Source organism: Euleptes europaea, chromosome 6, assembly GCF_029931775.1.
Source record: "Euleptes europaea isolate rEulEur1 chromosome 6, rEulEur1.hap1, whole genome shotgun sequence".
Lineage (NCBI taxonomy): Eukaryota > Metazoa > Chordata > Lepidosauria > Squamata > Sphaerodactylidae > Euleptes > Euleptes europaea.
In genome coordinates, this window is record NC_079317.1 from 95,970,422 (window position 1) to 96,114,600 (window position 144,179).

General features: G+C 44.0%; 3 protein-coding genes across 3 annotated transcripts; 1 reads left to right on the forward strand and 2 right to left on the reverse strand.

Moving 5' to 3' along the window:
* The first annotated feature begins 31,294 nt into the window (after positions 1–31,294).
* IRF7 (interferon regulatory factor 7) lies at positions 31,295–62,125 on the forward strand. The gene is given in 13 exon segments (XM_056850886.1): positions 31,295–31,339; positions 31,341–31,378; positions 32,853–32,861; positions 33,071–33,224; positions 39,485–39,680; positions 40,533–40,624; positions 41,997–42,048; positions 51,146–51,283; positions 53,093–53,305; positions 55,348–55,566; positions 58,330–58,716; positions 61,017–61,135; positions 61,928–62,125. Coding segments are annotated over 13 exon segments (1,797 nt in total). The 3' UTR covers positions 62,063–62,125.
* Positions 62,126–69,958: 7,833 nt separating this feature from the next.
* Positions 69,959–85,870, reverse strand: LOC130479571 (malignant fibrous histiocytoma-amplified sequence 1 homolog). The gene is made up of 8 exons (XM_056851968.1): positions 85,561–85,870; positions 81,663–82,542; positions 79,632–79,923; positions 75,353–75,542; positions 73,820–74,010; positions 71,500–71,981; positions 70,986–71,143; positions 69,959–70,131 (listed from the first exon to the last, which is right to left on the reverse strand). Exons 1-8 carry the CDS (start codon positions 85,868–85,870, stop codon positions 69,959–69,961), a joined length of 2,676 nt encoding a protein of 891 aa, XP_056707946.1.
* A 12,407-nt stretch (positions 85,871–98,277) lies between these two features.
* Positions 98,278–135,790, reverse strand: PHRF1 (PHD and ring finger domains 1). The gene is made up of 18 exons (XM_056850887.1): positions 135,762–135,790; positions 127,515–127,629; positions 126,443–126,556; positions 125,686–125,924; positions 124,190–124,273; positions 121,744–121,865; positions 120,048–120,148; positions 117,851–118,017; positions 116,487–116,613; positions 113,592–113,713; positions 113,035–113,222; positions 111,947–112,066; positions 106,736–106,890; positions 103,416–106,154; positions 102,553–102,704; positions 101,397–101,660; positions 98,924–99,052; positions 98,278–98,505 (listed from the first exon to the last, which is right to left on the reverse strand). The coding sequence occupies exons 2-18, from the start codon at positions 127,603–127,605 to the stop codon at positions 98,368–98,370; spliced, it is 5,052 nt and encodes a 1,683-aa protein (XP_056706865.1). The 5' UTR covers positions 127,606–127,629; positions 135,762–135,790; the 3' UTR covers positions 98,278–98,367.
* Between the last annotated feature and the right edge of the window lie 8,389 nt (positions 135,791–144,179).

The window sequence follows — 144,179 nt, forward strand, 5'->3', positions numbered from 1 at the left end:
TCCTCTTTACCCTGAAGTGAACACACAAAAGATGGATCAGTTCAGCATGTGTATATATCAATATATCTAATTCTCAATGTGGCCATACGTGTAGAGACTGAAATCCAGAGACTGAACCCATGAACAGACAGGACTGATCTTTCTACAAACTTGAAAAATGCTCCAGGTTTGCAGAAAAATCTGAAATCTAAAAAAATAATAAAAATAAAAAGGGGGTTAGCCTATCCAGATAATAGAAGCAGTGCCTGTAGCTTTAAGAAACAAATGACCTCAGTTGCCATTGCTAGGCAACCACAACCATATCATAGCCTTGAAGCCTTGGTTTCTGTCAGTAAAAAGCAGGGGTGGGGGGAGAGGGAGGGCCCTTTCCAGGGTAGTTTTGGACTTTGAAGGAGAACTCATCAGGGCCAGCCCCACCTGCAACCACAAGGTAACTTGCTACCATGCAGCTTACATGACTCATCCAGGCCCAGTTGCTTGCTACTGTTCAAGAGTAGCCACCCCATTAAAGCCAGTGAGGTGTAGTGGTTAGAGTATCAGATTAGGAGACCTAAGTCTGCATCACCGCTCTGCTGTGGAAGCCAGTTGCTACCCTAACTGGGTAGTTGTGAGGGTAAAATGGAGAAGAGGAGAATGATGTAAGCTGTTTTGGCTCCCCATTGTAGAGAAAGGCTGGGTATAAATGAAACCATAAATATTGGTGAAGATGGAGGGCAGGTAAAAAGTAGGTTGGTGGGAGGGAGAGAAGCAAGCAGGAAGAGGGGAGGGGATTGCCAGGATATGGCAAAGATATGTGGATTGCCAGCAGGAGGGGGAAAGGAAATAATGTGGGGAAGGTGGTAGAGGAGAAAAATGAAGCGTCCTTGTGGGTCTCCACTGTGCAGCTGGAATGGATTGGCAGCCCACACCATGCAACTAGAGCATCGTTTTGCATCGAGGCTGCCATGAGGAGAGAAGGAGGGAAAGCTGAAGATGGAGGGGCCGATAAAGGTAGCTTGGCTGGTGGGTGGGGAGGAGAGAAGGAAGGAGGAATAGGGGAGGGGCTTTCAGGGAAGAGAAAACAGTGGGAGAGAGGAACATGGCATGCTCCCGACAGGTCCTTGCGAGTCCCCTTTGCGTCATAATTGATTATGTGACCCTTTGTGACTCACAACCGTATGGGTCGTTAACTGACTACTAGAAATCATTGTGTTAATAGATTTATAAATCTGGCATGTACTGTATGATCAGTGATGGCTGAGTCATCATTGGCTATTGCTATAAACATACACTGAAAATGTATGTTTGAACCGTCCCTACATCCTGATGCTGTATATCTGCAATTTACTTCAATGGTAAAGCCGGAGAACAATACCATTTATGATTCAAGGAGACAGATACTGGCTCTTTCCCTTTGGAATACAAAATATTGTCCTACCTACATAGGAAGAAGCTGTGTAGTTACTTAGAGGTGAGGGGGAAAGCATTCTACTAAGAGCCCCGTGGCGCAGAGTGGAAAGCTGCAGTACTGCAGTCCAAGCTCTGCTCACCACCTGAGTTCCATCCCAACGGAAGTTGGTTTCAGGTAGCCGGCTCAAGGTTGACTCAGCCTTCCATCCTTCTGAGGTCGGTGAAATGGGTACCCAGCTTGCTGGGGGTAAAGGGAAGATGACTGGGGAAGGCACTGGCAAACCACCCCGTAAACAAAAGTCTGCCTTGGAAACGTCGGGATGTGATGTCACCCCATGGGTCAGGAATGACCCAGCGCTTGCACAGGAGACCTTTACATTTACCTTTTTAATGCTTTAAAGAAGCACTTTATACTATCAGGAATTGTGCATATCATTTGATAAAATTGCTTTGAGTCTGAGCTCAGATGAGTTCTGGCACAAATTAAACCTAAATGCTTCTGCAGAACCCATTCAAATAACATTTATAAATCTTTTCTTCTGCAAAAAACAACAACAACAACCAGCTGCAGTTTTGCATGTTGAATCACATGTTATTAAATGGTAAGTGATGGCAATTGTAGAACAGCTGCAATATAACGTTCACTGGGGTTCCTATTACATCATGGCCAGGTATCCCCAGATTCTGCAGAGTTTGCCATGTGCTGGGAAACCCCATAGCCTTATGAGCTGACACAGCTACCTCGATCCCAAGTCTGCCTGTGGGTTTTACCCAAAATGTTCCTTTCTGTTTCACTCTCAGTTTCAGTCGAATTGCATCACATGGCCCAGTGCTAGAACTCCAGGCTAAGGTGACAATACAGTGAGAAAAAAGAATTCCTTGGCAGCAATCCCAAAAATTACTTCAAGTCTGATACTGAATCTGTGGAGGGCACATTATCAGCCTCCGGTGATTTCAGATTTCTCTTTCCGGCTCCTTTCTTGCATCATGCATTGATCATGAATAGCTGCCATTTAGTTACATTAGTCATTGCTGCCTGCTAGTTAGTGAGAAAAAAAATGTAAGCCAGAACAGGAGTGGCAAAGAGAAAACTTAATTTAGGAGCTTAATTTAGGACTTTCATCAGCCATTCCTCCATCCAGCAACCAGCATTCAAAAGGCCCAATGCAATTTCGTGCCGGTCCAGAGGAATCTACCGGGAGAACAGGAGCGGGGCGATTCCATTTATGTTTGTGACCCAAACATTATGGCTACATTCCCATGCATGCTTATCTGGAGAGCTTTGCATTTGAGGAAAGGCTTGAGAATCGGGGACTTTTCAGTCTATTAAAAAGATGGCTAAGAGGGGGACATGATATAGGTTTATAAAATTAAGCACAGGGTAGAGAAAGTGGATAGACAGGGTTTTTTTCCCTCCCTGTTCAGTAATATCAGAACTTCGGGCACCCGATGAAATTATTGGGAAATAGGTTCAGGGCAAACAACGGGAAATACTTCTGTACTAGGGTTACCAGGTCCCTCTTCGCCACCAGTGGGAGGTTTTTGGGGGTGGAGCCAGAGGAGGGCGGGGTTTGGGGAGGGACTTCAAGGCCATAAAGAATGTTTCCCAAACAGCTGACACATACGGGAGTTTTTCTTTCCTCCCTCCCTCCCCCTCTTTCCTTTTTTTGCACACACCGGTTAGCTATTTAGCAACTAGTAAATCATACTATTGTATTCCCACACTGAGCTTCTTTACCCTTCTTGGGACCGGCATCTGAATGTTACCCGTGGTGGGACATATATCATAACCTACAATTTGAAAATGAAAGCTTGGTACAAAATTTTGCAAGATGCCTTCTGAAGGACTGAAGAAGAATGGTTAAATTGCCACGAATTTGAAACGGCCGTATCCTCCATTACTATTGGCATCCATTGGACTACATGAGATTAGCTTGTGGAAGAAGAATGTGTACCTTGTTTGGACATTTAAAAACATGAATATTTATGAATGGCTTCTTGTAGGTCTTTTTGTGTATATGATGTCTCATATTGTATGTAATTGCACGTAGCTGTTTATAAATCTAGTTGCGCTTTGTTTATGTAGCTCCTGTACCAGCTTCTAAATCCTTGGATAATTGTACAGTGGTGTCTATTTTCTCCTCCAGTACCTGGAGGTTGGCAACCCTAGCAGAGATGCAAAACCACATGTGCACATTGTCAGAATGTTTCTCTTGGCAAATGAGGCGCATGCATGTGTGACTCATCAGGGTGCCTGCAGACGGCATAGGCCACAGAAGCAAGGCTGGGGAGGAAATAAGGAGCTCTGCAGAATTAAAGAAAAAGGCTGGCTATTGTTTGAGGTGGTTGGGTGGTTCCCCTCTTCCTTTTCTATTTGATCAAAGGCTGTGAAAGCAATCCGAGCAGAACAGCATTCCCGAAACCAGCAAAGCTATTAGAAGCTCCACCTTCACAGGGAAAGTACGGCAACAAAGGGACTTTTCAAAATTAAAACCCGCCACGAAAAATAACATTAGAGATAAAGGCAGCTGCTCAGATATCTGTTGAGTTGAGTTGGCCCAAGGTCATGTGGGAGGAGAGGATTGTGTGTGCCATGGGTACAGCTTGCCTCCTCCCCGTTCTATGAAATTCCCTTGGTGGTTCCGGCTCTCCTCACAAACCAGCCATTGCGTCACCCAGGCAATGGGAAGATCCTGTAACACAAAGCCCTGAATGAAGCTAGAATAAATTAAATGCACCTGACTTCTGCTTTGACTCAAAAATGGGGCACAAGGAGGTTAATTTCCCTTGCAGCCAGAAACGGGAGTGAAAATTGGTGGGTGATATAGTGGTAGGAGACAATGTATTTGTGAATATAATGCAAATAAGTACATCAATAAATACATTATGATGGCTTTCCCCCTGGCCTTCTCCGTAGTCAAGGGGTCTGTTTCCCACATGCCAGCCCCCCAGCCCTTTCGTCCCTGACTGCTGCACAGCTCCTGCAAAGTTTCCTCTGGACCTTGATGAGCCCATGGTTCTCAAACTGTGGAGAAGGACCCACAAGTGGGTCATAATTCTGCCCCAGGTGGCTCGCATGGCCAGGGGTGAGGAAGGAGGGGAGCTGGGAGAGGAGGCTTTGGGAGGCTTGATGGCAAACCAGGCTTCGTTTCTGCATAATGTGCAGAATTATGCATAATGTGCTGCTCAGCAATACTTTACATACAATATATTTGTAAAAAAAAAACTAAACGTGGAAAATCAAACTGATACTGAGATTCTTGAATTTTGGGGCAGGGGAGAGTAGCACTGAGTTTTTCAAGCAGGTCCCCAAAAGTACCATACATTTAGAAGTGGGTCCCACTTTACTTGAGAGCCAGTGTGGTGCAGTGGCTAAGAGTGGAGATCTGGGTTTGTCCCCCCACTCCTCCACATGAAGCCTGCTGAGTGACCTTGGGCCAGTCGCACACAGTTCTCTCAGAACTCTCTCACCTCACGCAGAGGCAGGCAATGGCAAACCCCCCGCTGGACGTCTCTTGCCTTGAAAACCCTATGGGTGTGAGCTCTTATCATGATAATCCCATAAACACACTTCAGCAGACAGGCAATCCAAAGAAAGCTGATTTATTAGAAAATCTAAAGGTAGCAGAAGCCAGGAGCAAAAGGATACTAGTAAAGATCTTAAATTCAATACATGGCATAAATAGATGGGCAAACGGGAGATAAGTCTGGGTACAATGGCAACCCCCCTCCCTAGGGTTGTCAGGAGCTCTGGAAGTTCCCACTGGAGAAAGTCAAAACAATCTGGGAGCTGGCCTTGGTCGGCACCTGGTATAACCACAGCATACCATTCTCAGGCCTATGCCTGACAATGGGGTCGCCATAAATCCGCTGTGACTTGACAGCAAAATCACACACACACTTTAATAAGTCTGAGATCCACTGCTGACCTCCCACTGCCTGGCCTCCCATACCCAATTACCCACTTTGGTCCTTCTTTGCTTTCTTATAAACTTGACTTCCATTTATGAAAAGCTCTACTTTCAATATAGGCTTGGCCACCCTTACAGTGCTTTTTCAGTTCCTTCCTTGTTTCTCTTCCTTGTTATTTTTCCTCTCCAGAATAGTCAAGAGAATAATTGAAACTCATGTGGTCTGATAAGGCTGCTTGCTTCCACATTTTATTACTGGGGAAAAGTGAAACTTTAGCCTAGAATAACCATTTAGAACAGAAGAATACCCCGGCCCATAAATCAGCTGGTCCACTAGCGTGAATTAAACCGAAGCCATCATGCTAAAGTAGCACAGTAAGGCTGTTGAAGAAGGAGGAGGAGGAGGAGGAGGAGGAGTTGGTTTCTATATGCCGACTTTCTTTACCACTTAAGGAAGAATCAAACTGGCTTACAATCACCTTCCCTTCCCCTCTCCACCACAGACACCCTGTGAGGTAGGTGGGGCTGAGAGAGCTCTAAGAGAGCTGTGATTAGCCCACGGTCACCCAGCTGGCTTCATGTATAGGAGTGGGGAAACCAACCCAGTTCGCCAGATTAGTGTCCGCCGCTCATGTGGAGGAACGGGGAATCACACCTGGTTCTCCAGATTAGAGTTGCAGCAAAAGCCCTGACAGTAATATCATTCATACAAACCAGAACCAAGGACACAGCAGCCATGCAGTATGTTAGCAAAGCTAAAAGTACTATTGTCACTATGCAAAGCCTGCTAACCCTTCAAAGGCATATCTGCAATGGAAACAAGGGATACCCAGTGCATAAAGTGTGACTCACTTTATTGCGATATTAGCAATTGCAATATTTGAGACCTGTGACCTATTAAAAGAAAAACACCGCCACCTCATGGGAGAAATACTCTGCCCTACTATTCTGCCTGATGTATACAAAGCCTTTCCAAGTGATGTGTCCCTCCATTAACATCCAATGTTAATGGAGTCCAATGGAGTAATGAAGGCAAGGAGGCTGGTTGAGCTTACGGCTTGCTTTATTAGCCAAGGAATCATAACCGGGTGATCCAGGACACAGACAATGAGCTCTGCAATCCTGTCACACCGAGGGAGGAGCAATGCAAGAGGTTTTATAGACATTTGACATTCCAATAACATTCGATGTTAGCTTGTCAATGCAACATCATTAGTTTTTACAGCGTGTGCGCAAGCATTGCTACAATAATGAATAGAACTCTATTGTTCCCTTGCAGGGAGAAACTAAACTTAAAGGAGGGGAGGGATGGGATGGGGGGAGGAAGGCTGTTCCCTTGTGTGAGAGGAAAGATTTCAGCCTTTGGAATGTGTGTGTGTGCCTACTTGCTTGATGCTAAAGAAAAGGGGGGTCGGGGCCACTGACAAGCGGCTTCTGTGGGTATGCGTGAAGTTTGCGTGTCTGAATGAGGTTACTCAAGCACAACACAAGCATGCTAACTGTTGGCAAACAAAACCACTCTGAAAGGCTGGTTAGGTCTTACTCCTTGGCTCCAATCTGCTTACAGCCCAAGAACTGGCTAGTTAGTTCAAATCAATATGGGAAATTCAGCTAAAATGCCAAACTTATTCTAATTTTGATTCACAGTTCGAGCTTCGAGCCACACCCTTAGAAAGAAGCACAACAATGTGGGTTTTGATGTCCACTTTATTTTCTGGTTGGGCTAGGGATTAATTCTGGGAATGAAGTCCTCTCCCGCAAATAGCTACCTCCTGGCTTCATTGCAAACCAAAGATGTAAAATGACATTGTGCAATTACATCACCAACAGCAATTATGATTTTAGAGCATGCCTGAGAATCCTACATCATGACTCAAATCTTTCTGCAGCCAGGGAACCAGCCAGGCTAGTTAGTCCAGAGCAGTGCAGGAAATTCATTTCCTTCCTGCCTCCATCTTCCTCACCTCTTGGTTTACCTTTCGAAGCTATTAGGTTACAATTACACTTTCCTGGTTTTCCTCAACTGCCAGGTTTTCCTCAGATTCTAAGCATGCCACCTGATGCCCGCTTAGGGGTTTTGCTATCCTAGATTCTTAGTTTTTATTGTAACAAAATTAAGTCTCTAGTCCCTGTAGTTCTGGAGATGTTGAAGATCACAGGCCACCCTTAAATGGTCCATTTTGGCCAGCTGATTGAACAGGCAGTGTCGGAGCAACTTCAAATGTTTTTTAACCCATAACAGTTAGGATTCAGGTAGGATTTGGGGGTGGAGACTGCTTTGGCCCTAGTCAATGGGCAGACAGGAGGAATCTGACCCTGTTGATGCCCGTGGACCTTTCAACAGCCTTTAAAACAATAGAGCTGGGTATCACTCCATCACAGTGACCAGTCTTCTCTTACTCCTCTCTTCCTTTCATGCTAGCGCATCTAGTTAGGCTGCGGGTTACTCTTATGGATGATCCTATGGCAATCTTCCTGTGCCCAGATCAATCCTGCGTGGGGGTGGAGAAAGAAAGAAAGAAAGAAAGAAAGAAAGAAAGAAAGAAAGAAAGAAAGAAAGAAAGAAAGAAAGAAAGAAAGAAAGAAAGAAAGAAAGAAAGAAAGAAACTGCAGCATGTAGGATTCAAAGAGAGGATTAAAAAAGCAGGAGAGGTTTCCCCTTGGGAGTTCTATGATGAGCCAATAGTTATATATACCTTTACAAATTTCTGTTGATACACCAGGCTACAAACAAATTAATGCAAACCTAATGAGGCCTGATTAACCTGTTCTCTTAATCCATCCATTTGTAGAGCTAAAACTGCACCCTTTTCTCCCTTTCAGTCCTTTTTTCCGTGTCAGAGTCCTCTGTGGTACTGCAAGCGGTTACACCTTGTAAGGGTAGAGGCCAGGCAGATCGTAAGCAGCCCGTGCTGTCTCTTGGGCACCACGGAGCTCCCTCTGGTATACTCACCTGCATATACAATTCCATATGCCACCATTGTCCTGATATCACCCCCCCCCCCGAGGCCTTTAATCTATTTCCTTGGACAATGCAATTGATACCTTCCAATCTTGTAGCCCACAGGAATATTCTGATAAGAACATGTGAGCTGGATCAGACTAATGGTTAGGGTTGCCAACCTCCAGGTACTCAATATAAACAAAACAAAAGCACTCCCGTGCCTATACCATATGGTTTGGAAATTAGCACAGGTAAAAGGTACACAAATGCACAGAGCCAAGTAGCAAAAATGCAAATGTTAATAAGTGCAAAACATCAAAGACAGCAGTGTGAGACAAATAAACCTAACAGCAGTGACTACACAATGTGCACTAACAGCAGAGACTACACAATGTACAATATATACATGGATTATAGAATAACCAGGCAAAAAAGTCCTCTTCTTAAGTCTATGAAAGTTGGTTGGTTCCAATTATATAGTATGTTCATTTGGTATGAATCCAGTGAATATAAATCCAAAGATGGGGGACGGCTGTTTCACCTTGGTTTCTTCAGCCCCATATTATCTCATGTAATGGTAATTCCAGAATATAACAAAGTCCACAAAGGTACACTATTAAGCCACAGCAATGTCCACAGGTTCCCAAGTGGGATACTAGCTTAGTGACCTGGCAACCCTACTAATGGTCCATCTACCTCAGCTTCCTGTTTCACACACTGGCACTGCAGTGGCCAGCCAGATATCCCAGAAACTGGGCATTGAGGCCAAATCCTCCCCCTGTTGTTGCTTCCCCACTAATAGTATTCAGGAGGTTATTGCCTCTGAACCTGGAGGTTCCATTAACTCATCATGGTTAATATAACCACTTATGGACCAATCTGGTCCTCCTCCATGAATCTGTATAGTCAAAGCCAGCTAAACTAGGGGCCTTACTGTAAGCTGACCAGTGAATTCCACAAGTGAATTTATTACTGTTTGAATATTTGCCCTGAATCTGCTGACCATCATGGGAGAAAGAGGGGGGAAAGGCCTTGTGTTTCTACACATGCATAAAAGGTTTTATATTAAGTATGTTGGGAACACCAGTCATGTCAGCAAAAAGTATTGGCAACTTCTTGAATCTTTAATAGTCACTCAGCAGAGGGTATTTGGGAAAGCTACCGCTTATTTCATTCCAGCATAACTTTCTTATAGTTATTTTTTATTTATAACATGACATGTGTCTGCTAAAATTTCCTCTTCTAAAGAACAATTAAAGACACAAGCTCATTCCCTTTTTCATCTCAATATCTCCCTTGCAGCAGACATTCTGTTTGTTACTTGTTAGACAATTTAAATGCAGCCATTCTCTCCTAAACAGATGCCCATGGCAATTTACAATATAAAAACAAGATAATAATTACATATCATGGTGAAGAAGCCATGGTTCAGTAGTAGAACATTCGCTTGGCATGCAGAAGGTCCCAGGTTCAGTTGGTGGTATCTGGTTTAAAACATAATCTAAAGACCTGATTTTTTTTTCCATCCAGAAGACCTGGAAGCGATAGTACCAGTCTTATCTCCTGTTGGAGGTCTATAATCTGGGTGGCAGCAGCCAAAATGGTCCTTCTGGGTGTCCCCACCTGTCTCCCCTTAGAAGAATAATTAATTCACAGATCTTGAAGTGTTGGCAGGTGATTATGGGAGCAGGCAGTTCTTCAGATACTCTAGTCTAGACCAAGCTGTTTAGTGTTTTAAAGGTGAAAAAACCTTGAATTGAGATCAGAAGTAAATTGGAAGCCACTGTGGCTGAGTCAGCACAGCTTGTGTGTGACCTTCTGAAGAGTCCCAGTCAGGACTCTAGCTGCGGCATTTTGGCACAGATTGATGCTTGCTCAAAACTGGTTTTCAAATTGTGACTTAAAGAATGCATTTGCCTGGTCCCGAGTCCGATGCAAAAGGGGAAATTCCACCCCCTCCTGCTCCTTATGCATAGCTAGTGTGCCTCTGTCCCTTTCCATGGTTTGCAAACTCCCAGGCGTCACGTGTTGCTTTGGTTGCAAACGTGTTGCTTTGCATGGTTTGCATGGTTGCAAACGTGTTGCTTTGCATGGTTTGCAAACTTCTTCGCACTTGCCCCGCCCTTGCCCCCCCAGCTCAGCTGTTTGTCGGGGCTGGGAGCTTCGGGAGTGGGCGGCAAGCTCTGCTAATTGCAAACCCCCATTGTCAGAGATGCACATTAAGGAGGGGAAACCCCTTTCGGGGCCCATATCTCAGCCCCCCCCCGACCCAAACTTCACAAAACTTGGGGGTTCTTGCAAGAAGGGTCCCCTCAAGCTACCCTGAAAGTTTGGGACCTCTACCTCCAAAAATGCCCCCCCGGAGCCGCGGAAAGGCGTGATTGTATTTTTAATGGCTTTATTCGGCCGAATGTTTCCCCGAACTCCGGATCTCATGCCGAATTCCACGGACCCGAAATGGGGAGTTCGGACTTCGGCATTTCCCGAATAAAAATGGGCCTAATTTTGCCAAATCCGAATTTTACTGAATTTTTTTTTCAACAGCCCTAATGTCATGTGGGAGCACAACATATCCTGGTTGCATCAACAGAAGTATAGTGTCCAGATCACCAGAAATGATGGTATCGCTTTACTCCGCTCTGGTTAGACCTCAGCTAGAGTACTGTGTTTAGTTTTGGGCACCACAATTTAAAAAAGATGTAGACAAGCTGGAACGTGTCCAGAGGAGGGCAACAAAGATGGTGAGGGGTATGGAGACCAAGTCCTATGAGGAAAGGTTGAAGGAGCTGGGTATGTTTAGCCTGAAGAGGAGAAGACTGAGAGGGGATATGATAACCATGTTCAAGTACTTGAGGGGCTGTCATTTTGAGGATGGTGCCAAGTTGTTTTCTGTTGCCCAAGAAGGTCAGACCAGAACCAACGGGTTGAAATTAAATCAAATATAATTTGAATATATATACCTAAAAACAATTTAGATAGATATGATAGAGTCATATGTCAATATAGTTTTGCAGAGGCAAGAATTACAATAGCTAAAACCTGGAAGCAAGTAAATAAACCTTCAATTAATGCTTGGAGAGAGAAATTATGGATGTATATGCGAATGGCCAAATTAACAGAGTCCTTACATGGAAAGGACATGGAAGATTTAAAAAAAACATGGTCAAAGGCTGTCGCGTATTGGGACAAACTGGCAAAAATGAATTTTATTAATGTAGTTAATGAGTTGTAGATAATTGATTAATGGTTTGTTATAATGATTTTATTATATTTATCTTTTAAAACTGTCATAACACTTCTCTGGAAGTCCAATGTGGTGATGGGACACCACAGGGTGGGTGGTGGTTTTTCAGGGCACTATGATTTTTGTAATTCTTTATTATAATAAGTAGTATCAATTGTTAAGCAAGTGCTCTTTTGTATTTTCTGTTTCTTTTTATTTGTATGTTTTGTTTTATGTTATAAAAAAAATAAAAATCTATGTAAAAAATTAAATCAAAAGAGTTTCCGTCTAGACATTAGGAAGAATTTTCTAACAGTTAGAGCGGTTCCTCAGTGGAACAGGCTTCCTCGGGAGGTGGTAAGCGCTCCTTCCCTGGAGGTTTTTAAGTAGAGGTTAGATGGCCATCTGTCAGCAATGCTGATTCTGTGACCTTAGGCAGATGATGAGAGGGAGGGCATCTTGGCCATCTTCTGGTCACTGGGGGTGTGGGGGGGAGGTAGTTGTGAATTTCCTGCATTGTGCAGGGGCTTGGACTAGATGACCCTGGTGGTCCCTTCCAACTCTATGATTCTATTCTATTCTATTCTAAATCCCTACAAAGCAAGGGTGCCTATGCACAGAAAGGACCTATCCCCTCACCCCCGCACCTGCCCTTTGTTTCCGAATGCTGCCTTTCTTAACTATTTATATCTCAGCAGGGCTCACTTCCAGTTGTGGAGCTCTGCTGGAGAAAAAAAATGAAAAAGTGGTTCATGATAGGAAACATGATAGTTCAGTTGCCCCTCTTCTGCTGACACATATCAGGTTTTAAAGCTGCCTCCCCCAGCTTTGCCTCACCATGGTTGCCTCACCATGGTTGAGGCCAGCCTACGCCTGCCATGTCCACGTTGGCTCTCTGAGGCATCAGTGTTCTGATTCTAACAAGGCTATGAGACAGAGAGCACTTGGAAACAGAAACCTCGGGACTCCTCTTCTCTCTCTGTATGTAAAGTTTTAGCTTGTTTCAGAAATCAGTGGAAGTTATGTCCTTTGAGTGTGCAAATACTCATCCCCACACATGCGCAAAAACTGTAACTTCCGATAATAAATAACGAGCCAGCGTGGTGTAGTGGCTTAAGAGCAGTGGTTTGGAGCAGTGGAGTCTGATCTGGAGAACCGGGTTTGATTCCTCCCTCCTCCACAAGAGTGGCGGAGGCTAATCCGGTGAACTGGATTGGTTTCCCCACTCCTACAAACGAAGCCAGCTGGGTGACCTTGGGCAAGTCACAGCTCTGTTAGAGCTCTCTCAGTCCCACCTACCTCACAGGGTGCCTGTTGTGGGGAGGGGAAGGGAAGGTGATTGGAAGCCAGTTTGAGTCTCCCTTAAGTGGTAGAGAAAGTCGGCATATAAAAACCAACTCTTCTTCTTCTTCTAAATTTATATGGAAAGACACTCTTATTTAAGGTCAAGTAGATAGGCATGGCAATCCCCTCCCCAACCAGATGCATTTTGCGAGTTCTATAAATACTTCCTCTTTCTAGTATATTTATGTATTCTGGCAGATAGTCTGGTCTAACAGAAATCCTCCTCCCCCATGCAAACATTTTTGCCTTTCGACTGTGGAAGGAGGAAGTTGCTGGGTTCTTTTCTGTTAGTATCTATGACAGAATGACTCAACTGGTTGCTTGACGGTGGCAAAATTAAATTACCACAAGGCAGTTTGCAATGCTTAGCTGCTGTAGAGGGCACTCCGGGTGACGACTTTCCAGTCTAGATTAGTTGATGGCAGGACACCTGTTTGTTCTCTTTCTGTCCAAGTCAGCCAAAACCTATGCATGGAAAAGCCAGCATGACTTTCTTGTTGGGCCAAGCAACAGTTTCTTTCTGAGCATATTGCACCCCATTTATCTGCTAAGAATTTCCAACTTCAAAACTACCATCTTTTACAGAAATTCCCCATTCTACCTCTCATCTTCTCCAACCCATGACTTAACTTAACACCATACCTTACAGTCATACCGTCTTGTATGTGATACGTGGTACTTGGTATACATAATTGGTATACATAATTGAATCTGCAGTTGTGTTTTACCACTTATGCTGAATTTGGTGTTCTGTTGTATCTGCTAGTTTTACTGACAGTATATGTTGCTGAATAGAAAATACTCCGTCTCCAATCCTAACAGGAAGCCTCAAATAGGATTTAATTCTGAGGAGACCTGTTTAGGATTGTTCTCTCAGTTAAGAACCCAGCCTTGACTGTGAGTCTTATTGAGCTAGTTATACGATTAACAAGCAAGCCAGTGTGGTGTAGTGGTTAAGGTGTTGGACTAGGACCTGGGAAACCCAGGTACAAATCTCCGCTCTGCCAAGGAAACTTGCTGGGTGACTTTAGGCCTGTCACACACTCTCAGCTTCGACCCTGACAAGAATTTGGATGGGAGACTTCCAAGGAAGACCAGGGGCCTGATGCGGAGGCAGGCAATGGCAAACCACCTCTGAACATCTCTTGCCTTGAAAACCCTACGGGAACGTAGGGCTTCCAACCTCCAGGTAGTGAACCTAAAATATACAAAAAAATTACCTATGCTGTACAATGGATATTTTCAATAAGAAACAACAGCACGAGGCTCATATGCAACGTTAAAGTCTTATCTTTACTCTTGAGTAGACCACAATTATTTACTCTTGAGTAGACCACAATTGTACATGTAATTAATTCGTTACACTCCTTTGCATGAAATAATATACAATGATGACCATGTACAAACAAGATTCAGTACACACGTATAATCAATTCTCTCCAAACACAGTATGAAATAACTGCAAAACTTAATGCAGGAAAAATTCTCGTATGGCTTAATTAAGGAGCACGGAGCCCTGTGCCCCCGCCAAGATGGTATGTTGAAAAAAGAAGACTTGGATAGAATCGGAGGAGTCCAACATCCAGACACCGCCTCTAGATTAGTGTGCGTTTCGCCAAAGAGACTGCTTCATCAGTTATCTGGTCTCCGTATAGTTTCCCAGCAAATTGCCAACATGCAACGCAGTTTTCACGGCGAATTGCCAGTATTCAACCACTTTAAAGGGTGAGAAGCACCTCATAAGATTCAGACCACCAAAACCTCAATGGGTTCCCTTTCTATGTCCTAAGGTTCCTTTGACCAATATTCAGCACATCTTAACACATATCATATCCCCAGAAAGGGTGTCCTGCGTTCCAAAATATTCAGCTGATCTCATAGGCGCTTCTCTCTTTTATGTACACATATGTATACCTGCCTCACTCTGCTCAGCTAGGAGGGCTCCCCTTCTTTTATCTTCTCATAGATACTTGAGCTAGGAGCACGGATAGTTGAGCAGAGTTATCAGGGGACCATCACTTAACTAGTGCTCACTGAGGAACATTAATGATCTTTTGTCAGAGGTTCCAGTTCCTTTAAGTCGAGGTTCATTTAAGGTTTAGCAAAGTAACTGTGATAAACCTATTCTCAGTAATTAGACAGCAATATCATGTTAAATTATCATCTGATGCAACTATTAACCTCAGAGGGAGGGAAATGAAGGAAACAAAATGAGGAATGGCTATAAATAAATTATGCAAACATCGGAAATCATCCGACATACAGAAAGTACCTTGGCTACAGTTACGTAAATACATAAATAGATAGCATGAAGCTATGAATGTGTGGGAGCAAAGTTAAGACAGAGTTAATAGAATTTACTGCTTCTAACATTGCCAGCTATTTTACCTGCCCAGTTCATGGGCCTTTAAAGGCACTCTATCATGTGGAAACAAAATAGGCAAAGGTTTTCAGTATCACAGCCATATTGGTCCATGCAAAATCCTAAATCAAGAATGAAATCCATGTAAAAACTTTTATTAGGGCCAACCAAACTGTCACAAAACATTGTGCAAGCTTTCAAGTTAACCAGAACTCTTATTCAGGCTAGAAGTTACCGGTACATATGATTACAGCAGCAAGAGTAGCACTGGCCACAACTTGGAAACAAGAAGAAGTTGCAGAACTGGATAAATGGCAAGACAAAATGGCTGAATATGGGGTGATGGCCAAGTTATCTAACCTGGTGAAAGGTAGAACGGTGGAAGAATTTCAGAAGAAATTGACATTTTATTTTGATTATGTTAAGTTAAAGTAGAGTGTAGTGAATAAGGAGGGAGGCATGTTAATAAATATAAAAGTAACAAGAATATCAAGGTAGTAGCATTATTGTATCTATGGGATAATCAAATTAGAGAGCTAAAGAAGGTAGAAAAGCAAAGGATAGTAGGGTAAGAAGATTTGTATTAAGTAATAAGTACTATTAATGTTTTACTAAATATCCTGGAAAGTATTAAACATTAACTATGGGTATAGCCTGAGAAGCAGTGGGAATAATAATAAAGGAGTTAAGCGGAATTTTGAATAAATAAATGATTAGTAAGATCTTAACGAATAATATAAAATATACTCCCTGAAAGATGGCAAATATTGTATGTTTATGAATGGATGTGATGTTTGTTTGTTTATATTTTATTGCAAGTTTTCTAGCCTTTCTGCTTGAATAACTGCCGTTCATTTTTCAGACCCAAAGTGGGACAACATATATAAAAGCCTAGAGAAAGCTGTTTCAGTAAGCTAGTCTTTAAAATCTTCTAAGTATCCCATTGTATCTGGGGATCAGCCTGGTGCACATATACCAGAGTATAGCAGAGATAGTGGATTATAAATTTTATTTACTTAATTTATAGTCTGCATATATGTAACCATACATTTATCCAGGTGCATACTGGTCCCTGGTTTCATTAATAAAGTGAACACATGTTGCCCCTTTCTTACAAACAGATGTATGCACTGCAACATGTGAACCAAGAACATACAATCTTTGTACACTTGATTTTTTTCAGTATGTATATTGAGTAATTCTCATGTTACGTTCAATACATGTGCAGCTGAACATGTGATGCAAAATCCACATTTATCCAAATATCAGTCCATGCTTTCAGTTGCAAAAGCCCGGCGCTCATGTTACAGTGAATGCAAGTATATCGGTTTACAAGTAAGAGTCAATGTGCATTCAATTTACAAATGAAATCAGGGACCAGTACCTGTACATGTGTTGAATGTAACGTGAGAATTACTCAACCCATATATAAAGAGCAATCAAGTGTGCACTGTATGTGGATTGTATGTGCATTCACTGTAACTTGTGAACAGGACTAAATTGAACACACTTTCATTCTTTCTAACAAACAGATGTACATGTGTTCAAGCCCTATTTGTAAAAAAAAAAAAAAAAAAAAGAGCCAATGCGCACTCACTTTACAAATGAAACTGGGGACCAGTCCCTGGATTAACGTGGGGTTTGTATCACACCTTCAGCTATACATAGACTGCAACATGATAATTGCTCACTGCACATACAAAGAACAATCAAGCGTACACTGTACAGATTGTACATGCGTTCATTGTAACTTGTGAACAGAGCTAGTGTTGGACTAGGAGTTGGGAGACCCAGTCACTCTTTCTCAGCATAACCCACCTCACATGGTTCATCATTTATGACCCACCTTTCTCCCTAAACGGGGACCCAAAGCTGCTCATAACAGCAAAAACAAAAGGGTTGGTGTAAGGGTAAAATGGAGGTAGAGAGACTGGTGTATGCTGGTCTGAGCTTTTTGGAGGAAGGGCAGAATAAAAATGTCCTAAATAAATAAGGAATTTGAAAAACAGTTTTTTCATCTGCTCTCACCTAAAAAGATGTGCTGATAATCACAGATGATTGGAATGCAAAATAGGTAAACAAAGTACAATCAAATATTGTCAGAAAACCTGGGCTAGAAGCATGAAATGACACAGGAGAGGAACTCCAAGAATTGTGCGAAGACAACTTGTTCATTACAAACACTTTTCAGGAAACTGAACAGATGAAAACTTGGAAATCACCAGACAGCCAATACAGAAATCAGATTACATAATCAGAAGCAGAAGCTCTATTCTCCCTGCTAAAACAAGACCAGGAGCTGATTGTGATATGGACCATGAAGTGTTAATATCAAAAATTAGAATAAACAGTGAAGTAGCCAAGTTTGCAGATGACACCAAATTATTTAGGGTGGTTAAAACAAAATCGGACTGTGAAGAGCTCCAGAAGGATCTCTACATACTGGAAGTGTAAAGTGATGCATATTGGGACAAAAAATCCCAACTTCACATATACACTGATGGGATCTGTGCTGGCAGCGACAGACCAAGAAAGGGATCTTGGGGTGGTAGTGGATAGCTCAATGAAGATGTCAACCCAGTGTGCGGCTGCTGTAAAAAAGGCAAATTCCATGCTGGCCATAATTAGACGAGGAATAGAGAATAAAACTGCCGATATCATACTGCCCTTGTACAAATCTTTGGTGAGACCACACTTGGAATGCTGTGTACAGTTCTGGTCACCGCACCTAAAAAGGATATTACAGAGCTTGAGAAGGTGCAAAAAAGAGCAACCAAAATGATTAGGGGACTAGAGCAACTGTCGTATGGGGAGCGGTTAAGACGCTTAGGGCTGTTTAGCTTGGAAAGAAGGCGGCTAAGGGGAGATATGATAGAGGTCTATAAAATTATGCATGGTTTGGAGAGAGTGGACAGGGAGAGGTTTTTCTCCCTCTCCCATAATACTAGAACATGGGGTCATCTGCTAAAGCTGGAGGGTGAGAGATTCAAAACAGATAAAAGGAAGTATTTTTTCACACAACACATACCGTAGTTAAATTGTGGAACTCCCTGCCCCAGGAAGTGGTGATGGCTGCCAGCTTGGAGGGCTTTAAGAGGGGAGTGAACATATTCATGGAGGAAAGGGGTATTCATGGCTATTAGAATGGATACTAGTCATGCTGCATACCTATTCTCTCTAGTATCAGAGGAGCATGCCTATTGTCTTGGGTGCTGTGGAGCACAGGCAGGATGGTGCTGCTGCAGTCGTCTTGCTTGTGGCTTCCTAGAGGCACCTGGTTGGCCACTGTGTGAACAGACTGCTGGACTTGATGGGCCTTGGTCTGATCCAGCAGGGCCTTTCTTATGTTCTTAGTAAAGCTGAAGAAAAACACCAAAACTGTCATAGCACCAAAATACAGTCTAAAGAACATTCCTGAAGAGTTTAAAGACCATGTGAAGAACAGATTTGCATTACTAAGTTCAAGTGAACGAGAACCAGAAGAAGTATGGGTTGAAACCAGAGTTATTATCAAGAAAGAATGCACAAAGACTATTCCTATAGCCAAAAGAAATGGAAAGCCTTGATGGATGACTGTTGAAACTCTTAAAATTGCTGAAGACAGACAAGAAGGAAAAGTAAAAAGTGACGGAAATAGAATTGGAAGTATAAATCCAGCATTCCAGTGATTGGCACATAGAGACAAAGATAACTATTATAATAACCAGTTAATAGAAGAGAATAACAAAAAAGGAAGAACAAGAAATCAGTTCCATAAGATTTATTTATTTATTTTTCATACTTCTAGCCCACCCTCCCCCAGCCAGGCCAGCCTCAGGGCAGGTTACAACATTAAAATTGTTACAATATAACAATAACAATAAAACATATGAAACTATTAAACCATTCCTTAATTTTAAAAAGATGGTCGCCATATATATAAAGTGCCCACTGCAGCAAATGGTGCCAACCACAGAACAACACAGCTCAAAACTGGGTTGGCTATACACCCCCAATAAGTTGATCGTAGACTAAAAAGGGGGGCGGAGTAGGGAGGCCAGCACTGATCTCACCTGTGGCTGTCCTCTTAGGCAGAGCATTCCACCAGGCCAGAGCCAGGGCTGAAAAGGCCCTGGCCCTATCGAAGACAGCTGCACACTCCTCGGGCCGGGGACCACCAACAAGTTATTATCAGCAGAGTGTAATGCTCTTCGGGGGGTATACCAAGAGAGGCGGTCCCAAAGATACGAGGGTCCCAGACAGTAGATATCAAAGGAAAATTTAAAGCATGGCTAGGCATGCTGAAAGATCAACATGGAAATACATAACTGAACAGGACAAAATAAAGAAAAGATGGGAACAGTACACTGAAGAACTATACAGAAGAGACGAAAGGATGACAGACTCCTTCAAAGAAAACTCTTCTGAAGAAGAACCTACTGTTCTCTAAAGTGAAGTGAAAGCTGCACTGAAAGCAATTGGGAGAAAGAAATCACCAGGAGAAGATGGGATATCAATAGAGCTATTTCAAGCCACAGAAACACAGTCCATCAAAATCTTAACAAGAATATGCCATCAAATATAAAAAACAAAGCAATGGCCTATAGACTGGAAACGCTCAATCTACATTTCAATTCTGAAAAAGGAGATGTCAAAGACTGCAGCAACGATTGGCCCATTGCATTAACTTCTCATGCAAGTAAAGTGATGATCAGAATCTTACAACAAAGACTGTTACCATATATGGAATGAGAAATGCCAGATGTTCAAATGGGATTCAGAAAAGGGAGATATTGTTAATTTACATTGGTTACTGGTGCATAAGAGAGAATTTCAGAAGAAAACCAATTTGTGTTTCATAGATTACAGCAAAGCCTTTGACTGTGGATCATGGAAAGCTATGGTTGGTTTTAAAAGAAATGAGTGTGTCACAACTTCTGATGTCCAATCTATACTGTACACACAAGGCTACCATTAGAACAGAATATGGAAAAATAGAATGTTTCCAATTTACAAGTATCAGACAAGGGTGTATTTTATCTCCCCATCTCTTCAATCCATATGCAGAACATATCGTAAGGATTTAGATAAAGGTGGAGCGAAAATTGGTGGAAGGAACATTAACAATTTGAATTATGCAGATGACACCACATTCTTTGCAGAAAATAGGGAAGACTTGAAACAACTTCTGCTGAAGGTTAAAGCAGAAAGTGATAAAGCAGGATTACAGCTGATCAGCAAGAAGACAAAAGTCATGACTACTGAGGAATTACACAATTTTAAGGGGACAGTGAAATATTTGAATTGCTAAATATTTCCTGTTTCTTGGCTCAGGAAATTCATAGGTCACCATAAGTCAGAAGCGACTTCAGGGCACTTAACACGTGCACACACAATATAGGGATGCCAATTCTCCTACTGGCTTGTGTCTTTAACGGCAGCAGGGGAGCCAAACTGCATGTGAAGGCAACAGTGTCTTTCAACATCTATGCCTGTGTTCTAGTCCAACACTAGCTCTGTTCACAAATCCCATGTAAAGAGGAAGGTGGGTTGCATATGAAATACAAAGGGAGCAAGAGCCATACCTCTCCCTGCAGCCCTCTTGCTTTTTTGCTAGCTGCCTGCCTTCCTCTAGCACGGAAAGTATACCCCAGGGGGGGAAAACTGCAGGAGAGGGGGAAAGTAACAGGCCCAAGAGTTCAGCAGCAACTCTGCTGCCCCTGGTACACTTTAATCAACTCTCAATCCTGGCTTTATTGATGAGCTGGGTGGACCTGTGTTTGAGACCAAGAAGTCTGAAGTAATGGATGAGATGCATGTAGCCTTTCCCGGAAATGAAGACAAAAGGACGGGAGAAATTTACCAGATTATAAAGGCACAGAAGAGCAGGGCTAGGAAAAATACAGAGACTATGATGACTACCTGCAAGCAAGAATCTATTGATTGGATAGGACTTACTTCCATGTAACAGCACCTTTTAATGCTTTGTATGGCAGATTGTGATGGCCTTTGGCCACAGTCAATAAACTTCATCATCTAACAGCAACTATGCACCTTTATGCAGAGAAATAACGTTCACTCTCTCAGCCTAACTTTGGGTCCCCACTGCGGAGAACGGGGAGGGGTGTGTGCAAATAAATAAATTAAATAATACATTTCTTGAACAAAGTGGGTTTGCCTACTGGTGAGCATGCTAAAGTACTGCAAAAAGGCAGTACTTGCCATGGCGCATTTATTGGGGAATTATGCCATTTCAATTCAGTAGGATTTACTTCCAAATTAAGCCAGGATCATGCTTCATGAACGCTTCCAGCTCGATCCAGGATCAGAGGAGCATGCCTATTATCTTGGGTACTGTGTAACACAGGCAGGATGGTGCTGCTGCAGTTGCTTGTTTGGGGGCTTCCTAGAGGCACCTGGTTGGCCACTGTGTGAGCGGACTGCTGGACTTGGTGGGCCTTGGTCTGATCCAGCAGGGCTTTTCTTACGTTCTTATCCTATGTTTGCTCTGGGAAAAGTCCCATTATGTTTAATAGTAAATATGCCCTTGCAGCAGAACATAATGCAGGCTTACCTGGTTCAGAAGAAAGTTATACTGTATTATGTAATGCTTACTTCCAAGTAAGTATGAGACTAGGACATTTTTCATGGTAATTAGCAGAGCGTTCCAGACTGAATTGCCCCATATATATTTTTAATTTTGCACGCTGATCCGTCATTCCGGAAGTGACTGCGAAGCCCGAGCAGACCTGCTTTGCATTACAAAAGAGCCCATCTAACCCAACCTTTTGTGTTTGCCTCAAAGAATCTCCCTGAAGCGAAGGGTTATCTATGCATATGCTAATGGATATGCAAACAGGAACAAAGGAGCAGGGGTGTGGGGGGGAGTAGAACTTCTTCTGCGTGGGGACTGTGAACAGTGCTGGATTTAGATGAAGAGAGGCCCTAGGCTATTCCATTTGTGGGGGCCCTCCAAATCCCCCACCCTCACAGCTACAGGAAGATGGAAGACTGTTCGAAAATGACCTAGCACATGGTTCCAAAAATGCAGCATAAACACAAATTCCAGTTCTTCCATTTCCTGCAAAAGATTGTTAGCTTGAAGCCTGGTGTCAGCCTTCTCATTAACATCAGAGTACAAATGACTGAGGGCTTCAGTGATAGCACTGTAATTTTCCAAAACAGAATGTCCTATGACAGTGTCGAAAATATTATACACCTTTTCCACCGGCTTCCCATCCTCCGGTTTCTCCTTCCCAACGTCAGGATCGGGCACACTCGGAGTCGTTTTGTCTCCTTCAGCTGGTTCATTCCCGTTCCCCGCCATAGCCACCCTAACGAAAGGATGGGAGCGAGAGTGGAGTAAGGATTAGCAGCTTAATGTCAGGTTCTCCAGCCAACCTGGGCAATTCCCAAAAAGCCACTCGCTCAGACAGTCAAGTCAGAAGCAGGTTAACTTTATTGAAAAGGCAGCAGGTACAACTCAGGTAACTTGCAGGATACAAAGCTGCTAATGAGCAAGCCAGACTACAGAGCCTAGTTAAAACGTGGTAGCATGATTACATCACAGGTGCACTTTCTAGCAAGCCTGGGAAAGGAATTGATAACAACGTCTGGGGGGAAGGAAAGGTGGACGAAGGGAGAGTGGGAAGACACAGCTCCTTAGTTGCTCAAGGCTACAGCGACGGGCGGAGGGGAATCGAGGGTGAGACCAGCACAGCAAATATGTAAACATCTGCAACCAGGCCTGCACTCATGCCAGGACCCTAACCGCTTGTACAGGCTGACCCCAGCATGAGACACAGGCTAAGGAAGGACGGACACCTCTGACAGCCCCCTAGATTTTGAGGCCCTACGCTTCAGCCTGCCAAGCCTATAGGCAAACCCGGCACTGACTTTAAAAAGGCATGTTTAATGTCGCTGAACATCAAGAAAACAAAAGTAATGACTACAGGAGAATTACACAACTTTAAGGTTGACAATGAGGAAATTGAAATTGTTCAAGACTTTCTATTCCTTGGCTCCAAAAGGGAGACCACAGCCAATAAATCAGAAGGTCTACAGATTGAGACTGGGAAGGGCAGCCAGGAAGGAGCTAGAGAAGATTTTGAAGTGTAAGGATGTGTCACTGGCCACCAAGACTAGATTAATTCATGCCATCGTATTCCCTATTACTATGTATGGGTGTGAAAGCTGGACAGTGAAGAAAGCTGATAGGAAGAAAACGGATTCCTTTGAAATGTGGTGTTGGAGAAGAGTGTTACGGATTCTGTGGACGGCCAAGAAACAAACAAACAAAAACACAGTGGGTTATAGATCAAATCAAGCTTGAACTGACCCTAGAAGCTAAAATGACTAAACTGAGGCTGTCGTATTTTGGTCACGTCATGAGACGACAAGAGTCACTGGAAAAGACAGTCATGCTAGGAAAAGTTGAGGGCAGCAGGAAAAAAGGAAGACCCAACAAGAGATGGATGGACTCAATAAAGGAAGCCACGGCCTTCAATTTGCAAGATCTGAACAAGGCTGTCAAAGATAGGACATTTCGGAGGACTTTCATTCATAGGGTCGCCATGAGTCGGAAGCAACTTGACGGCACTTAACACTTAGGCCATTTATACATGGGAGGTTTTGCCTTGGATTTGCCACTCTTTAGACCACTGGTTCCCAACCGGGTGTCCACGAGAACTAAATTAAGGTCCGCGAAACAAAGTTATAAACCCATAATAAATTAATATTTTCAATTAAAAGTTCTCTATTATAAAAATATATATTCAAATATTATTCTAAGTTTAATGTTTAACTAACAGTTATGATTCAAGTTTATTTTCAAATTCTCAGAATTTTTATTTTGAACCTTGGGGTCCCTGGTCAAAAAAAGGTTGGAATCCACATTTTCCCCATCCAAATTCTCAAAACTCAACAGTATGTCCCCATGCAGATTTCTGAGAATTCGAATGGGGAAAATGTGGATCTAGAGAGCAGCACATCCAAGGCAAAACCGCCCATGCATAAATGGCCACACGCACGACGTCTCATTTTGACAAAAGCGCTTTGAGCCAACATCCAAACGAGCCATGCCAAAAAAAAAAAAAAAATTTTAAATTTTTAATGGGATCATTTCAAGAATAACTTTTGATCGAATCCCTTATTTACTCTATATTAAGCATCGATTTAATGATATTCGTTAGGATAACATACGTTAATTAAAATTGTAAAGGGATTAGTTCCGTTAGCAAAAGTTTATACAGTTTATACAGCCTTCGACAACATTTTTATACAGTTTATTTTTAGACGGCAGAGGGAGAGGGGGAAGTCAATTTATTCCTTTTTTTTTTTTTTTAGAAACCTTAATTGTATCTTTTCAGTACAATTTGTACTTAATTGTATCTTTTCAGGACTATTATTACTTTATATTGGATATTGTTTTACATGTGAATATGTCAAATTAGGAAAATAAAAAAAATATTTAAAATAAAAATTAAAAAAAAAGGAACAGAACGGCGACTGGGCTGAATTGCAGCATGCAGCCACAGAGCCAAGCGTGGCCACCTGGCCGCGCGCCCGCACTGGCTCCAGGGCAACCGCCGGAGCGAAACCGGCTGTTCGCGGAGACCACGTGCTTTGCAAGCAAGGGCGCGCCTCCTCGGGGGAGGCGCGGCCAGAAGGGAGGCTTGCGTCATCACGCCCCTCCCCGCCCCCAAAACAAAAGGGGAAACCCCTCTCCAGATTGCAGCGCGTTGGGAGGGGGTTGCTCCCCATTGGCGCAGGAAAACAACAGAGGGAGGCGCGGTGAGCCAATGGAGACAGCGCTTGGCTGCCTATATCAAGCGGCTGCGGGGCGCGTCTGGGTTCGTGCTTGCCATCCTCCGCCGGTTCTGGATAGGATCTCCCCTGTTGTCAATACAGGTAATGCAATTTCCCTTCCCCCCCCTTTTTTTTTTTACAGAGAGGCGGGTGTTGGGAGACATAAGCCATTTATGCATGGGAGTTAATTCCCAGTGGGCAGCCGCGTTAGTCTGTCTGCAGTAGCAGAAAAGGGCAAGAGTCCAGTAGCACCTGAAAGACTAACAAAAATATTTAGAGAGTGGCAAACCTAAGGCAAAACCTCCCATGCATATAGTAGAAAAAGGGCAAGAGTCCAGTAGCACCTTCAAGACTCACAAGAATATTTTCTGGCAGGGGATGAGCTTTCGCGAGCCACAGCTCACTTCTTCAGATACAGCTAGATTGTGAATCCATCTGTCTTTAATTCACAGTGGGTGGCCGTGTTAGTCTGCCTGCAGTAGTGGAAAAAAGGCAAGCGTCCAGTAGCACCTTAAAGACTAACAAGAATATTTTCTGGCAGGGCATGAGCTTTCGCGAGCCACAGCTCGCTTCTTCAGATACAGCCAGAATGTGAATCCATCTGTCTTTAATTCACAGCGGGTAGCCGTGTTAGTCTGTCTGCAGTAGCAGAAAAGGGCAAGAGTCCAGGAGCTCCTTCAAGACTCACAAGAATATTTTCTGGCAGGATGTGAGCTTTCGCGAGCCACAGCTCGCTTCTTCAGATACAGCTAGATTGTGAATCCATCTGTCTTTAATTCACAGTGGGTGGCCGTGTTAGTCTGTCTGCAGTAGCAGAAAAGGGCAAGAGTCCAGGAGCTCCTTCAAGACTCACAAGAATATTTTCTGGCAGGGTGTGAGCTTTCGCGAGCCACAGCTCGCTTCTTCAGATACAGCTAGATTGTGAATCCATCTGTCTTTAATTCACAGTGGGTGGCCGTGTTAGTCTGTCTGCAGTAGCAGAAAAGGGCAAGAGTCCAGGAGCTCCTTCAAGACTCACAAGAATATTTTCTGGCAGGGTGTGAGCTTTCGCGAGCCACAGCTCGCTTCTTCAGATACAGCTAGATTGTGAATCCATCTGTCTTTAATTCACAGTGGGTGGCCGTGTTAGTCTGTCTGCAGTAGCAGAAAAGGGCAAGAGTCCAGGAGCTCCTTCAAGACTCACAAGAATATTTTCTGGCAGGGGATGAGCTTTCGCGAGCCACAGCTCACTTCTTCAGATACAGCTAGAATGTGAATCCATCTGTCTTTAATTCACAGTGGGTGGCCGTGTTAGTCTGCCTGCAGTAGTGGAAAAAAGGCAAGCGTCCAGTAGCACCTTAAAGACTAACAAGAATATTTTCTGGCAGGGTGTGAGCTTTCGCGAGCCACAGCTCACTTCTTCAGATACAGCTAGAATGTGAATCCATCTGTCTAATTCACAGTGGGTGGCCGTGTTAGTCTGCCTGCAGTAGCAGAAAAGGGCAAGAGTCCAGTAGCACCTTAGTGCTTTTGTAGAAAAGGGCAAGAGTCCAGTAGCACCTTCAAGGCTCACAAGAATATTTTCTGGCAGGGGATGAGCTTTCGTGAGCCGCAGCTCACTTCTTAATGGGGACTCGTGATTGCTGTCAATAGTGTATTAAGGATAATTCACAGTGGGTAGCCGTGTTAGTCTGTCTGCAGTAGTAGAAAAGGGCAAGAGTCCAGTAGCACCTTCAAGACGTAACAAAAATATTTTCTGGTAGGGTATGAGCTTTCGCGAGCCTGTGGCTCACGAAAGCTCATACCCTACCAGAAAATATTTTTGTTAGTTTTTAAGGTGTTATTGGACTCTTGCCCTTTTCTACTATATGCATGGGAGGTTTTGCCTTAGGTTTGCCACTCTAAATATTTTTGTTAGTCTTTCAGGTGCTACTGGACTCTTGCCCTTTTCTGCTATATGCGTGGGAGGTTTTGCCTTAGGTTTGCCACTCTCCAAACACCCATTTCCCCCATCCAACTTCTCCAGGCTCAACTGGCCATTTGTGCACGGGAGGTTTTGCCTTGGATTCGCCGCTGTCTAGATGCACATTTCCCCCCATCCATGTTCTCCAAACTCTGCACGGGGGCTTATTTTTGAGTTGTGGGAATTCGGATGGGGGAAATGTGCGTCTAGACAGCAGCGAATCCAAGGCAAAACCTCCCGTGCATAAATGGCCAACAGTAAGCCCCTATGCAGAGTTTTGAGAATTCGGATGGAGGAGGAATGTGCATCTAGAGAGCCGCAAATCCAAGGCAAAACCTCCCATGCATAAATGTCCTAATAGTTGAACTGGGAAGAAATAAAATAAAAGCCCATGATCTGTTTATTTTTATTTTTTACTTTCTTGATTGTTTTAAATGCTGTTCGTTGAGTAAGTGCTGGTGCGTTTGGTGGTGGAGTGTTAAACGTTTGGGCTGCCAGGGATCCTTAGATCTGCCCTGGAAGCCTGTAGGTGTGTAAGGGAGGTGTGCATTCACACAAGAAAGCTTGTTTGGGAATCTTTGGCCATTTAAGCACGGGAGGTTTTGTCTTGGGTTTGCCCCTCTCTGGATGCACATTTTTCCCCATCCAAATTCTCAAAACTCTGCAGGGAGGCTTATTTTGGAGTTTTGAGAATTCAGATGTGGGGAAAATGCGCATCCAGAGAGAGCGGCAAATCCAAGGCAAAACTCCCCATGCATAAATGGCCTTGGTGGCTATCTGTCCTTGTGCAGGAGATAGCCTCCCTGGCGCACGTTAACCCCCGCGTGTGCGGTAGTTTACTGCCTTTGTGCATCCTCTGCACGCTTTTTCGGGGATCTTCGTTGCACGGGTGGGATTTACTTCCGTGTAAATGCAAATAAGGAGCGCCGACATGACTTGCTAGACATCTTGGTTGCTTCTGCATTTTAAAAAATTGGCGTTGATAACCACGGCCGAGGAATTGGGGACAGCTGTCTAGAATCTTGCTGTCTAGATATAAAAGACTGCGGGTGGAGAAGTTACAGCAGCACCTCTGTGTTTCAGGAAGTGGTCGCTAAACCTATTGAGGCTTGCAGTTTTTAAATGCCTTATGTCCTCAGTCGGGATGTAACTGATGGTATCACTTTACTCTGCTCTGGGTGGACCTCGCCTAGAGTATTGTGTTCAGTTTTGGGCACCCCAATTTAAGAAGGATGTAGACAAGCTGGAACGTGTCCAGAGGAGGGCAACAAGGATGGTGAGGGGTCTGGAGACCAAGTCCTATGAGGAAAGGTTGAAGGAGCTGGGGATGTATAGCCTGAAGAGGAGAAGACTGAGAGGGGATATGATAACCATCTTCAAGTACATGAAGGGCTGTCCTATAGAGGATGTTGCCGAGTTGTTTTCTGTTGCCCCAGAAGGTCGGACCAGAACCAACAGGTTGAAATTAAATCAGAAGAGTTTTTGTCTAGACATTAGGAAGAATTTTCTAACAGAGCGGTTCCTCAGTGGAACAGGCTTCCTCGGGAGGTGGTAAGTGCTCCTTCCCTGGAGGTTTTTAAGCAGAGGCTAGATGGCCATCTGTCAGCAATGCTGATTCTATGACCTTAGGCAGTTCAGGAGAGGGAGGGCATCTTGGCCATCTTCTGGGCATGGAGTAGGGGCCACTGGGGGTGTGTGGGGGAGGTAGTTGTGAAATTGCTGCATTATGCAGGGGGTTGGACTAGATGACCCTGGTGATCCCTTCCAACTCTATGATTCTATGATGCTGTGTAAATCTGGGTAGTTCTGGGTTTGCCTAGGATTCTGTCTCCTTTCTGATATGTCTTTTTCAAAAGCTTGCATAAAGGTAAGTATGTACCCGTTTCTTGGTCCAAGCAGAAATACTTAATTTTTGGCTTCCTGTTTTCTAGAACCATTGCAGACTGCAAAATCTCCTCTTTAGTTTCATTAGGAGAAATTCTTACTACAGGTATTCAAAGGATTGGTATCATTATTTTGTGAACCATATTATAATTGCAATGAGTCCTTTGGCGGGAGGGCTGACAGTTCTTTTCCTGGAAACTGCCAACGTAAACTGGATAGCTAGTATGGTGTAGTGGTTAGTGTTGGACTAGGATCTGGGAGACCCAGGTTTGAATCCTAATCTGCCATGGAAGCTTGCTGGGTGACCTTAGGCCGGAGACAGTCAGCTTTAGCTACCTCACAAGATTGTTGTGAGGAGGGAAGAACTATGTAGCCTGCTTTGGCTCCGCATTGGGGAGAATGGTGGATTATAAATGAAGTTAATCAGTTGATACTCTGGGACAACGCTGTAGTCACTGCATCCCTTGCTGTGGAGTATAATTACAGTTTGTGAACACCAATTGTGAAGAAAGTGGGTTGGCAAGAGTAGGAAGAAGTTGCAGTAATAGTAGCAGCTGCCTTGTTGGAATTAGTTAAATTCCCTTCTGGGTAGTCTGTAACTTACGTGTTTTTAATTTATACATCTCCCAGTCTGTATTGCCTATTTCCAGCAATTATGGAAACGAGGTAATTTTCTGCAGATGTAAATATTCAGTTTATAGTTTTTTTAAATGCCACTTTTCAGTCCTAGTGGTTCCGAAAGCAGTTACAATCATAAAATCTGTACTTACCTCTAGGAAATCGAAGTGATTTCTCCCCTGTTCATTGAGGTGGAGTTCCAGTAACGAGGTCTTGTTTGGTAGTTGCCACAGCAGGCAACATTCCCCACTCCTACACACGAAGCCCGCTGGATGACCTTGGGGGTAGTCACAGTTCTCTTAGAGCTCTCTCAGCCCCACCTACCTCACAGGGTGTCTGTTGTGGGAGGGGAAGGGAAGGCGATTGTAAGCCAGTTTGATGCTGCCTTAAGTGGTAGAGAAAGTCAGCATATAAAAACCAACTCTTCTTCTTTGATGGACAGAACCCTTTCAATTGTGGTCCTGTGTTCATGCAGTGCCTTGAACTTTTGAGATCCACCAAATCTGAGTGCTTGATCCGTTGCAGAAGTTTCTTTTTAAAGGTGGACTCTTAATCGATAAGCGCCTCTCCTGCTGGATTGTCTATATTATTGCCCATAAGTGGCTTTTTCTCTGCTTAAAGAATTCTTAAATTGAAAATTGAATTATATCTATATATTAAAATAAATTCTCTTTCTGCTATAAAAAGATTCCCCATGTCTGTGATTGCAGAAGAACTGGGTATAAGTGCACAGATATGCCATCAGCCTGGTCCAGGGGTTTGACTTGACATGTGATTTAAAAAAATTAAATGGGCATATTCTGTAGCACTTTTGGGGGCAAGGTGACTCATGAACTGCCCTTTGCACTCCCGATTTATTGGAATTCCCTTCCCCACCTCCACATGGAGGTGCAGCCTATTTACTAGGCACCACGGAACCAAGACCCTTCCTAACTGTATGACATTGGCTTCACTTGTATTACAGGTGGTGGCTGTAACGGCCTGGTAAAAACCCCTCCTGCTACGGGCTGTACTAGCACAAGATGGTCAATATCCTATTCTCATACCATGCAGTAATTATTTCAGCCATACAGTAATTATGTTCCACTGTCTAAAACAGGGGTGGGGAACATCAGGCCCAGGGGCCGTTTAAGGCCCGCGAAATCATTTGGTCTGGCCCTTTGTGGGTCCTGTCAGATCTCTAGCTCAGAAGGATCTAAGACTGGTGATCCGCCCCCTCCTGCAGACAGGAATACACTCTATTCAAGGCTGATGTGAGTTTGTTTTGCCGAGAAAATGAACCTTTTTTCCCTCTTGCAGAAGAGTCATTAGCTATGGAGCTGCTAGGACCGCCCGAGAAACTGTGTTAACCCTTTCCCACCTAGGCCATGGAGAAACATATTCCCTCTGTAGTACAAGAGGGCTGGGGGCGGAAGTGGCGACAATGGAGGGGTTTAAGGGGGCAGGGCCAGAATGTGCAGGGGGGAGGTGAGTTCTTAGCCAGTGTGTCCTCATTTCATCCCTGCAGGCGGAGGTAGCAGGAGCCGGCTAAAGAATCCAGCCCCGACCCTGCGGAGCAGGAGCATGTGGCTGGACGACTACGCCCGGCTGGTGCAACAGACCATTCTGTGCCACCAGGTGGGCGAGTTCACCACCGGTTGGATGCCTGCCTGCTTGCCCGAACCCCCCCAGGGGGTCATCTGGGGCAGCTGCCTGCTTGGGGCTTGGTCAGCTAATTTTAAAGTTGATAATTTGGTATGGCCTGCGAATGATGTTGTAAATATCCAAATGGCCCTTGGTGGAAAAAAGGTTCCCCACCCCTGGTCTAAAAGCACGCTGAATCTCCAGGTCTGCTAAAATCATTTTACCCTTCTAGGTTTCTAGAGGTTCTGCTGGGGGGTGTTTCACACTTATGCAAGAGGACATCCAGAAGTGTACGCAGTCCACCATACTTCAATTTTTCCCAAGCCATAATGTCTGCATCAGCAAATGAAAAGTGAGTGTTCCTGATTATTAAATTAGGGGTGGGGAGGGTTGAGACCCGCTATGGGCATATGTCTGAACAGTGCTTGTTGGAGCTTTATCAGTTGTAGTTTGTGTGCTTGGTGCATTTTTCATAAAGAAAAAGCACCTCTGTCTTTTTCTGGTTTAGGATACCTAAGAACCTTTTTTTTAAATCATATGAATTACATTAAAAGCAGCAACACAAATTAGCCACTGCATTCGCACACTGAAGTCTGGAAAAGAGTTCTTTAGGACAGGCATAGCACAAGAGGTACTGAATCTGAGTACTTAAATGATGTACTGACTGTTGGGCCCTGACCTGGATGGCCCAGGCTAGCCAGATCTCAGAAGCTAAGCAGGGTCAGCCCTGGTTAGTATTTGGATGGGAGACCACCAAGGAATACCAGGGTCTCTTGCCATGAAAACCCCCAAAGGGGTCGCCATAAGTCGGCTGTGACTTGAAGGCACTTTACACACACACAGTGACGAATGAATGATGGGAGTATGTGGTCTTAAGTGTGCGACTACAGAGTTCTGTTAATTTTGGGCAAATAAAAAAAATCTACGCACAAAACTTAACAATAGGATATTAAGCATTGCACCTCCCGTCTAAGATAAGATCTTAAGGGAAAGACTGCTAGTCTTCATTGGAATTTGCAATGACTACAAGGTTGCCTCCTTGTGAACATTCTTTTGTTCATTTTAAAATTGCCTGAAAAGTGTGCTCTGTTCTGAACAAACTAGAAATAAACCAGTACAATGCTGTGGTTACAGTGTAAATGAACAGTCTAGCCTTGTATTCCTGGGGTAGAAGGTTCCTACAGAGAATATCTCATCCTTTTTTGATGGATGAAACTACAGGCGAGGAAAGTAAGACCTCAAATCCCTGGAGATCACTGTTGTGTTGAAATGAAATAAGATCTCCAATGTGCAGAATATCATATGTACTGCAAAGATAATTCTGCAGTGCTGTGATTAAAAAAGGTAAAGGTCCCCTGTGCAAGCACCAGGTCATTCCTGACCCATGGGGTGACGTCACATCCCCATGTTTCCTAGGCAGGCTTTGTTTACGGGGTGGTTTGCCGGTGCCTTCCCCTTTACCCCCAGCAAGCTGGGTACTCACTTTACTGACCTCGGAAGGATGGAAAGCTGAGTCAACCTTGAACTGGCCACCTGAAGCCAACTTCCGTTGGGATCGAACTCAGGTCGTGAGCAGAGCTTGGACTGCAGTACCGCAGCTTGCCACTCTGCGCCAACGGGGCTCTTTGGGATCCTGTAATTAGCATAATAAAATACAACCATGCTGTCATTTCCTTAAACCTTGTGCAAGATCCTCCTCTAGCTGGATGCTATTTCCGTGACCTTGTGGCAATACTGAAGAATGCAGTTAACTCCCGTTAAGATTCAGACTTCATTTTCAAACAGCGAAATCCATATCCCGCTAAGCTGCAGTCCCCCAGCTCTAGAGGCTCCCAGTCCAATGACCAGTTCCTCTGCAGTCTGTTTGTAGCATCTGTAGGGCTATAACAAAAAAGGTTTTTGTGGCCTGAGCTGCCAAAGCATTGATTTCTGAAGTTCTGAAACCTCTTTGTGTAAGAACTTTATTTTGCCAGAGGTACGTCTTGACTATTTTCTCGGACCACTTCGCATGAGCTGTTGCACTTCAAGCATCTTTGATTTTTAGGAAGCTCCGTTTCTTTGACTGGCTGGTTAATCAAATCGACAGTAGAGCGTATCAGGGCTTATGCTGGCTGGACAAGAATCACACAACCTTTCGCATCCCTTGGAAACACAATTCGAGAAAGAGTCTTGTGGCTGAGGATTACAGGATTTTCCAGGTATGAATCGCTTTCACTAGGAATGGCTTCTTCTGTGTAGGCTGACCATATGTACCGTTTTGAACGGGACAGTCCCGTTTTTATCCTATTTCCCGCCCGTCCCGTCTTTTTAGTTAAAATGTCAATGTTGTCCCATTTTGCACCTGGAGAGCCAGCGTGGTGTAGTGGTTAAGAGCGGTGGTTTGGAGCGGTGGGCTCTGATCTGGAGAACCGGGTTTGATTCCCCACTCCTCCACGTGAGCGGCGGAGGCTAATCGGGTCAACTGGATTTGTTTCCCCACTCCTACACATGAAGCCAGCTGGGTGGCCTTGGGCAAGTCACGCTCTCTCAGCCTCACCTACCTCCCAGGGTGTCTGTTGTGGGGAGGGGAAGGGAAGGTGATTGTAAGTCGGTTTGATTCTCCCTTAAGTGGCAGAGAAAGTCGGCATATAAAAACTAACTCATCTTCTTGGTTTCCTTCAGTTTTGACATTTCTTATGCTGCGTGCAGGCATGGCAGGGTAAATTCTCATAGAAAAAGTGCTCCGATGGGGTTACACTAATGTTACATAACCCCTGTCCTGTTTTTGCCTCAAGAAAATATGGTCAGCCTAGTTCTGTGCCCTTGCTGTAATCAAAACTCAGTCTTTGGCATGTGTGCAAAGCCCTTATTTGCAGTAACATGCAAAGTTACCTGCCCCTGAAAAACATCCTGAAACTGCCATTCGGTAGTTTTCTGTGTGAACTTGTATACATGGTAGGAGTATGGACTTTGCATGGGGAGAGTCTATGGTCTTGAGGTGAGGGTAGCCCACTAATGCCTGCCTAGCTTAGTTGGTGTCCTATCTGTTTGTTTGCTTTTAATAGAATTTTTATTATATTTTCCAACATAAAGAAAAATACAAACAAAAAAAGAAAAGAAATATTACAATATAGAAAACTACGTAATAAGAATGACATATATGTAAAAAATTAAAGAAACCCAAAATACATTCTTTACAGTCTTATTACATTTGTTCTACCTTTTTCATTCCCACCACCCTCCACCAGTGTACCCTTAATCCCTCCCACCACCGTGTTGAACTTCCGGAGAAGTGTCTAAGCAGTTTATTAATACAATATTTTAACAATCTAGACTACCAAAAATTGAATCTACAACTCTTTCACTATATTAATAAAATTCATTTTTGCCAGCTTGTCCCAGTATGCGAAGGCTTTTGACCACATCATTTTAAATTCTTCCACATCCTTCCCATGAAGGGAATCTGTTAATTTAGCCATCCGCATATATAACCATAACTTTTCTCTCCAGTCCTTAATTAGTCTATTTACTAGCTTACTGGATTTTGCAATAGTAATCCTTGCCGCTGCAAAACTATATTGACATATGACTCCATCATTCCTGTTCATATTATCTTTAGGGATTCCTAATAAACAAAAAGCTGGATCCATTTTTATTTTAATGTTAATCAAATTATTAGTCTCCCTTACTACCTTTCTCCAAAACTTTTTGATTTTTTTACAAACCCACCAGGCATGCATAAAAGTACCATTTTCCAGTCCACATTTCCAGCATAAATCAGTATTTCCTGCTTTAAATTTGCTAACCATCACTGGCGTAATATACCATCTATAAAACATCTTATATAAATTCTCATTTCATTAGTAATTGTAAATTTAAATTATGTTTTCCATAATCTCTCCCAAACTTCAAGATTAATATTATACCCCAAATCTCTCATCCATTTTATCATTACTGGTTTAATCCTTTCTTGCTCTAAATTTGTTTCAATTAAAAATTTATACATCCTTGCTATCTGACCTTTATTTCCCATATTTAATATTAATTCCAATTTGGATTTATTTCTATTAAAACCTATTAATTTATCTTTATTGAATATATCCTTTAATTTATAATACATAAACCAATCTCCGATTTTACCGTAAGTTTTTCTCTTGTTCTAAGAATCCAAGTATCACCACTATCCTCAATAATATCCCTATAACTACCTATATCCAAATTAAGCTGGGCTCCCCTTTTCATAAATGCTTCTCTAGGATTAATCCACCCTAGTGTTTTGATTTCCCAACATCTTTTATACCTTTTCCAAATCTGTAATAAACTATTCCTTACAATTAAAATCTCTACTTTATCTTTATCATACCATAAATATACATGCCAGTCAAATCTTATATTAAAACCTTCCATTTCAAGCAATCTGGGATTCTCTAATAATATCCAATTCCTTAACCAACCAAAACAAGCTCCTTCATAATACATTCTTAAATCTGGAAGACCCAAGCCTCCAGTTTCTTTTAATTCAATTAAGTTGTGGTAAGCTATCCTATGTCTTTCTTTTCCCCATAAAAAGTTCAACATTTCCTTCTTCCAAACTTTAAAAATCTTTACTCCTTTTATAATCGGCAGATTCTGAAATAAAAAAAGCATCTTTGGTAATACCATCATTTTGATTACTGAAATCCGTCCCCATAATAATAAGGTATCTTCTCCCAATGCTTAAAATCCTTAACAATTTGTTGCCAAATTTTTACATAATTATTCTGAAATAAATTAAGGTTATTTGAAGTTAACCATATTCCTAAATACCTAACTTTAGATTCAATGATGAACCCTGTTTTACTAGTTAAATCTGCTTGTTGTGATAGTCATATTTTTTTACCAAAATTTTCATTTTGCTCCTGTTTATTTTAAATTCTGCAAGCTTTCCATAGACCTCTACAATATTATTCCATTTTTCTCTTTGGCAATTAGGATTAGTCAAAATACACACTAAGTCATCCGCATATGCTTTAACCTTACAATGATTTCTCCCAATTCTTATACCTACAATGTTATCATCTTGTCTAATCTTATTAAGTAAAACTTCTAAAACTGGCCTTAGATTTTTGTAAATGATAAAATACCTTTCTCCTCTTGTTGGAATATTAATGGTTTGAATTCTCCCATGACAATACTTTTAACATGTCAGTTTACAATTCTTCCCATCCTTACTTTCCCCATATTTTAATACTTAATTAACCCCCCCCCCATCATCAGTCCCTGTAAAAATAAAACAGCTCAGCCATCATTCTCTTCTGAAAGAGACTCCTCTTCTGGTGTTTCTGCTGGAAGAACACCTCCAGATGCTTGTTCAGATTTGGCCTCTTCTGGTATGTCTCTTGGAACAGGCTGCTTTGAAGATTTTGGAAGATCTTTAGCATATCTTCTCAAGAATTGTTCAGCCTTAAGGGTGTCTGTGATCTTGTATCTTCTTGCTTTGAAAAAGAGGGATATGCCTTGAGGATACTCCCATCTATGTTGAATACCATTAAGCTTCAGCCTTTCCACAATCTCCGCAAAATCTTTTCTTTTTCTAAGTAGTCTGGTAGGAATCTCCTTCATAATTCTCGAAGAAACGCCATCTATTGTGAATGAGCTTTTAGTTCAAAATAAGATCCCGATGGCTTCTGGAAAAAAGCTGGCTCAGACAGTCTCTTGGAACCTTGTTGTTTCTACCATAAGCTGAGTTGACTCTGTAAGCTGTCACAATCATATCCTCAATAACATCTTGATCTTCTTGAAGAAATTCTGTACTTTTAAAAAGCCTTTTAAGTCTGCCCCTTCAGATGACTCTTTAAGCTCCCGTATGTGAATATAATTTTCTTTAACTTTAAGTTCCAGCATAGCAATAGGGTCCTCTTTTTTTCTTCTCTCTTGATTCGATTCCATTGAAAGTTCCAGAGTGTCCACCTTCTTCTTAACTTCTTTGCTATCTTGAACACATTTCTGTAATTTAGTTTCCACTTTGTCATGTCTTAGGGTTAAAGAGGTGATTGAGTCCTTTAAAGCAGAAATGGCAACTGTATTTTGATTAACTCCTTTTATGGCAGCACTTTCTTGTAAAGACTTACTCTCAATTCACTCCATGAGATGATGACTATCTTCAGGTAATTTTGGTTTAGGTGCCATCTTAGCCAAACCAGAGGCTGCTGTTGGGGGAGATGAAACTGTTGACACCAAGTTTATATTGGAAACAGAAGCTCTCTTTGTTTGATGTGAAGCCTGCTGCAGTTGCTGTTGTTTCAAAAGCTCTTTAGGATGCTTTTCTTTTTTCTCATCTCCCATTAGTCCTGAGCTGTTATACTTGTAATCCAAAAAAAAGGGGTGATGGGCAAACACCTAGTAAATCAACATGAGTGTCTTTCCAACAGTAAATGGAATCTCCAATGTAGTATGATATCCAGACCTTAGAGAACAGTTAGCTTCTGGATTGAGACATTTATTAGACCTTCATCTCTTTCCAAACGTTTACCCCATGCCATCCTGTTATGTTTCTGTAGTTGGCACAGCTGAAATTTAAATTGCGCGATCCAGCTGGCAAAAAGCCAAGTTCAATTCAGATCCTGTTACTGGAGTTATAGTAGATGATAAAAAAGGTTATTTCCTAGCAAATCCTGCTAGACACCTCAGTTGTGCATTATCATAAAAATGAGAGTGAAAATACTTGCAGTCGTTTTAAGATCGGAGAATCTCCGCGGCTCGTCCCGGCTGCCCGCAAGGGAAGTTATGGCGTCTGCTTCTCAGCTGCAGCACGTCCGAGTGAACCCCGCCGATTTCTCAGTAGGGATTGCTTATAGGACAGCGCGCTCGCCTACACCTTCTCCGCACCCCCTCTTTCACCGAGGGGTGCTGCTTAGCACGGGGGGGATCTTTCTCCCCCCCCCCATAGCCCTTCGGCGGAGCATGATTCTCACGCGTTCCGCCGCCGTTTCTCTCCGACCCGGAAGTCGTTGGTGTCCTATCTGTGAGGGAGTTACTGGAACAGTCAGCAAGGGAAACTTTCATCCTATGTACATTTTCAAATATTAACAGGCATGCCATACCATTAGAATGTGAACTTGTCTGTTATATTTTTGAGAGGAATCATTCATTCAAACCTTTATTGACATAAAACTTTTAAGTACTTCAGTCATTAAAATGCAGTATATAAATGATAAAATATCAATAAATAGTTACAATCTGTAATTCATAAAGTGCTGTGTACTTTCAGTAGTGCTTAACTCTGTGGAGGAGCTTGGTGCGGCGCTCCTAGAGAGATTTCCAGGAATCTTGCTACCGTCAATGTTGTATGCTCGTCCCTGTCCCTTAATAGGTAGCACACTAAGCCCACATCTGTTTGTGCTACATTATCCTTGAGTAATGGTAGCAGAAATTTCTCTTGTGGGAGCGCATGCAAGTCACAGTGTAATAGGACATGGGCTACCGATTTGGGTTGTCTCTTTGAACAAGCACAGATTCTCTCTTCATTAATAAATTTGGGCCAACAAATACTTGGGTTTGGTTATTCTTTCAAATTGGTTTAATGGACATATATAGGTTTAATGGACATATATAGGATTGTGATCTCCTTAGCCACTCAACTAAAAATGTCTATTCGGGGGGGAAAGCAGACATTGGGGATCTTTCTGCCCTACCCTTTATAACAGTTGATCCCATGTGAACACTTTTAACATGATCTATCCAGCCCTCAGATTTATTAGACTCCCAAATAAGAAATCCAATTCATCAAGTTCTGTTAAAACTGGCATCAAATAAAACTACAACAATAATAATTATTTCTCCATATTACATAATAATTATTTCTCCATATTACAAGTATAGATGTACTTTTTATTATAGATCCCATTTTAAATTTTGTTCCAGCAGTTGCTATTTAATGAGATTAAGCAAAGCTGATTCTGAAATGATACACCAAAAGATTATAGAATGTGAAAGAGATCTTGGCACTTAACTGGAAGCACAAAGCAGTGATCTGTTAATAATCTCATTAATTTTGATTGCTTTCTTAATATTAGGGATATTCTCTTACTTTTAATACACCTGCTTTTTACTTCTTAAAATATTCATAGTGGAGACATTCAATTTAGTTTGAACTTCTGTTGTTACAGTAGGTCTAACGGTAATTTACTTCTGAATGTTTGGGTAGAGTATACTTCTGAAGGAAATACTGAATGTGTAAACTCTTCTGAGGTATGCAGTTCTTCTAAATTATTTAGTGACGTGATAGGAAATTTCTTTTATTGCTATCTCATGGGATTAAATTTTTCTGGATTATTGCCTTAATTTCTGTTTACTAAAAAGGTGATCTTTATGAGCTGGAGACATTTATTTTATTAACGAAGTTTTCCTAGCAATGGCTAACATCTGGTATATTTTAGCAAGTCCTGTTTATGTTTATTTCACATCAATCTTGTCTTTTATTGTCCTGTCCCTGTGGAAGGAGTGGGCTATTGTTAGCGGAAAGTATAAGGAAGGTTCATCAAACCCGTCCAAATGGAAAACCAACTTCCGCAATGCCTTGAAGAGTACGAAGAGGTTTGAGTTACTGAGTTCCATGCAAGATCCTGATCCTCATCAAGTGTATAAAATCATCCAGCTCAATACGGCACAAGAAGCTGTCCCCCCTATTAATTCAAGTAAGGGCAACTGGGCTGCAAGAAACAAATTCACAAGAGGGAGTCTTTTGTTCTGTTTAAGTGGAGCTTGCTTAGTTTTTCCTGGAAATGCAGAAGCAGGGCTGTGAGAATGAGAGAAACCTAGAGATGAAACGGAATATGCTCTCAAACAGGCATGCACATTGCTCCAAACTGCATATGCTAAAACGTCTTTGTTGTTTTTGGATCACTTAATACTCCGCAGATGTATCCCTTTGTTCCAAACTTTGGTTGGTCACAGCTTTGTCATATTTTTTTTGTGTGTAAAGTGCCGTCAAGTCGCAGTTGACTTCCTGCGATCCGCTAAGGTTTTCAATGGGCATTCATATATCAGAACTTGTACTTAAGATTTGTATGCAAGTCAACTGATCAAATATTGTTCATATTTCTTGGAGGCTTTATATGTCTTATATATTCCTCTGTTCCTTAGCCCCTTAAGGCTTTGTGGAATGACTAATTGTTCTTCTCCTGTGGTTAGGTAAGGGACTGTGGCATTTAGATGGACCATTAAAGATTAAAGCTGCCGTCACCGGATCACGCTACGTTTTTGAAATCCTTTAACACAGCTCCTGATGTTTGACCCTAAAAGACAGCTGTGGGCATGGACCAATCTCCTTGAAAGAGATGTGTGTGAGGGAGAGAGTTTAGGTTCCCTGTTGGAAACACCAAAGCCAGACCTGTAGGTCTCATGACGAGCACCTGAAAGTAGAGAAACATGGCATTTATGTTGGCATTTCCAAACAGGAATAGTTAACCTGCACATGAAACAGTGTATTTGTGTGTGTGAAACATTTTCCTTTGAAATAACTCTGGGATTTCCCCTCCTCTTTCAAGACAATGGGAGTGACCCTGATGATGATCTGTTGCATATCAGCCCCCACAGTGAAAGACTCCCAGCTCTTCCCCAGCCTGCACCTCTACCACAGGTACAACACGGGGCACAAAGGGATCGTGAGGCTTGAGTTCATTGAGTTCACTCTTTGGTGTGATCGTGGCAAGACTCGAGGAAATACAATGGCTCTGTGCAGACATTATGGCAAACCAGGTTGCGAAACAGCTGTGGTTGGCCCACCTTCCTTTGTAAGGGCCATTCAATGCCTTTGAGAAATGGTTGCCACATTGTCCTTCTTGAGGCAAGAAAGATGCTCCAGGAGGTAAAGCACTAACAGAGGTCTGTGCCTAGGTTGTGGCTTCTCCTTTGCTCCTAGGTTTTGCAAGCTTTACACAATGGACTATTTGTGATTTAAAAAAAACTTTTCTGATTTTAAGAATTTCCTGTCTTGGCTTTGTGCAACACTAAAGAACTTAAAGCCCATTCCTGAGCTGTGCCGGCGGCTGCACCCAAAGCCCTTTGGAGGCCGGCAACAGCCCATGCCGGAACAAGAGCCCAAAGCGCCGCCATATAAGAGGTGCCCGCCCGCGATTGTGGCCCCAGTGCCGGCGTGCAGGGCCGGGCGCCAGTCTCCGGACACTGCCGCAGCAGCCGATGGAGCCTGCCGCCGGTGTCCGATGCCGGGCATGACCATGGCGGCGTCCCCGGGGTGTTCCGGCGCCGGCTGGGGGGGCGGGGCCACCGTTAGGCGGCCTCCTGAGTCGTTTTGGCTCGGGAATGCCCCCTTTTATTTTTTGTGAGATAAAAATGGAGATAAAATAGGGTTGCATGGTTTTTTTGTGCCGGGCGAAACCTCCTTAGGAGGCAACGCCACTAGCTTGCCTCCTAAGCCCGGCGCAGGCATTCCTCTTAGGAATGCGCTCATAGACTAACTGTTTATACAGCTGTAGATTTAAAACTGTTGACACATTTGAGACTTACACTGGGTTTGTAATGAGGAGGTAAAACCAACATGGCCCTTAATACTGATCTACATTAAATGCCTGTCTTCAGTATACTTTCATAACAGTGGGAAATTTTCAAACATGACGCTTAAATTGCTTTTGAATCTGTCCTGTGCTTGTTTACGTAAATGGGAGAGAACATGGAAATATATTCTGTAATGCAAATCTTCTGACCAGCTATCTTGTGATTTATACTGCAAATTCTATTTAACCAAGAGTTGCTGTAAGCCTTGGGTGTGAAAATTCCCACAAATATGTATGAAGCTCAAAAGACTTAAACATTTCATATGGGGGGAAAAACCCACGCAGGATGGAATGGAAACTTCCTTTCATCTCACCCCAAACTATCATGTTAAGAAATTTGGAAGCCCCAATGTACATGTACAGGGCACAGTGTAATAGTGCTTTTGGTGCTTATCTCCTTGGTGTATATTGAACTAAAATATTATTTTATTTTTGCAGCAGGAGATAGAAGTTATTTTAGGAACTCTATCACTGAGGAATCCAGGCCCAGGTACGCTGCTGGAAGTAGTGTGTACTTTACATTTGTGGTGGCAAAATATAAGTGAACTGGTGCATATGCACAGAATACCTGAATGTGTTGATCTATTGGGAATATAGTGCAACCACTAATTATAAGCGTGTGCTCACGGTTGTAATATTGGTTGTTCTTGGTATTGCGCTACTGTTGTGTCAGAACTTTTTCCATGGATCAAATTTGGCTACTAACAATTTCTGTGTATTTTGGGAAATATCCCATTTCCCGACCCAGAAGGGGAATCCACAACCAGAACAGGATGATCTTCTGATGATACTCAGTTTATGGGGGTTACATGCCCCCCTCAGGGACCCAGTTTGGCTTCTGTTTAGTTGCCACCTAGTGCATCATCTAAAGTTATTTTCCCTCTCTGTGAATATAAGGACTACCACATTTTTCTGTAGACTGGAAAAAGAGTCCTTAATCCCTGTTTTGGGTAGTAGCTATTGATACAGTTGCATGCGTTGCCCACCCCCAGAAAGATTAGTCAGCAGGGAGCTTATTCAGAATCTTGAGTCTGTAATTGGTGGCTTTCTGCATTAAAGAAATTCACAAGGGGATTGGTCAAGCAGTCGCATATGAGCCAACAAGGGCGACCAGTGACGGGGAATTTATTGCAGGTTCCAGCGAGGGTTGATGTACTCCAAACAAAACAGAGCTGTTAAAGTCATCCTTTTATTAAAAACTCGAGCTGAGAAGTTCACCTAGTCTAAGTCACTTAAAGACAGGGAAGTTCTAATGCAGGGGTCCTCAAACTAAGGCCCGAGGGCCGGATCCGGCCCCCAGAGGGCTTTTGTCCGGCCCGGGGACCAAGGAAGCCAGTCCCCCCTTGCCCCCCTCCCCAGAGCTTTTCTGGGCTTCCTGGCTGTGTACGCACAACTGGAAGTCTCCCTCCCGCCCCAGTCGCCCCCTTCCCTGCTCCCTCTCCAGCCCAAAACCTCTTTCCTGGGCACACAAGGCATCTTGCTGCTTCGCGTGCCGCCCGGTCGCCCCCTTCCCCCTCCCAGGCCCAAAACCTCCTTTCCGAGGTGCGCGAGGCGTCTTGCTGCCTCGCATGCCGCCCAGTCGCCCCCTTCCTGTCCTGGCATTCCTGTTTTGGCCACAGTTGGCAGCGTTCTCACGGCTCGGGGCTCTGTCTCCTCCTGGGGGTATCCTTGTGGCCTGGAGGTAATTGTAGGGGCCCCTTGGGGGGGGGCTGGGCATATCTCCAGGGAGAAGAAAAAGACTTGTGGCCATTTATGCACAGGAGGTTTTGCCTTGGATTTGCCGCTCTCCAGATGCACATTTTCCCCATCCGAATTCTCAGAACTCAAAAGTAAATTCCCCCCACCCCCACCCCAGGGGAGAGTTTGGAGAATTCGGATGGGGAAAATGTGCACCTGGAGAGCGGCAAATCCAAGGCAAACCCTTCCATGAATAAATGGCCTTGGTTTTTACATGCCAACTTTCTCTACCACTAAAGGGAGACTCAAATTGCCTTACAATCCCCTTCCCATACCCTCCCACAACAGACTCCCTGTGAGGCAGGTGGGGCTGAGAGAGTGCTAACAGAGCTGTAACTTGCCCAAGGTCAGCCAGCTGGCTTCGTGCGTAGGGGTGGGGAAACCAACCAGGTTCACCAGATTAGCCTCCGCTTCTCACGTGGAGGAGTGGGGAATCAAACCCGGTTCTCTAGAGTCCCTGCTCCCAACCACCACTCTTAACCACTACAGGGGGAATGCCCGGGCTTGTAAGGAGGATGCTTTTCCGGAGAGCCCCCTCGCGCCGCCTCCTCCTCCCCCGAAACAGTCCGGCCCCCAACAGTGTTTGAGAGACAGTGAACTGGCCCCCTGTTTAAAAAGTTTGAGGACCCCTGTTCTAATGCATACAACTGTTATAGTTTTAATGACATCACAGCGTAGCTAGGGAAGAACTGCAAGAGAAAGATTATCCCATCCAGTCAGACATATGCAAGTATTGACGCATTCATGCAGCTTAGAAACTGTATCTAGCTTCTTGTAGCTACAGGGAGGGTAACTCAAAATTCTACTCTGTACCATCTTATCATTACCCAAAGACGGAGGGCTTGTTTCCTTTGACAATAGTCCTTTTAGAATAGCAGAGCCAGCATAAAAACTTGCCAGGGTACAAAGGTTCATTTTCAGCCAGAGAAACCTAAAGATGGCTCTGCTTATGCCAAGTTAAAATTCACCCACACGGGTCAGGTGGCATCAACTGTGCCATTTGTGTGTCAGTTGTTGATGAACAGCCTTGCCGAAGTGGATAAGAATTGGTAGGTTTTATATGATTTCTTAATCGTGTCAAAAATTGTTAGATTTACTACTGTGTGTTCATAATCATTTCATTCTTTTGAGCGAACTGTAGTCTGCTTAGTTAGAGGCTTAGTGGTAGAACATCTGCTTGGCATGTGGAAGGGCTCAGGCATCTCCAATTAAAAAAAGATCAGGTGATAGGTGATGTGAAAGGCCCCACTCTTTTGATGCCCCACTAGCATGGTCTAGTGGTTAAGAGCTGTGGATTCTAATCTGGAGAACTGGGTTTGATTCCCCACTTCTCTACATGAGTTGTGGACTCTTAATCTGGTTGGTTTCCCCACTCCTATGCATAAAGCCAGCTGGGTGACCTTGGGCTAGTCACAGTTCTCTCCGAACTGTCTCAGCCTCACCTACCTCACAAGGTGTCTGTTGAGGGAGGGGAAGGGAAGGAGATTGTAAGCCGGTTTGATTCTCCTTAAAAGGTAGAGAAAATTGGCATATAAAAACCAAGTTTTCTTCTTCATTGGAACAGAGCAGCAGCACACAGAACTGTGAGCACATGAAGCTGCCTTATACGGAATCAGACCATTAAGGTCCCTCAAAGTCAGTACTGTCTACTCAGACCGGCAGCTGTTCTCCAGGGTCTCAGGCAGAGGTCTTTCACATCGTCTAGTCCCTTTAACTGGAGATGCCGGGGATTGAACCTGGGACCTTCTGCATACCAAGCAGAGGCTCTACCACTGAGCCAAGGCCCCTGTGGTATAGATGGCATAAATCTGCCCAGCACCTGTACTGTCTGCTGCTCAGTGAGCATGCTGAGTTTCACATCAGGTCCTCTGGTACAGATATGAGGTGTGCCATCTTTTTCAGCTCATACAATAAGAGAAAAAAATACCTATGTCCTAAGCAATCAGTACTGAACTCACATAGAGTGGCTACTCATGAAGTAATACAACATTTTATTAACAACCAAACAGTGAATTCTAACACACCCGTGAATCCTATAAGTGAGATACAACTATATCTTTGAAGCTTAACTCATTAAAACATACAACATTAGAACACATACATAAAAGTAGAGTATCCAATAATGGTTGATCGCCTATTCTCGTTCTGGGGCTGCAGGCATCTTGCAGACTGTGGGTTTTGCCATCACGTGCCCAGGAGGGCAGGACTAAAATTCAACTTCCTGTCTTCCTGGGCGGGAAAACCGCCTAATCCCAGTTTCCGTCCTGCCTTGTAGAGGGAAGCAGCTTCGCCTGTTGGCTCCCACATTAGATAGCCTGTATCGCACTTCCTTCCTAATTCTAACCCTTCTTCTTCCTCCAAACCTCCCCTGCTCCATTTCATTCTCTCGGACCTCTAGATCTTCCTCCTTTCTCAACCCCCCTTTTTTTCTCTCCCCCCCCTTCGCTCCGGAGACCAAGATGGCAGGCAAAAGAGGAGAGTCGGAGGAGGAACTCCTCTCCGAGGAAGACCATAAGTGAGCCCTCGTTGCCTCGACAGGGCAAAGTCGCAAAGAGGATTCCAACTGCCGCCTTTGCGGTGCCGTGGAATTGAGCGCAGAAGGACTTAGCACTCCTAAGAAAGCGATCCCCTGTCGGGCCGCTGGAAAATGGCGCAAAAAACTCCGCGCGCCGCCCCGAGCCGACTAGAGTTACTTATAGAGCGGATAACTCGCTGGGAGGGAGTACACCTTCGGATTCCAGGGGTAATGTAAGCGTGATTGATCCTGCTTTACCTTTGTCCCGCAAGGAAGCCTTTGATTTATTCAGTGGCGTATTGGATAGGCAGTCACAAATGCTTAAGGCCTTCAGTGACTCCATCTCCCCCTTTATTAAAAATATAGGGCTTAACTCCCAGATTAATTCCTCCCACCAAGACCAATCTGAAACAGCAGGTGGGGTGATGAGGGTACCTCCGAGAGGGCCAGATGCTATTGGCCTACTAAGGCTGCAATGAAAGCCCCATGCCAGAGACAGACCAGACTTTCACAAGAGGAAGGCTCCTCTGTAATAGCTGATTCTGAGGGGGAAAGCAGAGAAGAGGGGGAGTTTGACTCCGATGAGGAAACTCCTGTAATTTTAGAAGAACAACAGCCCCGCCTTTTCGGCGCTGAGGATTTTCAGAACCTATTAAGTAAGGCACTGGTTGCATTGGATCTGGATGAGGAACCTGAACCTACCCCAGAACCCAGCAAAAACTAGAAAGAAGGGAAGTAAAGAGTTTTTTCCTAGATCTCAATCTCAGAACCATGCCATTCCTTTCCCAGAATTTTTTGAAAAGCAGGTTAAAGCTGAATTAGACAAACCTCTGGCCAACAGACAATTCCCATCCAATGTTAAGAAATTATACACCATGGTACCTCAAACCATGGAGCTGCTCCAGGTACCTGTGATTGATGCCCCAGTAGCGGCAGTCCATTCCCCAGATTTGCCTGCAGAAGATGGGCTGGGGAATATAAAGGACCCCATGGATAGAAAAGCGGAGATTCTGACCAAAAAGGTCCACGATTCCTCTGCATTAGCTATTCAAGCCTCGGCAGCCACCTCCATCATGGCTAGAGCCTCTATAGTGTGGATAAGAAAAATTGCTCAGCAATATTCAGGAGAAAATTGCAGAATAGCTGATGGCCTTAATAGACTCCTGAAGGCTTCTGCCTTCATGGCAGATGCATCTCTTGATACGATGACCTTCGCAGCCCGAGGTCTGTCTTCCAACATAGTGGTTAGAAGGGCTCTTGATACGATGACCTTCGCAGCCCGAGGTCTGTCTTCCAACATAGTGGTTAGAAGGGCTCTGTTGTTACTCCTATGGCAAAATGAATTTAAAACAAAATCCCTTACATTATCCTACCCTTTTCAAGGGGGAAAACTATTTGGGGAAAGGCTTGAGAAGATCCTTGTTGAGGACAAGGACAAAAAGAAGATACTCCCAAAATCCTACAGAAAGGATGGGAGAACCTCTTCCTCTTATCCTAGTTTTAGATCTTTTCACTCACTCACATGCTTCAAACCTGAACAGCGTAGGGGAAGCTAGAACAACATTAGAGGTTCCTTTCGTAGGGGAGGGGGTAGATTCCTTCATGTCCCCATACATCCCCTTCACAGGAAGTTCCTAAAATTCGCTTATGCTGGGAACCATTTTCAATTCACAGCCCTCCCCTTCGGCCTGGCATCAGCTCTCGGTGTCTTTACAAAGGTGTTAGTAACCTTAGTGGCCCTTCTGAGACAAGAAGGGATAAGGATTTTCCCCTACCTGGGCGACATTCTGATTTGCTCCAAGTCCATGGAGGAAGCAGAGACACACACAAACCGTGTCGTCCAGACACTCACAGAACATGGCTTTTTAGTAAATTTAGAGAAAAGCCATCTGATTCCCACTCAGAGACTATAGCATCTAGGGGTAATACTAGACACCAGCAGGAATCTAGTCATACTACCACCGGACAATATTTCAAAGATCAGATCAATAGCCTTAACCCTGATAAAATCAAAAGGGGGAGTTATGTTTCTCGCCAAACTAATGGGACTGATGGTGTCTTGTTTAAGTTGTGTTCCCTGGGCCAGGTTCCATGCAAGACCACTGCAGAGCCTCCTACAGCCCTACCAACATCTGATTGCCAAAAAGAGAGACAAGACCATAGCCCTGGATCAGGACTGCCGTTCCAGTCTCTTGTGGTGATGCAATCACAAGAACCTCGGCAAGGGCCTTTTCTTCCTAGCAGAGGAACAAGTTCAGTTGCACACGGACGCCAGTCTCAAGGGCTGGGGAGCAACGTGCCAGACCCACATAGCTCAAGGTTGATGGACCAAGACAGAGAAAAAGCTCCACATAAATGTCCTCGAGCTCAGAGCCATTAGTCTGGCTCTACTTCATTTCCAGGACCTGCTTTTACACTGACATGTCATTGTGCGGATGGACAATGTGTCTGCCAAGGCACATCTCAACAAGCAGGGGGGGCTCCAGGTCATCAAAGCTCCACCGGGAAGCAGTATGGATATTCTCATGGGCAGAGAACCGAGTAACTTCCATCTCAGCGGAACTCACCAGGGGAGTCCTCAACCTTCAAGCAGACTGGTTGAGCCGCCAGGTCCTCGACGAGGGGGAATGGTCCCTCAACAGATCCATATTCATCCAGATAGGGGAGAGATTCAGACTCCCAACCGTGGACCTGTTTGCCTCAGCGGACAGTCATCTCCTCCCTCGTTTCGTCATGAGATATTTCCACCCGAAAGCGAAGGCAATGGATGCCCTGATGTTCCCCTGGCCAAAAGAGCTACTCTTTGCCTTTCCTCCCTTCCCTATTCTACCGAAAGTTCTCAGGAAGATAAGGAAGGAGAAGGCTACGATCATCCTAATCACTATCCTTTGGCCAAGGAGACCATGATTTCCCAGTCTCAAAGAGCTATCAATCCAGCAACCCTGGGAGTTACCGCCCATTCCAGACCTATTTCACCAGGGTCCCCTATTCCACCCAGACCCTCAATGGCTTCACTTGACCGCCTGGAAATTGAGCGGAGCCACCTCCTGAACCAGGGATACAATATAGGGATTGTTAACACCATGATTGAATCCAGAAAACCATCCACTAGACGAATATATAACTTCTCATGGAAGGCCTTCGTATTATGGTGCAGGAGAAAGCACACTGATCCTCCGGCTCCAAGCACGTCCAAAAACCTGGAGCTCCTTCAGGATGGGGTGGAACAAGGGCTCAAGGCAGCTACGCTTCATAGGCAAGTCGCGGCTTTATCCACTGTCATACCTTCAATTGACGGTTTTTCTCCCTCCAGGCATCCACACGTCCAGACATTCTTGAAAGGAGTGCTACAGACTAGCCCCCCCCACCCATTCACCGTTTCCCTACATGGCGTCTCAACGTAGTATTGGCAGCATTTACACGCCCACCTTTTGAACCTATCAGGGAGATCTCAATGAAGATGTTGAGAATGAAAACAGTTTTCTTGACAGCTGTCACCTCTGCACGGAGAGTCTCCAAACTAGGAGCCCTTTCCGCTCGTAAAGGTCTTTTTGTCTTTCACAAGGACAAGGTAGTCCTTCGACCCGATCCTACATTCATTCCAAAAGTGAACTCCATTTTCCACCGCAAACAGGAGATTCATCTCCCATCCTTCTGCCCCAATCCTAGCCACCCCAAAGAGAAGGAATGGCACAAGTTACACCCTGAGAGTCCTTCGGAGGTCTATCTTAAGCGTACCTCCCACTTTAGACGATCTGATTCCCTGTTTATATCCGTGACTAACCCAACCAAAGGTTTCAAAATGTCTAGGGCGGCAATTAGCTATGCTATAAGACAATGCATTGCCGAATCATATAGGGCCAGTAAACTTCAAGTACCCACCGGAATCACTGCTCATCAGTACACAGCGCAGCCACATCAGCGGCATTTGATAGGCAAGCCTCAGTAGAGGAAATTTGTCGAGCGGCCACATGGTCCTCAGTGTCCACCTTTACTAGGCACTATAAGATTGACTCCATGGCATCTACTGATGCAGCCTTTGGTAGAAGGGTGTTGCAGCACGTCTTGCACGAATCCTAAGCCCACCCAGACTAACCTGCTCTTGGAGATCCCATAGTCTGCGAGATGCCTGCAGCCCCAGAACGAGAACGGAGCCTTGTTTACTCACCGTGAGGGCTCCTTCTGTTCTGGGGTCGAAAGGCATCTTGCCCACCCAAGAGTATTCCCAAGATGTCTGCAACTATCAGCTCATAGGGTGTTTCCGAATTCAGGCTTCCACTGATCAGATGTTACAGTACTCCTTTGCCCACCACCTTGTACTTAACAAGGAGTTGCCTTACTTGTTTAAATGTGGTTAATAGTTTTTTCCACTTCTAATTCCTATTTCAAACTGTTTATTCCTGTAGTTGTTGTTTGTTTCTGCACTTACCTGTCTCCTTTAGCTCGGCTAGTCCAAAAACTGGGATTAGGCGGTTTTCCCTCCCAGAAAGACAGGAAGTTGAATTTTAGTCCTGTCTCCCTGGGCACTTGATGGCAAAACCCACGGTCTGCAAGATGCCTTTCGACCCCAGAACAGAAGGCGCCCTCACAGTGAGTAAACAAGGCTCCGTTTTCAATGTCCTTAGTAGTAGTAATAATTATATGGTATAGTCTCCTCTGGAGAGTCCATGTACAAACACACAACAGGATGGACCATCTCCTCTAGAGGCGCTCAAAGCCGTTTCGTGTATAAAACACTTCTTCAGTTGTTTTCAATATACTTGTTTCCATTGACAGGCGTATTGATTCTTGCCCAGTACATTTGATAGTAGCCACTGCTTACAGCTTTCTTTGTTCCTGGCTAGGATATCAGTATGATATCAATGGAAACAAGAATATTGAAAACGACTGAAGAAGTGTTTTATACACAAAACGGCTTTGAGCGCCTCTAGAGGAGAGGGTCCGTCTTGTGTGTTTGCACATGGACTCTCCAGATGAGACTACACCATATCATTCTTACTATTACTAAGGACATTGAAAATAGGCGACCAGCCATTATTGGATACTCTACTTTTATGTATGTGTTCTAATGTTGTATGTTTTAATGTGTTAAGTTTCATAGATATAGTTGTATCTCACGTATTGGATTCACGGGTGTGTTAGAATTCACTGTTTGGTTGTTAATAAAATGTTGTATTACTTCATGAGTAGCCACTCTATGTGAGTTCAGTACTGATCTTGTTCAGCTCACCAGCCTGACGAATTTGCCTCTTGTAGAGTGAGTGAACCTGAAAGGTGGCAGAATAGACATCTTTTAACGTAGTGTTGTAATGTCGAATGTACTTGTATTCTGCAGTGCAAAATGAAAATGCATCTGAAAACTGCTACCCATGTGGTGCTGATACACTCAAATGGATTATTCAGCAAGCCAACCTGAAACAGAGTGATGCTCAGCTGGTCTCATGGGGCCCTGCCCAAGTTGATAATCTTTTTGGTAGGTCTATTCCAAAATCTTAATGTGCCTAGCCTTCAAAACCTGAATATCAAAGCTGGCCACTAGTGAAAAATTGCTGCACAGTTGCTGCTTTAAATCATGCATGCCGCTCATCCTATCCCAGGGTTTGCAGCCACAGTTATATTTATTGAATCCAGTCTGTGGGCACCTTTGGAATTCTGACACAGGGTGGTGGGTGAAATGGCTGCCGCCAAATGGCTGCTTCAGGTTACCTTCGGCCAGACGGTGAAGATGGTTGTGCTGTGGTGGTAGCGGCTCCCTTAGCAATGTTTTTAAAAATCTGCACAGCCAAGCCAATCACCAAAGACAAATTGGAAACCTTGCTCGGTAAGCACTGAGCTCTGCCCATTTTCTAAAAACACTTGGTTGGCACCAGGAAAGGTGGCACCAGGGACTGTGTTGGGGACCTCTGGCATAAACGAAATATATACTGGGGCACATAGTCAAAGAGTGTAGGAGTTGGGAGGGACTTTTCACCTTCAGTCCTTTTTAATGGAGTTTGTTGCTTATGAAAACTACAGGGCGGGCAACACCTTGGTTAGCTGTAATATAGGAGGTTGCCACAAGCTGGGTTGGGGTCATCCTTCCATCGCCCCACAGACTCACTTGCACACGGGTTGCACTTTCCAACAGGGCTTTATCTGTGGCCTGCCCGTGTGGCTATATTTACCTGCCTCTGGCTAGAAAATATCCAGGTGCTCCTCCATAGGCCACCCCCAGACTTGCCTGATCACCACTTTTAAGTCTTGGCCAAACAACTGGTCTTGGCCCCGAACCTCACTCCCGTACTGCAACCAGCCCACTCTGGACAGCGCACGCCCAACAGCACCCCTTCCCCAGTCAGCAATGTCGAGGATACGATCCACCCTCACCCCACATTATACATATCAGACCAGACTCGGTCCACTGGTCTCCACCTGCCCCTGTCTCCAGCCTGCCTCTGGGCTTGGCCTGCTTTGTTCCTCCGGGCCTGACTGATATGTCTCTGGCCACACTCTACCAGGGCCAGACCTGCCCATCTGCCACAAAAACATTTCTTCTAGCATGAGGTAAACAGGGTGTTCATGTGGAAGAGGTGGACTAGAGCCATACAATTTGGGCCTCAAGCAGCTAGACATAGTCTAACAGCCTAATCCTGAGCTGAGGCATATGGGGACGGCGGCGCTGCGCCTCTTCCTAAGCCATTTCCCTGATGCCGTTAAACAAAAAGAAGCCGTTTCATGGCTTTTTTTTGTTTAACTGGGGCTTTTTGCCCCATTGAAAACAGCGAGGCTGCGCCTGCTAAATAGCAGACACAGCAACACTGTTCCAGCCACTGGCGCAAGTGGCCGAAAGTGGGTAGGAAGCCAACTAAGCGGTGGCTCCGCCCCGCCCCTGCACCGGCGCAGCCTCTCCACACAGTTGCTGGCGCCACGGAGAGGCCGTGCCGGCGGAGGGGGGAGGCACAGTCCCATGGTGCTCGGCCGCCGGCGTGAATGCGTGTAATTTACGCATTTACGCCGGTGGCAAGGTCACGCCGCCTCCTATCAACTTTCGGCCCGATTCTCAGGAATGGGTGGTGGTGCCCAGGTTCAAAGGGTGAAGGGGGGAGAGTTTGTGTATGGGAGGGAGGGCAGGAGATCCTTTATGTCCTACTGTTATCTGATTTACTACTCGAGGGCATACCCTTCTGATCTTGTGTTTGGTTGTCCACTTAGTATTCTGTCTCTAGTAGAAGCTAGTGTGTTTTGAAGGTGTTTTTCCCCTGCTACTGACTTTTTCTTCTCTTTCCCCCCTCATTCCCAAAAGCTGTACATGAGCAAGACCAGTGTCAGACAGTCCCTCATGCTGACCAAAATAGCTGCCTGCCACTAGCAAATGGAGTACTGAATTCACCTGAGGAGAACAGCTATTATGAACCCATGTCCATTCCAAATGTGAATTCCCAGTCATCGGCAACGCTTCCATTGCAGTACGTGCCACAAAATGCCATTCCTGGTCTGAATCAATTTAATAACGTTGGTGAGTAATGCAGTTTTTTGTTTTGTCTTAATTATGCAGGTGTGGACACCTGCATTGAAGTTATCTTGTATATCATTCATATGTGCTCAGAAGTACCAAGATGAAGCCAAATATGCACTAGGCATTTATTTAACAATATAGTCTGAAGTGGAGCTAGATTTCTCTCTCTCTCTCTCTCTCTCTCTCTCTCTTTTTGTGGTGCTCAGAGCGGGAGGAGAGTGTTATGGATACCGTGGACTGCCAAAAAAACAAATCAGTGGGTTATAGAAAAAATCAAGTCTGAACTGACCCTAGAAGCTAAAATGACTAAACTGAGGCTGTCGTACTTTGGTCACATTATGAGAAGACAAGAGTCACTGGAAAAGACAATCATGCTAGGAAAAGTTGAGGGCAGCAGGAAAAGAGGAAGACTCAACAAGAGATGGATTGACTCTATAAAGGAAGCCACAACCCTCAGTTTGCAAGACCTGAGCAAGGCTGTTAAAGATAGGACGTTTTGGAGGACATTGGTTCATAGGGTCACCATGAGTCAGAAGCGACTTGACGGCACTTCACACACACCCAGAGAGAGAGAGAGCTGTATGTGTTGCAGTGTAAGATGTAGTCAGGGCTATAACCCTGCTGAAAATGAGACTTGACAGGGGAGCTCAGTGCGCTGGAAGTGATAAAGTTATACTGTCTTGTCTCTAAGCTGGGGGAAAGAGCTCCTGACTCCAAGATGATGCCCCTAAGGAAGAGAGCAGTGCTATGCTAGGGCTTTTTCAAGCTACCATCAGCTCTGTATTGGTGGAATTCCCTCTCCCATTTGGCCTTTCTATCATACAGCAGGAGCACCAAAAGGAGCATATGATAGTTTATTATGGGCAACTGAAAGGACATTTTTGTTTTACACTACACAACCTTCTTCCTCTTGGGTTAATTTCCTCAAATGTACATATGCTATGAAATTTCTTTGTTGTGTCTTTAAAGCTGGTGAGAAGTGTTGGATTGGATCCAGCGTTGCAATTCCATGCATAGAAAGCCTACTTCCCTCAGAGGATGACTTCCTGACCTCCTCCCTTCTACTGCTTCCTGAAAATGACCCCTGAATACAGCAAGGAGTGGGGCAGTTTGGGTTGCAGCAGGAGGGGAAGGTGAGAGAGTTGTGTTCTGCAGGCAAGAAATCCTTCTGCCCATGGGAACTCCGAGCAGCCACCGTTGGCTAAAGAAATGCCTAAACAGCCTTCCTTTTGGATAGCAAATAAGCATCGCTCAATTCTGAGCAACGTCTCTTCTGGAGAGAGATGCTGTCAGGCTCTTTCCAGCTTTGTCACCCAGTTGAAAGGATCTTGGGTAATGTGAAACTTTATAGGTATGCAGCATGTACTATATCACTGATTTATTATGGCTTCCTCAAGGGATTTGAACTCCCTGTCTGCAGTGATCTCGGGAGGATATTGTTTACTAGGCATGTGCCGTCATTAATGCTGCTGTTATAGTTGTACCTAGGAGCCCCATGGCGCAGAGTGGTAAGCTGCAGTACTGCAGTCCAAGCTCTGCTCACAACCTGAGTTCGATCCCAACGGAAGTTGGTTTCAAGTAGCCAGCTCAAGGTTGACTCATCCTTCCATCCTTCCGAAGTCGGTGAAATGAGAACCCAGCTTGCTGGGGGTAAAGGGAAGATGACTGGGGAAGGCACTGGCAAACCACCCTGTGAACAAACCCTAACCCTGTGAACAAAGTCTGCCTAGTAAACTTCGGGATGTGACATCACCCCATGGGTCAGGAATGACCTGGTGCTTGCACAGGGGACCTTTACCTTTTATAGTTGTACCTACTGAAATAGAAATCAAATTCTGGAAGTATGGGTTAAATCAGATTTTGGAAGGTTACGTTAGAGGTGTTTCATGGCCGATCACATCACTGATCCTGTTTTTTTTTTTTAAGTTTTTTTTTAAAGTAACAGGCAGTCACAAAACAGGCACTTTGTGGGGCTTAATGCTCATGGTAATGATTATGCTCCACTGCGTCATGCTATTTAAGATGTTCTTGTTCTGTATTAGGGGAAACACCATACAATAACGATTGCTTCATCCAAAATGTTTTCGTGAACGAGGAACCTCGGGGAAACGGCGTGATGATGAACAACACAGCTAGGAATGACTATCAAATGCCAGCAAACCAGCAAGCCGTAATAGAGCAGGACCTGCCTGTGCCTTCTGCCGTCCCTTGCCCAGCAGAACAGCCCCTTCTCAACACTGGTCCATTGCAGAACAATGCAGGTCAGTGGATGCTTCCTTGCTTGAAATGTGGGCTTTAGGAGGGCAGCTTCTGTCTGGACAGCGCCAGGTGGGGCTGAGGAAGAAACGTTGCTCATGCTCTTGTGTGACTGGCTGTGAACAGAACGGGCCTGATCCTATTTGTAAGGGCCTGGGCATTGCCTACCTTAAAAGGAAAAGTATGGAGTGTGCCACTAAATACGGGGGGAGGGAGGGGTTAAATGCTTCCTATGCCAGCTGCCTTCAAAGCCCTTGATTAAGATGACTGTCAACCACCAGGGCTACACCTGGTGAGACACTGAGATCTGCAGCTATAAAGTACCCAGACCTTATCAGAAGAGAACATGGGGTGGGGATAAATGCCCCCAATCCTGTTCTTCTGATCTTAAATCTCACCCCCCAGCCAGCTGCATTGTCTCATGGCATTTGCTGCAGGGGAAATCGGAGCTGTGAGGAGGGGGAGGACACTAGATGAGGATGAAGGCTTTGGGAGTACTTCTAGTGTGGTGTAATGGGTTAAGAGCGGTGGTCTCTAATCTGGAGAACCAGGCTTGATTCTCTTCTCCTCCACATGAGCGGCGGACGCTAATCTGGTTAACTGGATTGGTTTCCCCAGTCCTTTGCATGAAGCCAGCTGAGTGACCTTGGGCTGGTCACAGTTCTCTTAGAGCTCTCTCAGCTCCACCTACCTCACAGGGTGTCTGTTGTGGGGAGGGGAAGGGAAGGTGATTGTAATTCAGTTTGATTCTTCTTTAAGTGGCCGAGAAAGTCAGCATATAAAAACCAACTCTTCCTCTTCTTCCTCTTCCCCTTCCCCCTGCAGCTACTCTGGAAGGGGGGGTGGGTGGGGAGACAGCAGGAGGTCAATCCACTGGTCTCCCAGAACCTTGCCTGAGAGTAAGGGTTGATCTAGATAGCAGCTTGTGGGACTGTTTTTGGAAGTTGAAAAGGATACTGGCTGTCAAAGAGTTTTCCAGGAGTTCTTCCTTTGGGTCTTGATCACTCTCGCGAATCTCTGCACGCGCACCCAGAGCCTTTAGACCTAGCTTGTGTCTGAATGGGCACAGAAACCTGAAGAGCTGGGTACAGTGGTTGCTGACCAGCATTTCAGTTCAGCTGCTGTGCCTTCACTGTATGGAGACAGGATCGTCTCTTCCACTCTTCCAACCGCTTTTGCAGCTGGCAGGCTGCCTTTAGAGATCTGGGTTGTTGTTTTTTAATTTAAAAAAGAACCGCATTTTTTTAATTTAAAAAAGAACCGCATTTAGTGTGGAATGTAGGGGGTTACCGCACTTTGTATTCCCAGCGATGTATTAAGAGTTTGAAAATGTTGTAAAAAACATCGCTTTAAAAGGGGTTTTGGATACCACTGCTTATAAATGGTTGGAAGACGTCTTCACAGCTAAAGGGGCCAAACAAAGTGTGAACAGTATTTTTTATAACGTTTTCAAACTCTTAATACATCGGTGGGAATACATAGAAAGTACGAACAGTAGTTTTTTATAACATTTTCAAACTCTTAATACATCACTGGGAATACAAGTGCGGTAACCCCCGTAGTAGCCTCTACAGAATGCTAAGTGAACATTTGCACCGTCATTGTTATAAAGAAATTTGCTGCTGATCTTGTTTTCCTTCAGGCCTAGTCACACATTATAGAGTCCTTGTGTCCATTATGGGGCCTGTCAATAAATGTGCCCTGGGAGTTTTGTGCTCCTAACTTAATTCTCAAGTGTGCAGGAGTGCCATTTGGACTATGAGGAAGGTGAGCATAAACTTACATATGCACAGACGGCACCATTTTCTGAAAGGGCCCCAGGAAACTGCTGGGGAAACTTGTGTGTACTGATAGGCTTAATGTAGGCTTCCCCAAAGATGCAGGCAGTGGCTCCTTGGGGCCGCTTCAGGTCAGGGGGGAAGGAAGGCATAAGTCCTTCTGTGTGCCTTGGTTCCAATCCGTTGGACCCCGCACATGCCAGGGAATTCAGTTCCAAGCACAGAACTCCTAGAGCGCATCAGTCTGCATCATCCCTGGGGGACAAAAAGATTTTGTAGAAGAAGATGAAGAGTTGGTTTTTATATGCTGACTTTCCCTACCACTTAAGGAAGAATCAAATCGGCTTACACTCTCCATCCCTTCCCCCAACAGACATCCTGTGAGGTAGGTGGGGCTGAGAGAGTGTGACTAGCCCAAGGTCACCCAGCTGGCTTCAGGGGTAGGAGTGGGGAAACCAATCCAGTTCACCAGATTAGCCTCCACCACTCATGTGGAGGAGTGGGGAATCAAACCCATTTCCCCAGATCAGAGTCGACCGCTCCAAACCACCGCTCTTAAACACTACACCATGCTGGCTAACTGGTGTGGTTAGGCCTGATCTAAAGGGTATAGATTTTTTTTTAAGACTTCAATTTAAATCCAGCATGCAACATAATGTATCAAAACTTGTCTAGTCCTCTGTTTTAATCCAGCTACAGACGCAACTTCCTGGTTTCAGTGTTTGGGATTTCTTCATAAATCTTCCACCTTCGTTTGGTTATTATTATCCACCCATTATTGTAAAAAAAGAAAAACTGCCACCAGTCTTCCTAGCGACCTCATAAAATGTTTCAGGTGTGCGTCTTCTTCCCATGCCACCTGTTCTACTTTCTCCAACATGCAACGCCAGCCTTTAACGACGTGAGCTTGGTGATGTTCTGCCATCCTGCTGCCTGGCTCCCTTTCCAGTTAGACTTTGCAAGAATGAGTTGCGCCCTTGTTTCTTGCAGGACCTGCCTTCTCTCATCTGGAAGTCTCCATCTATTACCGTGGGAAGCTACTGCACGAAACCGAAGTGACGGTGAACAGCTGCATGTTTACCTACAACAAGCCCCACGACTGTGGCCCTGCTTTTGGCAACCCCCAGATAGTGCAGTTTCCAAACCCGGAGGAGCTTCCTGATCAGAAACAAGTGAAGAATACCTTGACCCTGCTGCAGAATGCGGGCTTGCTGCTGTACGAAAAGAACCATAAGATCTGTGCCAAACGGCTGGATAAATGTAAAGTCTTCCTCGCATTCTCTAAGCAGCTGGACAATATACTAGGGCACTCTCAATTCAAATGTTTGACGAGGGGTACAGAAACGGAGATCTTTGACTACATGCAATTTTATCAAGGTGATTCTCTAGAAAAGTGGTATTTCTTCCATGCACACTGTTTTGAGATGATTTTACACAGAATTCTTGTTTTAAAATGGTGGTTATGGGGCTTATCCTTTTTGCCATTCCTTGCCAAGCTAAGCATCTTGGAAAACATTGGGAGTATGGTTTATTGGACTGGAGTGTGGGCATGTCTCAAAACGCTGCCAGTCTTGTATGTTTGCTTACTGGAGTATGTCACTTCATAAAGCAAAGTTTTATTTATTAATTAAAATATTTCTTTTCCTTTTGGCTTAAATATGAATCCTTCCTCCAGTCTAAGGAGCTTTCCCCCTAATTAAGTGACTCTTCCATTGGAGGAAGGCTGCTCAGAGGGGATGGTTGGATCAACCCGACTGGGTATATAATCTGCTCTTCTTCCATCATGAAACCCAGGCAGCTCTTGTAGGGTCCCTGAAAGGTGTTGTGCCCCGACACTGATCAGACTGAGTCTAGCTTCGCTTCCATCTTTGTTGCTACATCATGCACTTTCTAGCCACACTCAGGGACACCACAGCCCATAACCATTTCAGAAAAAGTCCCTTGCAATTGCCATATTGTTCCCCCCCCCCCCCAAAAAAAAGTCTTGTGACTTGGCCATACTGCACAGTTCAAAAACTGCTTCATAAGAGGCATGATGCAGTCAGTAGATTGGCAAACACCTTGTCCTCTTAATTTTCAGCCAGCCCGGGTCCTGAAGTTAGTGCGTATTCTATGTTAGGGAGCCACATGGGGGAGCAAGTCAGATGAAATTGGTGTTGGGCGTAGAAATTCTCATGCTCAGGATGTAAACGTTAATTGTTCTTGTTTGGCTTGTCTGCTTCCAAAGCACAGAGAGGGTCAGAGAGATTAAACTCTTTGACAGACTGGAAAAGCATACATCAATAACTTCTAACCAAACCACAACATCTTGGATTGATCTATCTTAAAATAGTTTTTTTAAAAATAATTTTTAATTGAAATTTCAAAAACAAAAAACTACACATGACAAACTCAATCTTTCCCGTGTGTGTGTGTTAAGTGCCGTCAAGTCGCTTCCGACTCATGGCGACCCTATGAATGAAAGTCCTCCAAAATCTTTCCCATACATACAGTATAATCCACCTTCCAGGGCTATCCTTTTAAATTTATTTTTACAAGCTTACAAAAATAGTAATAATGACTTACCGAAAAGGGTAATGGAGAAAAACAATGGCTTTTCAACTATCTTTCAATACACTGCTTAATCTTAAACTACTCCAATAGTATTAATCATTCTTACCTCTTCGCTTAATCTTCAATAGCTAATAATCTCTATTTACCTTTCCTTAAAAACTATATCATATATCCTTTAAGCATATCATCTGATATTGCTACTCCAATTATTATTTCCCCCCTATTATTTCCCCCCAAATAAACTCCAGTGTACCACAATCCCACTTTACTTAGTTATAGTTTAAGTTTTGCATAATCAAAGAAAGATGCCCAATTCTTCTGGAACTCTTCCATTGATCTTCCTTTCACCAAATTAGATAGTTTTGCCATCACTGCATATTCTGCCATTTTATCTTGCTGCTTTCCCACATCTATCTTAAAATTGTTAACCAGCACCCAGTTTATAGAAGCTGGCAAGACTTTTTTAAGAGCTCTCGGATTTCTTCCAGAATTCTTGTCGCACAGGTGTGCAGCTGCAGCGGACAATGCCCTGCCCCTCCACAGATCCCAACAGTGTCTCCGCGCCACTGTAGCGGCCACCTCGCAGCCACACTGTATGAACTTGCACAATTGTCACTTAGTAATGCACGTTAGAAAAGAAACCTGCATGTGGTGTAGTAAATACAAATAGGTACTTGTGGTTCAGTTCAGCTTGATTGGCTGATAGTTTCAGGTTGCTCTGTAGTAGCAGAGCTAGACTTGAGTCCAATAGCGCCTTAGAGACCAACAGGATTTGCGGAGTTATAAGCTTTTGAGAGTCAAAGCTCCCTTCAGATAGAAGGGTAAAGGGAGCTCTGATTCTCAAAAGCTGATACCCTGGGAATCTTGTTGGCCTTTAAGGAGCTATGGGACTCTAATCTGGACTCACTGAGAATCATTTCAGCCTTCCTTGATCTTAGGACACTTAAGTGTAAACCTGTTTTTTGTTGAAATTGGCCTACAATATGAATATGTAAAAATCTATATTGGCTTGAATATACAGTCTGTTCTTCTCTGCCTGCATTAACATAATGGCACTAAGAGTGTGCCAGAGACTCAAATGGCTTTTTTTAGCCCTAAGATCGTTGTATCTTTATTTCCATCAGAACTGAAGGATTTCCATGAACACCGAAGACCAACCTCTCCTGACTACACTATCTACCTGTGCTTTGGGCAGCGCTTCTTTGCTGCCAAACCAAAGGAGTCCAAACTAATCTTGGTGAAGGTGAGAAAGAAGAGACCTCTTAAAATTTTCTATTCTAAGTAGCAGTTAAACCATTTTTTAAACTTTTGGAAAGGCTGCACCATTCATTAGTAAAAGTTGGCCATTAAGAGTGAGAAGGCTGTAGATCCAGCCATGGGTGGCAGAGGGTTGCTTGAGGAACAGATAAGAGTGCCATGGGTTGTGAATGTGAAAATCTAGGGAAAGTGCTTCATGAACATGTCTTCATGACAGATTTCAGAGTGTACTGAGGCAGCGTGGTGCAGTGGTTAAGAGCGGCGGACTCTGATCTGGAGAACTGAGTTTGAGGAAACATTTAAAGAACTGTTGGCACAGTTTTCTAGCGCCCAGGGGTTACATATTACACCAGTATGGTGTAGTGGCTAAGAGCGGTGGACTCTGATCTGGAGAGGACTGGGTTTGATTCCCCACTCCTCCACATGACCAGCAGACACTAATCTGGTGAACTGGATTTATTTCCTCACTCCTCCACATGAAGCCAGCTGGGTAACCTTGGACAAGTTACAGCTCTGTTAGAGCTCTCTCAGCCCCACCTACCTCACAGGGTGTCTGTTGTGGGGAAGGGGAGGTGATTGTAAGCCGGTTTGAGTCTCCCTTAAGTGGTAGAGAAAGTCGGCATATAAAAACCAACTCTTCTTCTTCATCGTTTATGTATTGTGTCCCCAGCCCCAGACATCTTTTGCCTGTACATATAAAATATTTTGGTGGCTATGAGGGCAAAAGCTTGGGATTTCTGTGCAAATATGTAAAATTAACTTTCTGTATGTTTTTCAGTTGGTGCCTAAGTGCTGTCAAACGTGGCATGAATTTGTGCTGAGGGAAGGATCTTCGTCTTTGAGCAGCGAAATGAGCCTACAAATTTCCAACAGCCTGATGGATTTGATGGAACAATATCTTAATGATATGTAAGGAAGCACTTTGGATGTTCTGTTGCTGGTTGACAACTTAACTTCTATGGCTCAGGGATGGAACTGAGAGAGTACAATAAACCCCGCATTATCAGTTCTCACTATTGTTGCCCTAACTAGCTTGTGCCAGTTGATCAGATTTTATTTTTTTATAAAGTTTTTATTATGTTTTAGGGAATACAGAAGGGGAAGGGGGAAAGATTTGCATTCGTTTGCAGCAAACGATATTGTCTCAATCATTAATATACACACATAGTACCAAGATTATACTTATTACTGCTGATTCAGAATATTCGTTTCTATTCTATTCTATTCTATTTTTGCTCGATAAAAAAGTAATCGGGTATATTTTTATGCATATTAGACAGCCAGTCTAATACAAATACATGTGCTGTGGGGATTTATTCCTTCTATTCCCCATAACATACAGAAACACCCCCATTACGTGACATCTCCGTAAGCTCCTCCATTCCTGCCTTCAGGATACGGCAGGCTCTCGAGGGGATCAAGTCACAAGGTGTTTATATAATGGGGAAGGACGCAGCAGCATTTTGAGACCCATGATGTTGATTCTAACCTGCAGACCAGTAACTTATCTAGATGTTTGGGAAACTGTCAAGGCTATCTGAATAAGTGATAGTTTTGTGCCTCCCAGCCCACCCTGAAAGAGTTGTATCAGATCTGCTAAGGAAGGCTTAGCCTTCTTTATAACTCTGTACGCTTGGCCCTAGCAAAACGAGTCTGGGAGCTGTGTGACTTGGGTGAATTGACCAAATTTCATTGGTGCTGTTTTGCATGATTTGTTTGTGTGGGGTATTGAAGCACCGATAGAACAAGGATGCTGAAGTTCTGCTTTCAGCCACTGACTCTTCCTTAACCCTCTAAAATGTAATCATCACATTCAGAAATAGCAGAAACTATCTTTACTGTCTCAGGAAACGGAATTCTGTCCTTACTATTACATTCTGCATGTTTGTGGCACAAATGTACGCCTGGTTCTGATGGCTCTTCAAGTAAAGGGACAAGGGGTTTTTTGTACCCCCATACTTATTTCCAGGCAGTTAGCTACTGTGCCATTTGTACTTTCTTTAAACATTCCCCCGCCTCAAAAAAAAGAACTCCACCCCTACACAGATACATGTGCTTGCAAAGGAAGCTAACAGTGCAATCCTACGCCGTCCTTGGCCATTGATTTCAGTGGGCTTAGACGGGAGTAACTCTAAAGTGGACTGTGCCATAAGTGTCTTAAGTGGGCAGTGGGAGATCTCTCCTTGGAGGAAGCCAGTTTAAAGCCAACACACTTTAATACCAACCAGAACATTCATGGAGGAAGTGTTTTACCGTCTGCTGCATATACCTGTAGCAGGATACTTGGAATATTCAGAATTTCTACATGGTAAAGCCCTTCTAGAATTTGTTCTCATTCTAAATTCATCACATATATCTCAGTGCAAAAAATCCTTTCAGAGTCAAGATGGTGTTCAGCTCTATCAATTTGATTTTTCTGAATGAGAAGGTAGTACATTGTGCAGCCTAATCCAAAGGCTCTTTTCTTGAAAGCTGGCAAAGGCTGAACACTTTCGAGAAGGTGGATACAGTAGTGGGTTTGGGGTTAGCATCTCTAAGCACTTTAAAGTCCATTATCAAAGGAATGCTACTCTGATATCCTAGAAACAATACGCTTTCCCCCTTATAAAAAAAGGCAGATGAAGCAAAGACACTGCCAAGAAAGTTCTTTGAGCTGCTGCAGCTGCCATTTTATTCTAATGTGTAGCTGAACATGCTTTGTGTAGTAAGAATTTACTATTTGCGCTGTTGAGCTCACGGAGCTTCCTTGCTGAAAAACAAAAGCTGGTGACTGACTGCCCAATTTCACTTTGTTTTTTCCCCTCTGTCCTCTTTCCTTCCTTTTCACTGTAAGCACATGCGTGCCTGAACTGGCTGCTTGTACCGCAGGAAGGAAAAAGAACTAGTAAATCCTAGCTAGTCAGAAGAGAACCCAGCAGGAAGGTGTTCGTCACTCCATTCAGAACATGCACAGAGTTGAAACACTCCTCTCCACTGAAGAGTATGTGCTGATTCTTTAGCTGGTGCTCTGGAGGATGCTGTTCCACATCTATGTAGGTACAGAATCCACAGTATTCAGGATGGCATAGAAACACAAACACTGATCATTAGTTAGTGTACAGAATACTGTCTAATGCAGTCTTAACACTACATGTCCTTGACGGGTGAAAAATAAGGGCTCCGTCAGCTCTGCAGTCCTTTCATTTCACTCCCCCATAAATCAAATATGCAGTAGCAACGGAACTACCGGCCACAGCTCACATTCAGTGTTGACAAGATGTACACACAGGAAGTCCGTGTTGAATCTGGGTGATGAGTAACTGTTAGGACGCTATTGTGGGTCAGGTTTCTAGGCAAGTGAAATGAGAGGGCTGAAGATCTGCATAACGCAGCTGAGAATAAGAACACTAGTAACCAACTACTACATCCGCTGTTGCAGTTTTCTTCCCGCTTGGAAGTACTGCTTGTATTTGTACTGCTTAAAAAAATCAAAAACATTCAGGCCATTTATGCAGGATCAGTTTTGATGCTCACTCAAAGCTGTTTTTTTTAATGCAACCTTTAAAATGCCTATTCACGGCTCCGATGCAAAAGGAGAAATTTCACTACCCCCACTTGCCTGCTCCTTCATTCCTGTTTGCATAGCCATTAGCAGCCTCCGTGTGCATAGCTAACGCACGGCTCTAATTTTGCATGGTTTCTTGAGGGGATTCTTCGCGGCTGGGTCAGATCAAACAAAAGATTGCATTAAAGAGGCTCTTAAGAAATGCAAAGCCGGCATGCGCTGGCTACGCAGACACTTCCCGAATGAGGGTTCAGAGTGAAAAACTCAAAAAAATATGTGGGGCAATTCAGCCTGGAACGCGCTGCTAATTACCAAGCATAAATGGCCTTAGAGTAACTTTTTAAATGTGGGAAGGTGCTTATTCTGGGACATCGAGAACGGTTGTTGACATAGCATAGCTACAGCCATCAATTCTGGCCTGTTGAGGTATGGGGTTGGCTGATTCCTTGACATGAATTAGCAGTCTCTCATTAACTCCAAGGGGGCTACAGTTAAGTGTCTTCAACATAAATGTTAAATGATGGGGCATCTGTTTTGAACAAAGACTTACATGACACCTAGCAAGTGAGTAACTGCTTAACTATTTGCATATTATTAAAACAACTGTTTCCTAAGTGTAACATACTGAATTCAATTGGAATATATACATTTTGGTAGTTGGGGAGTTGGAGTTAGTTTTTTATATTCTAATACGAGTTTCTTTTTATGTTCTAATACGAGTTTCTTTTTATGTATTTAAATTCTGTCAGCACAAATTTCTAAAATCTCTCTTGACTGGATTGTTTAAAATATCTTTAATTACAGCTTTAAATACTATTCTGCTCAAGATTTTTCATGCAAGATTTTATTGGGGGCATTGTGTACTCTGCATAACACACGTTTGTGTTCAGCCTCATGAGATATCTCTCAATATTTTTGTAGTTCATGTTGGCCATTTGGCATCAATGCACTTTTTAATCTTTGCCCAATAAATTGACATTCTGTAATGCTTTCAGAGGTGGGAAGTGTTTATTAGAACAGTGTAGTCAAGAAAATGTGTACACCCTGGAATATTTGAACTGGTCAGCATGATTCAAATACGTTCTTCCCCCACCTTTTGGGAAGGATTTGTGCCAATGTCTTCTCTTGTGCTGCTGCTGTTAATTGTCCTGGAAATTCTGCAATAAAAGTCATGTAATAACTTAAATCTTCCTTTGCTTTGTTAAATAGCAATTTTATAGTTAACATCAAGCTGCTGAGTGAAGTTTCCACCTCAAATCCCAGTTTAAACTCATCTGCCAAGGGTCTCTAGGTATAAAGATTTGAAAGGATTAGAACTGGAGGCATAATATCTGTTGCTGTACCATGCAAAATTTTCTGTAATTGATACCATGTTCAGCCTTGCAACATCTCTCCATAATTTATTTCCTGATGCTGTAAATCACCCAATGTTAACCAACCACCAATCCTTAGCCAAAAGGGACCTAGAGAGTTCAGATCCACACCCAAAATCACTACACCATGAGATACTTCGGGCATAGAAAAAGTTGGGGGATCAATTTGGGGTGTTTTGGCATAGGAACCAGAGAAAGTTAAGACTATTTAACAGCCAATGTAATCACTTTCTGGTTTCACCTGGCTGTACTTCCTATTATGCTTCTCTGACCAAAGGTCACAAAGTAAAAAACAAATGCAAGATTAAAATACTTAACAGTAAACATTAACACACAATATGGCAAATTAAAACCCATCTCTATAACAGCATAGAAAAAACACAAGTACTAAACATTTGACAACAGAACACATTTTTTCCAGATTGATGTCTGCCAGCAAAAAAAGAGATCATGCAGGATTTGACAGGCAGCTGATATTTACTCAAAATAGGTAATCCAGAGGTCTCTGTGGCGTCCGTCAGTCACAGAATAAAATGAGGACCGGCTATAATCTAGCTTGCAACCTGAGAGCTGTTGCTTATTAAGGAAGCTACAGGAAATTCTTCCACATCGGTTCCATGCACAAAGTCCAACATGGATGATGGTGCCCATGATCCAAAGAAAATGAAGAACTTAATTCATCACAACCAACTTCTCAGTAATTTCAAGGGGACTGACATTCCTAGAGGGATGGATGCCGGCCATGTGGTGGGCAGCTCTCACATGGCTACCGCACAGTGAAAACATTTTGAGAGATTCACAGCGCGTTCCTGAAAGGATTGCCTGCGCCAGGCTTAGGAGGCCTAAACCTCTACCCGGTGCAAAAAAAACGTGCAACCTTCATAGGGTTGCACGGGAGATACATCAGCAAAAAGCTGGTGTATCTCAAGAAAATAAAAGGGCATTCCCGAGCTCGGGAGGTTGACTAATGCCCTGGGAATGCCTCCCGGCTCACTGCTGCAGCCTGTGCCAGAGGCCAGTGGGAGGCTGCGGCAGCTTCCGGTCCCAGCACTGCCGCGGGGGTTCCCCGGGGACTGGCGCCCTGGCCTGCACGCTGGCGCCACTCGTGCCGGTGTGCGCCTCTGCGCTGGCGGAGGCCTCCTAAGGCCTTTCTGCCCAAATTTCAGGAATGGGCTGTTAGACAGCACAGGCCCATTCCGCCATGTTACCAACTGACAGTGCAATCCTAAATAAGAGTTGCATTGTTCTGAGTCCACTTAAGTCAGTGGGCTTAGAAGGGTACGGTTCAGCAAAGGATTGCACTGAAAGTAATCTTGGACAACTTTAACAGAAAAGAAGAGAATTTAAGAATGAATAAGGCTTGGCTTCCTGTCCTGAAAACCTCCAGACTAACAAAGACTACAGTCCACAATAGTCATGCGGATTAGCTTTGGATTCCACATGTTAACAGATCACTTCAGGATACAATGGTTCCACATTAACATACCACACCCTCATTAGCACATTATCTTGATACGTACAGGACAATATTAGCACATTACCTTTAATACTTTGCAGGACAATGACTCCGCTCAAACCCAACCCCCTTCTGACTATATATTACTCTTCCTACACACTTGACACTGAGAGACACTGTCCTTCAGTGTTACTCCTCTGAAGATGCCTGCCACAGCTGCTGGCGAAATGTCAGGAAAGAAAATACCAAGACCACGGTTACACAGCCCGGATAGCCTACAAGAACCGATGAACTCTGACCGTGAAAGTCTTCGACAATATTTTAATCTTGGACCGTTCACTATCAGCCTCTCCTCCTTTAGAGAATTGTGAGGGCAAAGTGGTGGAAGGAGATGAGAAACCACCCCCCTGGATTCCTTAGATGATGACCAGGATAAAAATTAATTACACTTTAAAAATACAAGCTGATTTTACGCAAGTTATAAATTTCCTGTCCAAGAATAGTAACACACAGTTAAAACACAGCTACGGTACCTGTCTCTCCACATGGACAGTGCTGGGTCCAATAGTAGTAGTCCCAAAGCTGGTGATATTGTAGTGTGCAGCAGGCTGGAAGATGTCTGGTTCACTCGGGACTAAGCAGATAAGAACATAAGAAAGGCCCTGCTGGATCAGACCAAGGCCCATCAAGTCCAGCAGTCTGTTCACACAGTGGACAACCAGGTGCCTCTAGGAAGCCCCCAAACAAGACAACTGCAGCAGCATTGTCCTGCCTGTGTTCCACCGCACCCAATATAATAGGCATGCTCCTCTGATCCTGGAGAGAATAGGCATGCATCATGACTAGTAGCCTGAATACCCCTCTCCTCCATGAACATGTCCACTCCCCTCTTAAAGCCTTCCAAGTTGGTAGCCATCACCACATCCTGGGACAGGGAGTTCCACAATTTAACTATGTGTTGCGTGAAGAAATACTTCCTTTTATCAGATTTGAATCTCTTACCCTCCAGCTTCAGCAGATGACCCCGAGTTCTAGTATTATGGGAGAGGGAGAAGCTTTTCTCCCTGTCCACTCTCTTTCACATCACCTACTTGCCTAGTCCCTTGAAGTGGAGATGCTGGGGATTGAACCCCGGATGCTCTACCACTGAGCCACGGCCCTTCCCCTTTACTGTTTTGTAAAACCCCAATAAAGAAAACATTAAAATAAAAAAGCTACAGCGTCACCTTTGGGAAACAGTAGCTCCGTTTTACACCGATGAGCACAAAGTCCACAAGTCTTGATTTCTTCTTTCGTCCTTCAAGGGAAAACAAAAGCATGAAAGTTCCACGAATGCAACTTGTAGCCACTAGAGATATTTCACAATGAAGCCTTAAAGAGGAAGAAAATACTAACAAGCTATGGGTGAAGAATCATAGGGTGATTATCCATTTGTTATCCACCTTTCCATTGCTGCTGCCAGGAGCTGGCAAAAATTCATCATTTTATTTATTGTTTCAATTTGATAAGGGTAAAGGTAGTCCCCTGTGCAAGCACCAGGTAATTCCTGACCCATGGGGTGATGTCACATCCTGACATTTACTAGGCAGACTTTGTTTACGGGGTGGTTTACCAGTGCCTTCCCCAGTCATCTTCCCTTTACCCCCAGCAAGCTGGGTACTCATTTTACTGACCTCGGAAGGATGGAAGGCTGAGTCAACCTTGAGCCGGCTACCTGAAACCAACCTCCATTGGGATCAAACTCAGGTCGAGAGCATAGCTTGGACTGCAGTACTGCAGCTTACCACTCTGCTCCACGGGGCTCTTTTCAATTTAATAGATACACCTTGGGGAGATGATGGCTTTAATCCACCAAAAATTTCCTCCAACATAAGGGATTTCCATCAGCAGTGTGACCCCCCACCCACCCACACAGCAGCCCAAAATGCTGCTCCTAGGGGATAGGAGGACCAGCATGAAGCACAAGTCAGAAAACTGGCAAGAATCACTTCCTCCCCTCCTCCATCCATGGAAATCCTCCATCAGATCTAACCCTTGGGTTGGAATCCCTCAACCAGCCATGAAACTCATTGGCAAGTCTTGGACAAGTCACTGTCTCTCAGATGGACCCACTTCAGTGTTGTTTCAACTATAAAGTGACAATCCTACCCAGGCCTCTCAGAACTCTGTGGAGGAGGGATGAGATTCAAATGTGATAAATATCTTATTTACATATTATGCAATTATGTTGAATCCAATTTACACACAGATATGAAGATTTTAAAAAATCAAGACCGCCATAAATCATTCTTGCCTGACATCAGTGCTCTTATATAGTTTCTTTAGTCCAAAAGAGAAAGGCCTAGGACTATTTAATGATAATTTAGTGGAAGAAATGCATTACTTTTGAAAGCTGGGAGACCCTCTGTGCTTAAAGGCTGTCTAAAAAAGAACAGGTTATGATACGTACACAGTGTTCCTGTCATCCACATCTGGCCAAACAAATTCTGCAGGACATAACACTGTCCGACATGGTGCCTTTATACAGAGATGAAGACCAGGCCACTCTTCCAAGAGTTTATGATTGATAGAGATTATTGTCATGATGAAATCCCAGGACAATTGGAATCCTTTAAAGGGCAACAGAGAGAGGACTACATTTGACCAGTAGGTTAAAGGGTATGATGCCAAATGTTTCACTAACACAAGGTGTGGTTTCAAAATGTTTTAGGTGCAGAAAATCAATTATTCGTATTCAATACTTTTAAAGTGTCCTTATTCAGGTTCTAAACACATGAGAGAACCATAGTGGTTAAGGGCTAATCTGGAGAACCAGGTTTGATTCCCCACTCTTCCACATGAAGCCTGCTGGTGACCTTGGGCCAGTCACAGTTCTCTCAGAACTCTTGCCAGCCCACAGGGAGGCAGGTAATGGCAAACCACCTCCAACTGTCTCATGCCTTGAAAACCCTAGGGGGTCAGGGTCGCCACAAGTCAGCTGGGACTTGATGGCACACACATACAGAAACACATCTTTAAAAATATTTAGTAGCTGAAAAGAGCACTTAGAAATTCAAGCATCTAGCTTGGGCCCCCATTTCCACCAAGAAAATGGCACTGGATATGTTATCACCTGCTTTAAATTGGTTTAACAGCCATTTCCTGTCTGTCCCCTAGGAGCCCTGTATAATGTAATTCTTTGAGTGAGATACTGAGGATACATAATTCTGTACGCACTTATAAATCAAATTTGAGTTCACAGTGTAGTGTTTCTTTGTAGTGGAACAGCTTGTTCCACTACAAAGAAACACCATTTGGCACTCCTATTTCTCCAAATGCTTGATTATGGCAGCATTTGAGGCTGTGATATATACCAGTACACATGGCCTGGACGTTTCATAGTAAGACAGAAACATCAAAGGAAAAAAGTGGACTGTTTGTCATGCTCGATGAAGCAAGTCAAAGCTGATAATTCCATTTTTACCTGCCCGCTCCACTGGTTTTCTGCACCTGAGTTCAATATAGCTATATCCTTTTTGGTTGTGTGCTTTGATCAGTAGTGGTTTGGCACTGCTTATGAACAGGCACATTGCTTTTGCAACCCAGTGAGTTGAAAAGAAACAGCAAGCTTTCACCGTAAGCCTAGAAAAAAGAAAAACACATGCCAGTGCCTTCATATCTGATTCCTGGTACCCCATCCCCCACCCCCGGCATGAGAATCTCTGCAGACGATCAAATGCATCTTCTTGCAAACAGGCTTGATTAGTCTCTAATCCAGTGATTTCCCAACATCTGCGGCCCCCTCACCTTAAACGCTCATGCTCCGTGTTACCCCTTTTGGGTTTCTGCCAGAGAAGCCCTACTTCCTTAGCAACCAAATGAACTTTGGTTCATCTGTCAGCTAGCTACGTTCCATATTCCTGCCCTGTTAATTGCTAGAGGACAAACATTATGTGTTCAAGCAACAAATAAGACATTCAGTAGGATCTATTTACTACCTCTGGAAGAAACCTTCTGGAATCTCTGGGGAAAAATACACCCGGATCTGAAGGTCATCTGAGTGATCATCTCCCCACCTGGATGAAACCTCTGCGCTCTGGTTGAGATAGGTAGGAAATAAATAGTGAGCCTCCTCATGGCTTTGTAGAGTTTTCCATGCTTTCCCAGGCACAAACACTTTAGCTCTTGGATCCAGTCCTTTGGTGTTTCTGACTTCCAGGCAGATCTCAAAGTGCTCCAGGAGGCTGAACAGCTTTCCTTTGTGGGATCTGCTGCCCACCATCTCTTCAAACACATCTCTCATTCCGTCCAGATAGAGCTGGTGCTTGAGCAAGGCCCTCACGGCTTTCTGGCCCAGCATGGCCTTGTCCTTAAAAGTCCACACCCAATTGGCCCGGTCTCGAATGGTGGCGCATTCTCCAATCAAAATGTCCACATCAATGCTTTCCAACTGCTGCACCAGACCATACCGGACAAGAGTCTAGAACATTAAAAAGGCATAAAAATGAAGCTCTCCTTCACAGCTTTCTTGCTGAAGCCATTAAGGCAGCAGAACCTCCAGCAAAGATGCCCTGAAGGACGCTAAAACCGCTTCTCCTTTGTAACTGGTACGCATAACTGAGTCAACAGACATGCCTGGATAGTCCATCCTGCTACATCACTGGCAATCTTATTTAGTTTCTGGCTCCTGGCTCCGCTTCAGTGATTCCACTGACCTAGTGTGCCAAAGAAAAATCTATTCCATGCTATCATTTAACTGTCGATTTACAACCGTTTTAAGAAACAAACTGTCTATTTGCAAACCATTTGAAGGGACACAGGCCCTTTGCTCGGTTTGGGAAGTCAGCAACGCAGTGCCCGCTGCCTGCAATGTGAACCAGTGGAGAACACGATGGTCTGAAGGACATCCCTGCCTTTGGAATGCAGGGGAACAGGAGTGCTGGGGTAATACTGATTCCCTCCAAATTATCAAGATGGTAAGTAGACTCCATGGAGCTCCAAAAACAATCCAGGCAATTTTTTAAGAGACATGATGGGGACCCAAAAGGACACTGAAGGGAAGTAGCTCTTCCAATTTGCTGAATGGAGTGGTAGGATACAAACTATTGTACCTAATAACAAAAAGGGCTAGTCCCTGGGCAGCTAGCCATACCTGAGCAACAGGGACAGCCTGGACTATTGCTTACAATGCCACAAATCCAAGAGGTATTTTGGGTGTGTACATTACGTGTGACATAAAGCAAACCACGAGAGTTTGGGCACTGGTGGTGGTCAGGTGGCAGGTAAGAAAAGATAGAAGAAGGGCAGCCCGCTGTAGAATGAGGCGACAGAGAGGTAAGTCGCAGCTGGTGTGTAGGAGAGGAGAAGCTGGCGAGAGAAGTACTAGAGAGGGGGGAATGGAATTTTTGGCAAAGAAAGGTTTCAAATTATGCTGAGAGTGGTAGGATACAAACCAATGATAATATATCTGTAGAACATTTGGAACACAAAATAGCTTGACTCCAACTGAAGAATCTCAAGTAGTAGGGTGGGGACCCCGAAGAGCTGGTTGTCTCTCACTACTGGTCGGGACGGACAGTACAAGAACAAGCTCAATATTAGGCCGGCCCTTATGGTAAGGCTTGGGGATTTGTAGAATTTGAAAAAATTGACCAGGGCAGGACTGGTGATGCTTGGTTGTTGGGAAGAACAGAGGGGGGAAAAATGCTATCTTAACATTTTTTTGCATATGGAAGAAAATTTAAAATAACACTCTTCTTCACTTTTTTTGTTCTTTTCCCCTAATGATTTATTTATTTATTTACATTATTTATAGTCCGCCTTTCTCACTTGGGCTCAAGGTAGATTACGCAGAGTGAGTCAATACAATCGACAGGATGGGACATTCAATAAACAATGCAATAGGATTACGGTTTTAGAATGGGAGACTTTTTGTTTCATCTGGCATACCCCCCGATAATGGTTATTGGCCCTCCTCCTACCATTGTTTGTGTTGTTAATTGAATTTTATATTTTAACTGTATTTTAATTGTATAAATATGTTAATTTTTTTATGTACACCACCTTATGAACCCTGATTGGGTGGCAAGGCAGCATAAAAATGTTCTAAATAAGTACGTTCGGAGGCAAGTATTCTTCTAAATCAACAGGGCAATGAAGCTAGCAGTTTCTAAACATGATAATGACTGAGAAGTCTTCTATTTATTATTTACTTAATGTGGTAAATGTGTATATATATCAATATATATTCTTGATATCCTGTGTTCAGGATTTGGCCTTTAAAATAAACCAGGCGAAAGAAGGACACCAGATACTCACTTTAAATATGGTTATCAAAATAGTTGGATGTAGAAACACGGTGTTTTCCAGCTGCTTGACCTCTTCATACCATACAATTAGTCCAATGCGGTGGAGGTATCGCAGGATGTCCTGCAAAAGCTCTTCATCCAGGAAAGTTAGGTTATCTTGGCAAGAAAGCTCACTGTATAAAAGACCACGATCCATCATACCTGAAGGACCAAAACAGGACTTGTTGGCAGCTACTACAGAGATCTAATCCAGGCGGCGATCCCACGCATACTTACAAGGCAGAAAGTGACACTGGTTTTTATATGCTGACTTTCTCTACCACTTCAGGAAAAATCAAACCGGCTTACAATCACCTTCCCCTCCCCACAACAGTCACCCTGCGAGGTAGGTGGGGCTGAGAAAGCTCTAAAGAGAGCTGTGACTAGCCCAAGGTCACCCAGCTGGCTTCATGTGTAGGAGTAGGGAATCAAACCCAGTTCTCCAGATTAGAGTCCACCGCTCTTAACCACTACACCATGCTGACCTCACTGAGTCAACAAGCTTAAGGTCTGAAATGCATTAGAGATCTGGAGAAGATGCAAAGGACCCTAAATGAGAAGAATACTCATTGGTAATCATGGTATAACCGACAATGCAAAACTACATGTAACAGAAAACCTCCATGTGGGTTTTCTAAGGTTTAAAAAATGCTAAAAGCAGCTGGGGAAAGGCTCAAACTGGATCAAAGCTGTGATGCTGGGGGAAGGAGATTAAATCCTTTCCCCCATGCCATTTTCTGAACTCAAAACCTCAGTTCACCTCAGAGCGGCTATCTTTTCCCCATCGGCGAAACCACAGCGCTTCCAGTAAGTCAAAAACAAGTTTGGTCTTGTAGATACAGGAATGTGAAACACCCAGACGCCAAGGGAGGTACAGCAGTATACTGTTGCAGTCTTGGCCATGGTTGTCCCTGACTTCTCATCCTTTGCAGAAGTGGAGAATGCATAACGCAACCTAAGTGCAGTGAGAACTGAGATAGCAGCAAATCTCAGCTTAGCCCAGAGCGTACAAGCCAGCCAGAAAAATCACATACTGTGATCTGAAAGCCCTGTACCTTCATTCCATGCATGTAGGAGCCCCGTGGCGCAGAGTGGTAAGCTGCAATATTGCAGTCCAAGCTCTGCTCACGACCTGAGTTCGATCTCAACGGAAGTTGGTTTTAGGTAGCCGGCTCGGGGTTGACTCAGCCTTCCATCCTTCTGAGGTCGGTAAAATGAGTACCCAGCTTGCTGGGGGTAAAGGGAAGATGACTGGGGAAGGCATTGGCAAACCACCCCGTAAACATGGTCTGCTTAGGAAACATCGAGATGTGACGTCACCCTATGGGACAGGAATGACCTGGTGCTTGCACAGGGGACCTTTACCTTTATTAAGGAGCCAACTGTGGTTTCTACATGTTTAAAGAAATATGTTCCCCACATTTTCAGGAGGAAACCTAAGCTAAGATCTCACATTAAGAAAGGGGGGGATCACCAAATAGGTTCACTGATAACATTTACTTGCCATGCTCTGCCACGTCTTCCTTTCTTTCCACAATCTCCACAATTGCAGCTTCCACTTGCTTATAAACAAGGGGAAGTACTTGGACAATGTTAGGGAATATTTCTTCATTCTTGACATGGTCCAAAATTGTACCTTCGAGTGTTTTGATGTCCTTGTAATCCATACAATTGACAGGAACAAGATCTAAAATCTGAAGTAGGGGGGAAGAAAACACCCAAAGCTCCAAATAGTTATCCAGCAAGCAATGGTTCAAACTATTTAAGACACTGACTAGTTGGCAAATCGTTTTATCTCAATCTAGGCCAATCAGGAGATTTTCAGGACCAGATTGATTAATTTACAAAATGTGAACCCTGCCTTTCTACCCTAATCAGGGCAACCAAGGCTGCTAACAGATGTGAAGTCATTCAGAATAAAAACACGTCGTAAAAACTATTAAACAACACACACACCCCAAATTCAAACCAATGAAAATCAAATTAAAATACACACAGGCTACAATAAAATACATAAAAACAACAATTTAAAAAAGGCAGAAAGGATCACTGAATGCCAGATGAAAAATAAATTTAAAAAACACAGAAGTCTTCACCCGCTGATAGAGGATGGGAACAGAAATGGACAGGCAAGTCTCTCCGATAATTCCCATGTTTTGATAATGTGACCAATAAAGAGCTTGCCCAACTCCTGCTTTGCCTCCTGCCTGATCTTAGAAGGTGGGGGCACCTGAAGCACGGCCTTGGACAATGACCGCATGGTCGGACAGGTTCACAAGGGAGTAGGTCGTCCCTCAGGTATGCTGGTCCCAACCCATGTGCCTGGAAACAGATTGTGAGCTAGAGCAGACGAGCCAAGGCTGGAGTGATGTTGGCCCTACGACCCACTGCAGTCAACATCCTGACTGCAGCATTCTGCACCAATTGAAGTTTCTGAACATTTAAGGGTTGCTCCACACAGGCAGTTTATGCTTGGTAATTTGCAGCGCGTTCCAGGCTGGATTGCCCCGCATATTTTTTTTCTTTTAGTTTTTCACGGCGAACCGTCGTTCAGGAAGTGACTGCGAAGCCGGCGCATACCTGCTTTGCATTACTTAAGAACCCCTTCAACGCAACCTTTTGTGTTTGCTCCGCCCCCACACCGAAGAACCCTCTCAAGGAACCATGCAAAATGACAGCCGCACATTAGCCATGTGAACAGCGGTTGGCTAATAGAAGGAACAAAGGAGCAGGCGAATGTGGGGCGCGTGTGTGTGGAATGTCTCCTTTTGCGTCGGGACCGTGAATAGTCATTTTAAAGGTCGCATTTTTAAAAAGAGCCTTGCGCGAGCTTCAAAATTGACCCTGCATAAATGGCCACAGACTGCACTGTAGTAATCAAATCTGGATGTAACTAAGGCACGCACCACAGTGGCCTGATCTTTCCTGCCCAGGAAATGCCCCAGTTGGCTAACCAGTCAAAGCTAGTAAAAGGCACTCCTGGCCACAGCTGCCACCAGCTTACCCAGCAGCAGACCTGGGTCCAAGAGCACCCCCAAACGACAGGCCTGCTCCTTCAAGGGGAGCGCAACCCCATATAGGTGACTCCTTGAGTCCTGGGTCTGACTTTCTGCTCATCAGGAGCTCTTCTGTCTTGTTAGGATTAAGCTTCAGTTTATTAGCCTGCATCCACTCCAGAACTGCCCTCAGGCACTGGTTCAGGGTTTCTACAACCTCCGCAGGATCAGCCAGAAGTGCAAAACAAAGCTGAGTGTCACCTGCGTATTGGTGACAATCCACCCCATGTCTCTGAACCACCTCACCCAGTGGTCTCATGTAGATGTTGAAAAGCATAGCAGACAAGATCAAACCGTGCAGGTTCCCACAAGGCAAAGGTCTGAGCAGCAGTCCCCCAGCACCACCTCTGGAAACCTGTCCCCCAAGTAGGAAAGGGACCATCATAAAATGGTTCCTCCCAGCATGGAAACTGGACTAGAAGGATACCATGATTAATGGTTATCAAAAGCCGCTGAGAGGTCCAGGAGCTATGCCAGGCCTTGCAGTACAGTTGGAGACCTCCTTCCCCCCACTCCTCAGCTGGGAAGTAATTTTCTGGTGAAATGGGGGAGGGACCATCAGCATCCCTGGTGTGATGATGGGCCATACCAGAAGTAATGTCATCACCTGGGTGACAATCTAGTGTTTGCCCAAAACTGCTTACGTTCAAAATTTTGCTTGTAGAAAACGAAGGGATTTTATACATTTTATCAGTAATCCAATTTATATGCTAAGTTATAAATGATGAACTTTACACTGTTAAAGGCAATAAAATAAACGTAGGCTTGATAAGAAAGAAGTGCACATTTCATTCCCCCCCCCAATTCTCCCCTGTACCTTCACAATTTCTGGAAATGATGAACTTGCCCGCTTATACTTATTATTTGACAACTCCTCGTCTTTCTAGAGCATTGGTTCTCAACCTTTTTTGCCCCATTCCCCCCTTTCACCATTGTTCAGAATATAATTCCCCCCTTCCCAAGATAATCTAACTCAAAAGGTGCATTCCAAATAATATGCATATTTGCTGAATAGTGGTCCCAATTCTCCCCCTGGAACCCTAAAATCCACCCAGGGGGAATTCCTCCCTTGTTGAGAACCCGTGTTCTAGAGCCTTCTGTTTAACTAGACTGAATGCTAATCCCTCTATGGTTATGCAGGGCAGAATTCTGAATATACCATACCCAAGGACCTGTCCTTGCTCTTCTGGCTCTATCGATTCGTTAGCTCATGCCCTCTTGGAATGCCCCTTTTACGAGGAACTTCGATCACGTTATATCTCTCCCCTTTTAACATATAAATCTAACGCCTCTGTGTCTGACATGATGCTTTTTTTACTAAGCGAGAGATCCCAAGGCTACATTGTCAGTGGCAAGATTTATTTCAGTCCTTATATCCCTCAAACATTAGATTTGCGCTGCTCACGATCAATGGATCAAGGAGCTTCTAAGGAACTGGTTCCCAACCAGGGGTCCGTGGACCCCCAGGGGTCCGCGAGAATTAAATTAAGGTCCGTGAAACAAAGTTATAAACCCATAATAAATTAATATTTTCAATTAAAAGTTCTCTATTATAAAAATATATATTCAAATATTATTCTAAGTTTAATGTTTAACTAACAGTTATGATTAAAGTTTATTTTTAAATTCTCAGAATTTTTATTTTTAACCTTGGGGTCCCTGCACCAAACAAAAAAGTCCTAGTGGTCCCTGGTCAAAAAAAGGTTGGGAACCACTGTTCTAAGGGATAAAGGAAAGGAAATGATGAACCCTGGGTCAATTTCAGCTGCGTTCCAGGAGTTATGCATTGGAGCGCCATCTTGTGGCCACTAACCAGCAGAGAGCAATCAGTCATTCGTTGCCCCGCACCCCATCCCATGATTACTTCACTATTTCTGTTATCATTTGAATCCATTAAAAAAATAACAGCAATCAATACGCAGGCATAGCAACAAAGAAGGCAGCACTTAATACCTAGTTTTATTACCAAGATAGGCCAGGGGGAGGAGTGCACAGGACTTGAAAGTAGAATTGTGTTCTAAATTCAGACATCTCTGGTTAAAGTTGTCTAACATTCCAGATTTGCAAGATTCAATAGTTGCCTAGTAGCACCTTAAACTTCATTCTACCATAAGCTTTAATGAGTCAGAGCTCATCTAATCAGATGCATGGGGTGACCAGCTGAAGAGAGCTCTGACTCACAAGAGCTTATACTGGAATAATGTTCGTTACAATTTAATTAAAAGGTAAAGGTAAAGGTCCCCTGTGCAAGCACCGGGTCATTCCTGACCCATGGGGTGATGTCACATCCCGACATTTACTAGGCAGACTTTGTTTACGGGGTGGTTTGCCAGTGCCTTCCCCAGTCACCTTCCATTTACCCCCAGCAAGCTGGGTACTCATTTTACTGACCTTGGAAGGATGGAAGGCTGAGTCAACCTTGAGCCGGCTACCTGAAACCGACTCCCGTCGTGATCGAACTCAGGTCGTGAGCAGAGCTTTTGACTGCAGTACTGCAGCTTAACACTCTGCGCCACAGGGCCTCTACAATTTAATTAGGGCTATTTTAACCTTTTTGAAAAAGCATAACATGATTGCTTCAGATTTTTTTTCCTCTGCGAGGCTACACTAAAACACCACGATGATAAAGAGCACAGGAAGTAAATTTGGGTATGCTCCTGAAGTTCACATCTCACTCTGACATCTCAGACACCATAAACATGCATAGTAAACCACCACATTCCTCACCGTTAGGCTGCAGTTCTCCATTTCTTTCAGTCTATTCCACTGGTCCACATAGAACTCTGATTCCTCGTTGCTCTCCACGTTGGCAATGAAGTGGGCCAGCGTGGTCCTCCTCTCCTCCAGCATCCCTTGGATCTTGCACATGATGTCCTGTTTCTTCTCTTCTACCTCCCTCTCACAACAGGAATCTATGTGAGTCCCAACTGGGAGGACTACAGAGTTTGGCACTCTCATAAAGAGGTTGTTGATCCAAAACCCAACAAGTTCTTTGAAAGAGTCATTGCTAAGCTGGTACCTGAAAAAGAACCACTGCGGTCACACAGACGGCTGCCCTGGTGTGGTCTAGAAAAGCAAACACTGCTACATAGAAATACTCTGAGTGGCCTACCAGCACCTCTAATATTAGTAGTAAGAAAAGAGTTTTATGCAGATATTAAGAACTATGATGCAATGTGAGTGGTGGGGAAATGATGGTATTCTCAGTTGCAGAGGGAGAAGCGAGGTGGATCACCACTGGAAGTATCCACGGAAGGTGCTAATAAAGTTAGTGCTGGCAGCATGGCACTTCTGCACAATGACAGGCCATTGTAATAAGCTATGCAGGACAGGAAAAAGAACTGTTGTTTATGTAGTGAGCAATGAAAAGGCGCTCTATTGCATATGCTTAAAGACACTTTCTTTTTTTCTTTGAAAGGGAGCAAAAAGAAATAGCCCATCTGATCACCCCTCCCCCTTGCTGGTTTGGAGTTCTCCTGCCAGGGTTAAAATCTGAGACGGTCTGCATCATGCTTCATTGCTTCAAGCAACAGGTCTTTAGGGCAAAACAGAGGAACATTGCAGAGTTCGCTTTCGGTGGTTTTATGGCCAAGCATATAGGAACGTACAATGGCCTTTCGTGGTCATCGGAACAACCTATGAGAATGAATTCCTGATAGAATTCTGATAGAATAATTACACATGCTGTTAGTAAGATAATTAAGTCGATACTATGCCCGACAGACAACTATTTTGATCGGCTACCACAGTGATTTTCAGTAGCTTGGGAGCAACCTGGGGTTCTCCTGAGCAATATTTCACCTGCCTAGTGTATCAGGCAAGTCACCTTTTCTGGTGAAGACTCTGCTTGGCAGCTCGCACCTTGAAACACTCCAGGGGCAGCTAACAGAAAAGCTGCACGCCTCCCTGAGATGCAGGCCTCACGTTAGGGATGCAAGTAAACGTGGCTCTTTTGATTGAGGACAGTTGCAAATGTGACTCTCTACAACAGGGGTGGGGAATGTCAGGCCCGGGGGCCGTTTAAGGCCAGTGAAATCATTTGGTCTGGCCCTTTGTGGGTCCTGGCAGATCTCTAGCTCAGAAGGATCTAAGAATGGTGATCTGCCCCCTCCCGCAGACAGGAACAGCCTCTATTCAAGGCAGACGTTTGTTTGGCTCAGAAAAGGAACCTTTTCCCCCCCTTGCAGAAGAGTCATTAGCTATGGAGCTGCTAGGACTGCCCAAGAAACTGTGTTAACTCTTTCCCACCCGGACCGTGGAGAAACTTATTCCCTCTGTACTGCAAGAGGGCTGGGGGCAGAAGTGGCGACAATGGAGGGGTTAAAGGAGACCGGGCCAGAATGCATGTGTGTGTGTGTGGGGGAGTTCTTACCCAGTGTGTCCTCATTTCATCCCTGACCATCCGGCCCTGAATCCGGCCCTGACCATGTGGAGCAGGAGCAACGAATGGCCCACGAATGATGTTATAAATATCCAAATGGCTCTTGGCGGAAAAAAGGTTCCCCACCCCCTGCCCTAGAACCTGCAGAGTGAGTGCCCCGTTAGCAGAAAAACCTTAATCAACAGTTGGTGTTTTTTGTTGCTGTTGTTGGACACCATAATCAAGGGTACAAATCCAGTCAAAATTACACACTCACCGCCCTTGATTTCAACAGAAACGTAAACCGCATGCTTCACTCTCCTACTGAAGCCAATGGGGATTACAAATGCTCAATTTGGGCAGGACCAATTTTGCAAGGTAGGCAGGATGACACTTACTGCTGAAAATTAATGACCAAGATGACAAGTGCCTGTGGGGTGATGAACACGTGATGAGTCATATAGTACTCCAACTGGCCAGCAAAGTCCCAAAAAAGAAAGGTGAAATCTTGGATATGGAACTCACTAATCTCAATCCCAACTGTCCTCTCTTCTTCTGGTATACAAACAACTTGGCTTTCTTTAAGGCTTCTGCAAATGGTAGACTTCCCTGCCAAGGATGACCCAAGGAACATTGTTTTGACTCTCCTGTCCTCTTCAGCTTGACACCTCTGCAGCTGGTTGAAGTAACTTATAATTTGCTTGATGCCTCCTGCACAGACTTCATATGGAGGTTCCCTCAGTGGGTTCCCATTTACCTTGAACATCTGGAGTGACAGTTCTTTGAACAACTCCACAGGAAGCTGGCGCACCAAATTATTCTGCACATAGAACTCTTGCAACCTTTTAAGTTCCAAGACCACCAGAGGGATAGCAAGGAATAAGTTGTTGGACAGGTTGAGGTATTGTAGAGTGTGACTGCAGGCAACCAGATCTTTGGGAAGGCCATCTAGGCGGTTGTTATTCAACCGGAGATGCTTCAGCTTGGGAAAACAGGAAAAGACCCCTTCTGGGATGATCCGGATTTGATTCTGATTGAGTTGTAGTTTCTCCAGATGGACCAAGTTCCTGATTTCCTCTGGAAAGTCTGCTATTTCATTTTTAGACAGAATCAATGTTTTCAGGTTGCAGAGCTTTGAAATCCCATTGAGATGTTTTAATTTGTTCCGGTCTAAATTCAAGCTCTCTGTGTGGTTATTTTGCAGAACAGCAGATGGAAGTACTTTGAGCCTAAGGGTGGAGAGTATCACTTCCTTTGGGAAATCTCCTTGCCCTTGATCTGAGAAACAAATGGCACAAGAGTCTGCTTATTAAGAAGCAAGCAGATTCAGCTTGTGTTGCAAGCTTACACAACATTTCATACATCCAGTCATCTAGACTGAATAATCATTTGTTCCAGAGAAGCAGTTTGTTACACAAAGATATAAATGACACCCCATCTCTGAGGTCAGCCTTATGGAAAACAGTGCTGCACTTACCTGTAATTGTTGTTCATTGAATTGTCTTCTGTGCCGGCAGACGTTGGGACTGGCTTATGCACAAGCCAGCCACTAAGAAAAAATTTCTAGCTACTTCTAGCCCTTTAAAACCCCCAAGGAATGTGCCCTTATCCTTTGGAGTGTGGCGGAACCATTTCCCCATCTAAACGCTCACATGCTCCAAGAGGATGCTCCCCCTTTCCCACAACTCTCCTGAACTGCTACGAAACCCTCAAAAAGTAAACTACCCAACGAGCGCTCACAGCGGGTCAGGAGGGAGGAAGGATGTACCTACACAGAAGACAATGTGACCAACAGTTACAGGTAACTGCAACACTGTTTTCATCTTAGGTCTTTTGTGCAATCCCACATTGGGAGACCAACCCAAACCCTTAAGGAACAGCTTGGAAACATGGTGTGAAAAAACCATCTTACTGTCTATAAAAGAATGAGATATTGATTCATATCAATATCTCATTCTTTTATAGACAGTAAGACATGGCCACCATATGTACTTTAATAGATGAGACAGCCAAACCAGCATACTTTAGAGAAAGCGAGTACTGTAAAACTACAAGTAGTGGGTATGGTCTAGTTGGGAAGCCTCTAGAGGTAGCCCAGTCACAAAAATGCTTCCATTTATGCCAATAAGCCTAGTCAAAGGCCTGTGGGCATTCAAAATTACATGGACAACAGAGTCTAAAAACTCTACCACTGAGGATTGAGGAGCCAGGTTGTTAAGCGAAGCCTGTCCACAGCATGATGTCTCATCAGATCCATGCGAAGGAGGGCTGGCTGCTGGGGCAGATGCTTGTATACACCTTTGGGCAGGGGAAGCAGGACATGAAACAACACCTGTCAAAACCAGAATGGTGTGATAGCCTGTCACTCCCAGCTCTTGAGCAAAAGATCTGGGTTTTGGCATTGTGGCAGAAGGGAACTCCTTTGTACTTGCATAGGTAACACCAATAGTCAGGATCGACAGAGATGTGACAAAACACATCCTATAGATTTAAAACAGAAAGCCAACTATTTAAGTAACTCTAAAACCTTAAACAAAGTAACCATTCTGAACTTATTAACAATGACATCGGAATTCAAATTGCAGAGGTCCAGTGTAGGGAGAAGTCCACTGTCCTTCTTGGGTATCAGGAAGAACCTGGAAAAGAAACCCTAAGGAACATCAGAATCTTCAACCTCCTGAACTGTGCCCTTTAGTAATAAAGAGTAGACGTCCTTTCCCAGTTCAAGAATAATGTTGCTAATAACATGAGCTGCTCTCTGCATTGGCGGTAACTCAGAAAATTCCAACTGATAACCCTGCTGAACAATAAACAAGAGAGAGAGGAGTTCTATATAAATAAAATATATTTTAAAAAGGAGAATTGGTTTTTTATATCCCGCTTTCGTCTACCTTTAAGGAGTCTCAAAGCGGCTTCCAATCGCCTTCCCTTCCCCTCCCCTGGTGAGGTAGGTGGAGCAGAGAGAGTTCTGAAAGAACTGTGACTAGCCCAATCCTTCAGCAGGATTCATGTGAAGAAGCGGGGAAACATACCTAGTTCACCAGATTAGTCTACTGCTCTTGCGGAAGAGCAGGGAGTCAAACCTGGTTCTCCAGATTAGAGTCCGCTGCTCTTAACCACTACGCCATGCTGGCTTAACCACATCAAAACACCAGTGGTTATTGAGTGCCACTCTTGGTAAAAACTGGACAGAGACAGAATCCTGTTCCAAAGAGCAGCCTAGACAGAAAGAAGAATTTTGACCCTGTTATAGGTCCTTTTAGGACTGCTATCGGAGATCTGGCCTAGGCCTTTGATTGATGCTGCTGGTGATGCTGGTATCTATGAGATAGCTGTTGGTATGGGTCACTGGAGAAGATAATCATGATAGGAAAAGTTGAGGGCAGTAGGAAAAGAGGAAGACCCAACAAGAGATGGATTGACTCAATAAAGGAAGCCACAGCTCTCAATTTGCAAGATCTGAGCAAGGCTGTCAAAGATAGGACATTTTGGAGGACACTGATACATAGGGTCGCCATGAGTCGGAGGCGACTTGACGGCACTTAACACACACACACAGGTACCTCTGTGTAATGCTAAAAGAGTAGAATCTGTTTATTCTTTACCTGCGAAAGGGTCTCATCAGTTTTTGCAGAAAATAAGGTGATATCCTCAAAAGGCAGGTCTTCAATTTTGCTCCTGGTCTCAGGTGGGAAAGCCATCCACCTTAACCAAGCATGCCTTCTTAGCACGATCAGAGAAGCCCTGGCTGATAAATCAGCTTTATGCCTCCCAGCATTTATTTGCTGCTTAGTTTGATCACCTCTGTCTGGATAAGCTTTGCCAAAGGCGTTTTTTCCCCATCAGGCAAGACATCAAGGTAGGCTGGCATCTTTTCCCACAAGAAGAGTTAGTACCCCCTATAATCACTTAAGAACATAAGAAAGGCCCTGCTGGATCAGACCAAGGCCCATCAAGTCCAGCAGTCTGTTCACACAGTGGCCAACCAGGTGCCACTGATAGTTAGCTGTCCTGAGATTTCAGTGCTGAGGAGTACACCTTGACTCTGACAGCATCAACCTTTTGACCTTTATCTGCAGGCATAGAATGAGCACCCTGCCTTTGTTTTGCCTGCATCTCTTTAGCCACCAAAGAAGAGGGTGCCAGGTGTGTGAAGAGAAAAGGCCAGTCATCCTGCTGCACTCTATACATAATTCTTCACCTTTCTGGAGGTCACAGAAGCTGCTTTTTCCTATAAGGCTATGGAAATGCCCAAGACACCCTCAGGGATGGGAAAAGCTATGGTCCCAGGCACACCCAAATAAAGTTTGCTCAAGAGCTTGTCCCTAGGCTTGGGATCTGACAAGGTGACATGTAAGTCAAATGGCTGAGCCATATGGATCATCTGTCCCAAATAGAGCTTAAGGTCCTCACTCAGAGAGATGGGGTCTGGATCTCCTACAGTGTTGTTGGGTGATGGATCGGAGGAAAGACCCAAGCTTTGGCCAGAACGGGAACCGTCTTCCTCAGAGTCTGAACCGAACAGATGTTGAGGTGGGGGCGGCGGCGGCGGCATGCCTACCATGTCAGTACCGAAGGACAATCCTTTGGTTTCGATGCTGTCCATGGGTCCGAATGGGATGAGTCTTTGAAAATCACCCCAATCCTCGTGGCAAGGAGGATATGGGTAGAAAGGGTGATGCTGCCAAGGGTCAGTGGCCACAAAACCAGAGGCATCAATTTCAAACCAAGGGATCTACCATCAGCCGGTTGTACCGGTTCAATCTCTACATCTCCTCCTCATAAATTGATGGCACCGAAGACCTGGAGTGTATTGAGGGTTTCAAGGCGGAGGAAGGTCTTCACAGCCCACTGACAGAACTAGTGAAGATGCTCTTCCTGGAACGGAATGAGGAACTGATCTGTGCTTCTCCTTGTGCTCAGATTTTTACTTTGCTTTTTTAGGGGGCGGCTCTAAAGAGGAACAGGCCTGAGATAGTCCAGGAGAGAGATCTCCTCTTGATCGGATCCAGCCTTGGCACTGACAGAACCAAGGCAATCGAGGGCAGCCGAGAAGGGTGGTCAGTTCCGGTAGTGCTCTCAGCGACAAAATGTCAGAGACTGGCTCAGATGGAGTAGATGGCTTTATTGCCTGGCATTCTGAGCTGGTCAAAACTCTCTCCCAAAGGGCAGCTTTTAAACCAGAAGCACGATTGCTTCTGGCCTAGGGAGGAAATTGTTGGCACATTTTACAGGCAGCGACATTTTTTGCCCCTTGCTGAGGCATGTTAAACAGAGAGGATGTTCATTGGCGAAAGTCAACTTCACGCCGCATGAAGAACATTTTTTAATTAAAGATTGGAGAGAAAAATAATGGATGTATATGCGGATGGCTGAACTTACAGATTCTTTACATGGTAAAGATATGGATGAGTTAAAAAAAAACATGGTTAAAAGCCGCCGTATATTGGGATAAATCGGCGAAAATGAATTTTATAAGTATATTTAATGGATTATAGATTAATGTTTTTGGGAATAAATTAGAAATAATAATTGATTTTTTAAACACTGTTAAAACGCCTCTCCGGAAGTCCAACGGTGGTGGATTAGGGCACTATATATTCTACAAATTATATTATGTATTGTAATTTTATTGGTTGTAAAAGTGCTCTTTTTGTGATTTTGTATTTTTATGTTGTTGTTGTTGTTTTTTGTATTATTTCATTTTTTATCATTATTAATATTATTTTATTTTTTATTACAAAAATAATAAAAATCTATTTTAAAAAGAACATTTTTTTGGATAAGGTTTTCTGAGACGTGATGGAAGGTTTCAGAACAATAGTGAAGAAAACAGCCGCTAGTGAGGGGAAACTGACTCACGGAGAGCTAGAAGTTTGTCCCTTTCATCACCGCAGCCGAGAGAGAAAGGGACAGCCTCCTCTTAGAGCAGTGATTGTTGAGGCAGGAAAATGGGTCCACTGTGCCCTGAAGGGGAGGGGATCCCTCTTTTGGGCTTTCATAGGGCTAGAAGAAGCTGGAAAAATTTTCTGAGCGGCTGGCCTGCGTAGTCCCAAAGTGGGACTGCACAGAAGCCCACAAATGAACTGATCTTTCACTCATCTGCAGCTGCCTGACTGTGACTATAAAGCTCTGTATGCATGTTACAGTGAAGCTGCTCATGAGTAAGAAGCTAACACATCCAGGGAAAATGTTCTAGCACAGCCTGGTCCCTGCTGTTCTACCTTTCTCCTTGCATTTTTAAAAACACTTTAAAGATCCTTCTCTTGTACTCTGAAGAGATAAGTGATGCCCAGAATTCTACTACCTCAACCTGTTGCATATGTAGACTTCATGACTCGGTGACTCAAGGAAAGCATAATTTTAGCCGTCTGTGCTATACAGCTAACACTTCTTGAAAACTGAGACACAACACTTGCCAAACCGTTGGCTTGAACAAAGAAGTTAATAGAATCAGGAACATGAGACAAGAAAACAGTGACTAGGAATGTAATGTGGTTTTGAAGAGGAAGAAACAAGCTCAAGAGGAAAGATCTTTTTACAAGCCACTATATTCTTCCTTATTAGCTTCCCCCGGACCCCACCACTAACTTCTCTCTCTCTATGTGCTGAACTTCTAAACTAGAAGCAGATCCACCAGGGGGTTTGATCCCATGGATCTGTTCAGCTCTTCTTCCAGGGAGTTTGCCTCGCCTTGGATTTGGTGACAGGACATCTAGACTGTACTACTTCGAGAAGAGTCATAAACCTAGGCAGATCATGAGAGGGAGGGTATCTTGGCCATCTTCTGGGCATGGAGTAGGGGTTCACTGGGTGTGTTTGTGGGGGGGGGGAGGTGTGAATTTCCTGCAATGTGCAGAGGGTTGGACTAGATGACCCTGGTGGTCCCTTCCAACTCTATGATTCTAGTATAGCCCAGAAATGGCACTGACCAGAATTCACTACATTGTGTTGCTTAGTATGTGGAGCAGTTTGTAAAGGCAATCAAATGTCTCACATATTCCTAGGGAAACATTTTAAAGCGACACTTTCCCTCTTACTGAAGAATGGTAAACTGCAATATAGCAAGCCTCCCACTGGACTGGAGCCTACCACTCTGTCCAGTTGGTGCTGGACTTTCCTCTGGCAAAAGAGGCTCTTCCTTCAGAGGAAGGCTCTGCACTTAGTCGACTGGACCGGTTGGATCCGACCCAGCATCTTCTTCACCCTGTCCCCCGCACAGCAGCCATCCCCAGACATCAAACAGGTACTCACTCTGTCTGTACCAGGCCATGCTTTCTGTTCCAGTCCCATCCCTAATTAACAAGCAGCAGCTGTAGCTTTCTGCACCCACCTACTTTCACTTCCTCCTATTCTTCTTTTTGAAAATAATTTGAAAACTCCACCCTCTTTGCCGGAGACGATTTCAAAATCCTGCACCAACACCCTCCCACCCTTGCTCAATGCCCACAAAATGAAAGAACCAAGTGATGACACCAAGCAAAGCTCAGGTCTCAGAACCGGTGAGCAGGGCTGTAGCCTGAATGTCACACGTTTTTTATTAGTACACTGGTTCCCAACCAGGGGTCCACTAAACCAGGGGTCCGCGAAACAAAGTTATAAACCCATAATAAATTAATATTTATGCGGGCGGCATGGCGGCAGCTTGCAGGCGCAGAGCGCGGCAGCGTGCATGGTGACTCACGGGAGCAGCGCACGACAAGTAAGGAACATGCGGGGGCGGGGAGGCCGGGGGAGGGTGCAAGTGAGCCTCACACAACCACACACAATAGGAGAAACACTCATCAAACCTTGTTTGATGATAGCTGTCGAAGAGGTTTTAGGGATGGAAGCCAAAAAGAAAATACAAGAAATACCTCTATCGAACAACACGGTAAAAACTTGAATTGAAATTATGTCAAATGACATCGAGGAGCAGCTTGTTTCGAAAATAAAAAATTCGCCATGTTTCGCTTTGCAGGGTGATGAATCGACAGACGTTTCTAATTGCAGTCAGTTGCTCGTATTTGTCCGCTTTTTAGACGACAACAACACTATTAAAGAGGAATGATTGATTTTGCAGAAACTGGAAACGACGTCAAAAGGTATCGACGTCATGAATATAATAGCGGAGTATTTTGAGAAACATAGCATTATGTGGGAAAAGCTCGCCGGCTTCTGTACGGATGGCGCTCCAGCCATGTTAGGATCACGCTCCGGTCTAGCAACATTAATAAAACAAGAATCCTTCAGCAATAACAACTCATTGTATCATACATCGTCAGGCGTTAGCTTCCAAGACTCTTCCTAAAAGTCTTGTTAATACCATTGAAATGGCCATAAAAGTGGTCGTTATTAAAAGCAGCGCCTTAAATACACGCCTTTTTAAAAAACTGCACTGAAATGGGCTCCAATCATGAGACTCTTCTTTTCCACACCAAAGTTCGTTGGCTATCGAAAGGCAATACGCTGGGAAGGTTATTTGAACTAAGAAAAGAGGTTGAGCTGTTTCTAGCCCAGAAGAAAATTAAAGATTTACTAGAGCTGTTTTCTGATTTGAAAAGTCAGATGCATTTGGCTTATCTTGTGGGTATTTTCTCACATTTGAATAAACTAAACTTACAGTTGCAAGGTTCTGGAAACATAAATTTAGCAGGTGTGGGAAACATTTTTATGTTTGAAGATAAACTTTGTGCCTTTATTTGCAAACTTCAATTATGGGTAGGCGAAAACAATTATTCTGCGTTTGTGACATTAAAAGCACTGGTCGATGATAGTAAAGGTGACATGATCACCGCAAATATACAAGACAACATCAGAAGTCATCTGCAAATGCTGGTCGATGAATTCCACCGTTAGTTCCCGGAATATAACCAGACAGAATCAAAAAGATACCCAAAAGCTGATTCGCAATCCTTTTGGTATTGCTGTTGAAGAGGTTGCAGAAGAAATCCAGGAAGAGCTCATTGAATTCCAAAATGATAGGCACTGTAAGGATGTGTTTGAATCAGTTTCTCTTGAAGAGTTTTGGTGTAAAAAAGCAACTTCATATCCTACAGTTCGGGGATTCGCCTTGCGATATCTTATGCTCTTCTCCACAACTTATTTATGCAAACAAGGGTTTTCTGCTTTGCTTATAATTAAGAACACGACAAGAAATCGATTGGAAGCAAGTGATGATATTCGTGTAGCTCTGAGCAACAGTATTAGCCCCAGAATTGCCCAGCTTGTAAAAAGGATGCAAGCTCAAAAATCACATTGATTTACAATTAAAAGTTCTCTATTATAAAAAATATATTCAAATATTATTCTAAGTTTAATGTTTAACTAACAGTTATGATTAAAGTTTATTTTCAAATTCTTGGAATTTTTATTTTGAACCTTGGGGTCCCTGCACCGAACAAAAAAGTCCTAGTGGTCCCTGGTCAAAAAAAGGTTGGGAACCACTGCTTTAACTGGAGATGCCAGGGATTGAACCTGGGACCTTCTGCATGCCAAGCAGATGCTCCACCACTGACCCACAGCCCCTCCCAAACGGTGCAAGTGCAGACTTCCCCCCCTCCCGGTTCCCAAGCCCCCCCCCCAAATAAAACGGCAACCAAGGCTGGCTGCCCAACCCTCGGAGGCCCCCCCGTCACCGCCCCCCCTGGGAAGGGGGCTCCTCTCCGCCCCCCCCCCCCCGGCACTGCGCACTGGCAGGCGGTCGGCTTGAAAGGTCCAATGAGAGGAGAGATTCGGGGATCCCCCCCCCAATTGCACTCACATGAAGCGGCCTTATACTGAATCAGACCCTTGGTCCATCAAAGTCCATTGTGCCTGACCCCCACCCCCAGCCGATGGAGTCAGCCTCCGGGATTCCCCCGCGCCCCACTGCTCGCAGCCCGCTCCGGCCCAGAGCGAGGCGGAGCCTGCGTCTCCCCCCCCCTTGCAGCAGCAGCCTGGGCAGCTGGCCGCCGCCTCTCCCCGCCGCCTCTGATCCCTCCCCGCCGGAGAGAGAGAGAGAGAGAGGAGGGGAGGCCGGGGGAGGGGGCGCCGCCTCCCACTTGCCTGCTGGCTCCTCCTGCCTGGGGCGTGCTGGAACCCGGCGGGAGCGTGGCGCCTCTGCCTGGCTGGGCACGGGGATGCGGAGGAGCTGCTGAGCTGACGGACGGGGGGTGGGGAGGCGGGGAGCCGGCTTCCTGGCCGGCTGGCGGGATCCCGCTGGCGGTTGGGCTGGGCCAGGAATCGCGGCCACCTGGGCCCTGGGGAGAGCCGCATTCAAGGGGCCAAAGAGCCGCATGCGGCTCGGGAGCCGCGGTTTGCCGACCACTGTTCTAGGGGAATGGGGTCTACCCCTTCGAGACCCATAAAATCAGACCCCCTACCCCAAATTTTAGGGTTCATGCAAGGAGAGTCCCTTGCAGCTACGCTGTGAATTTGGTGACTATCTAAAAAAATGCCCCCCCCCAGGAGAATTTTAAAAGTATTTTCTTTTCACAGTCTGCAATGGCCGCATCTGTACCCAAGAGTCATGGGAAAACTCAGTTTTCCATGAATGCTTGCAATGGGCCCATGCAAAGCTATTGCTACACATACCTCATTTAAAAAAATTCCCATAGGGAAAAGCCTAGGGAAATCTGAAGCCAAAAAAAGCCAAATGCCTACTGGTATTCAGTAAAACCGAAACCCAAATATTGCCAGAACAGCTAAGTTTGGGTTTATTTTCAGTTCAGGTATATCGATACACACAACTCTATTCCACACCAGTTGTGCAAACAGCATTCTTCCCTACCCTTCACACACCCCCTTTTGATTCTGTGCACTGGCTGCAAGGAAAGAGTATTTCATATTTCTATAAACCCCAGCAGGATTTGACAGCATGATGTAGTGGTTAGGAGCGGTGGTCTCTAATCTGGAGAACTGGGTTTGATTCCCCACTCCTACACATGAAGCCAGCTGGGTGACCTTGGGCTAGTCACAGCTCTCTTTAGAGCTTTCTCAGCCCCACCTACCTCACAGGGTGACTGTTGTGGGGAGGGGAGGGGGAGGAAATTGAAAGCCGGTTTGATTCTCCTTCAAAGATAGAGAAAGTCAGCATGTAAAAACCAACTCTTCTTCTTTATATCAAAGACAATAAAGCAACTTTTGCACAGCTATTCCTCCTTCCCCGCAATTTTGCTCTCTTCTAAAATGTGAACAGCTCCCCAAACAGCACTTGAAACCCATCAAGGTCAGCTTCAGAACCAAGGCTTTAATCCAGCCAAATGGTTATGCCAGTAGAGGAATTTCTACGGACTTCCTTGCCTCCCCCTGCAGCACAAAAGGCCCCTGAAGTGCTGTACCTGGATGGCCCTGTCCCCAGAAACAGCATTCAGGCAGAATTTGGGGCTGCAGCAGGAGCGGGTAAGAAAGTAACACTTGACGGGCAGAAAGTCTTCTGCAGGCAGAAATGTTTAGCCGGATCCAAGCCTATAACTATCCAAACAACACACTTGGAATATTTTTGCTGCTAAGCTAGCAGGAGCAACATCCCACTGAAAGGTCTGTTTGAACCATTTGGAAAGATACATTGATGTTACTCACTTTGACTTTGGGGTAGCCATGTTGAATGTGTTTTCCCCGAATGTTTCTACCACCTACACCTATAAACAGTGGAAGTGTTGTTGACAGCGAAAAAGGAGGCTACATTATATTCATTTTTCTACGTAGCGACTGCCTCTGTGGTTAGATTCACGTTGTAAGAATGTGTGTCCTTGCATCCACCTGGTTTCTCTAAGAGCATGATTAGTAATGCTTTTAGTAACATGTTAGTAATGTGCAGCATCGAGATAGAAGCTTTTACATGAAATGAGCAGTATATGAACAAGTACACAAATGGCAGAAACAATGGCTGATGGACGGTACACAAGTAGGTCTTAAATGAATACGTCAAGGGTAGGAAATCATGTTTTTTCAGAGACAAATTTATCCTGAATACAGAGAATAAGTTAGACAATAGATTATGGTGCGCATATAGAATCCAAAATTTAGCTCCTATAGAAGGGTGCTAAAGAAAGGAGTCTGTTTCTCCATGCGGGAGGAGCCCCAAACTTCATGCAATTGGACAGAAAAGCACAGAACCAGTGACTATTATGGAATAGCAGGATTGCTTTGTTAGTTAAGCCACTCAGCAAAAACAGGTCCCTGTCATTGTAATGCCTGAAAACTATATTGTTCACAACAACCAAGCAATTTGTGTCCGCAGACTCAGATGGGGCAGACAGCACCCACTGGGCAGGGAGAGTCATCAAGTCAAAGAGAATCAACTAAAAAACAAGCTGAGTTACCGCAGTTGCATTTCCCCCTTTGAACTAGAGGCTGTTCACAGCTTCGGACTCGTGGGATGCATCTATCAAATGCCCTAAAGTATCTCCCTTTTCTGCTTACAATACTCAAGAGATATTGCAGGGTCTGTCATGGGTGCTCTGGTATAATGCTGCTGAGAATTAATACGTTGTGAGGCCCCAATGCTTAATTGCGGGCTTAAGTCATGGCAAGTGCATGGCATCATAGTTGAAGTAAACCTTTCCAATAAACACCCACCCTGGAGAAAAACGGCCACTACCAGGACAGAAGCAACAGCAGAAAACGTTTGTCTTCTTTTCCCCACCACTTTGTTCTGTCTGTGGGGTGACCACACTAATTGGCAGCCCTTGGTGGTATGAGGGCAGACTTCTAGGTGGCATTACCTGGGTGGGTTGAGTTTCCTCTTCTTTTTTAATTAAAAAATGGGTAATGCTATAACCAAGAGAAAATAGGTTGGCCAAATCACTTCATAAAAAGCAAGTCTCTACCATCTTTCCAGCTTTTAACCTGTGTCATAGAATCATAGAGTTAGAAGGGACCACCAGGGTCATCTAGTCCAACCCCCGGCACAATGCAGGACATTCACAACTACCTCCCCCCCCCACACCCCCAGTGACCAGAAGATGGCCAAGATGCCCTCCCTCTCATCATCTGCCTAAGGCCACAGAATCAGCATTGCTGACAAATGGCCATCTAACCTCTTCTTAAAAACCTCCAGAGAAGGAGAGCTTACCACCTCCCAAGGAAGCCTGTTCCACTGAGGAACTGCTCTAACTGTTAGAAAATTCTTCCTAATGTAAAGACGGAAACTGTCTTGATTTAATTTCAACCCCATGGTTATGGTCCGACCTCCTGGGGCAATCAGAAAACAACTCGGCACCATCCTCTCCATGACAGCCCTTCAAATACTTGAAGATGGTTATCATATCCCCTCTCAGTCTTCTCCTTTTCAGGCTAAACATCCCCAGCTCCTTCAACCTTTCCTCATAGGACTTGGTCTCCAGACCCCTCACCATCCTTGTTGCCCTCCTCTGGACACGTTCCAGCTTGTCTACATCTTTCTTATGTGTCAACATAAGGGGAAGGGTGATATTGCATTTAATATTCCCTCTTTTACATATACTCGCCTGTTAAGATGATAAGCAGAATCTGACCAACTTTCTAGCAAAACCTTTTTTTTTACTCTTAACATCCAGCTGTTGGCAACATTACAGTGCAAATACTATGCATCACTTCTCCAGTTTAGGGCCACTGAAACTCTGTGCAGGACTGCAACTCTTACTTTTCAGAGATGACCATTTCAGGACAGCGTTTCAGGACACTACAAGGTGACAATCACTAATTGACAGGGCTTTACAAAGAGATTTTAAAAAATCACGAAGTCTATAAATATAAATATAAATGACGTCTATCCCTGACAACTGAATGGTACAGAGCCAATGGGCTTCTGAATACGATACTGGGTGACAAGCAATGGAAACAGTATACAGACCTTGGCAGCGCAGATGCATTCAGCAGGGCACTCCTTACTGTCCCGTGTCCTTAACTGGTAAAATCAAATTGTACAAGATCAATGCAGGCTGGTCTGGTGCCAAAAGATAACAGGATATTTTAAAAAGGTGTTGAGACTTACACAAATCAGAGCTCTATAAAAGACACGTGTTGATACTTGGATTAGACACCCCACCCCCAGCCCCAGGTACTGAATTTTTGGAGACCAGCAAAAACCTAGATTACTTTGGGTCCAAGATAAACCTCAGTGACCTACCTTTGTATAATGGAATGAATTCTGATGCTTAAGGAGTCGTGCCTGTAACAAGGAAATTCCCTGACTGTTCTTGGACAAATATAATGTGCCATGTACTCAGTGTGAGCACTCCGTGCTTGTAAAATGTGCAAAAAACTGGTTTCTCTCTATTTTTCTCTGACATGAATGCCCAGAGTTTCCTTGGGCTAATCACTGTTACGCCTCAGCTGTTAATTGGGACAAGTAACTTCTAAGAGGCATAAATTATTAAATTCTGAACATTGTAGTTAGTGTGTGTAGGAGTATATACAGAACAGATGAGATTTTTCCTTCTCAAAAAAGCATTAAAAATAAAACTTTAAGAGCTAAGCCATTTTATGAATTCAGCTGTGCTCCAAGAATCACGAATATTGGGACTTAAGCTACAGCTTAACTTCTGAGCACTTCAAGCATAAGGTATACAATCGTATGTATTATGCTTGCTAAGAAATTGGGCTCCATACTCCCACAATTTTATATGGTTTCCAGCTACTTATTTAGACTCAGGAATATGTCCGGGCAGAAATTCAACACATGCCGGTTTCTCAAGCAGTTGCTGCATTTACACCTAACACATTTCGATTCTATTCCTCCAAAGGGTATGAGATTTCCTACAATTTGAACAGTGCAGTCTGGAGTCAAAAGTTGACAGGTTATTTAAAAATATATTTACATGTAGCTCTAAAAAGCAGGTGCTGAAACTGGTACTAGACATTTGATGAGCGTGGAGGTGCAATAGCAGAAGCCTTGTTTGAATCAGCTAAATTTCCTTCTAGGTAGTTGGGTAACTTAAATATTTTTACTTATATATCCCCGCCCCCATATTTCCTATTGCCAGGATTTATGGAAACTTGAGACAATTTTCTGCAGATGTAAATATTCAATTTATAATATTGTCGAAGGCTTTCACGGTCTACAAGAACCAATTCAATTTATATTTTTTGTATACAACTTTTTCCTGTATACAATGGTTCTCAAAGCAGTTTACAGTAATAAACTCTATTGACAAGTAAAGAATATTGCTTTCACGTTGATGGGAATCGTTTGAAGGATTTTTATCAGGTTGGGGCGAACTGGAGCTTCATTGTCACTTGGATGTTTTTAAGCAGGTATTGTAAGCCAACTTGAGCCACAGGGAAAGGTGGGGTATAAATGTTTCAATAAATAAAATTAGTGATTGCACTGAATTGTATAGTATATCATCTTATGATTCCTTTATGTAGTATTTTGATTAGCTGGGACTCTTCTGTCTCTGGCTCGCAGTTTTAAAATACTGCTGTCTGAAACAACCTAGACAGACACCTACCCTCCAGCTGTTTATCTTGGAAGACAGATGTGCAGAAGCCCAATATGGTAGTAACTGGGGTGGAAAAGTGGAGAAAGCCAGCATTTGGATCTATAAAGATGTGACATCAAGGAAGATGGATTAGAGCTAGGGCACTGAAGTTTAAGGACTGGAAGCAGGCCATGGAACCAGACACAAATCCCCCATTCATCCTTCTCTGCTTGCTTTCACCATCCCACACCACCATCGACCAACCCAGATTAAACCGAGTTTGGGGATGCTCTTACATCTTCTTCAGCCTCACAGAAGTTCAGACACCTGATGACGGCAGCCCCATATCCGATGACACTGGAGGTGAACAAATATAGAAGGGCTTTTACGTTAGCCAGATGTTGAGCTTTGCCATTGGCTGTCATAGAAGGCAGATATAAAAAAAACTCCTCTTTCCGAGAGAGTCTGCTTCTTTAGATACGGGATTTTATTGATATAGTTTATTTTGTGGACTCTTTGTCTTGACTGATACTGTTTTTATTACAAATTTATGTTACTTCTGATTAGATGTGTTCTATTTTTTGGTTTAAATCAGGATTGCTAAAGTGGATTTAAGAGCACCCTACGTACATTTAAGCTGCAGCTAAGCACACATAAAGGAAAACCCACAGGGCAAGGGAGCACACAAACCCACGGCCCATTTCCGGCTCCCCAAGACGCCGTTACCTGCCTGTCGGTCTCATCTGGTCTTTATCAAAATAAATACTTTGCTCTGTCTAGATTATTATCACAAGCTGGTGTCAGACAACCCCTTCCCCACATCCCTAAAACAAATGACACCTCCTGCAGGACTGAAACAACTGAAAATAATTTTATAAATTGCCACATTTCTACTTTGTACATCCTTCCATTGCATTCCTCGGGTTTGCCACTGACCGCTCGCAAATGTTATCTCTTCCCCCTCCTCCCCCCACAGTGAAAGGCAACTTTGTTCAACGCAAAAACTACTCAAAACAAACTTTCAGCACATTATTCACAGGAAGTGCAACTTAGTCCAGTTCTCCTGCCATGAAATCCCCCCACAAATTCAAGCCGGGGGTTCCTCATCAAGGCAGCTAACAGAATGTAAATAAATGCTACTTGGGGAGCAATGTTTTCCGAAGAGAATTTATAAAGGCTAAGTGCATATCTGCATTTCCCAATATGACAGAATGAGTCAAAAATTTCTCTCATTGAACAGGCAAAAAAAAAAAAAATACCACAGTTCAAGTAAACCAATTTCAGAGAAATCTTTTAAGAATCCATATTTCTGATAGATAAGAACGCAACGGGAACAGCATACATTGGCGCATACTGTATATAAAAAAATGTCTGCTTTCAACTGTGAGCAGGACACGATGCTTGGATCCCTTCGCCCCCCCCAAAAAATGTGATCAAACTAAACCATGAAAATTGATAGGGCTCTCCCCCTACATATGTACACACTCACACACAGAGTTTTCTTTGTCCAGAGCTACTCCACAAGTTAAAAGGAGGATATGCGGACTTATTTTGGTTCTTGAATAGCAGTGACATTTAACTGAAGATGCTAGTCTTGCAGGCAGGTCCCACTGCATCCAGTGCTGGGGGAGGGGTTCTCCCCCCATAACATGCAATTGCATATCTCCATCTTCCTGAGGAGGGAGAAAAATTCCTTGGCGAGAAGAATCTCCGCTGTTTCACCCGAAGCCCCAGTTTCTCAGTTCCCAATCTCCCGAGGCTCTTCTTCTGTGTCGGTCTTCTTGTGTTTCCTTATATGTTTGTACTTCTCGACATAAGCCTTCACGAGATTAGCCACCTTCACGGGGTTGATTTCACCACTTTTGCTATGACAGATCTAAGGATTAAAAAAAGAGAGAGGAATGTTTCCGTTTCAAAAAACCTCAGTGTTCATCAGCACAGCCTGACTGCGCGAAGGAGCAGGATTTTCCTTGTAAAGGTAAAGGTCCCCTGTGCAAGCACCGGGTCATTCCTGACCCATCGGGTGACGTCACATCCTGACGTTTCCTAGGCAGACTTTGTTTTAAGGGGTGGTTTCCCAGTGCCTTCCCTAGTCATCTCCCCTTTACCCCCAAGCAAGCTGGGTACTCATTTTACCGACCTCGGAAGGATGGAAGGCTGAGTCAACCTTGAGCCGGCTACCTGGAACCGACTTCCATTGTGGGAGCAGCTAAAACCCAGCTCCCAGTCAAAGCACGCAACCCCCGGTGGGCGCACGTACCACTGCCAGCTTATGAGCTTTTCCCTCCTGATACCTTTTGCACTGCCTTCCGAAGGATTTCTTTATATTCCTCCTTAGTGATCTCTCTCTTCTGGTAAAAGGGCTTAATGGCAAGTTTCACCTCTTCCACAGCCCTCTCTTGCATGTGAAGCTTCTTCATGTACTACAACAACAAAAGCTGGATTAGTTGAAAAGATCTCAAATCAGAACATCTTATGAATTAAAGAAGAGCGTGGCTGCTACTTGCTGGCATGACCTCAATCCCAGAAAGGCAGTTTTGTAGTGACATCACATAAGAGAACAGGTTTTCTTAAGAATCAGTCACTAACAGCGTATTCCTGAGATTTGGCGTAGGGGAACAGGGGGGAGGAGATGCAACTGGGCCATCGCCTAAAGCCATTCCCCGCATGCCGAAAAGGCTTTTTTTTTTTTTTGTAAATCGGGACCTTTTTGCCCCATAGAAAAAAGCAAGGCGGTGCCTACTAAAAAGCAGGCGCAGCCTCGCTCTTTTCCACACCGCCATTCGCGGGGCGAAAGGGGACAGGAAGCTGCCTAAAGGCAGCTCCCCCCACAACCCACCCCGGGAATGCCTCCCGGGACACTGGCATGGCCTTCTACGCCGGTGGGACGCCAGCAGACACCGGCGCTGAGACCACTAACGCCGACGTTAAGTAGCCTGGGCGCCGGCGTGGGGGCTCCGAATGCTGGTGCAGCACCTTTCTGGTCTCCTAAGGGCTTTCGCCCTCAAGGCTCAGGAATGTGCTGTAAAAGATAAGAAAGCAAAGGAAAGAAGGAAGTGGACCATTTTCATAATGAAGAGAAACAGTAACTGGATCTTCCAAGCACCTGGATTGAGGCAGGTGCTATTATACATAAAGGATACGGCCTTCTAAAATAATCAGTAATCTTGGCTAAATTATTGGAAATACTTAAAGAGCAACTCCAGAGGGATCTTTCTGTACCAGAAGTGGGGGTAACCAGAAGGCATACATTATTTGACTCAAGTAAACACACATAAACAAAAGACAAAATCAAACTTCAGATAGGAGCAGAAAACTCACAGGAGCAAGAGAGGCAAAACGTAACATTCGTTTAGTGATTTTCATAATGGAATTATGGTACACGTGTGAGTAATTCTGGTCGCCACATTCCTAAAACAATCTAATAAGCAATCTAAAGGCACAAACCAGTAGCTAAGATTATCAACAGATGGAAGACCTTTCTTATGAATATGAGCTCAATAAACTGAAGCCCTAAAATTAGGAAGACGACAAGTTAGGAGAGAGGTGGTACAGGATTATAAAACTGCCCCCAAACAGAATTAATTAGGAGAAGTTCCTCTCTCCCAATGCACTTGAATATAGGATGACCCAGTAAAACTGTGACCGGCAGCAGGTTGAAGATAAACAAAAAGGAAATGAATAACCACTTTAATGGAATTCTTTGCCATGAGCTGCTGCAATATGCAGTATCTTAAATACAGTCAAAAGTATTAGACCTCAAGCAGAGGACAAGTCTATCAACAGCCTTTCACTACATTTGTTCAATGGAACCCTCCATGCCCAGTGGTTATATGCCACTGGTGAGAAATACTACACCGAGGGCCAGCACGTCATGCTTGCAGGTTTCTCGGCTGCGTCAGCTGACCGCTGCTGTAGAAAGAATGCTGAGACTACCGTATATACTCGGGTATAAGCCGACCCGAGTATAAGCTGACCCCCCAAATTTGAGGCCAGAAAAGGGAATTTCTTATTGACCCGCGTATAAGCCGAGGGTCAATAAGAAATTCCCTTTACCGGCAATGCGGCCGCCATTTTAGAGCGCAGGGCCCTGCCCCAGATCGCCCTCCCGCCGGCCTCCCAGGCCCTCCCGCCCCACCCCACCAGGCCCCCCCCAGCCGGAGGAACGCGGCCAGGCGCGCGGGCGGCGGCGGCGTGGCCGGCGGGGGCCTCCTGCCTGGGCGGGAAGGCCCCCCCCCCGGCCGGAGGAACCGTCCAGGCGCGCGGGCGGCGGCGGCGTGGCCGGCGGGGGCCTCCTGCCTGGGCGGGAAGCCCCCCCCCCCGGCCGGAGGAACGCGCCCAGGCGCACGGCCGGCGGCGGCGCGGCCGGCGGGGGCCTCCTGCCTGGGCGGGAAAGCCCCCCCCAACCGGAGGAACGCGCCCAGGCGCGCGGGCAGCGGTGGCGCGGCTGGCGGGGGCCTCCTGCCTGGGCAGGAAGGCCCCTGCCGGCCGGAGGAAGGCGCCTGGGCCCGGCGGCGGCGGTGATGGAGGTAAGTTCCCCCCTCCCTCCTCCCTCTTCCCTCCTCCCCTCTCCTATATTGACCCGCGTATAAGCCGAGTTCGGCTTTTTCAGCCCTTTTTTTGGGCTGAAAAACTCGGCTTATATGCGAGTATATATGGTAAGTGGTCTGACTCAGCAGGCCAATTTTTAGGCCCTCACGTCCCTTTTAAGCTCAGCCTATCAACATTATACCTTAGATATGCAATCATTCATTCGCATTCACTCACCTCTTCATTTTTTGTTTTCTCCACTGGGGATTTAGGAGCGTTGACTTTCTCTTCTTCTGCACTTCCCGTGGAAGCAGCCTGAATCCCTGGCTCTGAGGCTGTCGTCAGGTTGCCGGGCTCCGGAGTCAGGCCTTGTCCAGCCACACAGCCAAGCAAAGGAAGGCTCCCTTGCATTATGAACTGGACAGTGGGCTGGCTCACAGGGGCATATGGTGGCAGACTTGAGGCCAGCGGTGCTGTCAAAGGTAGGTTTTGGTTGTAAACCTGAAGTAAAGGAACAGACATCAGAAACTACACCACTGAGCACAGGTCCTCAGGAGTTCCAATGGCAGTATTCCCCAGAACTTACAGCCAGTTCAAAATGGCTCGTCAGCCTCTTTTTCCCTACTGCAAAGAGCCCCGTGGCGCAGAGTGGTAAGCTGCAGTACTGCAGTCCAAGCTCTGCTCACGACCTGAGTTCGATTCCGACAGAAGTCGGTTTCAGGTAGCCGGCTCAAGGTTGACTCCACCTTCCATCCTTCCGAGGTTGGTAGAATGAGTACCCAGCTTGCTGGGGGTAATGGGAAGATGACTGGGGAAGGCACGGTATCTTCTAGCTCTTGCAGCAGAGGAAGAGCATGTTCAAGAGACCTCTTCAGGTTGTCACCTGAAGAAACCACCCCGTAAACAAAGTCTGCCGAGTAAACGTCGGGATGTGACATCACCTCATGGGTCAGGAATGACCCAGTGCTCGCACAGGGGACATTTATTTTACTTACTTAATGTGTTTTTACACAATCCAATAACTGATTTGTTTTTATAGTCGGCTACTGGAAATGGCAAACCACCCCGTAAAACAAAGTCTGCCTAGTAAACTTCGGGATGTGACGTCACCCCATGGGCCAGGAATGACCCGGTGCTTGCACAGGGGACCTTTCACTTTACTTTATACTGGAAATTTTCTGCAAAGTAGCAGAAAATTGATTCTGTTTTAAAACTGAAGGCATGGGAGTACCAACACCAGGAGATTACTGAAGTATATGGGCTGTATGAAATGCACTGCATGGGGGAAGAGGTGGAGCAGCATTCCACAATGAAAGTCAGGTGGGGCACAACGAGGTCACGGATGAAGTGGAATGGCCTTCCATGATACCGGAGTTCTGCTATGGCAACCAACCTGAGAGGAATCTAGATCAGGAAACATAGGCTCAGGAATCATATAATTGGTTGGAGGAGGCTCAGATAACTGCACCTGATTTAATGTTTGGGTCAAGTCCTCGGCTTCCCAGACCCCTTCTTTCGTTCTCTGCTGTTTGCAGAATGGCACTCCTAGAAAATACCCAAGAGAAGAACAGTACTTCAGGACAGCAATAAATCCATCATAACAAGTCCTCTGACTGCCTAAGAGGAATTTTATCCCATTAGTAAATTTCCTTCTACAATTTTCTTTAAATAGATCATTTTATCTTCAAGTGGAAGCATTTGTTTAAATACTGATGTCACTAGGGAAGTTGTGTTCCTAACTTAACAGTTCCTTAAAATGGACCTTTCAGCACAATCAATGCAGTCTACAGAGAGAGGAGTCAGTCCCCATATGTATATTAAGTACTGCTAATTGTTTGGGCCCCGTGTTGCAGAGTGGTAAGCTGGAGTACTGCAGTCCTAGCTCTGCTCATGACCTGAGTTCGATCTTGACGGAAGTTGGTTTCAGGGAGCCGGCTCAAGGTTGACTCGGTTTCCCATCCTTCCAAGGTGGGTAAAATGAGTACCCAGCTTGCTGGGGGTAAGGGGAAGATGACTGGGGAAACCACCCCGTTAACAAAGTCTGCCTAGTAAATGTTGGGATGTGATGCCACCCCATGGGTCAGGAATGACCTGGTGCTTGCACAGGGGACCTTTACCATTTAATTGTCTGCGAGAGTTTTGAAGAATATCCCGTTATACTCAGTGCTAAGCTATTTCTCTTACTGTTTCATTAAAAGTGACTTCTACATCCATGACATGGTCTTGTAATATTTTTAAGACCTACTGTATGCTTACTTAGTGTTTTGTCCACAGTCAGCGTATCACTTTCTTCCTCTTGTAGATTCCACGTAACCCTTTTTACTAATGCTTTAGATTTCAACACAGGACCTTGGGCAACTGCCTCTAGTTCAGGTTTATTTACATCAGCTGCACTCTCATCTAACACAAGGCAGGTATCTTTAGCCTCTGTTGCTGTTTTGATTTCAGCTGAAGCTTGGGTTGGCGCTGCCTCATAACCATCCTGAACAAGTTCCTCCTCGTTCAAAACAGAATCTGTTAGAAATGGACACACGTCTTCTTTCTTGATTGCAATTTCCTCTGGTATATCTTTTTGCCTACTAAGCTCTAGTGATTCATTGCCTGTTCCCAATTCCTTCCTGGAGGAGGAATTTACATTGTCTGGCAATATTTGAGAACCTGTGCACTCCAGCTGAGAAAGCATTGCTTCGTTTATAAGTTTCTCACAGACTTGTTCCACTGTAGTGGGCTCTTCTAGATCAGCTTCTATTAGGTCATCTTTTACAGTAACCTCCTGTGCAGGCATTAGGTCTACATGAACACTCAAAGGTTCCTGCACGGTATCTTCTAGCTCTTGCAGCAGAGGAAGCGCATGTTCAAGAGACCTGTTCAGGTTGTCACCTGAAGATCTCTGGTCTTTCTCTTGAGGAGGCAGCAGCAACACCTCTTTTGGCTTGTGTTTCCTTTCTTTGGAACATGACCTAGATCGCAACGGTTTCTCCTTAGATTTAGTTCTTTTATGTTCTCTAAATCTTGATGGAGAGGATGACCTTGATCTCCTTTTTCGCCTTTCCAGAGACCTAGACCTTGATCTTTTTCTCTCTCGGGATCTCGGGGACCTCTCTTTCTCGTATTTGTCATAGCTCCTGCCTCTTCTATGCTTCTTTTTTTTAGTTCTCTCAGCACTGCTTGAAAGAGAATATTCTCGTTCCCTTGCCCTAGACGCAGAATGCTTTTTTTTCTTTCGGCTTCCATAGCATTCAAAAGTAGAGTTGCCTGGACTAGCAGACCGTGACTGAGACCTCTTGCGTTCTTTTGGCCAGGAACTCTTTGCTTTTTTGTCTTTAGTTTTATCCTTTGCTTTCTTTTTTTTTGATCGTTCACAACTACTGGAGTAGTCACTAGATGACTGCCTGACCTTTGATTTAATCCTTTGTATTTCTTCGCCAGACACAGAAGTAGATCTTGAGCTTCTATCCCTTGAACAGGACCTTGATCTAGATCTTGACTTGGTGGACTTGTATTCTTTCACTGCTGTCTTTTTCTGTTTTAATTTCTTCTGGCTCAGAGAACTGGAATTTGATGGGGAGTGTGATAATGATAGTTTCGCAGATTGCTCATTTTTAGGTGTATTTTGCTGCTCGTTCTCACTTGCAGGACTGTCCAAGTCCATTTTCACTCTAGGTTTACCCTGATCATCTTCAAAACCTATCCTAGAACTTTCTTTATGTAAATGCTCTATGTCAGTAACCTCCTGCTTGATGGCAGATGAAGTGCAGGGTGTACTTGACAATTCTTCCTCGTTGATTTTTTCTTGTTCTGTATCAGAGACCTGCTCCACAAGCCTCTCTTTAACCACTGCATCATCATTAGACTCTGCGTTACTCGATGGCACATCAGACGATTCTGCCCCCGACCCAAAGATGTTTTCCAGCGTGTAAGGGGTAATACGACGCATTGTTTGGAATGTCTGGACTTTTGGACTTGCTATGGATATTGTCCTGGTGATGTTCGTAAGAGGCAACCTTTCAGGACTGCTATTTGGGGAGCTCGAATCAGAACCTGTTGGATCAAAAGGATCATATATTTCACTTTTGATTGGTTTTGCTTTTTTCAGAGAAAAGAGAGGTGAAGGATTCTCTTTCTGTTGCACTTTATTGTCAACAGGCCGGAAGGTATTGCAAAATCCAGGATTACACAGTCTGCTGGAATGCCCAACGTTGCCAGGGATGTTGATTTTAAAGCTCTCAAAGGAAGAGCTTCCGACTTTCCCTCTTGATGGAGGAACTGAGGAAGTGCCACGGGCAACTGCATTGACAGCAGGAGTACTTCCACTCGCATGTGCTTGTCTCTGAGGGGCATTGGATGCACTGCTTTCCATTCTACTACCTCTGACTGGCTGGTTCGTGCTCCCTTTGCCAGTCAACTGTGTTATACAGGAGCTGGGAATGTCACCACTTTGATTACTGGCTGACTGTAATTCCAAATGCCCACTATTTGCTTCCTTTTTAATCTTCGGTATCCTGGGAAGTTCAGAGATATCAAGCCTTTTAGGAGCAGGTTTTAGAGGCTGCCTTGCAGGAACAGCTTTTGAAGCTGAGTTGACAGCATTGTGCAATGACTTGGAAGATGTGGAATGCAGGCCCACAGGCAGTTTAGAGCTGCCATTAAATCTGGATACTTCGCCCAGTTTGGGACCCCATCTATTGATGTTTGCTAGATTCTGAGTCTGAACAGACCTTGGAGTCATTGAATATCCAAATCGAATGGGTACCCTTTCAGCTGTAGTCTGCAATGGACTTGCTGCTTTGTTTGCTATGTCTAATGAAGGTGGGGATGATGAACGAGTGTTTGAGGTGGTAGATCTGGAGTTAGGATTCAGTCGTGAAGAAATCAAAGATTCAGCACTGGAATTACTATCGGCAGTCCCCAAACATGCTGCGTCGGGCTCGATAGTGCCTTCCAAGCTTTCCTCTTCTCTTGAATTGCTTACTGAATCGCTGTGAAGCGGTGGGACTGAAAGGCAACGTGAGAAAAATATTAAGCTTTTCCATTATTTACAAACACTAAAGTGAAACAAAAATTCCATTCATTTAATATCAAGCTAACATGGGATAAGTGTAGTTACTGGCAACTAATATTGCTATGCAAGTCAACTGCTGCTGAACTGAAGTTACTAGCTAGTATGGCAAAAATTTACCACTTTGAGCACACGGGCTAGGTACACAAGTTATGACTCTCTAATAAGAGGCCATGAAGCTATCACTGCACTATATGCGTGTTTCATACTAGTTTCAATCTAGCTGGAAACGTATTTTCTGCAATTCAGATGCATGTGATTTATTGCTGTTGAGCTTCCTACAGTAGAACAGTTAATTGTCACAGGCAGTTTTTCTCTGAGGCCAAATTTCCAAAAGCCAATGTAAACTGTGAAATAACTACAACAAGGCCTGCGATTTACAAGGTGCAGAGGGTGAAAACCAAATGCTTGTATTTATTTTCCCAGTTTCACAAGGATTAGAAGATGCTCCTAAACCTAAGAAGAGGACACATATGCTAGACTTAGGATCAATCTGACCAAAGCCAAAAATCCTCACCGGTTTTCTTTGCGGTTAAAGATCCATCTCTATTAATCACAACATCAGAACCACTCATCATAAGAAGGCTTTGTCCAGACAAAATGCTCCCCAACAGGTCAGGCACAGGTGCTGGCTCAGCTTCTGGCTCAGGTATCAAGGCAGGCATACTCCTCCTATAAGTTATACATGGAACACCATTTCTATTTTTAGAAGTGTGGAACCAAACTACACCAGACCCATCACAAAGGCACTTTTACATCAGTTTAACTGTACAGTGCTGTACAGATCTAGGACTGGATCCTATTATTACCCCCGGCAAAGTTTTCCTCCAACAGAGAAAGACTTCCTTCCACAAATAAATACTTTTCTTCATCAGCTGAAGCCTTTTTCCAATAGAAGAAGTTATTCTCCACTGGAGGGAAACAGAGCGGAATAGAGTCGCAGGATCCAGCTTAGCCAAAGAGAGTTATAGGATACAAATCCTAGAGCTGCAACTCTATAAGCATGGAGCAGCTACACAATTCAATATAAAAAATCAAGAGCAACTGAACACTGGTGAGCTGATGTATTCAGAAGGAGAGGTCTATGTAGAGTACAAATAGAGTAATGAACAAAGTACAGTTACATAGGCAGGAAAAGAAACAATCCAGGGCAGCTTCCTATGCAGAAGGCTTTAAAAGCCTGTTGAAAGGTTTATCTATTACTAATGGAAAATATGAGGCATATTATGTAACTCCAGGCAAGCAGTAAAAATCTGCCTGTGTAGACATTCGCATAAATGAAAACAGGCTGCAGAACACAGAGCTTTTCTTGGCTGAGTATTTTGGTTGAGTACAATGCCTCATTTATTCAAATACTAAGACACCTAACACTGTTCAAATAAACCAAGTAAACAGCACACCTATTTATTGTGACCAGGAATTCAAAAGACTAGTAAGGAATTTCCAAGTGTTATTCCTGACAGCACAGATGCAAATCTGCATATTAACATCTTGGCTTTATCTCTGTCTTACTTGGTCCATATCTACCCTAAATTTAAGCTTAGGGCTGTCTGAGGCTATCAGGAAGGCTCCCATACTGCTTATCATTTTGCAAACTGAGCAAAACAGAAATGTTCCAAAAGGCATTTTGAGAGAGGGATCAGAAGTATGGTATAACAGATCAGCTCGAGATGTTGCTTTGGTAAGGGATGGTATCGCAGTATTTTGCAATGTTTATTACACACTTACTGGATTTCGATGTCAATTTAATGTTTGTTAACTTAGTAACGTTTTCTTCAGTATGGCCTACATTGACTGATTTTTATTATTTGTCTCCACTGTCTTCCAACTCCAACACTGTTGGTTGTTGTTTTTTGTATTAGAGTCTTGTTTGGCTGAATTTGCTTTTTATATTTTGTAATCTGCCTTGAGTCTCAGGCAGGCTATAAATGAGATTATTAATATTAATATTTCAGCCACCATTCAGCACTTCAAGTTCCCTTTTTTTTAAAGGAAGAAAGCTTATTCTGGCTGGCTCATACACATGAACATAATTTAAACATAATTTTTCTACCATGTATTGTGATACAATGGTAATAATCATTTAATCTTGTGGGTCTGACCCTCTGAGGCACTTGTCTGTTCTGAAGGAACAGACGTCGCTAAAATCAATAGATTTTTAGAGATGTACAACCAACACTCACACAACATTCCTTGTACCCACCCCTAGCTCAGAACTTTCACAAAAGAAGGGGATGGGGGTGCGTACAGAGTTCCTTGGAGGACAGGTGATGTAAGTATTAAATGTTCTTCTAATGAATACCTCTGAAACCTAGTTTTGAACAGGGAGGCAGTGTGGCATAGTGGTTAGAATTGCAAACTAGAACCGAGGAGACCAGGATTAAAATTCCCACTCAGCCATGAAGCTCACAGTGTTGCTGTGACAATAAAATTGGAGGGGGGGGGGGAAATCATGTACACTGCCCTGATCTTGTTGAAGAAAAGGCAAGATAAAAAAAACCCCTGACAGTCAGACAAGAACTTAAAGACAATTCTTGAAGGATGCCACAGACAGGCCAATACCTGCCCTCCAAGTCAAGGCCACATTTGAGAAAGCAATTATATGCCACGTCAGCAAGTGAAGCCTGTTAGTGCCACAAAAAGCTGGGGGTTAATGACCTTGCCTGTGACTGAAAATACACACATACCCCTCTACAAACTCTCATGCATATTCATGACAATGCTCCTAAGTAAAGGTAAAGGTAGCCCCCTGTGCAAGCACCGGGTGATTCCTGACCCATGGGGTGACGTCACATCCTGACGTTTCCTAGGCAGTGTTTTACGGGGTGGTTTGCCAGTGCCTTCCCCAGTCATCTTCCCTTTACCCCCAGCAAGCTGGGTCCTCATTTGACCAACCTCGGAAGGATGGAAGGCTGAGTCAACCTTGAGCCGGCTACCTGAAACCGACTTCCATCGGGATCGAACTCAGGTCGTGAGCAGAGCTTGGACTGCAGTATTGCAGCTTACCACTCTGCGTCACGGGGCTCCTATGACAATGCTCCTACATAAAGACAAGCCTCATATTCACGCTGCCTTCCCACAGGAAACAGTCCTCCTAACAAACCTGCCTTCAAACCAACTGAGTGCTAGAAGAGTTTTGTCAAGAAAGGCCTGAGTCAAGTACTGACAAACAAGCTGTCTGTAACATACACCCCGCACATCTGAAACACGACAAAGCAATAGAGCTATAGCACACTTCAACTGTGAAATCAAGCTAAAAAACTTAAGCTAAGAGGTACCAGCTTCAACATACGTATATATGTGCAACATTACATTGCTCCAATCTAGCTGCTAAATGAACTTGCACTAAGTACTTTAAAAGAATCTTGTGCCCCATTGTGGCACTCCTCTTATGTTTTTGCCTTACCTGTAGCAACTCACCTTCTTTGGAGGTGCATATTTGGCTGCATTCCTGCTCTTTGGTTGATTTCTCCCCTAATTGTCAATGGGGTTTTGGCCTCTTTGGCTCTAGAGGAAACATCTCAGTGTACTTGGCTTACACTTTGGCTCCTAATAAAAAGGAAGCAGAAAGCTCCCTAAACCTTAAAGCATTTGTGTTTATTTCACAAGCATAGAACCACATTATAGAAGCTTCATTTTTTGTTATCCCTGGGGGAGATGAGCAGGAATCCAGCCAAATGACCCTGTTCTAGGCAGGGAATCTGTATTTCCCTCCAAACACAAAATGTCTGGATATACTACCTCGGATTGTCTAGTTCAGTGGTTCCCAAACTTTTCAGGCTGCCCTCTTGCCTCTTAGTGCCCCCCTAGGTGATCCCACCGCCCCCAGGGGGTGGTACCGCCCACTTTGGGAACCACTGGGCTAGTCCAATGTGATTAAACAGGGCCATCCCAACCCCCACCCGATTTCGACCCACATGACAAACTGGAAACTGTATTTTCCATAGTTTTGTGCCCAGTTGCTTGAATACCTCCTCCCCTTTCTTTTCAGGCCAGTAACCCCTCCTGCTTGACAAAGTCATAAATTGCTCCTCGTCCATCCTTTCAGTCTGTTCAGGACTCCCTGTTTTCAGTTCCAACTGCAACAGAATCTACCGGTGCCAGCGTTCTCACTCTTAGCCCTGTTAAAGAAACACTGCCTCAAAACAACCCACTTCACTGAACAACCCACTTATTGACCGAGGCCTAATTTAAACATAAGGCTGGGGGTGTTTTTTTTTTTTGTTTTTTTTAAAGGAAGAGGTTATGACAATGAGGTTCCACGCACACGGCATCCCATACAATTTGAATTTCAACATTTGCCTACTGACGCTGCATACTTCCAGGCTACGGATTCAGGGTTTATGGGCAGGTATGAACGCTGCGTGTGCTCATGCCAGCATCAGATTTAAAGGTAATCCTCAGAGTGAGGAAACCCACCGTTTTCATTTTACACAATGCATGTTTTAAAGCATGCTTAAACAGCTCAAAAATATGCTTAAACTGTTCAAAGCAGATCTGAACAACAAGGGGAGGACCTGGGATAGCCACATGGCAAGTTATTCTTTACACAGGAACAGGCAGAAAACGCAGGCTTTCCCTTTTTCCACCCTGACTGAAGCAGCAGGAATGTCTGCAGTGGGTTACGAAGGAGTTCCTCTCACTAGAATAAATGCCAACAACTACAGTAGCCTTTCCTCCACCAGGAGGGTAGACTCCAATTGAAGGGAGGAGGAGAAGGGGAGAGAACAGTTTGCCAATTCATGCTCTATTCTTCTCCAGCTCAAAGTAGCATGTCTCTCTACTTGACCTCCTCCCTCAAATTAGAGAGTACCATGATGACACTATCATCTCAGCAATATGGTCATATTAAAGGCTTACACCTAATGCTGCCAAAATATGTTTGGCATACTTACTACTATTAAAGATAAGTATCATTACTGGCTGCCACTAGAAAACTCCCTAAAAGAGTTCAAAGAGGATCTCCCAGTTTTTGTTACTCCTAGAGGCCAGCTGAAGACTTTAAGTAAACAGAGTACCCTGAGTGTCACTTGTACCAGATTTCACCTTTCTGCATACTGCACAACTACATTACTTTTCCGTGTATAAGACGACCTTTTTTTCTAAAAATATTTAGAAAAAAATTGGGGGTCGTCGTATACACGGAAGGTCTGCTCTGTTCCCCGCCCGTCAGCTGATGGGAGGGGAACAGCCTGGTCATCCTGGCTGGCCGGCAACCGGCCTTCCCGTGGTCCCCGCTCTCTTCCCCACCCGTATTTTTCCATATGCCCCCATGTATAAGACGACCCCTGATTTCTTAATTTTGGGTCAAAAAAAATAGGGGTCGTCTTATTCATGGGGGCGTTTTATACACGGAAAAATACGGTACTTTAATTTTTATACCCTTTTAAGTAAAACAACCAATAAGGCCCAAACATCTATACTTGTGCAAGTGAGAGTTCACCTTAGCAAGGTTAAACTATTGTTTATTATTAAGGCGAAGAGAGAAAAGCACTATTTTGCAGAATTAAATCACTACTGCTACCAGTTTTGCAGATAGGAACTGAGGTTAAAGACAGAAGGTTGCCCAAGGCCATCCATAGCTAAGTCAATATTTGAACCACCTCTTGAACTGTGTATCCAACTCTTTCGCCTATGGCACAAAACACAAGTCCATGAAAAGGCTGAGTCTCCACCATGCTGTGCGAAGAAGCAGACTGCAGAACAAGCATCACCTGAACGGCCTTACCCGGGAAGCCCCACAGCAACTGGCCTAGCAACAGGGCGATGTGATCGAAGTGCCGACTGAGAGAGGACTCTCCTTTTCGTGCTCACAGGTGAGGCCGAGTTTACAGGAAGCTCTTCGTTACTAACAGGAAAGAAGTTTGGAAGATCAACTTCAGTTTCATCTCAGCTTTGCGTATACCTGGAATGGACGGTCTCCTTCCATATGTTCTAGTGCACCAACTACGGTCTTTAGGCAGCCGCCTGCTGGCTGTTTCCCCACTCAGAATGGCCCACCCGGCATCAACCGAAGTCTGGTCCATTTCCATCACGGCTCCCACTCTGTGGAAAAGGCTTTCTGAAGAAGTGAGGGGAGCTCCCTAGACGGAGATCTGCAAGAATTACCTATCTGCTTAAGCTTTTGATGGCATATAAACAGAACGCATCTGGTTTTTTAAAATCCTATTTGGTTTTAATTTGTAATGTTTCAATTATTACTGTAAGCTGCCTTAAGAAGGTATACATAATTTAATTAATAAATATTCAATCTGGAAAAAAACCAGTCTTTCAAAGTAACAGAATGTTCTTTGAAACTGGAACGGTATGTACAGCAAATTCAGTATACAAACTGACTGATCCAATTTGGTTTTTGTAATTTTGAGCAAAGGGAATTCAAAACTTATGCTGCTGGATATACTTTGGTTAACAACTGGTTAGAGGAGGATTTCCACTACCCTAAAGCATCTGTGAGACAGCAAGCATCAGCATAAAGCTCCTCAATAAAATGATAATTGTGAAACCACAATACCTTTAGGTCTGTAAAGTACAGCACAACCAAGACAAGAACTATACTCAAATTTCAGTGTTAAGAACTGGATTACAGCAGCCTCTCTTTAAACAAGGTTTTATTACCAGAAATATTTTATTCTTCAAACATCTAGGTATGAATCTACTGTCTTAACCCACCCCACCATTAGGACTCAGAGCGGGTAAATTAGAAATATGTAACCCCGGGGCGAGAGAAAACTGCGCCAACAGTTCTTAAAATGTTTCATTACTGATGTCCCCAAAGAGTAAATGTAATTATTTTCTTGCTACTTGTCGTTTTCTTACCTGTTGTACGGGTCCAGCTCAAAAGGGTCTCCAAAAACAGAGAGAGATGCTGCTCCAATATCTGCTCTCATAAGGCCAAGTGAGGGATCCACTGGTTTGTACACAGAAGGGATGGACATGCCACGTACGGGCTTGCCAAGACCAAGAGTTTTGGCAATTCGGGAGCGGACAGTCACATCAGTTTTTATCTGAGCAGAAAAAATGCAAGTTAACCGCAAGCCAGGAACAGGATTCCAATCAAGCCCTCTGAAACTAGAAAATGGCACATTAATGATACAAACATAAGGGATGGCGACCCTGACCCTGGCTGATATTTGTATGGGAGACCTCCAAGGGGCATGGCGCAGAGGCAGGCAATGGCAAACCACCTCTGAAAATCTCTTGCCTTGAAAACCCTACCTGGTCGCCATAAGTCAGCTATGACTTGACAGCAAAAAAAAAAAAGGGGGGGGTCGCATCTTCAAACCTCATCAAACACTGTCACACAAAAGTACTGTATTACAAGAAAGCATTGACTAGATATTTGTGCAATCAGCAAAAACAATTTGAGAATATACTTTTATTTTTTTCCCCTTTCTCTTCTTTGCTCGACGTCGGCGTCTCTTAATCCACGTTCCTGCGCTCTTTTTGCCAGATGATTTTGTATGAGTCTTTTTGCCTGCAGCTCTCTTTCTTCTCCCTGAAGGTGACATAACAAAGAGTTCTTGGATTTGAAAGCCAACAGATGTCGAGGCCCTGTGGCACAGAGTGGTAAGCTGCAGTACTGCAGTCCAAGCTCTGCTCACGACTGGAGTTCGATCCCAATGGAAGTCGGTTTCAGGTAGCCGGCTCAAGGTCAACTCAGCGTTCCATCCTTCCAAGGTCGGTAAAATGAGTACCCAGCTTGCTGGGGATAAAGGGAAGATGACTGGGGAAGGCACTGGCAAACCACCCCATAAACAAAGTCTGCCTAGGAAACATTGGCATGTGGCGTCACCCCATGGGTCAGGAATGACCCGGTGCTTGCACAGGGGACCTTTACCTTTAGACATGGATGTCTGAACCCCATCCCCACTTTAACCCATACACGAAACACCAATATAGTACGTAAAAGGGTACCCCCACCTAATGATCATTCAAATAGAAGTTGCTGCAAAAAAATTTTTCCTTTTGCTGGAACTTCTATTCCCTGAAGTCCCACAAGTTTGGGGTGGATTCAGGTGGCAATTCTAATGTTAAGACCAAAGAGCCATTCCTTTTTTAAAAATAACTTAAATGCTTTGAACATGATACAGACATGTGGCATGAGAGCATCAAAACGTAGCTCAAGCTAGATTTCACAAATTTTGCAAAGTACGGGATATCTGACCCTGGATAGCCCAGGATAACTCAATCTTGTCAGATCTCGGAAGAGAAAGGAGGATCAGCCCTGGTTAGTATTTGGATAGGAGACCAGCAAGGAATACCAGAGCTGCTATGAAAAAGCAGGCAATGTGGCAAACCAGGGGTGGGGAACCTTTTTCCTGCCAAGGGCCATTTGCACATTTATAACATCATTCGGGGGCCATACCAGGTGTAGATCTCCCGTGGGGGGGGAGAGGCTAGGGTTGCCAGGTCTCCGGCCACCATCTGGAGGTTGGCAACCCCAGGGGAGGCCACGCAGAGAAGGCCTGGAGGGCGCCCCCGCTCCCCCCCCAGGCGGGAGGGCAGCCAGCGGTGGGCCCAAGCAAACGAGGTGCCAGGGGGGCACAGCCCGCAGTAGATCAGCAAGGGAGGAAGGAAGGAAAACAGAGAAAGAGGAAAAGGGAGAGAGGGAGAAAGAAATGGACGGAGGGAGACAGACAAAGAAAGAGACAGAAAAAGAGGGAGAAAAGCCTTCCCCCACACACTCACACGCGACCTGGCCCCAGGCTCCATACCTTCCCACCCCGAGTCCACAAAAGGCCCCCCAAAGCCCGATCAGCTCCCGCGCGCATGCTCTGCCGCCAGGAGCCGCGGGCCTCTTTCCCCCCCCTCTCGCTGCTCAACAGCCGACAGGCAGCAAGAGGGGCTTACAGCGTACCCCGGCGTTCCTGCACGCCGCGGCTATAGGGGGCAGCCTTGGGGGGAAGCGTCCCTCCCCCTCCTCTTGCCGACCAACAGCCGTCAGTCAGCGAGAGGAGGTCCAAAGGGCGCCACAGCGCCCCTGCAAGCTGTGGCCCCAGGAATACCCTCAGGGAGGGCCGCCCTGTGCCGCGCCTCCATGGGGGGCCCCGGAGCTCCCGAGGGCCACAAAAAATGTCCCCATCCCTGTGGCAAACCATCTCTGAACATCTCTTGCCTTGAAAACCCTATAGCAGGGGTCTCAAAACTGGCTCCAGAGCCGCATGCGGCTCTTTGGCCTGTTGAGTGCGGCTCTCCGAACTTGGTTCGGAGCCCCTGCTCTTGCGCCCGCTCGCGCTGGCAGCCGGGCTGTGGAGCCGGCATGCCTGCGAGAGAGAGAGAGCGGGCAAGCGGGCGCACTGTCTCTCCCCCCCGCCACCATGGAGAATAGCCGGGTCCCCCTTGCCCTTGCCCTCAATGGTTGGGAGGCTAAAGCCTCCCCTCCCATCTAGCCGCGCGATTGCTGGGCGGGCGGCTCGGCGGTTCCTGCACCCCCGCCTATCAGCTGTTGGGCGGGGCGGGCTTCCTTTGGTAGACCTGGCCTCCGGCTGAGTCCCACTGGGAGGCCATGTCTACCCACTGGCTTTCTTGGCGGTAGACCTGGACTCCGAGGAGGGGAAAAAGTCCCCCTTCAGAGGCCAGGTCTACCCATTGGCTTCTATGGGCCTCCGGAGGCCAGGTCTACTGCCAAGAAAGCCAGTGGGTAGACCTGGCCTCCCAATGGGACTCAGCCAGAGGCCAGGTCCACCAATAGGCTTTTATGGCGGTAGACCAGGCCTCCAGATGAGGACTCCGGATGGGGAGGTGGAAATGGCAGGGACTTACAATTTTTTATCAATAAATAAGATCACTATTAAGTATGATATCAAGTTTTATTCAGTGTACCTATAGTTTAATTAAGACTTAAAACTTTAATTAAAGTTTATTAAGTTAATAAACAGTGTACCTACCTATATAGTTTAAGTTTAAGAAATTTGTCTCTCAAAAGAAATCTCAATCGTTGTACTGTTGATATTTGGCTCTTTTGACTATGAGTTTGCCGACCCCTGCCCTATGGGGCTGCCATAAGTCTGCTGTGACTTGATGGCAAAAAACAAAACAGGAAAGCCCAACTCACTATGTGCATATGACATGCTCATATGGCTAATCCTTACCAAAACAGAAGGAGGCATTAAGACGGTGTAGCTATCGTCTGAATCCACCCTTTAACTGATTCAGCTACAGCTCTCATGAGAACATTAATTTCAGCTCATGCCCACATGGCAAATGCTCCGTTTCTTCAGCAGATGATTATTTCTTGCACCAAAACGTTACCATTCTGAGCTCCTCACCTTTTCGTTTCTTCCTGGTGGTAACCCGGGGAGTCAACGGTCTCTGGTATGCCACTGTGCTCAGCCCTGCTGCCACTGCCTCGATTGCTTCGTCAAGAAAGGAGGACATGAGGTACCTCGGCACGTGCTGAAAGCCAGATGGATATTCAGTTATTTGTGGAGGTCACCCATAATAAAATATGCTGTAAGTTGCTTTAAAGCATTATAACCAGAGGCCAACTCAGACTCACTCCACCTTTCCTCTTCACTATAAGCAGGGCCCCTATGCTATTCAAGGCCCTCCCACTCACCGCCTAGGAAGGCACCTCCCAGCATGGTGTAGTGGATAAGAGCGGTGGTTTGGAGCGGTAGACTCTGATCTGGAGAACTGGGGTTGATTCTCCACTCCCCCACATGAGCGGTGGAGGCTAATCTGGTGAACTGCATTCGTTTCCCCACTCCTACACATGAAGCCAGCTGGGTGACCTTGGGCTAGTCACACTCTCTCAGCCCCACCTTCCTCACAGGGTGTCTGTTGTGGGGAGGGGAAGGGAAGGTGATTGTAAGCCGGTTTGATTCTACCTTAAGTGGCAGAGAAAGGCGGCATATAAAAACCAACTCTTCTTCTTCTAAAGTATCAATTTTGAGAGTTATCACTTAAACATTTGATAGATTACATAACTGGTGAATCAGAACAGCTCAGCCATTATCACAAGCCAATAATTAATTAAAAAATATCCATAAAGCTTCTATATGTACTGCGAATTTTGTGAAAATGCCATTATTTCAGGAATACCTGTCTTAGACTTCAGCATTTATTCATTAAAAGTCATTCAAAATAGCAGGCAATCCTTGCTGTGTACACCTTTTCGCTGCCGTTTCCAATGTAAACCAAGGACTACCAAGACATTTTAGCTAACCTCAGCTTGCAAGATACCCACTGTATCTTGCAAGCTGAGGTTAGCTAAAATATTTGCAAGCTGGCTCCACGCTGGGAGCCAGCATGGTATAGTGGTTAACAGTGGTGGTTAGGATAACTGGATAATCTGGATAACTGAGTTGGTTTCCCCACTCCTATACTTAAAGCCAGCTGGAAAATCTTGGGCTATTCACAGTTCTCTTAGAGTTCTCTCAGCTCTACCTACCTCACAGGGACTCTGTTGTGATGAGGGGAAGGGAAGGCGATTGTAAGCCAGTCTGATTCTTCCTTGAGTGGTAGAGAAAGTTGGCATATAAAAACCAACTCTTCTTCTTCTATAGACATGTGTTACAGCATAAACTTTTCCCATGTAGTCAAAAAGTTATAATCAAAACACACAAGGAAGTGTTCACTCACTGGGATCGACAGCGTGAAATGTATTTCACCCCCTCAAATCATACAATACCTGAATTCGCTGTGCAGTTGTTATCCTGTTTCTGTTCACTGTTGCTCGCACACGCTCACTCTGGCGAGTCCTAGCTATCGCTCGTGTTCGAACATTTGGACGCAGTCTACTGGTGGTGGGGATAACGTCAGCTACGAGAGAAGCGACTTCCTCTTCACTCACACGATCTGTTTCTTAGAACAAGGTCTTTGTGTCAGTTGTAAACTGATACAAGCCAGCGCCTGAACACCTTTCTAGAGAGCTAATGCCAAGTATTCTGCAAAACCTCCAGTACAAAATTTGCAAGTTTTGTTTTTAACTTTTTATTTTTTAACAATTACAAATCTCAAACAGAAAAGAAACAGAAAATACAACAAGCCTACACATAAGCCTCTATAAGAGGTTTCCAAGTCACTAAAAATATGTCCATGTGTGTGTGTGTGTGTAAAGTGCCATTGAGTCGCTTCTGACTCATGGCGACCCTATGATTCATAGGCGACCCTATGAATCAATGTCCTCCAAAATATCCTGTCTTTGACAGCCTTGGCTCAGATCTTGAAAATTGAGGGCTGTGGCTTCCTTTATTGAGTCCATCCATCTCTTATTGGGTCTTCTCCTGCTGCCCTCAGCTTTTCCTAGCATGACTGTCTTTTCTAGTGACTCTTGTCCTCTCCTAATGTGACCAAAATATGATAGCCTCAGTTTAGTCATTTTAGCTTCTAGGGTAAGTTCAGGCTTGATTTGATCTATAACCCACTGTTTTTTTGGCAGTCCACAGTATCTGTAACACTCTCCTTCAACACCACATTTCAAAGGAATCCATATGTAGGTGTCTATATGCCATACATTCAAGTGTTGATAAGGCCCTCAATCGGTTGGATTATTGCAGTGGGCATCTACCTCTCCAGTGTTGTAATGTAAGTCTTCTAGCAACAGTGTGGGCAATGAGTGTCCATTTTCACTGACCATCAGTTAGCCTCCAGGAGACAGGCAAATAGCTTAAAAGTACATAAGCATTCTCAAAGATCAATGAATATTCTAAGACAAAACTGAGAGGAGTAATCACTTCCTCCCAAAAAGACTAAATTGGACACATTCAAAGCATATGTTTAAGACACGTCTGGCAAGTTACAATGCCAGCAATTAAACATTTTACTGAAAAGGCGCTGTAGTGTCCAATATCCTAAACATAATTTGTTGCTGAGTGAATTGCAGTTTGAGATCCACAGAAACAACAAGTATAAAATTTAAGGCCATATCCAATGCTTTGGAAAAACAGGGCGATCTAGCTCCTTATACCATTCATTCCTGAAGCACAGCAGATCATATTTATTTATCAAATCAAACATGTATAAACATTACTGTAGTTTTTGTTTTCTGCATTAATTCAATGAGAATTTTCAGAAGTAAGGGAGACTCTAAAACACTTAGAGCTGCAGGGCCATGTTTAGATACCAACAGATGTCGCAGTTGTGTAAATGTTACCATTCAACAGCTGTTGACAAGTCATATTAAGACCTCAGCTGAGAAAATGACGAAAACCTGTCATCATAGTCTATTAATTGGTCCCAAGTAAAAATCCCCCTATCTGTCCAAGCCTTCCATAAAAAAATTTCTTCCCAATTTTTAGATCTGCATTGGCTCATGTTAATTTAGCATGTGTAAACGGGTCAAATTGATTGCTGTGCCATAATTCTAACTGCAGGAGGAACAGGATCTATATTAACATGAATAGACCGAGGTGTGTTTCATTTAAAGAGGGGCACCAGACTAAAAGTTTCCAAAACAGCCCATGATGGATACAGTTCTGAGAAAATTATTTAAATCCCCTTGGCTTCTTTTTCTTTTTTTTTCTTATCCCCTTGGCTTCTAATCCCCCATGGAAATCTCAAAGTGTCCTCTTCCTAAACCAATACCTTGATTTAAAAAAAATCACTGTTTAAACGGAGACTAACAGTGCAATCCTAAAGAGAATTACTCTGGGCTAAGCCGTTTTAATGGGTTTAGACTGGATCAACTCTGCACTGGATTCCACTGAAAGTATTTTTTTGTACTCTCGTGCAGTTTATTCTGATTAATCAGATTTGTACACTGGACGGCAGTACACCGACTTTATCTGAAGTGGAAAAACTGTTGTGTAAACTGTAGGAAAGGCCTGTTCTTTGACCATTACCTTTGAGCAATTCAAACAAAAACAGGCTATAGAGAAGGTAGTTACCAGTATCAGCAGATGCCATATTAGCTGGTGCACATGGTGGACAGAACCATTCATCCACAGGTACCTCACTCAGAGGTGGATTAAGGCATTCCATATGGTAGCTAAAAAAGAAAATACCACACAACATGCCTTACAAAGAGAAGGCCATTCTCCTACTCGAATATGCAAGGCCATCCTTCTGTTTGCAGGTAGTCAGTACTTTCATCACAACTGCAAAAAGGCCCAAGCCACTTCACTGATTAGCATGTTCAGATTATTCCTCAGAGCACAAACACCAATTCAGTTCTCAAAAGTCTCCATAATTGCTCCAAGCAGACACCAAATGAATTTCTCATCCAATCACTGCTTTAACCAGTACCACAAAGATTATTACACAGAAATTGCAAGCGTTCATACAATATACAGGGGCAACATTTTACTAGGACTCAGTGGGAACATTTTACTCAGTGGGAACAATGTACTAGAATGGCTAAACGTTTCCGATTTGGTATCTTGCACAGGATATACTGGTTGGCTTCCCAAGCCACTAGGAGTTTTCTATACTGGTTAACAACAAGAGATGCTCAGTTCACCAACAAACCAATTGCTGCTCAAAATACCTCTTTGCAATGCAGTAAAATGCCTCTGTGCAGATTAATGGGTTATATCCTAAACAGAGGTGACGCCCATCTTAAAATACTTGAGGGGAAAAAAACTTTGCCTGTTTTTAAAGTTTTTAGCCCCCAAATGAAGACTTATTTACCCAGGCATTCTGAGTTTGCATTTTCTCTCTCTATCAGCTGACTTTTAATATTTACTTACATTTGCCTTGCATACCATACAATATTGTGTGCTTTGCAAGCCAGCTCAAGATCCTGCCCTGACTGAAGAGTGCCGGACATAAGTATTTTAATAATGTATATTATTCTTTCTGGTAGCTGCAAATGTAAGCAAGCTTTCCTGACACTACACAAGAATGCTGAACCGCAATGCACTCTTAGTTACCTGATTCTCACCTCAGAACCAGGGTGTGCTAAGTCTTTTATCTACAAAGAGCTTCCTCATACACCAAGCAGTTAATCTTCCCCTCTCCTGCCATCAATATCCAGCAAGGATGACAGGCGTAAAAAATTCCTTGTCAAAGTGCTTTATATCTGACAAGGACTCTTCTGTTCTGCTGTTCAGGAGTCAGCCAACAAGGGTGGGGGGAGGCAGCAGCAAAGAAGATTCCTGACACATTACATTCTGCTCCATCACAGCTCCGTGCTCCAAAGGGAATGCAACCAGGATGCAGTCCCACCAGCCTATCTTCAGGGCACCCAAACACACTGCCAAAGAATAGTTTCAATAGGACAAACGTATAGTAAATTAGGAAGATGTACAGACCCTTAATATAAGGCTCTGTTCTTAGGGTTGCCAGGTCCCTCTTCGCAACCGGCGGGAGGTTTTTGGGGCAGAGCCTGAGGGGAGCAGGGTTTGGGGAGGGGAGGGACTTCAATGCCATAGAATCCTCTTGCCAAAGCAACCATTTGCTCCAGGTGAACTGATCTCTATTGGCTGGAGAACAGTTGTAATAGCTGATCTCCAGTTAATACCTGGAGGTTGGCAACCCTATCTATTCTGTAAGATTATAAGTAATATACAGAAACAAATCTAGTATAGAAAATGAGGAAACTGTACTCACTGAGGAGGATTTTAAGAGGCAAAAGTTTCTTACCCTGCATCACATCGATCACATAGCAACAGGCGGTCTTCTCTGTCACTCCTCCCACACACCTCACAAAAGGTAGGATCATCTTCCACCTCCTCCTTCTGAGATTTTGTATTCTCAACAGGAATCTGAACAAAGATGCACATTTTAAGAACATAAGAAAAGCCCTGCTGGATCAGACCAAGGCCCATCAAGTACAGCAGTCTGCTCACACAGTGGCTAACCAGGTGCCTCTAGGAAGCCCCCAAACAAGACGACTGCAGCAGCACCATCCTGCCTGTGTTCCACAGCACCTCATATAATAGGCATGCTCATCTGATCCTGGAGAGAATAAGTATGAAGCATGACTAGTATCCATTCTAACTAATAGCCATGAATACCCCTTTCCTCCATGAATATGTCCACTCCCCTCTTAAAGCCCTCCAAGCTGGCAGCCATCACCACATCCTGGGGCAGGGAGTTCCACAATTTAACTATGTGTTGTGTGAACAAATACTTCCTTTTATCTGTTTTGAATCTCTCACCCTCCAGCTTTAGCAGATGACCCCACGTTCTAGTATTATGGGAGAGGGAGAAAAACTTCTCCCTGTCCACTCTCTCCAAACCATGCATAATTTTATAGACCTCTATCATGTCTCCCCTTAGCCGCCTTCTTTCCAAGCTAAACAGCCCTAAGCGTCTTAACCACTCCCCATAGGACAGTTGCTCTAGTCCCCTAATCATTTTGGTTTCTCTTTTCAGCACCTTCTCAAGCTCTGCAATATCCTTTTTTAGGTGTGGACGGAGGGAGCTGCCATGTCACGTTAATTATAACACAATTGCCACTGTAGTGACCACCTGATCAATCAAAGCCAAGAACAAACATTTTATTTTGCATCCTTTCACCAAGGATGGTGGTCGGCAAACCGCGGCTCGCGAGCCGCATGCGGCTCTGTGGCCCCTTGGGTGCGGCTCTGCCCTGGGGCGCCGTGCCTGCTGCTTAATCTCCCCCGGGGCCCGGGCAGCCGCGGTTCCTGCCGGCGCTTCTCCTGTTGCTATGACAACCGGCAGGCAGCCGCCCCTCCCTCCTCCTCCTCCAAGACGCCTCTGCGCAGGCGCCGCCTCTCCCGCTCAGGGCTCTGCTCCCCCGCGTGTGCGCGGTCACAGCCCGCCCACTCCCAGGCCGTCAAGCCCAACCCCGGTCCCAGCACCAACCCACAGGGGAGGGGGGAAGAGCCCTCGGACCCCCACTCACCTGGAGAGAAGCCTGGAGAGGCGGCAAGGGGCAGCCGGCTAGAGCCGCCTCCCAGCGCCTGGGGGGGCGGGCTCGAGGTCCCCACAACCGCCGACCGGCCCGCTCGTCAGCTGGCGAGCGGGAGAACCGGTCAGGGCAGACCACGCCCGGCCGATGGGGCGCTGCAGTGGCCGCGACGGCCCCCAGCCCCCAGGCTGGCCCGCCAGCCGGGTCCCCGGGGAGAGGCCGAACAGCCCGCCCGTCAGCTGGCAGGCAGAGGGGGAGCACGATGGCTGAGGGAGGCGACGGGGAGGCAGAGGGGTCGGCGCGGCTCCAGTCCCAGCTCCCACCGGGAAACAGTTGGCAGGACGGTGGGGGGAACCGGAGCGGAGAGGAGACGCCTGAAGGAAAGACCCACCCCACGCAAGACGGGCTGAGTGCAGGCGGAAGAGCCAGGGGAGGATAACGATGAGGCCCCCGCACTCTGAGACAACTCTCCTTGCAAGGAGAGGAAGAGGTGCGGGGGAAGGGATTTTTATAGCCTCACATTGAGGGGAAAGGGGGAGGAGCCTAGGTGGCTCTCAAGGGAAATCTCAATCGTTGTGCTGTTGATGTTTGGCTCTGTTGACTGGTGAGTTTGCCGACCACTGACCAAGGGCATAACATTTAAGGAAAAAGATGTCATCAACACCATAAGGATTCCCACCCTATCGGACTCATTCAGCGGCACATAGAGGCAAACCATTATTGTTTTCTTATGTTAAGTTGTGTAGTGTAGCTGAGAAACGTTTTGACATCGGTACCAACTCTGCTCTGTACATTCTCTATAGGATACAAATACCTGACCCTGTTTCTAATTAACAGCCCAACAATGAACTCAACAAATGAACTGCAGTAGAGGCAGTGAAATTAGAAAAACATGCATCAATTTATCAGAATTTTACGCATAAAATAATGTTTTAAGACAGGGTCAACTGGAACCTGTCAAATGGGGCTTGCTCCCAATTGTGAATAGGACTGAAATCTTGGTGTAATTGGTCAATATGGCACCTAGAAAAAAATTATGCCAAACTTCATCAATTCATATCCTTCGAAATGGCATTTTTCCTCCAGAGGAATGCTGTATAAGAAAAGTTTAAGTTACGCAAACATGCCGAATCAATTATGAACCAAAGTTAGGAAAAAGGCATAAAGTTGTGTAATGGATTTTAATTGTCTTAAAATCAACAGAAAGCCTACTTTTTTCAGGACTTCTCCCCCAAAACGCACTCGAACGCAGATAGATTTAAAGAGGATTCGATCCACTGGACAAGAGTTGGCATTCTGCAGAAAGGAATAAAAGAAGTTGAAGCATCAACACTGCCAACAGTTTTAAAGGATTTCAACATTAAAATTAGCAAGTTAAATATTCTTAACGTTTATGTGTTGGCTGGCTCCGCATCACAATTAGGAAAAACAACAACCACAGAATTCGTCGGTGCGCAGGAGCCCACAACCGTGCTCCCCCAACAGCCAGCACACGTCTTAACCTGGCTAGGACAAAGCGAGAGCCTGGTGGAGGCTCCCCTCTGACCTCATGCTAGGCTTTAGAGCCACGGGGAAGGAAGCAAGACCTCACTGATTCCCAGAATGTCTGAAGTCCAGCATGGCAGGTCTCTCCATCTTTCTCCCAAGAGGAAGGGTCCATGGCTGTCTGCCAAGGCCAGCCAATATGAAGAAGAAGAAGGAGTTGGTTTTTATATGCCGACTTTCTCTACCACTTAAGGGAGAATCAAACCGGCTTACATTCGCCTTCCCTTCCCCTCCCCACAACAGACACCCTGTGAGGTGGGTGAGGCTGAGAAAGCGTGACTTGCCCAAGGTCACCCAGCTGGCTTCGTGTGTAGGAGCAGGGAAACAAATCCAGTTCACCAGATTAGCCTCCGCCGCTCATGTGAAGGAGTGGGGAATCAAACCTGGTTCTCCAGATCAGACTCCACCGCTCCAAACCACCGCTCTTAACCACTACACCACGCTGGCTCTCTATGCATGGGCATCTGCCAGAGGAACAGTTTTGCCATTTTAAGGCCATCTAAAAAGCCACATGGGGAAGTGTCCGAAACAAAAGCAACTCGTGTACCAGCATTCTGAAAAAGATGGGCAGCAAGCACGAGCAACTTTAAGATCAGTTGAGATGACGGCCAGGTGGCTACTTTCAAAAGTGAATGAAACCTTTGCAGCGGAGCTCAAACAGTAACCTAAACGTGTCACAGGAGATTACAGTCATGTCGTTCTTAACGCTGTGTTAGTTTACAATGGTAAACATTTAACATAATTTGGAATCGCAAATTTCCATTCAAAACACTAGAGATCCTATGCAGTTGAATAACTGAATCTTCAAACTGCCAGTTAAATAATTTTAAAACTTCGAGATGTATACCCACACAACCTGGGCTCACAATTCTTTGCCCCACACAAAGTCTGTCAGACCACCGTTATGGCAGCTTAAGGAAAGGGCAAAGACTTATTAAAGAACTGAGAAACAGCAAGCCCTTGACTCCACCTTCTGCTCCACATGCCTCTTATGATGGAGTCTGCAGCTGAAATGACTATATACTCCAATCCAATGTCACCTATGTAAGCTAGCAGAGATGCATGTGCTAAGTAACCAGGACAGCAATGCTATAAGACCGAACCAGCAAGATACTAAAACAGTATATGCAAAGTCATTATTTTATCAAGATACAAGTTCTTACTTTAGACCACTCTACGATGCAATCCAAGCAGAAGTAATGGGCACAGTTCTCAGGTGTCCCAACTGCCTGATCCCTGAACGTATTGAGACATATTGGGCAGTTTTCAGCATCTTCATCAGAAGAAGAACCACCACCTTGATTAAACTGTGGTTTTTCTTTCACCAAATGGGTTGGTTGTTCAGCAGAAATTTCCATTTCCTCCTCCTCCTCCTCTTCCTCCTCCTCATCTTCGTCAGAATCTTGAAACAATTAAAAAATATCCTAGAGATTATTTCCACTTGACACATTTTGGATTGGAATATTAGTGTGCTATACAGTTCTGAAAAGAGGGAAACGCTGAATAAATTCCTGGAGCACGATCAACACACAAACAATCACTTTCAATACAAGAGATGCAGAAGAATGCAATCTTGAGAGCACATCCTCTGGAACTTCTATGGCACAGTTCCAGAGACCTATTAGCAAGAGAGCCGTAGCTCAACATTACAGTGAAATCCTAATGAACCCATGCAAAGTACCAAACCTTGTTTGATACAAACTGTACCAATTCACATTACAAGCAGAATTGCAACCTTCTCGTATGATATAGCACTAGGAAAGTGTTATGCCACTGAAGTTAGCAGCGGTTCTCCACCCTCTGATTTGTTGCATGGATAATTAAAGAGCTCACTCTTTCATTTTAAAAGGTTTTGAAATCAACTTTATTAAGTACTAACTTTCAGATTCAATGAACATTTGTAATGCCTACTACACTCACCTTCTAAATCTTCATCTTCACCTTCTTCATCCTCTTCACCTGCATCTTCATCAGTATCACCTTCTTCCTCGCTGCCTGTATCATCCGAGTCTCCACTATTTCCATCACTGCTTTCTTTTGAACAACGAGAGCAAAAGGACAGGGAAGAAACAGATGTGAATGCTCACAACCACCCACTACATGGTGCAAAGAAAAAGAGAAGCCAAGAACTGTTTGTTTACTTAATTTATGCCTTTCTCTCCACTGAGGACCCAAAGTGCTCCTCTCCTTCATTTTATCCTCTCAACAACACTGTAAGATGAGTGTGTTACTTGCTCAAGATCACCCAGCAAGCTTCCATGGAAAAGTGGGGATTTGAACCTGGGTCTCCCAGATCCTAGTCCAACACTAATCACTACATAATGCTGGTTCTCAGAGGAGAAGGAAGGGAGAGGTTTCTACTTCTTATGGCTGCAGGTTAGCCTGGAAATACATGGGCAGTGATAAGTGAAACTTCAGTAGTTAAAGGAGAAGTTATCAAGGAGGAATAATCAAGGACTCCTTTGCCCCTCCTCTATGAATAGCATAACCAAAACAAGCCAGTGACAAATTCAATTAGTAATTCATATTGTACAGTTGGGATTTCCTAGGAAGAAAAAGTAGGAAGAATGCAAATAGATATTGCTCCATTTCTATCTAAGTGATAAAAACCTCTCCATTATGCAACAGTATTAATAATGTGCTATTTTTTTCCAAATGGGAGTCAGCACCACCAGCATACCACCACCATCGTTTTTAAAGGATACAGATACAAAGGCCTCTGTATATGGTGATGCTAGGGAGGTAAAGCAAGACTGGGGAGGTACTTTCTGTAGATATTTCCAATATTGTTTAGTGTAAGGCTGCTAATCTCACACAGGTCCAAGCATTAGAGGGATTAAGAATGGGATGAAATCAACACTTGGAGGCTTGAAGCTACTGATAAATGACCAGATATAAAACCCCAGGCAGATTTCTCACTGTACATATCAGTTTCTTTAAAAAGAGGAAGCAGAGGCATCTTGAAGAATATGCTCCACCCAGTTTTGCTTACCTGCATCACTGAAAAGCAGTGCATTTGTTCTTTTGACTTTGCCTACCGCAGCATTCTTATTTATGAGTTCATCCTGACTGTCATCATCCATTGCGGGGCATCTGGAATTGGCTCCCTGCAAGAAGCAAGTTGAAAATAAATATTTGCACAGAACACAAAAGTAAAATCCTCTAGCTGTAACATGAAAAACAACTGCTGAGGACTTTTAAGAGAAGTATGAAAGTAGAAACCAAGAATGTATAGGTGAAAAACCAGAAACAATACAATAAAAACAGAGAACTGTTAGGCTAGTGTAGGGATTCATCGGATCACATGGAAGCCAATGGCAACAGTTAAGATTACAAGACTGGCTTATAGCCAGATAGAAAATCCTCTTTTTCATGTTGGCATGTGCATGGTACAGATGTCATACGAACAGTTAATATCTTAAGGTTTAGAATTTAGCAATAAAGGTTCAAGACATTACACAAACTATATTGGGACTGGAAAAATATTTTGACACTAATTTGAAAATACTGAATACTTAGGATTTGATTGTAACTACACTTGATCTTAGCCAAAAGGCCAAAAGGGGTAGCAAAGCAAATCTTTAGCACATTCCCCTGCAACCCTCCAAAAGCCCCTTCCAACCCTGGAACCTAGATAACAGGGGTAGGGAGGAAAAGGGGGTAATAAAATCACCCTTCCTGCCTACTCCATCAACATGGAGAGAAGATAAAGAAATCCCCCCCCCTTGCATGGCTATTAATCCACATGAGTTCTGGGGGTGGAAACGGACTGATGGGGGGGGCAACACAGCAAAGATTCATGCCTTTCACTGGTAGCAGTTAGGATCCAGCCCTTGCTACTGAAATGCTAGGTTAGAGAGAAGTGGATGTATTATATATCTACACTTTAAAAAAAAACAATATTCCTAAACCCGTTTTGGATTTACAGGCTGTTACAAGTTAGGTTACTTCCTTGTTGTTGATTTTGCTTAAATAGAACCAAGTGTGAAGAGAATATCCTCAATACAATGCACAAAGTGCAATGGAATAATGGAATTTAAGTCCATGCCTTTTTAAAGACTATGATTGCAATGTCTTTAGATGTGTTTAGCATGAAATTTCTTGTCTCCCAAACTGCAACCCCCCCCCAAAATGTCAAATGCCTATAACGTTATGCAAATGAGCTGATAGCATAACAGTTAAGCATTAGCTTCCTTCCAAAATACTCAACAAATGCCTAAACATTCAAGTTTTTAAAATTTCAGCTTTAAAGCTACATAACATTAAAATTAGGTGAACATATACAACTAAAATCAGAGTAGTCTCTATAGAAGAGGAAAACTATGTCAGCCAACCCTGAAAAGTTCTTTCACCAATGTTCTAAAAAGCTCGAATCTAAAAAGTTTTTTCAGAAAAAGTCCATGTGGCTTGGAGCACATTAGTTTAGTTAAAAAACTAATTATGTGCTAGAACATTGTAGCTAAACCTGGCAACTGATCAGTAACATGGCTTGATCAAAATTCATAATTAATGCCAACCACACTAAAGCCGCAACACATTCAAATGCATGACCCAATTATGAAATAAAGGCCACAAAGTTCGTTATTCATATACACCCACACTTAAAAGGACACACATTTTGTCAAGGATTTTACAGGTCCGCTCCCACCCCCCTTCCAGAAACCAGGGTATGAGAATATTCTGTGAACACAGGAATGAAGTTCCAATTAGTTGCCTAATTAGCTATGAAATGGAAGCGTAAATATCAAGTAAATCGGTAACAAAGCCTCACGTAACTGCACATTTTAGATTTGTATTTTAGAACTAACGTAACCACGTATTAACACAATTGTGAGTTTTGTTCACAGCCGTGATACACCAGGCAGTTCCTCACTTTTTTCACTTTGTACTGCTGCATATTAATATAAAGACTTGCCAAAGTACTTTTTATTAATCCCTTGGCCTGACCTAGTATTCTGTCATTTCTGACTGGAAGAAGGGAAAGAGATCTAGAGCTTTGCTTAATACTGCCCACAAGATTAAACATCCAAGATATTGCAGAGAAAACACAAGGTGCTACATTGGGATCTGGTTCCTAAGGTCCATTGGTTTTAGAATAAACCTTGCACTAAGCACAAAAGAACACACATTTGCCTATAGAACATTCTCCTTAGCCAGCTAAGGAGATCGAGGATTGCAAATAGTATGTGCACTACTTGCTGGTTTGGCAGCTGCTATCACAAATTCGATGAATTCACATTTGCTGTGGAGAGCCAGCGTGGTGAAGTGGTTAAGAGCGGTGGTTTGGAGCGGTGGAGTCTGATTCGGAGAACCGGGTTTGATTCCCCACTCCTCCACATGAGTGGCGGAGGCTCATCTGGTGAACTGGATTGGTTTCCCCGCTCCTACACACGAAGCCAGCTGGGTGACCTTGGGCAAGTCACGCTCTCTCAGCCTCACCTACCTCACATGGTGTCTGTTGTGGGGAGGGGAAGGGAAGGTGATTGTAAGCCGGCTTGATTCTGCCTTAAGTGATAGAGAAAGTTGACATATAAAAACCATCTCTTCTTCTGCAACTAGATGAGCAAGCCATTTGATTGCACTGCATTGCTTTGAATAGGATACACATTTCAAACTGCACTGAAAGGAGGTGGACAGTAAGTTCTTGTTTGTGCATGACAAAAGATAGAAGGAGGCCATTCACTTGCGTGAAACTAGTTCAGTTCTCCTATAATTATCATCAAACCATATGGGCTCTTCAGTTCTGTTTTCAACAAGATCTTTGGATAAGGACTGATGGCATTTTATTTAATTTAAAGATTTATTATTAATATTAAAAACTTAGCTTTGTCATTCGAAATAATGTTGAACATCAAATGAGCAAACTGCTACATTAACAGAAATATTTTCCTCATTTCTGGGGCATTCATGCAGCCCCATGTTTCATGTCCTGTACATTTTTAATCATACTGAAATGTTTTTATTATGTGATATATAAAATGGTCAAGTCAAAAAAACTTGAAGAACTTTTATTTCTACATGTTTACTGCCTATTTAGCTCACTAATTACATCAGCCCCATGTGTCTCGTTTTAAAGAAAGTAAAATTCGTTATCACACTTCAAGGGAGAGTCAGTATCATGTAGTTGATCTGTAGCGGACAGATGACCTCCCGCACTCTAATAGAGACTCTGGACTAGACAGTTTCAAGTCTTTGCCTGTGAAAACACTGATTAACCAAAGAGATATCCAGGGTTTATCATGTCAGAGAAACTTTTTGACCTCCAACTCTTGATAATGCAAAATGAGGGGATGACTTCTTTTCATTTGAACTATTAGCCAGCAAACAAGACAAGACACCTGCATAAACTTTTATCAAGCAAAGAAAAGATACTTTTTATTGAGCAAGACAGAAAAAAGGGCAAAAAAAAATTAACCCCATAAGTATTGCTTGAAATGAATGCTAAAATTATCAGCATTCCTAGCATTGCTTAATCATATTGTAGCTAACATAGTCTTAAAACAAATCAGGTTCAGCTTTTGTCTCACTGCTTTTAGAAACTATCAAAAAAGCTAAAGTTATCCAAAATCTCACTAAGAAATCTCACCTCTTCTTCTGAGACTTCCAGCCAGAGAAATCTGATTTGCTTGTCACAAGAATGCTTATTTATAGAAATCATATCTTTTTCTGATTCATCACAATCATATGGTTATTTCTAGATATCTGCTTGGTTACCACTAAATAAGAGATTAGCAACGTAAGTGCAAATAGCCAATCAGCAGGTACATATGAAATCATCTGATTTAGCAAGGCCAGGCCAATCATAACTCTTAAAAAGCAATTAAGCAAGCCTTTTTTTATTACTGCTCCAACTAACTGTCCAAGATAAAGGCAGTTCTAAGCAACAGGTGTATAATCTTTTTGGGAACTTGCAAACGCAGCAAGGAAAAGGAAGTGATATCATTGCAATGCAACAGGTAAGAGCCTTAGTCTTGAACCAAGGAGAGCTGGGCTGAAATTCCCACTCAGCCATGAAACTCACTGAGTTAGTTTCAGCCAGTCAGTATCTTTCAGTCAAACCTCCTCATAGGGTTGTTATGAAGATAAAAAAGGGAGGAAATTTACACTTTTTTTTTTAAGAACTCTGCTTGCATTTCAGAGAAATACCTGGAAAACTACTTAATCCTTTATCTTGGTATACCAAGTAATTTATGTGTGCTTCAAGAAAAAACCCAATCTTTCAGAGGACAGAGACACTGTATTGGGGATGTGGTGTTTACACAGAGGCAGAGTAGAATGAAACTCTAAACAACTGTACTCTGAACTCCAGGCTTTTTTATGTTTAGGATTATGCTGTACTGAAACACCTCTGAATCCTCTGTAGTTGCCTGGAACCTTTCTAAAATAGCCCCTCCCTCACACTAGTCTATCTATGAATCACCAATGGCCAACATTCTTGAGAATGGGTGGCAAGAGTTTACGATGAAGTAATGGTAGCATATAAAGCGTACGCACCCAAAAGCTCTGTTATCCAGATGCTGTTATAACACTGGATGTATTTAGAGGGTAAATTTAGTTCTCCATATCTATATAGTCAACCAGGGAGATAAAACACAGGTGAAGGCAAAACAACACACTGTATTAACCGAAAACAAGGTAACTAACAGTGTGCTAGCCATGGAATGTTTCAGCTCATATGGAGAAAGTGACTCTTCACTGCAACCCAGCAGTTACTACCTTTCTCTCACAAGGTTGAATACTTCGTAACTGAGCCCAACTAAAGTAAATAAATGAGGAGGAAAGATTTTTGCTTCCTTTCCTGAAGCTGTTTACCTCACATTAAGAAGTTTACTGGACCTGGTTACCAAAATGCAAGTTCCCTCAAAGATGTAGGTTTCCCCGTTGGCTTCGTTTTTGGAAAGTCTGCATTAAATGTGACTTGAAAACTGTTTGGATATGGGGAAAATTCTGTAGACATTCTGTGCATTTATACATTTTTATTTGATGTTTCATTTGGTCTACTGAAGTTCTATATGGATAAAATTCAGATAATGGAGACCCAGATTCTCATAATGTGACCAAAGTATGATTGCCTCAGTTGAGTCATTTTAGCTTCTAGGGACAATTTAGGCTTGATTTGATCTAGAACCAACTGATTTTTTTTTTGGGGGGGGGCAGTCCACAGTATCTGTAAAACTCTCATCCAACCCCAAATTTCAAAGGAATCTACTTTCTTCATGTCAGCTTTCTTCATTGTCCAACTTTCATACTCTACAAAGTAAGGGGGAATACTATGGCATGAATTAACTTGATCTTGGTCGCCCGTGACACATCCTTACACTTAAACATCTTTTCTAGCTCCTTCATGGCTGCCCTTCCCAGTCTCAATCTCCTTCTGATTTCTTGGTTGCAGTCTCCCTTTTGGTTGATGATGGAGCCAAGGAACAGAAAATCGTTAGCAATTTCAGTATTTTCATTGTCAACCTTAAAGTTGTGTAATTCCCTCATAGTCATTACTTTTGTCTACTTGATGTTCAGCTGTAATCCTGCTTTGGCACTTTCTGCTTCAGCAGTAGTTGTTCCAAGTCTCTTATTTTCTGCCAGTAATGTGATGTCATCTGCACATCACAAATTGTTAATGTTCCTTCCACCAATTTTCACTCCGCCTTCATCTAAATCTAATCCAGCTTTCCTTATATGTTTAGCATACAGATTGAAGAGATCGGGAGATAAAATACATCCTCGTCAGACACCTCTGCCAACTGGAAACCATTCTGTTTCTCCATATTCTGTCCTAACTGTAGCTTCCTGTCCAGAGTATCGGTTGTGCAGCAAAACAATCAGGTGGTCCATTTCTTTTAAAACCAACCATAGCTTTCCATGATTCACACAGTCAAAAGCTTTCCTGTAATCTATGAAACATGAATTAGCAATATGATCTCTAATGCTTCTACCTTTTCTGAGTCCAGCTTGAACATCTGGCATTTCTCAGTCCATATATGGAAACAGTCTTTAAGACGTGGAGCATCACTATACTCGCGCGAGAAATTAATGCAATGGTACAAAGACCTATACAGTATAAATTTCTGCCTTTGGTCTTCCTACCACCCAGATCTGGGCTGGTCTCTTTACTTGGTTGCTACAAGGACCTGAACAATCTTCCAACTTAAGCAGACTAGATGATAACAGAAAACCACAAGAAAATGGCATTTTAACTTAAACCTGGTTGGACACATTTAGTGGTTTGGCCAACTAAGCAAGCTAACAGGTACTAGCTTGCTTTCCCCCTCCCTACTGTACAGCTGCTTGGCCTTCATGCAAGCACTCCAAGACAGGAGGCATATCTGTTTGCTCACCGCCAAGCACCTGCAAGTGTCATTCCATCATCTGCTTGCGAGTTACTTATACGTACTTCAGAATCCAGGAGCAGTTTTGCATGCATACGCTTGACTAGCGAGCAGGCACCCATATAAATCCCGACCACATTCCCACTTTGGCAGTGGTAGGAGAGTACAAACCCATGGAAAAGAAGCCCTAATGCGAAGCCGGCCGCTGGTGAGAAGTCCCACGAAGGGCAACACAACAGTGCACTCGTGGGCATGGGGGGGAATATGCAATATGGAAATATACGGTGCAAGAGTTTTGGCGGACGTGACATCGCTCAAACATCAAAATAAGCATGTAAGCTGCAAGTTGAATGTTGAAACAAATTTTGTGATCTGAATGATTTCAGTTCAATGAGGCTGGTTCAGGGGGAATATATTGTTATGGTATTAGCGATGCTATGTTTAGCAATTGTTTTCTACTGTGTTTTAACCTTAAGTCTAGACCTGGATGGCCCAGGCTAGCCTGATCTCGTCAGATCTCAGAAGCTAAGCAGGGTCGGCCCTGGTTAGTATTTGGATGGGAGACCACCAAGGAATACCAGGGTTGCTGTGTAGAGGAAGGCACTGGCAAACCACCCGTTAGTCTCTTGCCATGAAAACCCCAAAAAGGGGTCGCCATAAATCGGCTGCGACTTGAGGGCACTTTACAAACACACATAGGTTGGGTATTGTAAATTGATTATTTGGTGTTGTATTATGTATTATTGTTATGGTTAAGCTCAAGATCTTTGGTCAAAGGAGCTATTAATTTAAATAAATGGAAAAATGGAAATGCACGGTGCTGGCGCGTTAGAGTTCCACCCTACACCAGATTCGAAAAACCCGGGAACGAAAAGAAAAAAAAAGGAAGGCAACAAATATGAAAACCCACTGGAGACCCAGCAGAAAAACCAACGAAGACATATGTACATGGACAGCAATCCCACCCGACAGAGGAGGCTTCCCCTACTCAGAGGCGCCACTTCAGACCAGACCCCCCTGCACATCAGCTCCAGGCAGCCGTCTTGCAAGGAAACGACCGGACAACCAACCGGTCGGTCTAATCCAGACCGGTCAGTCTAATCCAGAAAAAATCTAAACAGCAATCTATCTTTTTTTGTTTAACATAATCAAAATAGCTTTCCCAATTCTGTTGGAATTCTTCAGTCATCTCTTTCGCTTTGGTGCATAGTGTTTATGCGATATTTTCGTGCCTAGTTCTTTGACACCACGATATAATCAACAGTGCTCATCCTATCCCCCGTCCAGTATGTCTATTCCGCTGGATGACCCCCCAGGGACAGCACCATTCAAAATACAAAGATCAAGCCGACAAGTCATTTGTGCTAAGCGATATCCTGCACAGTTACATTTAGAGTCCTTAAATATTCTTATAAAAGGCCAATCGAGGTTCCCGACATTTGGTGGGCATGTCTTGTATTTGCCATATAGTGTATTGTCATCAGGGCTTAATCTAGCATTGAAATCACCCCCTACTATGACATCTGTGTGTGTGTGTCAAGTGCCATCAAGTCGCTTCCGACTCATGGCGACCCTATGAATGAAAGTCCTCCAAAATGTCCTGTCTTTGACAGCCTTGCTCAGATCTTGCAATCTTCCTTGATTGACACCTGCTGTTGGATAGCTATTCACCAATTGCCATATATAGTTTCCAAGGCCTGTCCAACCTTCCTCCACATGGGCTTTTGTTTTTTTGCTGGCGGCATACGGACATTTACAACCAAGCATGCAGCTGTCTGAAATGGCAACATTCATGCTGGCTGACTGGGGGCCGCTGGATCAGCCCGACCGGTGGGTTGCGGCCTGCGGTCGTTTCCTTGCAAGGAGGCTGCCCAGAGAGGCGGGCTCACCTGCCCAGGGAGAGCCAAACTCACCTGCCAGGAGGAGACCCCGGAAGGCGAAGGGGGAACCCCGCCAGCGAGAAGCCCGTCGAGCAAAGACGGCGGCCGCCCACCCCGCCGCGAGTCCGGGAAGGCCCAGGGACGCCTTTCTGCGCCGCCCCGGAAGAGAACGCAGAGCCCTTCCGGGTGCCGTGACGTCACGGCCGGGCGGAAGCTGCTCCACTTGCGGGCGGAAAAGGACCGCGGGGAGGAGGCGGCCGTTTGCTGGGCAACCCAACAGGTGTTTGTATTAGTCTGTAACCACAAAAATGTAAGCAGAAGCCCTGGGGTACTTTAACAGAATATATTGCAGTATAAACTTTGGTGCATAGTGGTTTTTGGTTTTTTTAAATATTTTAAATATATTTAATATTTTAATATTTTAATATATTGCAGTATAAACTTTGGTGCATAGTGGTTTTTGGTTTTTTTAAATATTTTAAATATATTTAATATTTTAATATTTTAATATATTGCAGTATAAACTTTGGTGCATAGTGGTTTTTGGTTTTTTTAATATTTTAAATATATTTAATATTTTAATATATTGCAGTATAAACTTTGGTGCATAGTGGGGTTTTTTTAATATTTTAAATATATTTAATATTTTAATATATTGCAGTATAAACTTTGGTGCATAGTGGTTTTTGGTTTTTTTAAATATTTTAAATATATTTAATATTTTAATATATTGCAGTATAAACTTTGGTGCATAGTGTTTTTTGGTTTTTTTAATATTTTAAATATATTTAATATTTTAATATATTGCAGTATAAACTTTGGTGCATAGTGTTTTTTGGTTTTTTTAATATTTTAAATATATTTAATATTTTAATATTTTAATATATTGCAGTATAAACTTTGGTGCCTAGTGTTTTTTGTTTTTTTTTAATATTTTATTAAGATTTTCAGGAAGAAAAAAAAAACAAATACACATACATTCACACAGTTTATACTCCTTCGGGGAGTCTATTTCATCTTACGTTTGAAAACATCTTATACATTGTCGTTATATTCTTCATTTTAAGTACAAATTCCTTCTGTCCTAAGTAAAAAATCTAAATAGCAATCTTATCTTTTTTGTCTTTAACATGATCAAAATAGCTTTCCCAATTCTGTTGGCATTCTTCAGTCATCTCTTTCGCTTTGGTGCATAGTGTTTATGTGATATTTTTGTGCATAGTTCTTTGACACCATGATATAATCAATAGTGCTCATCCTATCCCCCGTCCAGTATGTATATTCCGCTGGATGATCCCCCAGGGACAGCACCATTCAAAATACAAAGATCAAGCCGACAAGTCATTTGTGCTAAGAGATGTCCTGCATAGTTACATTTAGAGTCCTTAAATATTCTTATAAAAGGCAAATCAAGGTTCCCGGTATTTGGTGGGCATGTCTTATATTTATCATATAGTGTATTGTCATCAGGGCTTAATCTAGCATTGAAATCACCCCCTGCTATGACATCTGCTGTTGGATAACTATTCATCAATTGCCATATATAGTTTTCAAGGCCTGTCCAATCTTCCTTCACATGGGGTTTTGTTTTTGCTGGTGGCATACGGACGTTTATAACCAAGCATGCAGCTTTTTGAAAATGCAACATTAATGCTAGAGCCAAATGAGAAAGGGGAGGAAATGTTACTACTTTTACCTTTAAGGCTGTTGATATTAAAATGCCTAATCCCCCTTTAGCCCTCCCACGTACTGATGGTTCTGCAGCCAAAACAAAAGACTTGTATCCATCATATGCAGGCAAATCTAACATCCAGGTTTCCTGTATCATGACAGTTATTTTAAAAATGTTTGTGCTGTTTCTCTAGAAACCCACCTGCCTCTTACAAAATAATAAAATAAATAAAACAAAACATTAACACAGGGGTGTCAAACTCAATGACATAAATGTCACTTGGTTGGGCCAGGTCATGCCTCGCCAGTCCAGATTTAGAGTGGGCTGGTGGCTGCCTCAGCTGGCTCGTGGGCCGGATAAGGGCTCTCAAGGGGCCGGATCCAGCCCTCGGGCCTTATGTAGAGGGGGGAGGTAGTTGTGAATTTCCTGCATTGTGCAGGGGGTTGAACTTGATGGCCCTGGTGGTCCCTTCCAACTCTATGATTCTATGTTTGACACCCCTGCATTAACAGATACTAATTAAAACCCAGCATTAAAAACCCAGCCCAATATAAAACTATAGACTATAGACCGTAACAACACACCACTGACAGCTTAAAATAACAGTTTCCACCCTAAAATAGTATTCGTAAAAAAAAAAAAACTTAACTAAAAGCCTGGGTGAACAGAATTGTTTCATCCTGGTGCCTAAAAGAAACAAAAGCAATGTAGGTGCCAGGCAAACCTCAAAAGGGCACTCCATAAGCGAGGTGCAACTACTTAAAAAGGCTTGTCTCTGGTTGCCACCCACCTCACCTCTGAAGGTGGGGAGAGGGGCACAAGGTTCCTGCTCATTTTCCCAGATCCTTACAAACCACCGTGTGGGGGTAAGCAAAGAGATGGCGCAACGCTGGTGCTTCAGCCATAAGTAGGCCAGAAGGGAAAGAGACTGAAGCTTCCCATCCCAGCAGCCTCCAGCATGATCGTAAGCAGGGTCTATTCAGGAGACTCATGGGCTTTCTCTGAGCATATGAAACAGCTTTGGAATTCATTCACACCAACTCCCAAAGGCCTTAACTAGAACTTCAGATTCTTCAGCTGAGCAATGGCAGTTCTCCAGTCTTAGGCAGAGCTTATCTCAAGCTCTGCTATCTTTTGATAGCAGATATCAAAGAATGAAGTCTGCACATACTCAAGGATGTTCCTGTTTTATTTATGTTTCTGAGGTGCGTGTGTGTAAAGTGCCGTCAAGTCGCAGCCGAAACCCCTTTTGGGGTTTTCATGGCAAGAGACTAACAGAGGTGGTTTGCCAGTGCCTTCCTCTGCACAGCAACCCTGGACTTCCTTGGAGGTCTCCCATCCAAATACTAACCAGGGCTGACCCTGCTTTGCTTCTAAGATCTGACAAGATCAGGCTAGCCTGGACCAGATACAAAGGAGGATGCCACTTCTATACATTGTGCTCTCTGATGTGTACATTTATTCAGAAACTGAAGTATTTACAGAATAGGAGAAAGGGACTCTGGACAGATTGAACTTGTTGTGCAAGGGTGAGATAGGATGCACATGCTATGATTTATGTTTTAAATTTCCAGGAGGTAATCCATCTGTTTTCTAAGGCTATGCATCTGCAGGGAAGAAATGTCTGGTCCTGCAACTCAAGCTGAAGATTTTGGTTGAAGATAGAGGAATTGCAGATTTTTTGACTTTATTGTATGAAATCAGATATCACAATATAAACTTTAATTTCAAAACATTCACTCATATTTTAATGTTACAGTATAGCATTACTGCCACACATTTAAATTAGTGTATAATAAACCAAGGGAAAACACTCCCTTCAGATACATATACTCCTGCCTCTCTGTAGTACATTATTGAGAAGTATCTCGGAAGGGGTATCTTTAATTGTTTCTTTAAAGTAGTATTTGGGCAAACTATCCTTGATTATCCACATCTTGCACTTTCCTGCTGCTTTAATTAGGGTTTCAAATCTAAGCACACTTGTGAGGCAGTAACAGAACTAAGTACTGTGCTGCCCCAGTGCCATGAAAGGTGTATAGAGCCTTTATAATTGTTTTGCAATTTCCTCATCTGAGTTTAATTTTGTGTGTGTGTTATGGTTGCAGCCAGGGTGAGCTTGCAGCCCGAAAAGGACACAACAGGGAAGATAAAAACCATTCTTGCCAGTCCAATCTCTGAACTTCTAAAGCGACAATATAACACTTCTGCCACAAGAGGTCTCTGCTCTACCCATTGAGCCTACCACACCCTACAGTTTAATGAGAGCGAGCCGTGCGTGTTAAACCCGGTTGAACGAGTGGACAGAACTGCATGCCAGTATTCTCTTGCTGAAAAGTTCCGGATTATAACGATTACAGCAAGCACAAATGAGAGGGCTAAAAGTATTGGTGGTGCTCTAAGTAACTAAACGTGATGAAATCCAAAAGAGTTCCCAGAACACAAGGAACCAAGAATCAAACTGGAAAATGTTAAGAATATTTTTCAATGATTGTAAACATCATTATTTTAATAGGGAATGTAAAACACATTTGCTGACTTGAGTTGCATGGATTAGATGAAGCAGAAGGAACTGAATTATTCAAATCCTAAAACTAAATTGGATTTTTTACAGACTGAAATATTTCTGTACCACCAATTTTTCATTTCCAGCTCCAGGTTTTTTCTACTCAGCTGACAACCTTCATCCTTTCACAAAGGTTCCTTAGACGGTTTTAAAAGACAATCTGCTGACATGGGCAGGTGACCATTATATGACATGACATTCCAGGTTGTTTTCAGAGGTGTGTGGCTGGGTTTTGACTTCATAGTTATGGATTCCCTATGGCAATTTTTTAAAGGTAAAATTATTCCCTGGATATCAAAATATTATATGAGAATTTTACATTTTTCCCTGTGAAAATAAATGGTATTAAGGTTACAATTTCGAGTTAGAATTAGAGCTGCAATTTTCAAACCACTTGAAGTGAATTAATCTCTTTAAAATCAACCAGTCCACACAAGAAAAAACATTGGCCTTTCGTTCCAAGTATGAATTTACACTCCCAATTTAAGATTCACACATAACTATGCTTTTAAATCCATTTAATTACTGCTGGAAAACTGAGCGGTACTTCCAAATATCCCAGGCGCAGTAATGATGTAGAGGTAAGGTGCACAATTCCAGGATTCAGGCTACAAACCTAAGCACTTTCCTGGGAGTAAGCCCCACTGAATAAAATGGGATTTACTTCCAAGTAGATCTGTTTAGGATTGTTCTTTTGGTGTAATCCTAAAGAGAGTTACTCCAGTCTAAGTCCATTCATTTCAGTGGGCTTAGACTGGAGTAATTTTGTTTGGGATTGCACTACTAGTGCTCCTTAAGGCTGCCAGGCATTATATTTTTCTGGCAGGGTTCCTGTTAACTAATATCTAAGTGACAAGCTGAAATCCAGCAGTTGAAGCTTTCCCGTTACATTTATCTGCTTGATTTCTGCATGTCATGTACCTGTGAACACATGAACACATGAAGCTGCCTTCTACTGGAACAGACCCTTGGTCCATCAAAGTCAGTATTGTCTACTCAGACTGGCAGCGGCTCTCCAGGGTCTCAGGCAGAGAAAGGTCTTTCATATCACCTACTTTCCTAGTCCCTTGAACTGGAGATGCCGGGGATTGAACCTGGGACCTTCTATAGGCCAAGCAGATGCTCTACAAACTGAGCCACAGCCACAGCGAAGAAAAACCACTGGCAGCTTTAGCCACTTTCTCTTAGTTCTCATCCCATGTAACAGCATATTAGCATTAATACTCTCACCTGTGAATCTGGGTCCAGCCAGCACTGAGCAAGCAGAAGAGAATGGGAGACTGACCTCGGTCTCTGTGTCTTCCCCTCTCTTGCCTAGCATTTGTCCAGTACTGTGAAAATCTCCCACCGCCAGTCTGCTTAACCCAGCTGCCTCTTCTTCATTCCTGGTCTTCTGTAGGACCCGACTTCCCTAGACCCCCATTTTCTTTATATGTAAATATGAGTACATAATAAGGATGGATAGCATGTAACTTTCAACTTACGGAGCAACCATAGGCAGTTACCCTTTCTAAGCCCATTGACTTCAATGGATGTAGGAGGATGTACCTGTGCTTAGTAAGGCAGACTATCAAGGGCAAAATGTTCTCTGTTGTTCCAGCCAGGCTGCAATCCTACGCATGCTTACTTAACAGAAAGGTCCCTTGAACTCGGTGGGACAAGAAATTTGGAAAATGTACAGGACAGTCTGCCTCCTCCATACACATGTATACACATAAATCACATGTTTCTTGCCAATCTCAGGATGGAAAGGAGAGTGTACTTCCCTGATGATACCAAACATAGCTAAGTGTGAACCATACTGGCATCAGCTGTCCCTCTGTAGCAGCTCTGGGAATGATTGAAGCAAAAGGAAGAGAGAGGAAACTGTCTCGCAAGCTATAATTCATGAGTCACTGCATGTTTAAGAGCAAGCGATGAACTACATGCTGAAATGCACAGTGGAGCACTCCATTTTGAAACAAAACATTTGTTCCTTTTGATCGTCCATTACGGAGTTGTAGACAGAGGGCCTGGGGGTTGGGAAAAACAATCTAAAGCTTTAAAGATCTGAGAATTCTGTGATCTTTTATGCATGGCCGTTTCACTCGCTGTCACCCCTCCAATGACTTCGGGTCTTTGTGCTGATTATGCATGCTGTTTCCGATGGTCAGAGGTTGCCTTACTCTCCCCCTGCATTTCCCCGTGTTTTGGAGGGACCTGTTTTATCTCAAATTTGAAAACGTGGGGAAAGGTAGGGGGAGAGCGAGGCGACCTCTGACGGTCAGAAACGGCCTGCATAATCAACACAAAGACCCGAAATCGTCGGAGGGAATGACGGTGAAACAGCCATGCATAAAAGACCTGTGTTTCCAATACATTTTAGACCAATTTTGAGCCAGCCTAATATGAAGAACACTGTGAAAGGGACACACACACACCCTTTTTACTATTCCAGGCCAAATTTTAACAACTCTTGGGGTTAGTACACTTTGGCCACAGCACATCAGGGCTTGGTTGCTAAGCAGGGTCACCCATGGTCAGAACTTGGATGGGAGACCACCAAAGAAGACTGGGGTTGTTACAAGGAGGAAGGCAAAGGCTAACCACCTCTGATCATCTCATGCCTGGAATGCCCTGTAGAAAGGGGTCACTGTGAGTTGATTGCACTTCAAGAGCATGTTCTTCTCCTTAGAAAATGTCACCTCCCCCCAAAAAAAAGGAAATCTCTGTTTGTGGTGGTGGACATCAGTCTTTCACAACACCGAGAGCCTGTTTCAAACTCCCTGAGCCAAGACACGCTTTCACATGAGGTCAAATGTTTCTTTTCAGTAGATTTTGCTCCCGCCTCACCCTTTTGCATACTGAATAAATTCACACTTGTTTTGTTCCATTATAAAGTTATTGTTTTATTTTAAATTTGAACCAATGAAATCTATATTTTGAACCCAAAATGTTCAAAAATCAACACAAAACGTGAATGAAAACATCTACCATTATTAATCACCAACAGTGATTCCTAAGGAGAGCTACTCCAGTCTAAGCCCATTCATTTCAGTGGGCTTAGACTGGAGTAACTCTCCTTAGGAATGCACTATTATAGTGTTTTGCAGCATGATATAGTCCGATCTAGGCAGATCTCGGAAGCTAAGCAGGGTCGGTACTTGGGAGACCACCAAGGAAGACTACAGAGGAAGGCAATGACAAACCACCTCTGCTTCTCACCTGCCTTGAAAGCCCCTTGCTGAGGTTGCCATAAGTCGGTGGCAACCTGATGGCACTTTACAGACACACACACAAACACACACACAGTAGCGTTTGGGGTGTCTGCAGGATTATTATTGTATTCCAAACTTATCAGTGGTGAGTTAAATGTTTTGCAGTAAACTCCATTGTTTGTGCCAATACACAGGTCCCCATAACATTTCAGTCCCTGGACCAGTTTTCCTTTGCAACATCAAACGAAACACGTTTTATCCCAATATGTTACACTGGCTAGGGGAAAAAAACCCACCCCAATGTCCACATCAGTAGATTTTGAAGGGGTTGTTTTAGGCTGCAGGTGCTTTTCTCATGACAGAAACAAGACTGTACTGTAAGTGGCTGTACTGTAAAGACATGGATTACTAATTAAAGTACAGGTGACAATGTCCTAAAGAAATGTAAGGAGCCATTTCTGGATACATTCTGCTGACTAAAGTGCAACTGAGGTGAATTATTATCCCAGACTTTCTTTCTAAGTTAGACTAAATAAATAGGAAACAAGCAGCCTGTATCAGTGTACTGTATGGAAGCAGACCAGCCAAGAACGAGGTTCTTGTCCTTCATGCCTTGATTCTTCTCCATGCTTAACCTAAAAAGTAAAATAGAAAAAAAAGTCGTCATGGTAATGCTGATAATACATTGAACAGTTATTGAGGCTACCTAAATATAGGGATGGTGCAGTATTACTGCTCTTTCCCTAGAAAAAAACTATGGAAACATGATAAGAATCTGAAAGTATACAATGCATCCAGCTAAATGAATGAAGTAATGCACTGTTTTCCTACCTAAAGAGATCTCAACAACTAACAATGATCAGATTATCTCCCTGTGTTTAGAACTGTGAAAATTCATTAATTGGGCATTGTAGCATCTGAGGTCTCTACTCTCTGACAGAAAGATGTATTTTGGGTTCGGACTAAAAACCACCTCATTGTCTTCACATAGTGGATTTGAATCGTTTCCAAACCCC

Excerpts from the sequence above, each read along its gene's own strand:
- LOC130479571 (XM_056851968.1), bottom strand. The coding sequence starts at position 85,870 with ATGGACAGCATCGAAACCAAAGGATTGTCCTTCGGTACTGACATGGTA. Across the intron at positions 82,543-85,560 it reads CTTGAGCAAACTTTATTTGG|ATCAAGGGCAAGGAGATTTC; the intron begins GTGTGCCTGGGA and ends TTTGTTTCTCAG. Across the intron at positions 70,132-70,985 it reads AAAACCAGTGGAGCGGGCAG|GATTCCAATTGTCCTGGGAT; the intron begins GTAAAAATGGAA and ends TGCCCTTTAAAG.
- PHRF1 (XM_056850887.1), bottom strand. The coding sequence starts at position 127,605 with ATGGATGATGACAGTCAGGATGAACTCATAAATAAGAATGCTGCGGTA. Across the intron at positions 112,067-113,034 it reads GAGCTGGACCCGTACAACAG|TAACGAAGAGCTTCCTGTAA; the intron begins GTAAGAAAACGA and ends CTTTCCTGTTAG. Across the intron at positions 101,661-102,552 it reads CTGATCTAGATTCCTCTCAG|GTTTACAACCAAAACCTACC; the intron begins GTTGGTTGCCAT and ends CCTTTACTTCAG.